Below are 101,475 nucleotides of genomic sequence, written 5' to 3' on the forward strand. Positions count from 1 at the left end.
AGCCCAGTATATGTTTTTATTTATTTGTGTCATTTTCGGTTTCTTTCATCAGTATCTGTAAGTACAGGTCTTTCACCTCCTTGGTTTTATTCCTAGGTATTTTATTCTTTTTGATGCAATTGTAAATGGGATTGTTTTTTTAAGTTTCTTTCTGATAACTTATTAGTTTGTAAAAGTACAGTTGATTTTTCTGTGTTAATTTAGTATTCGGCAACTTAACTGAAATTCATTTGTTAGTTCTAATAGTTTTTTGGTGAAGTCTTTGGGGTTTTCTATGTATATTATGTCATCTACAACTAATGATAGTTTTACTTCTTCCTTTCCAATTTGGATGCCTTTCATTTCTTTTTCTTGCCTAATGGCTGTGGCTAGGACTTCTTTTTTTTTTTTTTTTAAAGATTTTATTTATTTATTTGACAGAGATAGAGACAGCCAGCGAGAGAGGGAACACAAGCAGGGGGAGTGGGAGAGGAAGAAGCAGGCTCATAGCAGAGGAGCCCGATGTGGGGCTCGATCCCATAACGCCGGGATCACGCCCTGAGCTGAAGGCAGACGCTCAACCGCTGTGCCACCCAGGCGCCCCTGTGGCTAGGACTTCTAGGACTATGTTGAATGAAAGTGGTGAGAGTGGGCATTCTTGTCTTATTCCTTGTTTTAGAAGGAAAGCTTTTAGCTTTTTTTCACTTGAACATGGTGTTAGCTGTGGGTTGTCATTATATGGACTATTATGTTGAGGTGTGTTCCCTCTATACCCATTTTGTTGAGAGTTTTTATCATGAATGGATGTTGAATTTTGTCAAATGTTTTTTCTGCATCTATTGAGATGATCATATGGTTTTTATCCTTTGTTTTGTTAATGTGTATCATGTTGATTGATTTGAGGATGTTGAAACCATTCTTGGATCCCTGGCATAAATCCTACTTGATCATGGTGTATGATCCTTTGTATTGTTGAATTCGGTTTGCTGATATTTTTTGAGGATTTTTTTCATCCTTGTTCATCAGGGCTGTTAGCCTACAAGTTTCTTCCTTTGTAATGTCTTTGTCTGGTTTAAGTAATAGGGTAATGCTGGCTTCATAAAATGAGTTTGGAAGTGTTCCTTCCTCTTCAATGTTTTGGAATAATTTGAGAGGGATAGTTACTAACTCTTCTTTACATGTTTGGTAGAATTCATCTGTGAAGTTGTCTGGTACTGGACTTTTGTTTTGGGTGGTTTTTAAATTGTTTTGATTTCATTATTTGTAATTGGTCTATTCATATTTTCTATTTCTTCATTATCAGTCTTGGAAGGTTGTATGTTTCTGGGAATTCATCCATTTCTTCTAGGCTTTCCAGTTTGTTGGTGTATAATTGTAGCAGTCTCTTATGATCCTTTGTATTTCTGTAGTGTCAGTTTAACTTCTCTTCCATTTCTGATTTGGTCTCTCTCTCTCATCTTTTCTTGATGAGGCTTATCAATTTTGTTTATCTTTGCAAAGAACCACCTTTTAGTTTCATAATTCTTTTCTTTTTTCTTTCTTTTCTTCTCTCCTTCTTTCCTTCCTCCCTTCCTCCCTTCCCCTCCCTTCCCCTCCCATCCCCTCCCTTGCCTTCCCTTGCCTTGCCTTGCCTTGCCCTGCCCTCCCCTCCCCTCCCCTTCTCTCTCTCTTTTTCTTTATTACTTTCTTGTATTTCGTTCTGATCTTTATTATTTCCCTCCTTCTACTAACTTTGGGCTTTGTTGTTGTTGTTGTTGTTGTTTTTCTAGTTCTTTAGGTGAAAAGTTATTTATTTGAGATTTTTCTTGTTTCTTGGTTATTGCTATAAACTTTTCTCTTAAAACTGCTTTTACTGTGTCCCATAGATTTGGGAAAGTCTTATTTCCATTTTCATTTGTCTTAAGGCATTTTTTGATTTTCTCTTTTTCTGTTGACACATTGGTTGCTTGGTAGTATAATGTTTAGTGTCCATGTGTTGCGGGTTTTTTTTCAGTTTTACTTTTGTAATTGATCTCTAGCTTCATACTGTTGTGCTTGGAAAAGATGTTTGGTATGATTTAAGTCTTCTTAAATTTATTGAGACTTGTTTTGTGGTCCAGTGTGATCCTGTTGTGATCCTGGTGAATGTTTAATGTGCACTTGAAAAGAATGTGTATTCTGCAGCTTGAAGATTAAATGTTCTGTGTATATCTGATAAGTCTATCTGGTTTGATCTGTCATTTAAGGACAGTGTTTCTTTATTGACTTTTTTGTCTTGATAATCTGTCCATTAATGTAAGCGGGGTATTAAAATTTCCTATTATTACTGTATTATTGTCAATTTCCCTCTTTATGTCTGTTAATATTTCCATTATATATTTAGGTATTCCTGTGTTAGGTATGCAAATATTTGTAAATGTTCTACCTCTTCTTGGATTGACCCTTTTATCATTATGTAATAATGCTTTTGTCTTTTGTTGCAGCCTTTGTTTTAAAAGTTTTGTCTGATGAGTATTGCTACTTTAGCTTTTTGTTTCCATTTGCATGGAATATCTTTTCCATCTCTTCACTTTCAGTCTGCATGTGTCTTTAGATCTGAAGTTAGTCTCTTGTAGACAGCATATGGATGGGTCTTTTTTTTTTTTTTTAATCCATGTAGCCACCATGTGTGTTTTGATTGGAGCATTAAGACCAATTAAAGTAACTTAAAGTAATTGATACATACTTATTACCATTTTGTATGTTGTTTTCTGGTTGTTAATTTAGTTTTGTTTTTAATGTCTTCATATTTTAGATCTATATTCATTTAGTTCTTTGCATTTCTGTTAAGAGTATTGTAGGATATTTTATGCCTTTGTTATGATGAATGGGAACTTTTTCATAAGTATTTTTAAATTAGGTAACAATCTGAACAAAATTAATTGACACTAATATAAGTACTTTTTGACTCACTCGAGCATATTATGTGCCTTAGGTTTTTATTGGCTACCATTTATTTCATCTTGTGGCCTTATATTAAAGTTAGAAATAATATATTTGCTGTTACTGACAAGATCAACATTGTTCTAGAGACACCAGACAAAACAGTAAAACATGAGAAATAAGGTATAAATACTGGAAAAAAGAAATTAAACATTTTAAACAGTTAATATATTTATCTATCTAGAAAAATCCAAGACAAGCAACTAAAAACATATTGAACCAATGAGAAAATTCTATAAAGCAGCAAGAAAGTAACACTAAAACCCAGTAGCTTCCTATTAACAGTTATGCTTAATTCTTTTCCATACTGTTGCCAATACCCAAGTCTAAGCCTCACCATCATTTAATCTTCTAGTAGGACTCCTTGTTTTTATGGTTTGGCTCAACAATTATTTCTTTACCCAGCAGGTAGAGGCATATTTCAAGTATATTTTGACTCCTGTACTTAAAACCATTCAGTTGTCTCTCAACATTTAGATTTCTTTAGTCTTCCTACTGTTCTGTTCTTTATCTTAACCCCATCATAGTTTGCCAATATACAATTTCATGTGTGTTTATTTAATGTCTGCCTCCAGAATATATGTTCTGTGAGGTCAGGGAAAACGACCGTTTTGTCATTACCATATATACTACACTTAGTACTTAGTAGGCACTTAGTAAATATTTGCTGAATTTATAGATCAAATCTACTTTTTAAAAATACACTTGATTTTTTAGGACCGTTTTGAGAAGACAGTACAGAGTTCCCACATACCCCACACCTAGTTTTCTCTATTAATATCTTAGGTTAGCATAAAATATTTGTTAGAACTCTGAGTCAATATTGGTAAATTAATTAAAGTCCATATTTTATTCAGATTTTCTAAGTTTTTAAAAACTAATATTGTTTTTCTATTCCAGGATCTCGTCTAGGATCCCACATTACATTTAGTTGTCATGTCTCCTTAAGCTCCTCTTGGTTATCACTGTTTTTCAGATTTGCCTTGTTTTCGATGACCCTGATAGTTTTGAAGAGTATTGACCAAGTGTTTTGTAGAATGCTCTTCTGTTAGAATTTGTCTTGTGTTTTCCTTATGGTTAGACTGGACTTAGGAAATTTTAGGAGCAAAGTGCTGTTTTCATCACATAATATTAACATCACGTATATGAACGTGGTATTATTGTTGATGTTGACCTTGATTATCTGGCTTGAGGTAGTATTCAATCAGGCTTCTCCACTGTAAAGTTATTCCTCCCCCCCCCCCATACTGTACTCTTTGAAAGGAAGTCACCGTGCCCATTCTGTACTTAAGGATTGGGGAGTTGTACTCTTCCACCTTGAAGGCAGAGTATTTACATAAATTATTTAGGATTCTGCATGGGAGATTTGTCTCTTTTCCCCTACTTATTTATTCACTTATTTATATCAGTATGGACCCCAGGATATGTATTTCCCACTTTGGGTTATAATACAGTGACTTTATTAATTTTCTTTCTCAAATATTACAGTTTTGGCCATTAGGAGCTCATCCATTTAGCTCCTATGTTTCTTTCACCTAGCCCATCAATGTGGGCCGCTTCTGCTTGTTGGGTTTTGCTTTTGCTTTTTTTTTTTTTTTTTTATAACTTTGTTACTTCCTAGCACTATCAGATCTCCAGTATCAGCTTGTGTATTTCATGCTCAGTACTAGAATCAGCCATCTCTCCAGAAAGCCCTGGTTCCTTTTACTGGACCTTGGTATTAGAAATCAAGATCTGGATGCTAGATATGCTTATTGCTACTGGGGTGAGCAGCTTTATTCATAATTGCCAAGACTTGAACACAAGATGTTCTTCAGTAGGTGAATGGATAAATAAACTGTAGTGCATATATACAATGAAATATTAGTTAGCAAGAAACAGACATGAGCTATCGAGCTAAGAAAAGGCATGGAAGAAACTTAAATGCATCTTGCTAAGTGAAAGAAACCGGTGTAGATTCCAACGATGTGACATTCTGGAACAGGAGCATGGTGGAGATGATGGAAAGATTGGTGGTTGCCAGAGGTTTGCGGGGGCGGGAGAGAAGGATGAGTGGGTAGGACATGGGATTTTTAGGGCAATGAAGCTAATCTCTAGGATACTGTAGTGGTGGATACATGCCGTTATGTATTTTGTCAGAACCCACAGAAAATACAACACAAAGCATGAACCCTAAGGTAAACTGTGGACTAAAGGTGTACTGATACTGACTCATCAGTTACAGCAAATGTCCCACACTAGTGCAAGATGTTAATAATAGGGAAAATTGGGAAAGGGGCCTGAAGGGGGGGTATAAGGAAACTGTACTTCCGAATGAATTTTTTCTGTAAACCTAAAACTGCTAGAAAAACAAGTCTATAATGAAAATGACAAATAGCCCTCAGATTATAAAGTTTAAACGTATAAAAAAAACACACTAGTTAACCATATTTATTTTAATATCTTTTGAGAAGTATAAAAGCTTCCCAGCAACACAAAATAATTTTTTAGCTTTGAGACATTAATTAAAACTGTACAAATATATATAACCATTACCATCAACATAAATAACTTCAGATTTTAACATTTTTTAGCAAGGTGAGCTGAATCTTCTATACAAAAATACCATATTACTATCATTTTATGATGTCTTTGGATAATGTCCACAAGGTACCAATTACATTAGCATTTGTTACAGAGTCAGAAAATACATAAAAATAGCAGTTGATGACATTATTATTCTTTAAAAAGAATATACAGTACTAATGTCCAGGCCACAAAATGGCGGGTTTAAATAGAGTAGTTCCAAGTTCAAAATGTCTATTTTTATAAAGTACCAGTTTAGAAATTAAAGAAAAAAAATTATACTAAGTGAAATCACTGCTATAGCAACTGAATGCATTTGCTCTTCAGAGTAGATGTCAAGGTCAGAGACAGGTCAGTGATCTGCAGCAGCAAGAATTTGCTTTGGGGGACAAGCTGGCACACCTCATTTTTGTGTCTAGTAGGAACATGGAAGCAAAGTATTTTCAAAGTCTGATGAACACACGTCACAGTTTCAAGAACTTTCTTAATGATGTGAAGATGAGAGAGCCCTGACTTGGTTGATTTGGGAGTCTTCAAGCCATTGGGTTTGATAGTCACCATGAATTCATGGGAGTTGTGTTGGTCAAAATCAAACAGACTCTCCGCTAAAATTGGGTCACATAATTTTGAGATCTTCATGTTAAAGATAAATTTATTCCTAAGAAAGATATCCTGCTCAAGATGGAATTACCGTCGCTTCCATAATTTCAAAGTAGAAAAGCATATGATAAATGAGCATCTTTTGCCATTGCCAAACTGGTAGGGCAGAGCCTTAGCCACGTAAGAACCGTAAGTGACAGCCAACAGAAGTCTACCTAACTGCTATAAAAAAACAAACCTTTGAGGCCAACTGATGAAATGTTAAATTAATATAGCAAATAATATGAAAATTAAAACACTCTAAACACTTTCTGAAGGCCTTTTTAAAAAAAGATTCTTACCATATTTAGTAACTATTAATTTGTAGATCAAATACTTGATACTTTGGCAAATAGTTTATTCAATACTTTGTAAAGTCCTACCCATATATCAGCACTGTGGACAACCTGATGCTAAGAAAATGCATTTCATTTCTAGGAAAGAAAATAGGAGATGGTTTTTGCTCTTCAAGTACCCACTACTGCATATTTCTTCCAGAACTCAGTAGAAATAGACATCTGTAGACATTTCCCAGGGTCAGGGGATTTGCATGGATTCCATGGAGCAATGCTGTGGGGTTTCACATGAGACTCCTACCGGTGGCCACCGTACTTGGCCACCCAGTCTGTCCTTCCATGCACTGAGGGAACTGGCTGCGCACGGTTCACAATATTTAGATTCTTGGCTGTAGGGTTGTAAGTAGGTCCTGAAAACTGCCCCCGACCAGGTTTTGTGTTCCAGGTATATTCTGGAAGAAATGAGAATTGGAAGTTAGAAATTTATTCATTTGATTATCAAATTTAAAATCAAGCAATTTATCTTTTTATTTTATGGGGAAGTCTAGAGTTTATCTTTAAAAGATGAGTTCAGTGGTCTCTAAGATTTTTTAAATATTAAAACTAAAAATTCTAGTGTACTCTTATGTTGATACAGAATTCTCAGTAGCTTAAGAGCCAATATTTCTGGTTTGCAGTTCTGATACTGCTGCTGTTTCTTTTTTGGGTTCACTCAAATGCCTTAACACATTTAGGTAGGCAACATCGACCAGGGTGACCAAGAAAATTCTTGGTTCAGGTTCAACAGGCAATACCTAGAGTGTCGGTGACTTTGTAAAATCACATCGTGGTTTCATCTGACTAATATCCAAGTGTAATACCCACTACAGATAATTTATTTGTAATTGTGAATCCTATAAGTCTCCAGCTTCATGGAGCTACACAGTTGGGATCCCATCATAGATTTCTTTTAAACATGAAAATGGGGTTTTTAGAGGCAAGAAACTTCATTTTTTAAATTGGGAAAATGATGGGTGAAAACAATTCCTTTAAAAGGTGAGCCATTCCTAAGATCCAAACCTTTCATCATAAGGTTTGTTTTATTCATACATTTGGCTAATTTAATATTTGTGAAATTTTAATTTGTTAAATATTTGTTCTTATCAGAACAATTTACAAGCTAAACTTGCTTTAACATCTCAAATGACAAAGCAGTAAATCATTTTACGGAGAACTTCAGTCTCTTCTCCAGTCCTTCCCTTGTCCGCCCTCACTTCACGTTTACAGCTGATTATCAGGTATTCCATCTAAAGAGGGATGTTGGATCTTTCCGTTTGAGATTTAAGTATCTTTTCACACTGTGGTGGCTGTCACTCTTGGATTAAACTCTTAAGTGCCAATTTTGAAATGAGTCTAACCATTTTGTACACCTAGCACTATACCGGATTTACTTGTGTGATTTCCCTGCGTTGTTGTTGTTGTTGATGTAGTGTGTATATATATATGTATATATATATATATATATATATATATATATATATACACACACATATACACACACACACACACACTTTTTCTGTAAAACTGGGAGTGGAGGGGAGATTATAGGAGCAGTGTGGGTCCAGTGTGCTGCTGACCAGCTTAAGGGGAATATAGCATTAAGTGAGGAACTGCCCCGGTGACAGTCACCCTGTCCTATCCTCTCACCGTTACCACGTTTAAAATTCTCCAGGTTATAGTCAATAAAAAGCTAAATGAGGTAGGGACAAAGTGTTTAGAAGAGCCAGTCAACCCTTAACTGTTAAGGAAAAACTGGTTAAACCGCTAACCAAGTTTTCCAGGAATGGCCCTTTAGTTCTAACCCATGGGAATGTAGACTAGCACCAGTGTGTTAAATTTGTGAACCCACACCTGAGGTCTGCAGGCCAAAATGGTACCGGGCGTGGAGGAGCGTGCGTGTGGGAGGGTAGGAGGGGAAGGAGGTGGGGAGAGAGGCCATAAGCCCTGGTGATTCAGAGAACCCCTTCAGCTAATAGGGTGATGCTCTTGGGGTGCAAAATGCGGGATATGGGGAGTAACAGAGAGCTTTCCTCCAGGTCGTGACGTAGCTACGTCAAGTCCTAAATGCATTTGAGGGAAACTGTGTCCAGGCAGATACTTTAAAAACCTTTAAAGAGGGAATCATTTTGCCAAGAAGAGTATAGTGTTTACATTTAGGATTCCTGTCTGAGAGAGAATAGTTTCAGGATTCAAGCACCCTTGGTGAAGAACTTAGTAGCTGACAAAGGAGCTGAGATACCATGACAGGGCAAGAAATGCTTTTGTGTCTAAGCCAGACCAGGCCCTGCCCCTCCTGAGCATGGGGCAGACAGCCCTCTCAGGTTTGCTGTGCATTTATTTTAAGAGCCACACGTGTCCTATCAGGGGCATTTAACTTCTTGTAGAAAATGTTTGCTAAAGGAAAAATGTTCACCTGTAGTTAAGAATTTAATCAGTGCCACCACTGTGTCACTTTGAGCAAGAAACAAACCTCTGTGAAACAGATGATAATAGTACCTTCTGTAGTCGAGTTAATGAATGTAGCGCACTTAGAACAGGGCCCTCTCTGCCCTTGTAAAGGGTGGCTGTCTAGGAAAGAAGTCCCTCCTCAAAGTTCTTGTTACCATCAGAGCAAGGGGAGAAGGAGTTGTTGGGAAGTCTGGGATGAGAGATTACATGGGAAAGCTGGAAGAAATTAATTTGATTTTTCTTCTCAAAACATGAGAGTAAGGACAAGGAGGAGCAGAGAGGGGGGGAGACTACAAGAGAAGGGGAAATAGTTGAGTAAATATGGTAATGACCTGGTTTTATTTTCTTGTGGGAAACTGCCACCCAAGTGGGAGTACTGGAAGACACATCTCTTACAGAGCAGTGTTTTCCTAAGGATTTGCATTGACCACTTGAGAGTGGTTAATATTTACTTCTTTTTTTTACCTTTCCTCCTACCACCATCTGTAGGAATATCTGATGAGCAGAGTAAATGAAGAGATGAAAAGTTATGAGAAAGCATTTACTAAAAAAATATAAACAGGACTATGCATGCTAATCTGACAGAATACTTAATATGTAAAGGCCTTCAGTATCTTATAAAAATAGTTTAAAAAATACCCACTTTCACTTTATAAGAGCAGGTACTCAGATAACAAAATAATTTGAAACATTATGATTTTCTGCTTTTATTTTAAAAATTGCTACTAAGCCATGGCTGGTGACTTACTGTAAGGCTGGCTTAAAATACCTGAGACTTTAAAAGAAAAAAAATCGTTGCTGTATATCAAGTGTTCACTTACATATTTTGGTTCAGTAGAGGGATAAGGAAGCAATGCTTTTCACAGATAAGGTAACTGAATACTGTTTACTAGTTCTACTCTGTGGTTAGAGATCGTAAATTACAGAAGTCCAGTGCTTTTTACAGTTTTAGCTCCCAACAGTGTGAACTTTAAAGGCTGGCAGCTCGAATCAGGAGTTTCAAGATAAGCTCCTGGTTAGGACACGCTGCAAGATTACTTTTAGGGTGAACTTTGATACTACCCTACAACTTTGTATCTTACCAAACTTCTGTCTGCCTCAGCCTTTGCTTGAGGTGCTTTCATGAGGACCTCTGTTTTAGATTAGAATAATTTTGAGAACATTCATAGCCAGATCTAGTCAAGCTCCTCTGTAGAAGGGCTACCTCATCCAGCTTTACGAAGATTAAATGGCATAACATGTGCCTGCAGAGAGGAGGAACCACTTAATTAGAGGTAGCTCTTATGACAGACCCTCAAATCACACCTTCAGAAGAAGAAAGGACATTTTGCCAGAAACAGTTAGTACTGTGTTTATTAGGTGAGACTAATTTAAGTCTTCACTTGGGGAAAGTGATGGTATAAACTTAGAAAGAGCTCCTTTCTGATCAGAAATCTCAAAAACTATAAAGTTGTTCTTACCTGAAGTTGTTGCACCAAGAGGTGCTAAGTGTATCCTCTGGCCGGCTGACCCCACTTCTTTTTTGAGAAAGGAAGGAATATATCCTGACTGATTGTAAGTAGCATAACTTCCAAGATTTCCTAATGACGTATCATAAAGTTGCATAGTCAGAAGGTGAATATCTTAAAGCACCAGAGAGTAACGAATACTACACCCCTCCTGATTCCAATTCTGGTTTTTGAGTATCGACTCCACGTCAAGCACTGCATTATAGCTTTACAGATAGTCCTATGCAGGCCATATAATGACCCTTTTAAATGCCTATTTTATCCACACCTGTGGCTCTTAGAACTTGCCTAAATAATCACAGTAAGTGACGAAGCCAGAACGTGAACCCAAGGCTGTTTGCCCTGAACATACCAGGTTTTTTTATGACTCCACTGTTAACCTGAGTATGTCTCCTGCCAGGAGGTCCCCAGCCCTGCCGTGCTCCCTGTGCTTTTCTTCATTCTGTAAAATCACTATGGTAACTGCACCTGTTCTCATAGGGTTGCCGTAGAGATTGAATGAAATGTATGCAAAGCACTTAGCATAGAATCTGGTGTTTGATAAATGTCAGCTTTCATCATCCTCATCCTCATCACTGTTAGTGAATGATCATCATGGGGGCAATAGAGTGATGGACGAAGGGGGAAAATCTAAAGGCAGAAGACAGGAGGTCATTGCTAGAGCTGAAATGAGAGTATGAGAGTCTGAACTAAGGGAGTCATGGGGGCCATGGAGAAGAGAACTGAGTGGGTGTATGGGGTAGGAGGGGTAGGGAAAGAGGAATATTAAGCCCTCAGTTTGTATCTTAGGTGACTAAGAACAGCAACAGGTTTGTTGGAAAGACTTGGTGCCTATGGGATATTGGAGTTGTAGTGGTCGCGCCAGCTTGGAAATAGGGAATTAGCAAGTTATGGCACTTATGGGGCTATGGGATTGGAAGAGCCAGCTCAGACGGATTGTGGGATGTGCAAAGATCCAGGAAGAGAGGCCCAGAGAACATCAGCATTAAGGGACAGGAAAGAAAAGGACCCCACGGAGGAGAGAGAGTAGAGAGGGTAGATGATAGGAGGCGCAGGGTTTGAACATCCAAGAGAATACAGCGTGTGAAGAAAGAAGGAAGACCGAACGAGGCAGAGATCTGATGGGATTAGCACTGCTTATGGGATCTGGCCACTAGGATCATGTCAGGACCTGGCAGGAGCGGTTCCAGTGGCCTGAGGCCAGCTAAGGACAGACTACAGTGAGTTGAGGAGCAAACTGGAAATAAGAGGAAAAGAAACATAATTTCTTTCCAGGAGCCTTGCTGTGCAGGAAAGGAGACACGTTTGTCAGCAAGGAGGTGGAACAGAGCTCTGATCATGATGGCGGTTTCGAGGAACTGCTTGTTTGGCAGCTACGACTAACGCATTTCTTACAGTGTTATTGGTTCATAAGTCTGGCCTCTGAACTTCTTGTCCCTGATGTCTGTCACAGCTCTGTGCGTGGGAGGCTCTCAGTAAGTGTGTGCTCTTGAACCATCAAGTGTCAAACAGCATTATTATAGAGGTGAGAATTTATACAGTGAACACAGCAGTTTGTACAGTTTTTAACACTACTGAATTCTGCATAAACACAATTGCCTAATTTGACCTTTCTTTTAGCCCCGAGTACCCGTTTCTAAATCACTAATCAGCCCTTTACTACAAAAGGATTTTGAAAGGAAGTCCACGGCAGTGATCACATTCAGTGACAGCTTCGAAACATTGCTCTGGCCCCTCCTCCTCAGCAGACCCTGCATGCTTACTGTGACAAAAATCCTAGGGAAGATTATATAATAATAACCTTGGCAAATATCATGTCCTCCATTTTACGGACAGGGACACTGACTTAGGGAGCCTAACTAACCTATCCACAATCACAAGGCTACTGAGTGACGAAATGGGGAGTGGGGGGATATGTGAGATCCTAAAAGCCACGTGCTGAACAGTTAGTAGGCTGCTGGGAGAGAGTTGCTAAGGAAAAATGGACAGCAAATTCATTATTTTGGCTTATTATTTTTGAAGTACCTTGTGAGCTGCGAATTTTTAGGCTGGAGCCAATAGCTAGCACTGTTTAAATCAGCAACAGTGAACCTCTAGGAAATCCACCATCTCTATTAACCTGATTAACTTTTAAATGATTGTTAATGCGTAAGAAATGAATTTCAGAAATTTAAAAAAGATTTTCCAGGAATACTGATTACAAAATTAGAAAATATTCTTTTAATTCTTATTCTCAGATTTTCTTCATTTATATAAATTGTCATTATTAATTTAAGAAGATGAGCCTAGAGCTTTTTGAGAGCAAGTTGGTCTTAGAATCCCAACTACTGAAGAAAGGTGTTCTTGATGACGTGGAATGCTTCTCTTTCTCTGAGCCCTGGTCTGACTTCTAAAAGCAGGTGACCTTGGTTGGCCTTCATAGTGGCCTTGTATGACAGGATTCAGGGCAAATATGGAAAAGAAAATTGGACAAGATATTCAAAGAACAAGTTGTACTCATCTAGAATGCCCAGAAATTACCTTGTGGGTCCTCTAATTTTTCAGGAAAACTTTCATTGCATGATAGTTTTTCAATTGGTTTAATTATGCTTTCCTCTGAAGAGAAGGCAAGTGGAAAGAATGAATAAGAAGAATGTTTTAGGAAAAGCAGAGAAACAATGGTTAGATGATTAATGAAAAAATCAGGAAGAACCCTTAACACGAGAAACAGTTCTCACGTGTGGTCACAGCTTTCATTTGACGCCAGCCAGTTATATATTCCCCCGAGACACAAAGTCATAGTGTGATCATTTAAACTCAGTTGTACTTAACCAGCTAGTTCAGTGAATATTATTTTAAAATAGTGGAAAAATAAGTAAATTACAGTGCTGCAGTGTTTGATACCTCAGCACTATTAAATAGATAAATTGAGTCCTCAGAGCATCTGGAAAACTTAAAACGTCCAGTGTGTGTTAATGTCACATCAGAATATCCCAGGAGACTACTCACTTGCTACATCAGTGATCTCAGATTTTTTTGGGATCCAGTACTATCTATCTATCTATCTATCTATCTATCTATCTATCTATCTATATCTATCCATCCATCTATGTATCTATATTTTTAAAAGAACTCTTCACACACTTTAAACTGATCTGTAAAATTTTTCATTGTAAGTTTTATAGTTTGTAAGGTTGTCATTTGTGGCATATTATAATTATAAACACTTAAAACTATTACATGTCTACTTTAAGCAATGGAATCTAAATACCATGGTGGTTTTATGCCTACCAATACTGACTTACAAAATACATGAATATATTCCTTTTTAACAGTTGGAAATTTCACAGTAATCTCATTTCTCTCTAAAATTTTATTTTCATTCATGTCAGCTCCCAAATTTTATCCAAATATAATTTTAGGCTTAAAAGTCTTTAAGTTGACCACTGAAAAAGTATGTATAAATTGAAACCTTTAAAGAAATTTCTTATAACTATAAGTATGCTAAAATACTTTTTCCCCCTAGATTAAGTTAGTTATAATTACAGCAATTTATTATATATAATTAATCAAAAAAGATGAATACTATAAATTTTGATTACTGAACATTAAAAGGCATTGCTTTTTGGAGAAATTCACTGAGAAAGATGGCACCTTTTTTTTTTTTTAAAGATTTTATTTATTTATTTGACAGAGATAGAGATAGCCAGCGAGAGAGGGAACACAAGCAAGGGGAGTGGGAGAGGAAGAAGCAGGGTCATAGGGGAGGAGCCTGATGTGGGGCTTAACCGCTGTGCCACCCAGGCGCCCTGAGAAAGATGGCACCTTTTCAAGCTGTCCATGTATCCACAAGTGAGTATTGCTTATTGCTAAAATCAGGTTTCAGCCCCAATTCTATCCCTTTTTCTCTTGCTCCTTGTTGGAGATGGAAGCACTGAGAAACCTTGTTTAATGTAAACAGATAGTTGGGAATGAAAGGTGTTCCATTACAGCTTTGTCACAGCAGTCTTTGAACTCTACTCAGAGTTCTAGACCAAAAATCAGACAGGGAGTCTGAAAATGAGTTTTCATTATCTGTAGCTAATAATTCAATGAGGCTCTCCTTCAGTTTTTTGAAGGCTAAGAACTGGAAACCACTTAAACAGGATTTGTTCCCCAATCATCAGAGTTACTCCCTTTCTCAACATTGATCCCAACATATGAAACTGTCTCTGAGTGGCACCCCCGAGATTTTTATACTTTGGGGGAAACAGGAAGCACACCCTAGTAAACAGAATTTGCCTTTTCTTTTGTAAAGTAGGAGAACAGAGACCCATTGCTCAGGGAGATGCATTTTTTAGGGCAGAATCCATATGGAAGTCGAGATCTGGCAAATGATTGCCTTAAAATAATCTGTGCTCAAGTACCAGTTAGAGAACTTTGGTGTAACCCCCAGAGTTATATCAGCTGGAAGAAGGCAGCTGCAATGTAGTCAAAAATAAAAATCTGCATTAGGAAAACAATGTAAATTTATACTTTAAATGTATTTTTGCTTTACCTGCATTACTCCTTTTGAAAGCAAGTCCTGCCCCCATGGGTCCCAATGACTTAGGAAATAACTGATTACTCCAAGTATGTGGGTTTATGTCCTTTCCACTGGCTACCAAGGACACATTCTTGGGATTTACACCTTCAAAGAGCAAAATAATCATTTCAGAGGTTAGTGTGTGACCATTAACTTGAAGGAAAAATATATAATCCATTCAAAGGAAGACCAGAAATAACATGGAGGAGGAGAATGGAAATAAATTTATGTTGCAATGTAGCAGATGTTAGCTTTACCCTGGAATACTTTCAACATCTGGAATCCTCAGAGTGTATTTTATAAACATAAGATGTTTTCTATCATACAAGTAATAATATAAACACTGGACATTCCTTGCTAAATGTCTTGTAAAAATTGAGGTGGTACCCAAATTTTCTTCAAAAAGTTATCTCCTTGTCATTTACTTGTTTTCAGTATGAACTCTGTACCAGACCCTTGAGGAACACTTAGTGTGACCAGGAAGACAGACATGTGACCAAGAACTTAGGGGAACTGAGAGTTTGGAAGTAGATGTGTCAAGATCTATCTGCAAAGCTTATTTGTATATAAGACATAGTAAAATCTAAACACGGTATTTTTGATTTCCTGAAATATGTGAAACGTGGAGTCAACGTGGACTTTGGTACTAGTGGTCAAAGGATGGTGTTTTAACTTATTTTTTAAGAGATTTGAAAACTTCCTGAACTTGCTTTCTTTATACTGACAATAAATTGGATGCAACATATGGGACGGTGAAGACATCACACAGTCTAAGCCTCTGGGTTGTACATGGAGTGTTCTCTTTAGCTCATACAAGGAAAATCCTCACTGAGGACTACCATTAATGTAGGAAGTTAGCGACTCTTTCCAGGTGGGATGAGCTCTTGCCTTTCACAGAGTGAACTCCTTAGTAAAGTTTCCCATTTATGAGACATATAATAACATCCCTTGTTTTGAAGCCAGAAAAAAGCCAGGTTGTTTTGTCAAGATTACTGGTCACCAGTTCTCTAATGAAACACTCCTCCAGGTAAATAATTTCCCTTTTTTATGGGATAAAGCTCCTTATGGATTTCGGTTTCTGATAAAATATTTACAAATTGAACTATAGAAGGCAATTACCTGACAAGAAGATGCACTTACTGAAGAAGATAGCAATAATGCATGAAAAAATCATCACCAAAAAAAAAAAAAAAAAAAATCCTTGACACCCCCCCCCCAAAGAAATGGCAAGGTAGGGGGACAAACTAAAACTTGCCTTAAATGAACTGTTTTTATAAGTGTAATTCAACAAAGAATGGGCTCTTGAGTACCTAAATTATTTCGTTAATCCAGTTAGCCTTGTGATATCCCTAAATAGGTTTTTAAAAGTAAATATATCTATTAGCAAAGATAATTGCTTTAATTATGTCTTTTTAAAGATTCCAGATTTCTTCGAAATAGACACAATCCAGACTGTTAAGTCATTTACATATTAGTTTACAAGCTTTTACTGGGCACCTTCTATGTAGCAAACACTGTGATAGATAGAGGTAGACATGACTATACCATCATCCCTTGCCTCGGAGGAGATTAAATCAGTTAGCAAATATTTACTGAGCACCTATCACGTGCCAGGAAGTGTGTGTGGCATTGGACAAAAAATGGTGAACACAACAGACTAGTTTCTACTCTTGGCTCTTATAATCTACTTTAATGGGAAGGGAGACATTAAGTTTAGTGGTGTGTAAATTGTTCAAAAGAATCTGGTGCTGAGGGGGCAGGCAAATAACAGAAGCAACTTTCTTTAAAAGTTCCACTAGTCTTTCTTTAAAAGATAGTAATTTTAAGCTGAACTGTGAATATGATTAGGGGTCAGGAGAGAGTGGGAGGTGTGTTCTTGGGAGAGGCCACAGTGTAGGCCTGGGATCTGAGATGGGGAGTACTGGGAGACGGTCCATGGACAGAGAGAACAGGGACTGGCATAAAATGAGGCTGGAGAGGGGAATAGGGGTCAAATCATGTAGGAATGTGTGTGTCCTGTGAAGAAATTTAAAACACAGTAGGAAAGGCAAGCACAGAAATGACCTAGGACATTGAAGACATGGGGGGGGAGGGGGGAGGAAGCACAGAAGTGATAAATGAGACTCGAGAAGGAGCAGGGTTTCAAAAGTGCTGTGGAGGGAGCCGCTGTCCCCGCCAGCGTGGCGGCATCCGGGGTGCTGGAGCCCTGGTTCTGGGAGCAGGGCGTGAGACCAGAAGGCACCTCCGAGAGATGCCTTGCACTTGCATCGCACACTCTACTTGCAACTACCTTGCTATAATTAAGTACCTAAGGCTTACAGGGTGAGCCGGGAGATGACTGCAGTCCCATTGTAAGTAACAGAAAACAGAATCTCAAAGTCTTGCTCCAGTACACAGCCGGTCAGTAGCAGGTCAATAACTATGACTCTTGCGTTTCTCTCCCTGAAGGCCAGTGTCACAGATCTGCCAATTCTTGTAGTATAATGTCATGCTGCCCTGAAAGTATATGGTACATTTCTAGAGCTCCTATGATCCTAAAGGTTGATGCTTAATAAGACCTTTTATGCTTGGCTTTATGGTAAAAAAAAAAAAAAAAAAAAAGAGGGCTGCCAAAGATATTATTATTATTTTTTATTAATGAAGATACTCAATTATAAAAATAACTTTGGATCACAAATATCAAGGATCACTTATTACAGTTTCTATCCTCTGTAGTTGCTGGCTCATGATAGGTGCTCAATAAATGTTTGTCCAGGTGACTGAACTGAGCTCAATTTTAGTTTCAAATCTCATCCAGCTGTAGAGGGGCATCCTCAAGACAAAAAATGCCCACAGGGGAGCAGTAAGACTCAAGTTTAGATTTCATGCAATTCTTAATTTCAAGTCTATTTATTAAGTTTCAATTACAGCTAAGCTTCTGACCCACAGTAATTTGCAGAATCTGTTAGCTCTCTCTCATTAAAAAGGAAATGACCAGACCAGTCTCAGATACCCTAAAATATGTCCCAGAAAACCACATTACGGAGCAGAAATATGAAAACAGGGTGGATCCTGGTTTTGGATCCATTTATCCTAACAAAAATTTACAGTTGCCTTTCCCACCACCAGAGGGCTCCCTTGTATAGATAAGAAAATACCAACTTCCTACCTGATTTCCTTTTCCTTTTCCTTTTCCTTTTCCTTTTCCTTTTCCTTTTCCTTTTCCTTTCCTTCAGGGTAAAGTATCCCTTTTAAATCTGTGTTCTGGGAACTTTGCCACATCCTCTGCTTTGCAGTTAGAGCAGAACTCCCTCATGGTATCAACACCAACATTTACAAACCTACAGGTATCTAGATAGAGATTATAAGGCAGGTATCTTTGCTGCTTTCAAAGTGCCCCCATCTCTTATGATCTTAATTCCAAATCTCCTCACCTTCCTAAGGACTTCAGTCCCTCCTGTGTCCTCCTCCTCTCCTGCATGACTAATCCCTCCCTCTGTAAGCGATCATTCCTGACCACATGTAGATGAGCTCCAAAGACCCCCCAGAATCCCCATCATTGAAGTGCTCCCTGAGCCCACTCCAGTATGCTGTTTCTAATCTCCTCTTCACAGCAGAACATGTCCACCAAGTAGTTTGCCTTTTCAGTCCCTAATTTCTCACTTCTCATCGCTTTTCAACCTACTCCAGCCTAGTTCTCCCTCACCATTCCAGACTGAAACTGCATTCCCAGGGACATCAGGGACCTCTCCACTGTCGGATTTTATCAGGCGTTTCCCTTCATATAACTGCTCAGCAGTAAACTCTTTCAGGTAAACTCTCCCTTCTTGGCCTCTGCAAACCACCTGTGCCTGGTCTCCCCCTCTTCTGCCTGGCTCCTTCCTTTCCTCTTGCTCAGCTCCCTCTTCTGCCACTACCGTGGTTCCCACTCAATCTCTCTGGAGGTGATCCTACTCAATCCATGGACTTACATACTGTCCGGGAGTCTCTGAGGCCTCCTGTATCTGTTCTCCTTGGCCCAGGTCCCTCCTCGGCGTGTCTGGCTCTTCCCTCCTTCCGCTCGCGTGGCCTCTCCACGCTGGCATGTTTCACAAGCATCTCAAATACAACAGCCCCCACACAGGACTGTCTACCTCTATACCACCCAATCCTGTGCCTCCTCAGTCTTCCCCCTCTCAGAGCACAGCACCACTATCCAGCTCGGATTCAAGCTCCAAATTCGCTTTTCCCTTATTTTCTACCAACATCCATTAGCAAGTCCACTTCCAAAATCTATCAAGAGCCCAGCTCCCTCGAGGTCATCATCATCTTTCCCCTGGAGGACTGTGGTAGCTTTCAGCTGGCCTCCCTGCTTCTAGCCTTGCCCTGCTTCAATCCATCCTTTGCACAGTCTTTTTAACACATGTGTTGTATGTCACTCGTCTCCTGAGGTTCCTTCAAAGGCCTCCATCGGACCCGGAATGAACCCCAAATTCCTTCCCCTGCCCTCAAGGTGCTGCCTCATCTGAACCCTGCTGGCTCTCCCCCTCCTCCCCTCTCACTCCTCTCCCCTAAGGCCTTTAAGCTCCAAATATGCAGCCTGTTGATCTACTTCTCAAGCCAGTGTCTTTCCCTCCGCCTGAAACATCTTTTCTCAGCTCTCCACTTGACTGCCTCCTCCTTATCCTTCTGGTATCAGGTCAAAGGTGAGGGCATTGAGGAGTGCCCCCCGCAGCCACACTCTAGGTCATCTCTCTGCTTCCACAGCACTCATCACCACCTGTGAATTTGCCTTTTCTCTCTCCACTAGAACACAAGCTCCCGGAGAGCAGGGACCTTTTGTGTCTTGTTCAGAGCTGTATAGATATCTCAGTGCCTAGGTCATTAAGTACCTAGCACATAGTAAGCACTTAATATGTATTACTGAATGAATGAATAAAATGGAGGAATCAACAGCATGCACAGATGAATGTGTACACTATCCATGGGTCCCATGATGTCTTCCCCTTCCTTCTGCACGGAGACATGCTGCTCATCCGTTACAGACCAGCTGGGTCACCTCCTCTATAAAGGCTAAAACAAAACAAACATTGAATCCACACATCTCCAAATACCCAGGGATAACTTCATGCCAATCCCTTCCATTTCCCTGGGATAGGACAATATCTTCCTTCTTACTACTGGACAGAGAAGTGTAGTCTGAAAGCCTGGCTCTGTTCTCCCTGCATTTATCTCAACTTCTTCAACACGTGTGGCTAAACCTGCGCAGCCGCTGTGCCTCCTGTTTCCTCTCCAAGTTATTTTTACAGCCCTGTAATTTCATTTTTTCCCTTCAATTACTGATAATAGGAGTCGATCTCTACTGGATTCGTAGAACTGAAATTTGTATGGTTGCCTAAAAGGTATACGGAAAGATGTTACGCAGCAATCTCTTGCTAACAATCCAGTTTCAGCCTTGTCTCTTGTCTTCCTTATCTCTCCTTCCCAAACTCCTGGGAGATGAAAACCATGGCTTGCTTCTGGAGACTTCCTCACATGAACCCAGTGGCCTGTTCACTACATTCAGAAAGCTGCAAACGGCCATGCCCACAAAAGAAAAATTTCTTCTCTCCCTCTTTTTGGACTAAAGATATATCTGTATAGATACACAGTTACTTAAAAATTGATTCCCTTTTAGACTCAATTGAATTTAAACTTTTCTTTTTAAAGTGGATTTTGAGGAGAAAATGCTGCTTGCAGGCACATCATAAACTCCCCACCATCTGTCTAGATTTTTCTTCTAAGCTGCAGGTTCATATATTCAGTTGTCTTCGATAGATCAACTCAGATGTTTGCTAGGCATCCCAACCTCAACTCCCATTTCTCCAACTTCCATACCTCCTATCCTCTCCTAATCTTCCCTTTCTCAGTGAAAGTCACCACCATCCCCCCAGTCATCGCCAAGTCAAAAACCCAGAAGCCAACACTAATTCCTTCTTTATCATCATCCATGCTGATCTATCAGCACCTGTTTTTCCACTATTGAAATACACTGAAACTTAACCCATTTCTGTCTCCACGTTCACCACTCTGGAGGAAGCCACTACGCTCTCTATCCAGACATATGCAATGGGCTCTTGACCAGCCTCTTTGACCCTCTTGGGCACCTAGTATGCTCTACCCACCATGATCTTTCAAAAACATAATCTAGATCATTTAGGAAACAGTGTACAATCTCACATTTTATGAAATGGTGTGATGGGGGTGCAGAATTATTTTAACAAAATTTAGCACTTACTTAAAGACATAGCTTGGTGGGCGAGAGTGGTATTTTTTGAAGCCTATTCTCATCTTGATTTTTGACTAGGCATTTCTTGAGCAGACTTCACAGAGGCAGGAGACTCGGAAAAGTCCTTGGGAACCAGTACTGACAAGGCGAGCCAGCAAAGAGCACCGTGATTACACTTTTTATCTTACTGGTGCCCTTCCTGCAAAGATTCCAGGACACTTGAGCCTGACCTCTATCCTAGTTGGCGGTAAACATTTTATTTTCTCTGCTTACCTGGAAGGTATCTTGATTGCTTCAAGTAGTACTGTTTAGCTGTTGAGGCAGTCGACAGTTCAGAATCAGATTTTAGGGAAAAAGCAGCAGGTAAGCTCTTGTTTTCCCCAGCTGAGTAGTTGGAGCCTGAGGGTACGGACTCTGGAAGCCTTAAAAGTCAACATAAGGCAGCATTATGATGTGAAAAAATGTGAAGATAATAGCTACTGTGTTCTCACCCACCCCCTGGTCATCTTTTCAAGGGCAAGGTCACCTCACTTAAGTGTTTTCCATCAGAGTCCTTTTGCTGATAGGGACACTACATGACAACTTCTCCCCCAACAGATACTGGGCTGTCCACACAATCATTTTTAATACTAGACATTATGTGACAGAAAGTTTATAACTGAGCAGCAAATTGCCTGTGTATAATGTTTCTATCTTTCCCACCACTGCTACAGTTGTGGATTAATAACGGGGGAAGACGGCACATTGAAAGGGAAGACAATCATAGCCACCTTAACTGTCTGCGAAAGTAATGTCTGATCAGTGAGGTGGTCTGGGACCCCCTTAGAGACCGACACTGACTTGGTTGGCCCTTTGAACTTTTGGCTACCCCAGCCTGCTCTGGGGTAGCCCTAGACACAGGTAGGACCCTTTCATTAGAAACAGCCTCACCCATTTCTGGCTTCTTTCCCTCTCCCTCATTCCACCGTAGTCCTACCAACTGCTGAAATCCTACCCGTTTTCAAAACTGCTCATTCCAAAAACACTTTGCTCTCCTCCTCAAAGTGATTTGCCCATAAACAGAACTCTTGGGCTCCTACAGCTCCTTCATTAGCAGAACTGAATACACGCTCTGTTCTTGTGTTACTTGAAGGTCTTACTTTGGCTGCTGTACATTTGGTGGGATGAAGACAGACTACATTCTGTTCATACCTTTGCTTAATACCATCTAGGTATTTAGTAATTGTCTACCGGGCATGCATACAAGCATAAATCTTTTGTTCGTTAAAAAAAAAAAAGACAAACTAATAAGTGGAAGTTTTGCACTTTAGTATTTGATCTGTTGTATTCTTTATGAGCAGCCTAGGCTGCCTGAGAAACTGAGCAGAGACTAGCAGAGTGCACTCTGTTCACCACGTATTTGAGTTCCTATTGCTTAAGAAACAATAGTTTCTTAAGAAAAAAATCAGTTTCACAGAACATTCGTGTGATACAGAAGAGAGGCAGAGGTACAGATAGTTTTGAATTAGGCCTCATCTGATTTTAGGCAGCCTATTTATCTGACCTATCTGACTCTCAGTATTCTACACTATTTTTAATTTATAAATTAGAATTTAGGTAAGTGCTTAATAAGTGGGAGTATATCAATAATTATTATTATTATGGCTAAATTGTATAAAGCCATTTGAAGATACCAAAAAATAAAAATGGAACAAATATACAGTAAGAATTCATTATCATACAGTTTTTCTAAAGGATTTCAAGAGAAATGGAATAATTGATATTGAAGAAATTTACCAATTGTTCCCTTGCCCGAATTAAGTATATAGACTACAAACTTGATTTTAACTGTAGATTTTGATTCAAATCTCTTCCATCTAAAACACATGATAAAATGCAGCTGGAATTAGGTTGACATGGGTTTTAAAAAAAACTTTTCAAGTTGTCTACATAGTACACCGATGCAGATGCAAAGAATTGTTTAAAAAAAAAAGCAACTATGTAGTTCTCTACATATCTTTAAGGTGACATCTATAATTTTTATCACAAATTAAATCATTTTATTTCTTGTTTCTTAATAGATAGAAAACAGTAAATAATTGATAAGATGAAATATGAGGATTAACTACAATTAGAATATTTCATGGTATGACTTGATAAAGTAAGTTTTAACCACTTTATTCCATAAAACACTGAATCTTCAAAAAATTATGTACGACATATATCCATGGGTTTTGAAAAAAATCAGTTTCACAGAACATTCTACTACATTTAGAAGAATAAGCATCATTAGGCTCTGGTGCTTTAGTGGTTCTGAATCCCCGTGCTTTCCAACACCGGCTACCATGGCCTGTTTCTAATGTGGGGTTTTCTTTCCCCTAAGAGAAATATGTATAGGGCAACAAAGGCTTCTGAGCCGAAGATGGCAGTCTTGTGACTTCTCCCTGTGTTTGGCATCTCAAAGGTGGTTACACGTTTATGCCACTCCAGATTTGAAAATGCTGCGAGGTGTGTGACTTTCTGGCATAAAATAGGAGGGGGATTAAGCATGTTTGTTCTAAAGTTCATGTGCTTTCGGGAAGAGTACCTATGGAACTTGAGGATCTGGAAACCTATTGACTAAGAATTATCCAAGCAGAAGACCTCCTAACAAAATCTTCCATGTACTTCAGAGACATGTGTGCCCCAAAGTAAATGCCAGATAACTATTAGATAAAACTCCCTGCCTCCTGCCAATACTTTTCTCCCTCTTTTGTTCCAAAGAGGGGGAAAAAAAAAGACAATATTTTTCCAAACTTTTGTTTATAAAATTTAACCCACCCTCACTTCAAAGTTGTATAGTGCACTAATGATGACTTATAAAAGAAAAGGACTGCCGGAGATATGAAACTTCCAGAAAAAGTTTAGGAAATGATCAAAAAAGGTTAGAATAGCAAACAAATTAGCGAATCTGAACACCATCAGAGGAAACCATTACCTTTGTAGATTGTGCTTCGCTTTTCTTCAAATAGGCATGCGGATTTCAAATGGGAACGATGGTGATCATAATTCAGTAGGGCACACTAAAAACTTCACAAGAACCGCCCCCCCCAACACACACATGCAATGCAACACTCAGCCATTAATACAGAGAATCATTACTGTGAGAAGTCAAGAATCTTACCTTCCCAGAGGTATGCAGAGAGATCTGCGGTGTGTGGAAGAAAACAATAGTAAGCTACTCATTGTCTTTTAACATCTTCATTCATTTATATGTAATGAGTAATATAAAGTTGATGCATGATAAAAATATATTTTCCTGGAATGTGAAATCTTACCGAAATGGAGAATCTTTTTTCCTCTTTTCTTTGAATGCACTCATGCTTGGCTTCTTGGAATGGGAGGCTCCAAGATCACAGTCCTCAAACTCTTCCCAGCTATCTCCAGACTTGAACACAGTCTGACCCCAACGTCTCCGAGCACTTTTATGACCCAGTGTGCCATTTGGCTTCTGTGGTGAAAAATCAGTCATCATCATCTGTAATCATTTGCTGAATGCCTTTTACGCACAAGCTATTCTATTTGCCACTAAGAGTACCCATTCTCAAGGAGCCTTTCATATAGTTAAGAAGATACATATATATATACATTGAAAAGTATTAACAAAAAACAGGTAGCACATGCTAAAAATATGAAGGGAGTTCAGAGGGAGGAGAGATCTCTGGATTTGGGTTGGGGTGAGACTCGAAAACTTAGGATCAGAATTGACTCCTCATGATCTATAATTCGGAAAACTGTCATGTGTGACTGTGTCTCTTTGGGCAAGTGACTTAACTTCTCAAAGCCTTGGCTTCCTCCTCCTTAAATGGCGATATGCAGTATTTCTCTAATTAGTGTTTTTTTTTTTTAAGATTTTATTTATTTATTTGACAGAGATAGAGACAGCCAGAGAGAGAGGGAACACAGCAGGGGAGTGGGAGAGGAAGAAACAGGCTCATAGCGGAGGAGCCCGATGTGGGACTCGATCCCAGTACGCCGGGATCACGCCCTGAGCCGAAGGCAGACGCTTTAACGACTGTGATACCCAGGCGCCCCTCTAATTAGTGTTTCTGAATGCAATAGTAAAATACCTTGAAAGTCCTTAGGATAGGGCCTAACACATAACAAGTTATTAAAGTTAGGTGGTATGGTTGTTATTACTATTATCGTTGTACCAGAGTTTGGAAGAGAACATACAGGAGTACAACTTTTTTTTTTTTAAAGGTTTTATTTATTTATTTGACAGAGATAGAGACAGCCAGCGAGAGAGGGAACACAGGCAGGGGGAATGGGAGAGGAAGAAGCAGGCTCATAGCAGAGGAGCCTGATGTGGGGCTTGATCCCATAACGCTGGGATCACGCCCTGAGCTGAAGGCAGACGCTTAACTGCTGTGCCACCCAGGCGCCCCAGGAGTACAACTTTTTAATAGAAAAGGGCCAGGGGCACCTGGGTAGCTCAGTCAGTGAACGTCCGATTCTTGATCTCAGTTCAGGTCTTGATTTCAGGGTCGTGAGCTCAAGCCCCATGTTCGGCTCCATACTGGGCATGGAGCCTACTTTAAAAAAAGAGAAAAAAAAGGGAAAAAAAAAAGGAAAAAAAAAAAAAAGAAAAGTGCCAGAGTATTTCCCAGGAAGAAAGTGTAGACCTAGCTTATCAAAGTAGATGGTTGGTGCTGGAAATAGTAGAGGACAGGGTTGCAAAGACAGGCTGATGAAAGAGTTTGAAGGCCTCCTGTGTCTGTCTAACGAGTTGCAGTTCTCCTGTGGGCAGTGAAGAACACTGAATGTCTTTGAGCTAAAAAGTGGTGAGATAAAGGCAACATTCTAGAAGGCCAGGCTCTTCAGATAGGAAGCCTCTGCAGTTATACTGGAATGCTCACAAAAGAATACATTTGCTCTTAACAAGGAATAAAAGGCCTGGGCTTTGCCTCTCCCTGAACAGGTCAGAGGAGAGTGTGGTACACACAGCTAGGTGCCCACATAGTAGCCATTCTTCCCGTCTTCCTTACTAATAGATTTGGTTCAGTGCAGCAATATGCCTACTTAAAATACCTGAATTCCCAGCCTCCTTCAGCTATATGTAGCCATGTGACATGATCTAGCTAATGAGTTGTCAGTGTAAGTCTACTGGAGGGACTTCCAGGAGAGCTATTTTTGACTCCCCTGGCATGCCAGTGGCTTTCACTCTTCCCTCTTCTAGAATGCAGAAGCAACCCCAAAGGAGTGGCAGCTAGGAGTGGCCACAGGAATAAGCATGGCAGAACAGGGAGACAGAAGCAGTCTGGTTCCTTCTACAGTCTGCACCAGCCCTGGTTTGGCCCACTACCTGACTTCTTGTTATGTGAGAAAATAACCCGTTATTGTTTGAGCCTCAGTGGTCAGGTTTCCATCATAAGTCACAGAATGTAATCCTAATGCATACAGACAAGGAAGGGCAGGGATGACTTTAAAAGCTTCAGCCTGATTGTTTCAGGATGGTGGCTCTGTTAATAAAAATAAGGAATGAGGAAGACCACCTGACCTGGACCAGACAGTGGTTTTATTCAAATTTATCTGGGGCAGTTTTGGGGCACATAAACTGAAAAATCCAAAAGGTAACTGAAAATCAGGGAATTTGGAAGCAAGGTCAGCGAATACAGCTATGTTTGGGGCAAGAAGATGTTTAAAGAATAGATATGCTATTGCTTGGAGCCCGTGATGCCTTAGTGACGGCTGAGGACAGAAAAGGTGTTTGCCAACCTGTATTATACTATTGTTTTCTTTGCCGGGAAATTAACTCTAGACTAAGGAGAATAAAACAATCTAAGATCCCAGATAAGTAGAGCTAATCAAAGGTCATATTTAGCTGAGTTTGAGCCTCTTACTTCAGTTGAGTTGTTTTGCAGGGTGCTGGTGCTGTATGCGGCCGAGCAACGACAGTTATACCAAGTTGTCCTGTGTGTCTGAGAAGACTGGGAAGGGGCAAATATAAATAATGTTTATGAAGTAGAAGGTGGATTTTTGCAAACTCCACTTTAATACGTTTGGTATAGGATGAGGGCCAAGATTCTAAAATCAGTTATTTAAGGCAAAGTTTTTGAGCACTGAGGGAAAGATGTGGGTAGATCATATAGGCCACTATTTTTTATAAAAAGCAAACAATGAATACATGTAGTCTTTGTGGCCTTCAACAAAGTCGGTGACAGAGTCTTTGATGCTATCAGTGAAGTGACAAAGGACAACAAAGGTGGGTCAGTACTATTACAGACTCAATGTTTATTTCCCCCCAAATTTATACGTTGAAATTTGTACATCCCCCCCCTCAAATTTATCGCCCAAGTCTAATGTGATGCTATTTGGACAAGTGGCCTTTGGGAGGTAACTAGAGTTTGGATGAGGTCATGAGGATGAGACCCTCATGATGGGATTAGTGCCCTCATGAAAGAGACTCCAGAGAGCTTGCTTTTTCTCTCTGCCATGTGAGGGCAAAGCAAGAAGGCACTTTCTACAAACCAGGAAGAAGGCCCTCACTAGGAATCAAATTGGCTAATACTCTGATCTTGGACTTCCCAGCACCTAGAAAATAAATTTCTGGCTAAAAGCCACCCAGTCTATGGTATTTTGTTATAGCGGCCCAAGCAGACGAAGTACATTGTTCAGTAGTCTGACCAAGAGTACTCTCGGTGGATCGGTGGCGTTCTACAAGAGGGTCCTGGTGGCCTGCTCAAGGGCTCACTGCCATTCTGTTCATCATGAAGGTGCGGGAGGAAAAAAGCAAATGAACAGCTAAAGCAATGCATAGTTAGTGACATGCTAGGCAAAAACGGTTAAACTGACCAGATAATAATACTTAAGAAATTGGAGAGGTAAAACTAAGGTCTTGCAATTTTTTGAATCCCAGAGATCAAATACACAAGAAAGAAGTAAAGAATACGTGATTTAGCAAAAGCACTTGTGAAAAACAGACTTAGGAATTTTAGTTGACAGAATGTTCAATCCCATCTCTGGAACCTATTAGCTACCTAAAAATTTAGGGCTAGGATATGAGGGTACTTTAACCTAGTGAATGCATACAAGTACATGGCACTTAGTAGATATTCAATAAATATTCATTTCTTTTCTTTTCTTCTCAGTATGAGTCAACATTTGATGTGCCTTCCAAGAAAAAAACAAAAAACCAAACAACAAAAATGTAATCTTTGGTGGCATGAGTGCACATATGGTTCTGGAATGTTGGAGGTGATTCACGTGGTTTATACTCCCTTCCCGTGGTTTGCCTCTGGTTCTGGCAGCCTCATTCTAAATGGAAAGCAGGATGGTGAGGGGACTCAAAGGCTCCTTCCTACACAGGAACCAGGGATCTCTCAGGCATTGGTGAATGATGTCATGTGTGGAGTGGGAGGGAACCAGGGATGTTTCTCCTAGAGAAAAGGGCAGGTGATATAGGGGCTATTTTAAAATATCTGAATGGCTGCTTTTCTCGAAGAGTGATTCACTTTTATTAAAAGCTACAGAAGGGGCACCTGGGTGGCTCAGTCAGTTAAGCGGCTGCCTTTGGCTCAGGTCATGATCTCAGGGTCCTGGGATCGAATCCCGCATCAGGCTCTGCTTCTCCCTCATGCTTGCATGCTCTCTCTCTCTCAAATAAATAAATAAATAAAATCTTTAAAAAAAAAAAAAAAGCTACAGAAAACCAGATTTTAATTCAGTATAAGCAAGAACTTCCGAATAGTCAGAAATGTCCCAAAGAGGGGGCGCCTGGGTGGTGCAGTTGGTTAAGTGTCCAACTCTTGGTGTCGGCTCGGGTAGTGATCTCAAGGTTGTGGAATTGAGCCCGGTGTTGGGCTCCACACTCAGCATGGAGTCTGCTTGAGATTCTCTCTCCCACTGCCCCTCCTGCTCATGTGCTTTCTTTCTCCCTCTAAAATAAATAAATCTTATAAAAAAATAAAGAAAAGAAATGCCCCTAGATGATGTAGACTCCTAGATGTAGTATGGACAATTAATTCATTTGTTCAACAAATAAACTGAGAATTCAACCATGTGCCAGGCACCATTCTGGGTTCAGGGCCCGTACTGATAAACAAACAGACAAACATCCCTGATCTCACGGAGCCTACATTCTATAGGAAGAGTGAGATAATACACAATACACGTAAGAACCAAGTAATTAATAGTATGGTAGAATAGGATTAGTGCTATTGGGAGCAGGGCTGGCTTATATAAGCACGGCAGGAATAGATAAGGAATTAGACAGTATTCGTTGAGATCTCTCGGTCCTTAAAATGCCCACAATGCAAATGCGTTTGGGAGTACACATCTTGAGGAGAGAGCTATTCTGGCCCCTGATGAGCTCCCTGAACCTAACAAAAGAAATAGGAAGAGAAAGTCTTAGACTATGCCTGATACTTAAAAAACCCATTCTGTTCATGTTCTTTAGTATTTAAAAAATAGTATAAAATTACTGTTAAAATCCTTACGATTTAGGATCAGCTCTCGAGTCCCAGATTCTATTAAATTCTTTGAGTTCTTTCACATCTAAATAACTGTTAAAGTCTGTAGCATCCAAACTTTATTACATTCATCTTGGCTGTTTTTCTTTTTATAAACCATATTCGAATTTTAGGTTATCTCTTGCTAAACTCCTGCCAGAGGAAGCAGGGACTTTAACATAAATAATCTTTTATAGCTTCCCCCACATTTTTAGGAATGCCTAGAAAATAAAATCCTAACTGAGCCGAACTGTCGCATCTGAAGTGTTGTTTATGGGCTACTTACAGTTGGCAGGTTTCTGACGATACTTGGAAACAGGGTTTGTGGCTGTTTCTGTTGATTCGGCTGCTTTGGCGCTGGCTGGACACTCACATTCTGTGGCGGCTGGATGGACTGCAGTGGCTGGTGGCTGTTTTTCGGCGGGGGCTGTCTGACACTCTGATCATTTATGTCCGGCAGAGGCTTCGATTCCAGATCACCTATAGATGGCTTTGATTCTAGTGGTTGCACCTGCTTATTTAAAGATTGTTTCGATTCCAGATGATGTGAGGAAGGGCCTAATACTTGACCAACTTGAAAATACGGGTGTTTCAATGCCTACAAAAGCATGGAAATAAGAAGTGGAAAAGGTTACACCTAAATTTATTGTGCATGAACGACTGACTGGCAGTGGGCTCGGCATACAGCACTAGCCTAGATGAACTTCAAAGACTTAGAAAGCATTCAGTTTTCCCCTTATGTGGTACCTTCAAGAAGATAACCAGGAAATAATGATTTAGGAAATAAATTTCATTTAAAAAATAAGGTACAACATAGTAGGAAGAATGTAAAACTCACATGTAATGTCCAGGCAAAGCAACTTTGTTGTATTTAAAGATTCTACATGAAAACAAAATCTAGCTTATAACATTGGCTAAATTTGATGTGATCAATTCAGACTAAAATGCTAGATACTGATCATGGTTTAGAATCCATCCAGTAGGAAATGAGTTAAGAAAACTTTCTGTGTAGTTCATTTTAAATGATTAACTAGAATATTATATAAAATTCAGGGCTACTCTTAGCCTAAGGATAGCTACATACCTACTAGCAATAAAAAAATTCTAAGAAAGGAGATTATAAATGCATATGTGTTAGAGCTAATTATAGCAATATGCCAGCAAAGAGAAGATATTTATGGGAAGACAATATAAAAATAATAAAAAATGATCACTGTTTGGGTTGTAACTAGATCAGTCAGTTGCTGCTGCTGCGTGGAGGTGGTGGGGTTGAGGGGAGGGCCCCTGATGACCGTCTGGTGACACAGTCTACAGTAGTGGTTCTCCACTAGGAGCAGTTAGTCCCCTCTGGAGACATTTTTTTTTATAGTCACAACTTGGGGGTGGGAGGTGCCACTGGCATCTAGGCATGCTGCCAGGGATGCTGCTGAACAGCCTACAATAACAGGATGGCCCTCACAACAAAGACTCATCTGATCCAACTGTCACGAGTGCTAAGGTTGATGAAAATTGGTCTAGAGAATGTCTGAAGCTTTCTGTGCGGCTCAGCTGTGGCTCCTGATCCCTTTACCAGTCATCATATGCCTGGATTAAGGAGGAAAGTTCCCAGTTCTGCAGTTTGTGTTTGTGTGTCTGAGGAGGTAGGAAAGTGTTTGTATTCTGCGATGTCCCCTACCACAACCGACGCATGTGTTAATTACACGGACATTGCTAAGTGGAGCTCTGCAATATAGGCGATTTAAATACATCAGTACCTGACGCACAGAAAGCACTCAATTTCTTAATTAAGTCCTATTAATTAGTATGTCAATACGCCTAAATTAAAAATGTACTGTATTTTGGAGCTAGAACATTTATAAATGTGATTTGCAATTTCAAAACTTCATCTGTAACAATTTTTCCTCTTTAAGATATCAGCTACCATCCTTCAAGAAGAGGTGAGTCTTTAAGAAAGAATTTGTTTTTTCCTGTTTCTTTGGGAAATATTTGATCATTGCATAGAATAAGGATGTATGGAAAGTTCTCAAGAAGAAATTAAAATAATCCCCAATGCCAACACCAGGAAAAAACTGTTGCTCACATTTTGATGTTTTGCTTTTTTGTACTTCTTTCTAGTCATATAAAATATATATATATATATATATTTAAAATAAAATCATATTGTATGTATAATATTCTAGCCTACTTTTAAACTTAGCATTTGGGCTTAAGGATTCTCCAAAATGGTTACTTTATTTTACAAATTCCATTTTTAATGGGGGCAAAGTAGTCTATATTAAGGATATATATACTTCAAATGTTCCCTTAGGAACACTTAGGTCTATACCTCCAATGGGCAGTTTTTAATTAGCTTTGAACATCTGTGGGCATAAATCTTTATCCAGCTTTCGGATTGTTTTCAACGTTCTTGATATACTGCATTGCAAAAATATTTCCCATTACTTAGAGAAATAGCCTTTCAGCTGTTTTTTGTTGCTTTGTTGTTGTTTTTGCATTTTACCATAATGAACAATGGCTGCACATTAAAAAAATATTTTTTGGTAATTTTTATTTCTTTTTCTGATTTTTTAAAAATGTCTTATGCCCACTTATCTTTTTTTAGGTAAGAGTTAAAGACCTTTATTATATTCTTATTACAAAAGTTATTAAGTATTTAGAAACATTAGAAAACACCGTCTCATTTGTTAAAAAGAATTCTTGCTGTTTGTCTTCCAACCTTAAGATTTTTATAAGGGAAAAAAATTTAATTTTTATGTGATCAAATCTGAGTTTTNNNNCCCTACAGAGAACAACTGATGGTTACCAGAGGGGAGGTGGGTAGGGGTGTGGGGGAAATAGGCAATGGGGCGTGAGGAGTGCACTTATCATGATGAAAAAAAAATCCAAGTTTTCCCTTTGTGGTTTCTTCTGCTACTTTTATACTCATCTGTTTCTTAGCTTGAGATTAAATACTCACCTATACTTTCTTTAGTTCTTGATAGTTTAGTTTGTCCTTATTATTTAAACTTTCTGTGATTTACTTGAAAAGTATGATAAGAAATAACCTAAATTTACATTTTTCCTGAGAATTAACTAATTGTGCCAGTGACAGTCCCCCTCCCCCCAATTTGTGATGCCATGTTTACCCACTGCTGACTTACATCTTCTGCAAGTCGGGCTCTCTGTCGGTTCTTATGCTAGTCCCTTCACTGTTGTAATCCTCTCACTTTACAGATTATTTTAATATTTGATTGGGCAAGCTGTTTGCCCCTACCACTGTCCTCCAATTACTTAGTCTTGTTCAAACCTGTCTTGCCTATTCTTTCCCATTTGTTCTTCCACTTCACTTTCAGAAAAATTTCTCAAGTTAAATTTTTAAAAAGCCAAATATTTTTTGGTGCTTTTAATGCTGAATTTATATTTAAATAACAATAAGAATACAAGAAAGCTTATTATCATTTTTTCCATCTAAGCCCTTTGCAAAGACAGCCATGGCATTTTGAAGACTGAGACTTGAGTATCTGTAGATGTCTAAGGGCTGGTCACGAAGGAGCTGAGCGAGGGTGCCACCTGCTGGCCTCTTGTGGGAGCTGGAGAGTGAACAATACTGCAGTCCTACGGAGGCGTGATACCTTTGCGTAGAGTGAACAAGACCCCACCTCTAAATCACAGGAGAGCATAGAAAGTCTCCTATGTTGCACAACTAAAGAGATAACCTTTTAGTACCAGTGACAAGTTTCTTCCTAATTAGCCATCACATGCCTGAATTTTTATCATTACAGAAATTAATTCCTTTCAGCCTCAACCTCATTGGAACCACAAGACACAGAAAACCATTGGAGCAGCTGTTTTCTCAATTCTCCCAGGGATGTTATAGGCCTAGAAATGAGTTTATTATATATTGGATGCCCACGCTTTCAGGCTTAGTTACAGGCTGGTAAAACGCTGGTTGAGAACAGACTTGCTTTAAATGAAAAAATTCCTGGTATTGTAAAATCTCAAAAGCAAACAAACAAACAAACAAACAAAAAAAAAAAACCGAAAAAAACAAAAACCCACTGTACCAGGGGGATTCATCTTACCTGACTTGCTGTTGGTCGCTTCTTTGGATCCCAGTTCAACATTTCAGTCATAAGCTGAATAGCTTCATTACTGGCATTGGGAATAAGAGTTTTTAAATTTATAGGGACACACTGGGGAAAACGGAAGTTCATAGAGGATGCAAGCTGGTACCCTTCTGGCCAGTCACTCTGTTTCAGGAATATATAAGTGGGTGGGACAGGAGAGCAAAAAGAAAATGGTTTTTAGTCATCAATTTGAAAACATAGGTACAATATAAAAATCACTGGTGGTGAAAATTTTAGTGTTGATTCATATAAACAGAGAATGAAATACCAGACCACATCTACAACTCAGTGCTATAAATAGTATAGAAAGAATATTGAACTGAGAGTTAGGGGAAAATGAGAAAGCACTTTTATGAATTTCAAAATATTAAACTCTTGTGCAGTTATCGGATCTTGATGATGATACCCCAGGTGACTTTGATTAAATAAGCACGAGTGGTATACAAAGCAGCTGGTTATTACAAAGACCCTCATTCTGTTAGACATTGCAGCCAGTGCTGAAAACTGCATGTAGCTAGGAAATAACAAATTACGTTAAAGCTTTCATAACTATTTTAACTACAAGGCACATACTAATATAATTAGGATGTAATTACACGTACTTATTAAGTACGTATCAGAAAGTAAGGTCTGGCCAGTAGTTAATTAAGAAGCACTCAGCTCAAGAAATCAAATATCCATGGCAGACGTATATAAAAGGAAACAAGAAAAGGTTAAGAGGAAATGGTCCAGGATATCTGGGATTCAAGAGCTGATGCCAATAAACGTTCATAGAGCATAGTGGGAAAGAGAATATAAGCAAAGATGGCTATGAGGTCATCAGCTGGTCATCAACCCAAAGTTAAATATACAGAATTCTAAATATAATGTTCCCTATAAGTTCTTAAAGGCAAGAACCCTTTTTTCTCCAGTCTTGTGGGGATTCTGGCTTCTCATCCCACTCAATTAAAAAAAAAAAAAAGATGAGAAAAATAACCTTTAAAGCATAAGCCTATTTGAAAATGAAAATATCAGAGAGCTAGGTAAAAGTTATAAATAATCAAAAGTTATAACAACTTCAGGACAAGAGTACTCACTTTTTTGGGAGTCCCTAAAACTTGGCAAATTTTAAAGATTTCATCGACCTCACTTGTCCCTGGGAAAAGTGGTCTTAATGTATATAGTTCAGCCATTATGCTCCCAACAGCCCACACATCAATGGGAGAGCTATAAACTGAAGATCTTAATAAAACTTCAGGGGCACGATACCTATGAAAATAGAAAACAAAACAAAACAGGCCGTTTTGGTTGGAGTTGGAAAGATGGAGAGGGGGTGGGCTTCGGTCATGCATTTCAATCAAGGAACCAGTATTAAGTGCCTTCTATGTGTCCGGCATTTGTACAGCATACTGGGGCTCAGTCGGACATAACACATTTTCCCTGACCACACATGGTGGAACTCGAGGCACATATACATGAAATGTCCAAGTGGCCTAAGTTAGGAACTCAAATGGATAAATATGGAAATTAAGTACTATAAGACAGGGTTGGGGGAGCTCTGAACGGCAGCAGAGATATTCTGAAGGAGAAGAGTTGTATAATTTTACAAAGCATTATATCCATGATATATTTATATGAAGGATAGAAAACAAAATTAACAAAGATTATCCCTAAGTAGTGGGGTTTTCTTCTTCTTTTTACTTATCAGATTGAAAGTGCTGATTCCTTCAGTGGACTCAGTTCCTCCAACTGACGATATCTTTAAGGGAGAAAAATACCCTATTTATGAGAGCAAAGGTACCTGGAAAGTAGTCTCAATTCTAACTTTTTTTTCACATTGAAATGTGTAGATTTATCAGCCCAAATATTTCATAGTACTGTCTTTTTGCTTCTGAGTACCTTTCTTTGACAGGTTTATTGAGATATAATTCGAATAACATACAACTCATCCATTTAAAAGTGTATGACTCAGCGGCTTTAAGTATATTCATGGAGTGTGTAATCCATTATCCCAGTCAATTTTGAACATTTTCATTGCCCCAAAAAGAAACATCACACCTCTCCAATATCCCTGTATCCCCAGCGCTAGTCTGCTTTCTGTCTGTAGAGATTTGCCAATTGTGTGTACTTCATACCAGTGGAACTATATTCTATCCAGTCCTCGTGGACTGGCTTCTTTCACTTAACATGTCTACAGGTTTAAACAAGTTGTAGCACCTCTCAGTACTTCATTCTTTTTACTGCCAAATAATATTCCATTATATGGCACACTTTAGTTATCCATTCATCAGTGGATGGGCATTTGGGTTGTTTCCAGTTTTTGGCTATTTTAAGTAATGCTGTTCTGAACATTCATATACAAGTTTTTGTGTGGATGTGTGCTTTCCTTTCTCTGGGGTGTATATACCAAGGTGTGGAATTGCGGGATCCCATGGTAACTGTATGTTTAACCAACTGAGGAACTGTTGACTCTTCTGTGCCATTTTACATTCACCCCAGCAATGTATGATGAATCCAGTTTCTCCATGTCCTTGCCAATACTTGTTACTATGTTTTGATTTTTTATGAGATAAAATTAATAGTTGTGAATGTCTTGCCAAGTTTAGATGTTGAAAACAAGTCTTCTCAATTTCATTTATAGCATCTAAATTTACCCAGTTGAAAATAGATACTCAACCAAAACTGGAAATGTGCTTCTTTCCCCCTAAAACTCCCCAGTATTTCCCATCTCAGTTAGTCTGGACACCATCCTTCTAGTTGCTCAAGAAACAAAACAAGACAAAAATCCCCATAGAATCTTTGCCTCCTTTATCTTATACCCCACATCTGGTTCATCAGGAAATCATGGCTGCTCTACTTTAAAAATACCACCTCCATGGCCGCCAGATCAAGTCACTGTCATTTCCTGCCAGAATTATTTAACAGCCTGCTACCTGGTCTCCCTACTTCTTCCCTTGCTCTTCTAAAATCTATTTTTAACATAGCAGTGAGAGTGATACTTTTAAGACCTGGCGGATCACATCGCACCTCTTCTCAACATCCTCCAGGGGCTCCCCAGTTCACTCAGATTAACAAGCCACCAGTCCTTACGATGACCTGTAAGGATGACCTGTAAGGACCGATGCGCTCTGGCCACTCCATAAACTCTCCAGCCCCATTTCCTACTACAGCCCTCCTGCTTCATCCTGCTCTCTGCAGAATTCACACATGGCTTTCCTGTCTCAAGACCTCTACACTCAGCATTTTCTCTGCCTGAAAGCTCCTTCTTGCCTTGGCATCTCCTTCTCAGCAAGACCCTCTATTTAAAATATCAGCATGCCCTTTTCCTCCCCTAATCCCCCTAGTTTCTGTCCCTTTCCATATTTTATTTTTCTCCATAATAATGTATCACCACCTGATATATAAATATTCTTGTTTTTATTGGAATGTAATACACATGCAGAAAAATGCACATATCATATGAGGACAGCTTGAAAAGTTGTCATAAACAGAATATAACCATTGACCCAGCACCAAGATCAAGAAACTGGGTGTTATCAGCATCCCAGGAGGCCCCTCTCTTGCACTCTTGCAGTCACTAGTCAAGTAACTGCTACCCTGACTTCTAACAGCAGAGATTCGTTTTCTCTATTTTTGTACTTTGTAGAAATGGAATCATACCATATGTACTTTTTTTCTGTTTGGCCTCTTGCTCTCAGCATTATATCTGTGAGACTTGGTCGTATTGTTGTGTGTAGTTGTAGACCTTTGTTCTCATTGCTGTAAAGCCTCCCACTGGGTGAATATATTATGCGGCATGTAATGGACATTTGGGTAGTTTGCAGTTTGGGACTATTACATGTCTTTCGATGAACACGTGTATGTCTTTCTGTTGGTAACTCATGATGTTTTTAACTTGCTTATCTGTATACAGGATGTTATGTTTCGTTCACTTCTGTGTTCCCCATGCCTGAAATAGTATCTAGTACATAGCAGGTTTCCATAAATGTTTGTTGAATGAATGAACAAATGAATGAAATACCCTTTCCTTCAGAATAATCATGACCCAATCCTTCTGTCTCCACCGAACGCAAAATTCAGTTCTATATTTTGTTTTAAATACTCAATATGGAACCTCCAGAAAGCTATATAATGATCCACTGTAGTAAAACTTCAACATAGACCTACGTCTACCTCTACGGAGTTGCATAACAGTACTCACCATCTGGTAGACACATAATCAGTATATGGTGGCTGTGATCTTAATTCTCTTGCAAGTCCAAAATCAGCAATTTTCACAAGTTCTGGACCCATACAAAGCAAGTTTTCTGGTTTCATATCCCTATGAAAAAAACCTTGGTAATATAGAGAGGAAAAACAATAATTGATCATTATGTTTATACACATTTGACTTCTCAACAAAATATAACCAAGCCTTTCTGTCGTAATTAGGAATGTGAACTTAGGGGTAAAACATATTTACTGTCCAACAAATGATGGAGGTGGGGACCCTGCTTTCAAAATAATTTGGTGAGAAAGTTCACACAGTATATGAGGTCATTAAATATACCTATTTAACACATATTTCTGTTTGTGAATTCAGTAAGTTCAAGCACTGGGCTAGATACTGCCACGTTATGATTATCTCCATTAATTTACACAACAGCTTTAAGAAGGCATTATGGTCACTATTGTGTAGTAAATGAGGAGGTAGAGGCCCAGAGAGAAGGAGCCTAATTAAAGCCTGAGCAAAGCTGCATAATCAGGCTTATGTCACTTATTTGAAAAGTCCGTTAAACAAAAATGGAACTCCACACATTTTACCCAATTCTTTAATGTACAATTATTTTATTTAACAGCCCAGTTCTCCCCTGGTAGCTGCTTTATTGAAAAACCCAATAATTATTATGGTTACTTACCAATTCAGTATGTAACGTAAGTGGTTACTGAAGCTGAAAGGCAGGTCAGTGAATATGAGGCAGAAAAGCCAGCAAGAAGAAGAACATGAAAGCCCTCCTCGTACATTTCTTTCTTTTTTTTTTTTTTTAATGATTTTTTATTATATTATGTTAGTCACCATACAGTACATCCCCGGTTTCCGATGTAAGGCTCGATGATTCATTAGTTGTGTATAACACCCAGTGCACCATGCAATACGTGCCCTCCTTACTACCCATCACCGGTCTATCCCATTCCCCCACCCCCCTCCCCTCTGAAGTCCTCAGTTTGTTTCTCATAGTCCATAGTCTCTCATGTTTCATTCCCCCTTCTGATTACCCCCCCTTTCTTTATCCCTTTCTTCCCCTACTGATCATCCTAGTTCTTATGTTCCATAGATGAGAGAAATCATATGATAGTTGTCTTTCTCTGCTTGACTTATTTCACTTAGCATTATCTCCTCCAGTGCCGTCCATGTTGCAGCAAATGTTGAGAATTCGTTCTTTCTGATAGCTGAGTAATATTCCATTGTATATATGGACCACAACTTCTTAATCCAGTCATCTGTTGAAGGGCATCTCGGCTCCTTCCACGATTTAGCTATTGTGGACATTGCTGCTATGAACATTGGGGTGCATATGGCCCTTCTCTTCACTACGTCTGTATCTTTGGAGTAAATACCCAGTAGTGCAATGGCTGGATCATAGGGTAGCTCAATTTTTAACTTTTTAAGGGACCTCCACACTGTTTTCCAGAGTGGCTGTACCAACTTGCATTCCCACCAACAATGTAGGAGGGATCCCCTTTCTCCACATCCTCTCCAACAATTGTTGTTTCTTGCCTTGTCTATTTTTGCCATTCTAACTGGCGTAAGGTGGTATCTCAGTGTGGTTTTGATTTGAATTTCCTTGATGGCTAATGATTTTGAACATTTTTTCATGTGTCTGTTAGCCATTTGTATGTCTTCATTGGAAAAGTGTCTGTTCATATCTTCTGCCCATTTTTTGATTTGTTTATTTGTTTCTCGTGTATTGAGTTTGAGAAGTTCTTTGTAGATCTTGGATACCAGTCCTTTATCTGTAGTGTCATTTGCAAATACCTCCTCGTACATTTCTAAGGGGGTTCTAAGGCTCACTGGCTGTACACAGATGGCCTGTCTTCTAATGACCTTGCGAGGTGGGAGAATCCAAAGGGGCCTGGTCATCTGTTGTGGGTGATCATCGTGGGGGTTTTCACATAGCTGTAGCCTAAACTTTTTAAGCCAAATTTTAAACCTAAGCTTTTTGATTCCTTCTAAGTCGGTGTGGGCTCTACGTTTGTGAATCTACAATAGTTTTGTACTCAGTTTATTGGGAACTTCATACTCAAACTTGTTGAGATCCATTTCACGAACTTTCAAGGGAGATAGATACACTGCACTTTTGTAACATGAAGACAGGAACAGGAGAACACGTGGTGGTGAGTAAAGTGACATAATCCATAAAACTGTACAGAATGAAACCAACTGCATATTTGTACAGTTGAGGTTTTCCCCATTCTCACTAATATAAATATATCGGTAACTTGGTCCTATCTTAACTAAAATATTAGTTTTGTTTTTTTGACAGGTACTATTTCAAAAGTATTTACTCAAAACATTACATCTAAGATCTTATCCACTATAGCAAGAATAATGTAGCATTTGTAAAAATGTCTATTGTTCTTGGAGTCTGGTGTCCCAAATCACCGTGTCGTCAGCTGTATAACCAACTGTACATTATTCGTATTATTTAGTTGTAGCAGCAATTTTTAACCCCCAAGCTAACTTCTTCCTTCAACCACTTATGCTCTGAAGTTGCTGGTAGTTCATATATACCCAAGGAATCAAAACCAGTTTTATTACTAGCCTAAAAAACATCAATAAATCACAAAGCTGTTTCCAAAAATCAAATAATGCATAATGCTTTTGAATTTTCCACACCACACTTGTTTCTACTGGCATAAATTAACTCAGGCAAATATCACGAGTTACCATGCTGGCCAGTGTTTAAACATGGGTTGAAGATTGGAAATCCATTATGAACATTTAAAATAACTTATATCCTTTGTTTCCATGTAATTAATAAATGACTTTTATCAATGGATTATAGTACGTTATCATAGGCTTTAGACTTTTTATTTTTAACTAACTTCTTCCTTCTTTTTATTTTTTTTTAGTTTAAATTCAATTAGCCAACCTATAGTATATCATTAGTTTCAGGGGTAGAGTTCAATAATTTATCAGTTGTGTGTAACACCCAGTGCTCATCACATCTTGTGCCCTCCTTAATTAGGCTTTAGACTTTTAAAGGACAAAAAAGTGGGATTCAGGAATGTTCTGACAATGCTTATATGGAATAAACGATAAATAGCATTTTTAGAAAATAGATTAATTCCTGTAACAGTTAGAGGTAAAAGGAGACAATATGAAATATGGGATGAAACATGAAAGGACGCTAACGGCGCGGATTCTCGAATGCCTGTGTTCCTAATGCAGCAGTGGTCTGACACACTCTTCCAGTTTAGTATCTCCGCATTTTGGGATTCTGAACAAATGTTTGCCAAACATTTTCATAATAATCACGTTAACTTGTTGGACAAATTATTTTGGTTTGATAGATACATAAAAAACTATAAATAAAGATCACATAAATAAGAAATTCATAAAAAGAGGAATAAGCACTTTCTTTAATTTCACTCAAAGAGTAGAAACAACTAAATGTAAATACTAAGAAAACTATAAAATACCACACTTAAATTCTTTAAATGTGAATAAGTGGTCAGGTGATCAAAGCATTCCAGTCTTTTCCAAAAGAAGGGCATTTTTGTCTGTTTTGTTTTCATTTCCATGGTAAAATCGGGGAATGAGGTTGTAGGATGGGTGTATAATAACTGGGAGTAAAGACTGATGATCGAAGTGTTAACAAATTCTGCTATAGAGAAAGATAGTTATAGATTACAGAAATTCTGTGCTGTATAGCATTATAGAAATTCTAAGTTTTTAAAATAAAAATGTCAGTGTGTGCAGCCCCATATTCCAAATTTATAGTTATTCAATATAACATTATTTAACCGCTTATAATATAATTCCTGTGCATGACCTTAACAGTAATCTAAAGACGTGGGGAAAGGAAATTTAAACCTACCATGTTTATGGATAAATGCCAGCCCCTGCAATATTTGATACATAATATTTCTGATGACCGACTCAGGGAACAGCTTGTTTCTGTGGAGACAGGAACAGATAAACAGTCATGTAGTTCTGTTAACCAACCAACCAAAACAAGAGGGCAGATATTCCTCGTCCCTTGGAGCCCCTGTTGGCTTCATGACAGTGGTCAAAGGTGTGACTTATAGCTTTATAGTTGTTAAAGGTTATACATTTAAAACGTGACAATTAGAATTTTTTGTCTGTTGTGATGTTTGGTAAAAACTCAAATCCAATAATGAATGTATTGCACAAATATTCAAGGGCTACATTTTAAACCATCCTGACAAACTGTAAAGTAAATTGACAAACTGATAACTATCAGACAAGCCACGTGTGCAAATCTGTATCGTGTAGGCTTTAAGAGTGTTAGGGGCAAAACTGCTTCAGTTCTGTGTTGTCTGCTGGTACCATCCAATGGAAATACAGTAAGAGGCACAAATGAGAACCACATGTGTATTTAAATTTTTTCTAGTAGCCACATTAGAAAAGCAAATGAAACATGGGAAATTAGTTTTTAGCAATATATTTTATTTAATATATGCCAGATATTATTTCAAGATGTGATCAATATAAAAATTATTAATGAATTTACTCTTTTGTACCACGCTTTCGAAGTTTGGTGTGTATTTTTATTTTACATTTAAAGCACATCTTAATCCAGACTAGCCACATTTTTAAGACTTCAAGAGTCCCATGTGACTAGTACCTACTGTACTGGACAGAGTGGCTTTATATGGAATTTACATAAAGTCTAAAGTAAGATCCTAATAAGGACTCAATTAAGACAACATTAATTGCTAACATGCCACAAATTAATGTGACCAACACATTAATTTTTTGACCCTGAATTAATCCTTTGACTCTGAAACCATACTGTTTTGGAAGTAATCATTTTAAACTTCAAAAGCTCATCATAATTTCAACATTTTCAAGCATCTTTATTATAACATGATTGATTAGATTAGGGTGTTTATTCAGAATGTTCTCAGCATGTAGAAGATGACTAATTTTTGAATATTGTTAACTATATTATATGCTTATGTAATGTTTTAAAATATCCCACCAAGGGCGCCTGGGTGGCTCAGTTGGTTAAGCGACTGCCTTCGGCTCAGGATATGATCCTAGAGTCCTGGGATGGAGCCCACATTGGGCTCCCTGCTCTGCGGGGCAGCCTGCTTCTCCCTCTCCCTCTGCCTGCCGCTCCCACTGGTTGTGCAATCTCTCTCTCTCTTTCTGTCAAATAAATTTTTAAAAAATCTTAAAAAAAAGAAACAAAAGTAAAATATCCCACCAAATGGGCTGAGAACACACAACAGACAAAGAAAGATAAACACTGGTCTTACATCAAGTTTGAAAATAGTACTGATCACATATTATTGAAATATTTTAAAAACTCATTTTCATAAACTATAATTTTAAAAGAAATGAAATATTTTTATCCTTGCCAACAATTTAAATTTATAAAAAGAATGCTATAAATTAAAGGTACAGTTATAGGATTGGAGCAAAGGTTTATGTATATTGGCCTTCAGTTAAAATAGAAAAAAAGTTTATTTGAATAAAAAAGACTTTTAAATTAATCTTCATCCTCAAAACAATGATCAGGAAGTTAAGCTACCAAAAACAAAGTGTAAAAATACCACTTAACCTCAAATAAGATAAGTGAAACATGCTATAGTCATTTAACAGAACATAATAACTATAGTAACTGTGAAGATGATATGTCAGCAGAATTCTTATGAGTGAATCAATTAAATAAAAAAATGATCACCACTAAAATTGCAACTACATAAAAACAGGCATGGCTGGATCCAAGGGCTAGAAAGAACTCTAGAAAAATAAACACTGATTTGAGGGGTAGAAATTTTCTTTGCTTTTATTTTAACTGCTATTAATGTTATAATGATATCAGCCTGTGGAACCTAATAGGCACTCAATAGGTATTTTTTGAAAGAAGGAAAAATATGATTAAAGAAAAATTCACTCACCATCCCTAAGGATTACCTTGAGTGTGTATGTGTGTATGAAAGAAATATAGATAGCACTCATCATTCCACTGGGAAATTTATTTCTAAAATATTTTAAGATCTTTTGTTGAACAACTCTGGCTTTAAAGCAGGTAAAATGGACATTAATCTCCCACATGTGACCGACAGCTACCACCAAAATATTAACCTTCCCAAGCTCAAGGCAGATGACTGCAGCTCTCCTAAGAGAGATTCTGTTCATGGGTTTAAAATGAAAATATTTCTTTGGGATTGGTAACAGATTAAGTTTTATCATTCACTTAAACTTTCCAGTGAATGAACTTATTAGATCTGTTCATGAAACCTGCACCTCATTCTTTCCTCCCTTTTTTTATTCACCTTTCACAATATGCTTGCGAGAGCAATGAAGGTAATCTCAATTTTGTTCTAGTCCAGCTTTATTAGTTTTAATACTATAGAAAGATTTCGGGGGCACCTGTGTGACTCAGTCGGTTAAGGGTCCGACTCTTGATCTCAGCTCAGCTCTTGACCTCAGGGTCATGAGTTCAAGCCCCATGTTGGGCTCCGCTGGGTGTGGGGCCTACTTAAAAAACAAACAAATAAGCCAAACTATAGATAGATTTTGTTTCAAAAAGTATAGATAGATAGTGTGTGTGTTTACATCAGAAAAAAATGGTGACTATGTCTGGTTCTTCTTCAAGGTTATAAAGGTAACAGCTAATTAATTTAGATCCACCTTTTGGAGTGATAAATCTGTACACTGTAAAGTGTGACATTGAAGGGATCCAAAGAACTCCTAGAGGAGAAAATAAGGAAAACATTATAGTTTTTATAGAATAAAGACATACCTGTCTTTCATTAATTGATAGAGGTTTTCTTTCATATATTCAAATATAAAATAGAGATGGTCATTTTCTCTGATAACTTCTTTTAGTTTAATCACATTGGCATGATTAAGTTTCTTCAGAGACTGTAAACAGCAAATAAGCATTAAAATTCTTAAAGCAAAGTTATAGAATTTGTCAAAATCTCATCAGTCTTTATGATAATTACCTTAAGTGTTCTTCCATTTCTTCTGAATTCATGAATAAATGAAGTTTTAATGTTTATAATATTTTACATGATTAAGAACATCTTAGAACACCAATTTAAAGTAAGCAGTAATTGTTTTAAGTAATGAATGTAAGTACAAAAATAAACCAAGTCAATAATACCTACCAAACATTTCAATCTGTCACTTTTTTTCTCAGTCTATTCAATAGGCCTAAGTTTTTTCTGACTTAACTACGTGAAGTTCTATACAAAGGTATCCAAAGATTTATACAAGTCATACAGCATAAAATAGAAAGAAAAGGTATGTAATAATTAAAAGATGTTTTTCCTTTGATAACATGAATTAAAGCATTCTTTTAAAAGTGGGAGTATACATTCAAATATGAGGGTATAGTTTTTTTCTGTTCTCCACTGACATTCAGATGAGAAATTACTTTACTTAGGAAGATAAAAAATATAAGAAATATAATTATCTTTGAATGCTTCCCACAAAGAACAATCCCTTTAGCTACCATTCTCAGAAATGAGACAGGGTGAAGCAGAGTGAAGGCCTCCTTGGGTTCTTTTCATGTGTAGAATTTTACCTTAACTTCTCTCAAGTTCATACATTCATCCCAGGAATAGAACTTTCTCTTCATTCTGAAATCAAACAAGAAATGTTTAGTTTACAGGGACAGAGGATTTGAAACACAAATTACGCTGTTGGCTTTCTTACTCTAGTATATTCACTTCGGATAAGCTGTGATCTCTCCCTGCTTAAAAGGAAGTCACCTCCCTTCTGTATATTTCAAGGCTGTTTGGTACTGGTTCACGATTATGTTATATCTGAAATTCTGCTTTTAAACACAATGGTGAAAGGATTACCATTAATCTTCCTTTCTGGCAGCCTTCTCATATTTCCCTGATCAGTTTAATTGTGCTTTTCTAAAAGGGCCCCTTCCGAATTTCCTCTTTCTGGAACTTAACAGATAAATATGAAACACTAAGGTGGATAGGGGAAGAAAATCACAAATTTTGGTAGCAAATTTAGTGATATAATTCAGTCTGACAACTTCTGTACCATTACCTCTGCATTAAACAAGCCCATAAAGTTAAGTGATTCAGGTCAACAAAAATTCAGAAGCAATCAAACTTTAGAAATAGCTTTCTTTTTAAAAATTTTTTCTCTTAATTTTCATTGTTTAGTTGACATACAATGTTACATTAGTTTTAGGCATATAACATAGTTGTTCAACAATGATATACAGTATGAAATGCTCCCCAATGATAAGTGTAGTCACCATCTGACATTATTACAGTATTATTAACTATACTCCCTTTGCTCTACTTTTCATCTCTGTGACTTATTTATTTTATAACTAGAAGTTTATACCTCTTAATCCCCTTCACCCATTTCTCTCATCCACCTCCCCCACCCTGCAACCACCAGTTTGTTCCCTATATTTACGAGTCTGTTTTTTCGTTCATTTGTTTTGTTTTCTTTTAGATTCCACATATACATGAAACCACATGGTATTTGTTCTTCTCTGGCTTGTTTCACTTAGCATGGTACTCTCTAGGCCCAGCTATGTTATCATAAAGGGCACAATTTCATTCTTTTTTATAGCTGAGTAATATTCCGTTATATATATATACCAAATCTTCATCATCTTTTTTTTTTAGTTTTTATTTAAGTTACAGTTAGTTAACATATAGTGTATTATTAGTTTCAGGTGTACAATATAGTGATTCAACACTTCCATACGTCACCCGCTGCTCATCACAGCAAGTGCACTCCTTAATCCCCATCACCTGTTTCACCCATCCCCCCACTCACTTCCCCTCTGGTAACCTTCAGTTTGTTCTCTATAGTTAAGAGTCTGTTTCTTGGTTTGCCTCTCCCTCTCTCTCTTTTTTTCCCGTTGCTTTGTTTTATTTCTTAAATTCCACATATGAGTGAAATCATATGTTATTTGTCTTTCTCTGACTTATTTCACTTAGCCCAATATTCTCTAGCTCCACCCATGTCATTGCAAATGGCAAGATTTCATTCTGTTTTATGGCTGAGTAATATTCCTTTATACACACACACCCATCCACACACACACACCCACACACACACACACACACACACATACATACATACATACATACACACATACCACATCTTCTTTATCCATTCATCTATCGGCGGATACTTAAGTTGCTTTCATATCTTGGTTATTGTAAATAATGCTGCAGTAAACATAGGGGTGCATATATCTTGTCAAATTAATGTTTTTAATTTTGGGGGGTTAAATACCCAGTAATGGAATTCCTAGATCATATGTCAGTTCTGTTTTTATTTTTTGAGGAACCCCTGTACTGTCTTCCACAATGGTTGTACCAATTTACATTCCCACCAACAGTGCACAAGGGTTCCCTTTAATCCACATCCTCACCAACACATTATTTCTTATCTTTTTGATTTTAGTTGTTCTGACAAATGTGAGCTGATATCTCATTGTGTACTTGATTTGCATTTCCCTGATGATGAGTGACGCTGAGCATTTTTTCATGTGTCTGTTGGCCATCTGTATTTCTTCGGAAAAATGTCTATTCAGGTCCTCATCCATTTTTTAATTGGGTTATTTTTGTTTTTTTGGTGTTGAGTTGTAAAAGTTCTTTATATATTTTGGATATTAATCCCTCATCAGATATATTATTTGCAAATATCTTCTCCCATTAGAAGGTTGCTTTCTTGCATTTTGTTCTCTATTTTCCCTCTTCCATCCCAATGTTGCCATTAGAATTAATATACCAAAAGTAATAAAGTAATAAAGGTAACAAAATAATTCCACCATAAACACTGCAGATAGAGGTTGTATTTTTTATGAACAAATTTTTAGTCACCATGCAAAATGAGAGACAAGAAAAAAGAGGATTTATGTTCTAAAAAATGTTTCTTCAAGTATAGAAATTACAAAGCTGGATTATGAAAATAAGGACCCTACAGGCACCTGGGTGGCTCAGTCAGTTAAGCATCTGTCTCATGATTTCTGTTCAGGTCATGATCTCAGGGTCATGGGATCTAGCCCCACCTCCGGCTGCATCCTCAGTGGGAGTCTGCTTGAGAGTCTCTCCCTCTCTTTTTGCCTCTTCCCCCTCATTCATGTGCACTCTCTCTCAAATGCGTAAATAAATCTTTAAAAAAAGTTAAAAAAATAAAGACCCCCTTATGCCCTACTGTTTTCATTTAATAGTATAATCTCCTATTGAGATGTTCTAGAAGATTCTCAGGAAGTTTAAAGTTATCTTTATTGATTAAATTATTCAGAGTCCCTACAAGAGTATAATACACAGGGTAAGGAAATGAGTAAAGGAATGGCAGCACAAAGAATCGGCAGCACGCCATGGTAGTTAAGAACGTGGGCTGTGGAACTGCCCTGCTGGATTCAAATCCTTGCTCAGTGACTCACTGTGTGACCTTCTACAGGTTCCCCATTGAACATTCTGTCCCTCAAATTCAGTAGTTACAAAGTAGAAACTGCTGCATATGAAAAGCCTATTGCAAACTGCTTATTAGTTCGGCGCTCAGTAAATACGGGATATTCTTTTTTTTTTTTTTTTTAAGATTTTATTTATTTATTTGACAGAGAGAGAGACAGCCAGCGAAAGAGGGAACACAAGCAGGGGGAGTGGGAGAGGAAGAAGCAGGCTCGCAGTGGAGGAGCCTGCTTTGGGGCTAGATCCCAGATCGCTGGGATCACGCCCTGAGCCTAAGGCAGACGCTTAACGACTGAGCCACCCAGGCGCTCCTGGATGTTCTTGTTTTTACCAGTACCTATGATCAGCTACAATAAGACATGAAGGGCATCACTGCTATTATTTCTAAAATATCCTTAGTGAATCAGAATTTCATTTATACTCATTAAGGTGCTAGAAATTTATGGAGGTTGAAGAAATTGATGATTTACTGACTTTTGGTAAGTAAAAAAATACTTTTCCATGCTATAGATTTATAAATATCTTGCTAAAATGATAAGGTAAATCTAGCACAATGATAAATTTAAAAGTCAATTCAAATATAGTGTATAAAAGAAGTTTAAGACAGTGATCAAATCCATCCAAAACTGCACATATAATCTGTTATGATTCTTAAAAATTATAAAATTTTTTAAAATCCATTTTTTGAGAGACTAAGTAATATATTCAAGTCCCCTTTCCAATTTAATACAAATTGAAAATTTTATTCTATTTTAAAATCTATACTGGCTGCATCCACATATCCTAATATGTTCCTTTCTTTCCAGCAATTACTACTTCTCATCAATATCACCCTAAGGCAATGTGGGTGTCTATATGCAAGATATACTGAAGTTTCCTTATAAAACAATTATCCAATTTCTTCAACCAATGTGAAGAATTTAATTTAATTTTAAGAAATTAAACCAATTTCTTAGAATGATAAGAAAAGGCACTTCCTTTTTGATTCCCTGCCTTTTTTTCTTTTCATTTATTCATTCATTCAACACCTACTATGTGCCAGGGCAATGCACCAACCAGCACCAGAGACAGTTACCATGATGCCTTCCATCTAACATGAAATAGGCTTTAGGCTAGTAAACACAAAACAGACAAATTAGTTATAAGGACCATGAGATAAAGGACTTTTTAAAAAAAATTTAATGGCCTGGCCTTTTTGATAAGGCAGTATGTCAGCTGAGACCTGAAAGACAGAAGGTACCAGTAGGTGAAAAATCGAAAGACTGAAAAAAAACCAAGAAACTTCATCCAGCCAGACAGAGCTAGAAAGAGCTGGCTGGTCAAAGGAAATAAAAGACCATTTCAGGCTGATCCTTATTATTAATGTCCTGAGCTAATTTTCCTGTCCATTCCCCAGCCAGTTATCTAAAGAAGAGGAGAGTACTATTACTAGGTCACTGTTTCTGCTCTGCTTTTTCTCCATAGCACCTACCACCTCTAACATCCTATACAGTCCTCCCCTCTCCTCAAATGTAAGCTCTTGAGGACACCCCCACATGCCTAGATCAGACTTTGGCATACAGTAAGTGCTCAATAAATATTTACTAAATGACTGGATGAATTTCTGTACTCACAGATGGGCTCATTAGAAACTATCCCACAAACAGGAGACCCTCCAAAATAGAAGTGCCTTCCAAGTCCTTAACAGAGAGCTTAATAAATATTTTAAATTTAATGAGATAAGAGGATCTTACTACCATCCACTAGAATGAATTGTGTTACAGCTTTTTTTTTTTTTAATGGCAGCAGATAGTACAAGGTTTCTTGCCAGTGATCTAAATTAAAATTTCCCAAAGGAAATTTTCAAGAAGGTACTTTATCTTGTTCTTTATAGTATTCTCCCAACTTCTGACCACTCATGCGCCAACTCGTCCTAGCCAGTTTGACAGCATTTCAAGACCGCTCAAAAGCCTTGCCCACTGCTTACTGAATCGAGTACAGACTTTCTGCCCATGTTCACGTCTCAGATTATACCACTCTGTCTGACACCTAGCAGCTGCCACGCCACACCCTGGTTTCTCCTGGCCATCTCCGTACTGTGCTAGTGCGCTGACTCTTCTCCACTTCACTCCTCCAACATCCTTCTCCTGATTCTTCTGCTTAAAAGGCTTTCAGAATGAAAAATACCTCCTTCCAGATAATCTGTTTCTCTTCAAGAGGACATGCTTATTGCCCGCTTTGAAGATTAAAGATAGGCAGCTCTTCATCTGCTACACAAAATGTATTCAACATGGAATTTATTTAGAATTTTTAACCCAACATGGATGGATTTAAAGTGTTATGCTAACCATATTTGTGGCCTGAATTTGCAGTGCCTAAAGTTTTATGCCACGGAGCACAAGATGATGGTCCTGATTGGACAGTATGGAATGTAGGTTGTTTTGGTAACAAATAGGGCTACATTGAGAATGGAGAATAAGAGGTCTAATACTTCAAGACAAGTTTATTGCTTTGCATCAGGCTTGAGAGAAATGATATAGCCTTCTGTATGACTCTTGCAGGTCAAAAACCGTCCTAAGATTATGTCTTGTCCAGAATTTTAGGAGTACTGAGTGAACATTCATACTGATAATCCTGCCAGGAGCCTGGCTTCACAGTTCTTCACTCCAGAGAGCTGCTCCCTCCTATCTTTTTACCATCATTACCTTTGGATGTACTGTATACGTCCACTTGTTCAACACTTGGCTTTGCCTGGCTCCTCCTCCAGCTTAGATCTCATGGTCAGCCTTCCCACCACTGTCCCCCTCAAGAGCACCCCTATATTCTGATGTCCCCCTCTCCCAATCTTCTACCACTCCTGCTCTGCTGTCCTTCAGTCTCTGCTCTCTGTACAAATCCGTGAAGACTCTGTGCAAAGTCATGTACACACTGCCAGTAGCTCCACTTTAGTATTCATCCCATGTACTCTGGGATTCTGAGAGTGGATTCTGAGAGTACTGCGAAAAGCCTTCTATGATTTTTTTAGCAACTGAGTGACATGTACTATTCAAAGTTCAATGCCTCCACTACCCCACTTTTTACTACTCCTTCCCCTACTGCAATCTGGCTTATCTCCTCTTCTATTTCACTAGAACAACTCTCACCACAGCCACTAATTATACCATGTTCTCCAAATCCAAAGAACACCAATATTGGTTTGGACGCCAGAAAGCTATTTCTAGCTTCCTCCCATTTGCCTCCTGGTATAGAAGTTTGAAGAGTAGATTCTCACCTCTCAGCCTCTCTTGACCATAAGGGAGACCATGTGATCCATTTCTAGCCAATAAGAAGTAAGGGGAAGTCATTCGGGGGCTTCTGGGAAACAAATTTACTTAGAGTTTGAGAGAAGGGTTTGCTGGTATTATTCTCCCTTCTTCTCACCCTGAACCATAGACGTAATGGCTGGAAATGAAGTAGTTGTAATGTGGCCATTAAGTGACACGTTTGAGGGCAAACAAATGCTAACAGCTCAGTATGAAGAAGATAGAAAAGGCCTAGATTCAGTTCACTGGAGTCATCAAAATTCAGATTTCCTGATATGGAAGAAAAATAATCTACTTATTTAAGCCATTGGTTCTATCAATTGCTGTTAATTTACATATTTGTCACTTAGAGTAAGAAACATTCCTAACTAACTTAAGTGCCTCTCAGTCATTAGTTTTTAGTTGTCTTCCAGTTGAGCACTTCTTTATATTTTTCCCTTGGGTCCAGATATTTTCTACACTCTCCTGGTTTTCCTCCTACTTCTCTCCTGGCTCTTTTTCAGGTTTCTGCGTGAGCACCTACCTCTTCCAGGGCCCATTCTTTATATGCTGGGATTCCTTAGTGCTTCCTATGAAGACCTTTTTTCCTTTCCTTCTATATAGCTTCAATTAGCATCTGTAGACTAACAATTCCCAAATTGCCAGCCCAGACCTGTTTTGAATGCAAATATTCAGTTACCTGGAGGCATCTTAAAGTCATCATTTCCAAGAGTGAACCCAGCTTTACGCCTAAGCCTGTGATTTCCCCTGTCATGGTGAATGGCCATGCATTTAAGAATCCCAGGAGTTTGCACATGCTTTTCTCCTTTCCCTCCAAGCCCAGTCACCAGTTCCTACAGAGCCTATCTCCTAAATGTCTCTTGAGTACTTTTACTTATGTCCATATGCAATGCTGTTTTTCTAGATCAGGTCATTGCCACCTCTAACCAAGACGACTGCCCCAGTCTCCTGACTGGTCACCTTTGATCAAGTATCCATTCTTTTGCTAAAGGAACCATTCTGAAGCAATATTTGATCACATCAACAACTCTCCTGCTTAAAATCCTTCATCACCTTCTAGTCAAGATAGACAAACTCTTTAACCTGGCTTTACGACTTCACCCTTTAGCATCATGCCCCACTCCAGCCACCTACACTTCTTTCAGTTACTCAGCCCCAGGCAAGCCTTCACATTCTCTCACCTCCAGGCCTTCAAACATATTATCCTTGCTGCTTAGGACATTCTTCTCCTCCCTCTTTTTTTTTTAATTAAAAAAAATCTTATTTAATTGTTTATTTGAGGGGGGAGGGGCAGGCAGAGGGATAGACAGAAGCTCAAGCAGACTCCACTCTGAGCGCAGAGCTCAACTTGGGGCTCAGCCCCACGACCCTGATATGACCTGAGCCGAAACCAAGAGTTGGATGCTCAATCGACTAAGCCACCCAGGCGCCCCCACCTCCTCTTTTTCTTGATATTCTTTTCTCATTCTTGAGGTCTCACTTTCTATGGGAAGTCTTCCAGCATACCTCTTCAGCATCACTTCTCTGTGCTCCCCTAGGACCATTATTACCCCCTCATAGGACTTACCATAAAATATGGTAACTTGTCAGATTTGTCGGTCTTCCTCACTACATTGTAACTTCTCTGTTTCATTCCCATTTTGTCCTGAGCACCAGTGTAGGAGCTTCACAATTATGTGCTGAATGAATATTTAAATTTTGTTCAAGTCTTCCCCATGATTCCTCCCCTTCTCATTCATTTTGCTGTGTCCTTACTTAAGTTAGGAATACTATCTAGCAGCAGTAGATACTGAGTGTGGCGGACACTGTGAATTGACTGTCCAAAGCCGCTCTTCTCTTGCCTTTATTGTCACAGCTTTTCTATAGAGATACAAATGTCCAGCTAAGTACTCAGTTTCCCAGCCTCCCTTATAGCCAGGTGTGCCGTGTGACACACTTCCGGCCAATGAGAAGTAACCAGAAGTCTTCTGGATAGGGGTGAGGCAGCTATGTTTTGAAGACAGAAGAACTTAGGTCTGTGTTAACAGCATGGACAAGGTACTAGCCCTGGGCTACCTACCTCAAGACTTTTTTTTTTTTTAAGATTTTATTTATTTATTTGACAGCGAGAGAGACAGCCAGCGAGAGAGGGAACACAAGCAGGGGGAGTGGGAGAGGAAGAAGCAGGCTCCCAGCGGAGGAGGGAGCCTGATGTGGGGCTCGATCCCAGGACCCCAGGATCATGCCCTGAGCTGAAGCAGATGTTTAACGACTGAGCCACCCAGGCGCCCCTACCTCGAGACTTTTCATTATGTGAGAAAAGTAAATCGCTGTTAAGTTACTTTTAATTAGGTTTTTTATTTCGTGTACCAAAGCATTCCTAAATTATATGCTTATGGCCTTTTCTCAGCCCTCAGTCTATTTGACTTCTTACAGTTTTGGATCCTTCAATGCTTTCAAGGCTTTATCTAGATCTATGTAGGTGAGGCTCAAGTCCCTATTTTATGAAATGGAAAAGTAAAACAAACACATGATTTTAACACCCACAAGGAATAATGAGCATTTTGTTAAATAAAACACAACAGCGGTAATAACCTTAGATGATTCCACCAGACCTAACCTCATTCTCATTTTTGTTTATCCCGTCCCCAGAAGCCACAGCTTTCATGAATTTTATGTGTATCTTTCCAGTTCTTTAAAAACATTTATGTACAGTGCTTGCTTCAGCAGCACATATACTAAAAATATTTATATTTACAAATTTACTTATACATAATGAAGTATTTGTGTGAGTTTATACAATGATTTAATGTATAAATAAGATGATTTCATCTCATTTTGGCTAATACTGATACCTCATTTTTTTCCTCTTATTGAATTAATTAGGATCACCAAAGCAATCTTAATTAGTAGGAATATAGTAGGCAGTCTGGTCTTAAGAACAACTGTCCTAGCAGTCCTTCTAATATTTCAGCGTAAAGATGATGAATTATATAAGTCTTATCAGGTTAGGGAAGTTTCTTTTTATTCCTCTTTGCTAAGAGCTTTTTTTCTTCCCCCAGTCATGAGTGGTACTGAATTTTTAAGCCCATTTGGTAAATATTTCATTTCAGTTATTGCACATTGTACATTTGACAATAATGGCTACGGACAATATTTTATAAAGTTATTTTGATGAGCATTTGTTAAAGCACTTTCAATTTTAGACTGTCATCATTTGGTTGTTGTGGTCGTCAGTCTCCAGGACTCATTCTGGAGGAAGCTGACTGCTGTGTCATAAGAGGACTCACACAACCCTCTGTAGAGGCCCATGTGAGTAGGCCACTTGTCAACCATGTGAGTGAGTGTTGTGTTGTGAGCTAAACTATGCCCCTCCCCCACAAATTCCTATGCTGAAGTCCTAACCCCCAGTACCTCAGAATGTGACCTTATTTGGAGATAGGGTCTTTACAGAGGCAGTGGAGTTAGAATGAAATTATTAGGGCGAACGTTAATCCAATATGACTGGTGTTCTTATAAAAAGGGGCAATTTGAACACAGAGATAGGCACAGAGGGAAGACCGTGTGGAAGAGACATGGGGAGAAAATGTCATCCATAAGCCAAGGAGAGACCTAGAATAGATCCTCAGAAGGAACCAACCCTACTGACACTTTGATTTTAGACTTCTAGGCTCCAGAATTATAAATCGGTAAGTTTCCCTTGTTGAAGCCACAGTCTGTGGCTTAAACTTTGTTACAGCAGCCTATTATCGGCTAAATTTCCCCCACCAAATCCATATGTTGAAGTCGTAAATATCTGAGTGTGATTGTATTTAGAGACAGACTTTAAAGAATTAATTAAGGTTAAATGAGGTCTTCTGGGTGGGTCCTAATCCCATATTACTAGCGTCTTTATCAGAAGAGATTAGGACACAGACAGACACAGAGGGAAGACCCTGTGAGGACACAGGGAGAGAACAGCCATCTAGAAGCCACGGAGAGAGGCTGCAGAAGAAACCACCCCTGCTGAAAGCTTAAAGTCTGACTACTAACCTGCCAGAACTGTGAGGAGAGAAATCCCTACTTAAGCCACCCAGTCTGTGGTAGCTCGTTACAGCAGCGCTAGTCCACTCCCCCAGTGAGCCAGCTTCGAAGGGGATGCTGCGGTCCCAGGCTGGCCTTCAGATGACAGCCACCTCAGGAGACACGTGGCGCCAGAACCATCCAGCTGAGCTACTCCTAAATTCCCCACCCCCAAAAACTGAATTCGTAACTGTTTGTCCTTGTTTTAAGTCACTAAGCGTTGGGGTAATTTGTTTATGTATGATAAATAACAAATACTGTAGATTCAGAAGAAATAATTACATTCATAATAATTAATTCTGTTTCATTGGTAAGCTTAGGAAAATAGCATGTACCATTCAGAACTCAATTTGATCTTATGAACACCATCTGATTTTGAGGCCTGTTGTTTTCAGGCAATAATAAACTCTACTGTGCATTCAACTTTAAATTCTAAACAATTTCCAAACATGACCTGCAGTTTCAGTTCCTCTTTGTTATGCATAAAAAGCAGAGCACTTCTATTTTTTGATGTATCGACGCAGCTGGACAAACCAGACAACTGAAGCAATATACGTGGGGATAAGCAGACCTCCTTTCTGGCAGTGTTTCTCCAGAACGGCATTCCCCGTGAGCCAAACAAGCACAGGGTCTACACTAGACCTCTTTCTAAAGATAAGGAAAAGAAAGATCACAGCTTCAAACTCTGCGGTGTCGCACACGGTACCTTTTGATGGCCACCAGCTCCCCAGACTCGTTACTCTTGCCCATCAGCACGCTCCCGTAGGTGCCGTCGCCCAGCTGTCTCATGGTTGTGTATCGGTTCATCGTGGAAAAATAACGCAACAGAAGTTGTTGGCTTTGTTGAATAGAAATTTAAATGCTGCTTTTTTCTTTTCCCCCCTCAGACTGTTGTCGCTACACCGGTGACAGGTTTGTCATCATTAGACACACACAGGCTCTTCCCCAGGATTATGTAGGTTCATGAGATATAATGATAAGGAATCTGGTGAGGAAACAGTGCTTCCATTCCTATGAACACCCTATAAAAGAAAAAAAACCAGAACAAGAACAAAAAATTTTCATTAAAGAATCTCTTCAAAAAATTTACTGGTAACCTAAACACAGGGAAGAATTAAAATATAAATGCGGGTGGGTTAAACATTTGTCAGTAAGTCCCTTGTGCTATGTGGAATGGGGTTCACATATAACAGACTGATAATATTCATTTATGACTGCTTCATTTACGTGGTGCTGTGCTGTTTATCCCATGAACATCTGTAAATACTGGCTTAATGATTTGTAGGATTCTTTTTATATTGAGCATAATTATAATAATATAATATAATATAAATATAAATTGGAAAATCAGACTATACTATATCCATTCTTTGAATCACTTTTTGCATTACATTTAATTTGGCCCATGGTCCCTTATGTGAAACTCCTGGGCCAGTTGTGTTTGGGATCCAGGAAACTGTACATTTTAGAAAAGTATTATGGAGGACATAGCATATTATGTAACCCCTCCCAGGCAGCATCTTCATGTAGCTGCAGAACACTGTACGAAAAGTTCACTCAGTAAAATAAAGGAAGGCTACACTGGCATTACATCATTCAGGTTGCGTTACGTTGCAATGTCGTACAAATTTATTTTAAAGTGTTCATTTTTCAGAGCTTTGTGAATTTTGAAACTACAGATCAGGGACTGTGGATTCGTATATATTAGAAGGGTACAGATTTCAGTAGGTTTTGATTTTATTACTGCAGTTAAAGAAAAACAAAATAAAGTGCTGGCTTTACTGTGTATTCTATTACGACATTCAGTAGTTTCCTCCCTTTGTTCCATCTTAGTTCTGTTTCAAGGAACTGCTTCTCATTTCATTCTTATATTGCTTTTAAAAATCTCTGTCATACTGTATGGTGACTAACATAATATAATAAAAAATCATTATAAAAATAAATAAATAAAAAAAAATAAAAATCTCTGTCATTCTGTTACAAGGCTTTATGCTGAGTTGCAGGTGGTAACAAAATGCTTGGCACCATTAAAATTGTTTTAAAATGCCTTTTATAATTTGATGCTTCTTTCAAAGATTACTTTTCTTTCACTGTAGCACTGTTTCATTTCCACAAAATAAAATCATAGAAATCATTTCTCTATTATATGCAGAAATTTAGGGCCCACAGGATATAGTGTGGTCGTCAAAGTACCTAAGACTTCCAGAAGTAGGCTTTCAGGAGGAAGAAGCAAAAGTGCAGGGAAGGACAATAAAACTATGTTGTTTCCTGTTATGGGGAATGTATTTGTCCATAGGAAAGGGGGAAAGAACCTGTGGGACTTTGAAGTAACAGGGTGGGGGTGTATTAGAGTATCATTTGTTTTACTTCATATAGATAATACCCCCTTGAAAGTCATGTGTGAATTAATTTAGGCTGTGCTAATGGTGGCCAGGATCTTAAAAAAGATCACAATAGTAGATTCCGTATCTATTTAGGAGTTCTTTTTCAGCTTAAGTCTGAGCAGATGGTCTTAACAGATGCCAGCAAATGATTCCCCATTTGCCTGAAAATGGAATTTTTTGTAATTATACATACACAAGGAATCAAAATAGTAAGGCATTTATAGAAAGGAAGTCAGCACTCCTTCCGCATGGTTCCTGACCCAAACATGTATTTGCTTTTCTTAATTGTTTTCTTTATCTGCATAAGGAAATATATTTTTGAAAAATCTTTTGGTTTTTTTTTAAGATTTTATTTTTAAGCAATCACTACATCCAACATGGGGCTTGAACTCATAACCCCACGACTCTTGAGTCACATGCTCTTCCCACTGAGCCAGCTGGGCACCTCTGGGTTGTTTGTTTTGTACTATGTGTTATGATTAAATAAAATAGAGACTAAAATGTATTTATTCTTATTTAGAATTTTATTAAGTCAGTATTTTGCAATTTGTTATCAACATGTTAAATTGTTTGTCGTCTTTTCTAGCTTATCTTACTTGAGGTGACGTACACCTCCCTTTTATGGAAAAGTGCTCTCTATAGATTTACTGATCCCTTCTGGCTAAGTAACAATATAGAGAATATATTTATCCATAAGGCCAGAGTGTTCGTGTCAGTAGGTTTGTAATCTATAATATAACGTATCTATAATCAATCAGACAATCAATGATGGAGTCAGTCTAGTACTTGCATTAGGTTTGAGGCTGCTTATTTTTTGTAGGGTAGTCCCCAGCTTCTAAACAACCCATTCTTACTGGCTTTCACAATCACTGATGCAGCTAAAGGAACTCCCCCACCCCCGCTTTGCTTCAAAACCATGCAGTCTGCCCCACAATGGAAACTGCCCACCCCCACCTCCACTTTAAGATTCCTAACCCAATTCCCTACCCTAAAATACCAAGATGCTCCTGACCAAATGGAAATTGCAAGTAGTGCTCCCTACCCTACTAGACACTGAGGCTGCACCTGGCTCTATAGCCAGAAGGACACTGTAAAAATAATAGGCCAGAAACAGTGGAGGGAAAGAAAGAAAGTAGGAGCTCCCTTGATGAAAATTAATTTCTTAATTCAGAAATTCAATGGGGTAATAACATCATCTTTTCTTTCATGTTAATAATGTAATTGAGGACAAGCACTGAGGGTCTGATTGGCAGGAAGAATGTAGGCAGTTCTGGAAAAGGACATACTGCTTGAAAAGGGAATGAAAGAGAGAGCTGCCCAGGTGGGAACAGAAATGCAGAGGTGATAGGGTGCAAGAAACAATAGTCACAATTTTACCTTGCAGTGACTTAACTTCCAAAAGTGGAATTAATTGCCTCTTTATCTTCCATTATTAAGACCATCAACCACCACCATTATTAGCACTACAGATCATTCACTCATTGATGACTTTCTGCATTGGCCTGGAAACCCAACCATTTTTGGAGTGGGAACTGTAGAAACTTCACGCCAAGCCTAACCAACCACTTTCCAAATAAACACTGGAAACACAGTCTCAAGTGAGGGTGGCTACAGAATAGGGTCTACTTACATTCAGGAATAAGCAACGGGGCACAGCCATTTCTCAGCTTCTGTCATTTACAGGGTGGAGTGATGAAAATTATGGATATGACATAGATTTTAAAAATGTCTGATTTGTAGCTCTCAGAAAATCTGTCCAGTTTAAGCCCTACCTAACCTTTAAGTAAAACAAGTTTATATATACTCCCAAACAAAAACCTTAGAGAGGCCTCTTTTGAGTCATGTTAAGTACAAAACAGATTGTTTTCCAGGGTTAGGAGCCGACCATTTCAGTTGTCCCCGTATTCTCCTTGAAAATATAAAGGCAACAGGGGCATCTGCATGGTTCAGCCGTTAAGCGCCTGCCTTTGGCTCAGGTCATGATCTCAGGGTCCTGGGATCGAACCCCACGTCAGGGAGCCTGTTTCTCTCTCTCCCTCTCCCTCTGCCTGCTGCTCCCCCTACTTGTGCTCTCTCTCCCTCTGTCAAATAAAGAAATAAAATCTTAAAAAAAAAAAAAAAGAAAAAATACAGACAATGGCCTCGTGTAAAGAGGCACAGATATCAAGGTGAAGAGTTTTTTTCTTTTTAATCATTATTCCCGTATTTCTACTCACTGATGGCACATAAACAGCTTTTAATCAGTGTACCATAGCAAGCTCCAAAGCTAATGACTAGTCAAAAGCAACAGATGTAAGTTAAGAAAACATAGGTTGCTTACAGGTCCCCAGTTCATACACAATAATATTTCTCTACAGGTTACATTTATTCTTCTCTGTCGATCTACGGAAGACAAATTCTGCCAGAGATGTATTAACATGACTTCTTATGTATGTGAGTATTTCCATCTCTACAGTTGACTCTTGAACAACATGGGTTTGAACTGTACAAGTCACTTATATGCAGATTTTTTCCAATCAATACCGTACAGTACTGTAAATGTATTTTCTTTCTGATTTTCTTAATAACATGTTCTTTTGTCTAGCTTACTTTGTTGGAAGAAAACAGTATACAATACGCATACAAAATATGTGTTCATTAACAGTTTATGTCATCAGTAAGGTTTCTGGTTGACAGTGGGCTATTAGGTTTTTGGTGAGTCAAAAATTACACTGGAGGGGCGCCTGGGTGGCTCAGTTGTTAAGTGTCTGCCTTCGGCCCAGGTCATGATCCCAGGGTCCTGGGATAGAGCCCACATCCGGCTCCCTGCTCAGCTGGAAGCCTGCTTCTCCCTCTCCCACTCCCCCTGCCTGTGTTCCCTCTCTCTCTCCCTCTCTCTCTTTCACTCTCTCTGTCAAATAAATAAAATCTTTAAAAAATTTTTTTAAAATTACACTAGAATTTTCTACCATGTGGAGGTTCACACCTCTAATCCCTGCATTGTTCAAGGGTCAACTGTATATATATTTCCATATATATGTATATATATGCAACAAGGCAGAACACAAGTAAAAGTAATACAACTATGATCTTTAATTTAACAGAACTGTTAGGAACTTGGAATTTTCTACAATTAAGCTACAATATTTAGTGACTTTCCTGTAGCTAAACAAACCTTATATTTCGATTTAAAGAAAGAATTAGAGGCTCAATTATAGACCTACATTAAATAGATACCCTTATAATTTCTCTCCCATTATATTTTTCTTCTTTTTATATAAGTGCACAATTACTGTGTATTTAAGTGCACAATTACTGTAAACTTAAGCTGTATTCTCAGTAGCTTCTGCCAGCTAACAGGGATTTAGGATTAAAGAAGATTAACACAGAGGGCAAATGGAGGGTAAAACTTGTGTCTGCCAATCACTGAACAGATAACCTTTGGAAATCTTCAATTTGTCTTTGCAGAACCTACTGTAAGATATCACTCCAACGCTGACATTAACGTTTGTTTAAAAAATAATGACGTTTTAAAAATCACTAAGTTGTTTAAGAGCAAAACAAAAAAAAAGGTTTCAAAGTAACCAAGACATATGTTTACAAAGATTGAAAGGAGAGCTTTCACAGTGGGACAACAAAGATTTCGCGTTTAAAAAAATAACGGCATTGTGCTTTGTGCTAACGTTCACACATTATTTTTAAACTAAACAAAATAAAAAAACACCCCAAGGAAGAGATCAAACATCCTTGCGCAAGGCCAAATTTGCATAGGCAGATAGGTGGCCGCCTTGGGGTGGGGGTTCTCCCTTCCCCAAATGCTTCGGTGAATTGGGGGCCGGCGGACGTAAAGGGAAGTCTGAAGGCTGGAGAGTAATTTGTTACTTTGGCTCAGAGAATTTCGTTATCATAGGTCAGATATCTGCTCATTTGAAATGATTATCTAAATATAATTAATCTCCTTTAGAATTGAAATTTCAAGCTCCTAAAATTCAGTTTTATTGCTCCCCACTTCCCTGCCCCCTCCCGACTCTGTCCCGAAATTAAAATTTGTTATCTGCGGTAAGAAAGTTTTCATCACGCCGACTCTCTCTTCTTTTTTCGCAAAGTAGGGCCCTTTAAAAGACTCCTGGGGCCGGGGTCCTACTGGTGTGCGGGAAAGCGGTGGTCCCCGGGGCCCTGGTGTCGGGCCGCAGCCGGCGAGTGATCCCCTGGCACACCTGCAGCCGGCTTGGCGGGGCACTGCTGGGCGCCCCCCAGGGCCACCCTGCTCCGGGATTCCGCTGGGAGTCATTTGGGATGCACGAATGAGGACGGAATTTAGACCCAGTTTTCTTTCTTTTCCTTCCTTTTCCTTCCTTTTTTATTTTGTAGTAGTTCTGAACTCAATTCCGCTGCCTTCCCGAGACGCGATCCCGTGTCTCACTCCTGTTCTCACTCCTGAGGTAGTTTCCCCTCCAGCCCCGGCAGTAGAGAGAGCGGTGGAGGCGGGGAGGGGGGCGTAGGGGAATCAAAACGGAGAGGTTCGGGGTCGGGGGTCCTCACACTGAGGGATGCCTGTTGTCTTCCTTCCTTACACCCGGAATCTACCCCGCCATCAAGGAGCGCGGAAAAGTGGTCCAAGGGACCTGGGGAGAGTAAGGAAAGAAGTAGGCGCAGAAGGACCCTCCCCCCGCTACGCCCCCGCCCCCGCCCCTCGGATCCTTCTCCCTCCGGTCCCTCCCCCTACCAGTGTCCAGGCCCCTTCTCTCCGCGGAGGTTGGCCCTAGTAGGTCGGGGCGCCGAGGGGACATGCCGGGCGGGCCTCGCAGGACAGGCTCGAGCTGGATCGGACAGAGGGTGGCGGCCCCGCAGCCCGCTCGGGATTACCTGCCCTGCACTGGCCGCTTACCTCTCTCGCTCCCTTGTGAAGCTCTGGCGTCTTGTGTGTTTCGTCTCCTAGGAAACGGCGGGGGGGTGCGCAGGCTTCTGCGCTTCCTGCCTGCTTACACCCCGCCCATAGGGGGCGTGGTCAGCCCGGACAAATCCGCCCCGTCCTGCAAGCCCCGCCTCCCTCGGGGAAGGGCTTCCTTTAACACCTGGGCGTCTCTAGAGCTGGTGCTCTCTCTATTTGGGGCTTGAGAAAGTCTTGGTTACCTTTACAGTTTTTTTGTAGGAAGTTGATTTGTTTGCCCTTTATTCTGTTTTACTTTTGTTTGGATTCATCCTACAAAAGAATTTGATTAGTTAAATCTGGTTTGCAGACTTGGAAAGGGCAGAAGAAAGATACATGTTTGGCTATCCTTGTATTTGCTTATGCATATAGCACCTGGGGGAAAATTGCTCTTGGATTGCAGTCCCTTGTATCAGTCAACTGTTCAGGTATGTGTTACCTCCTAGGCTGCACTTCTAAATTTGTTACTTATTAATTCAGAGAACCTACAAAGTATCAGTTAGAGCATTAGTGGTCATTCCAAGATAAACTAATGTGTTTGTGTAAATAAATAAGTAAACAGTAACTAGTCTAGAATTGTGAGAGGAGGACAAACTTGTGTTACTGCAAAAAAATGTCCAGATTGGCTAGCAAGAAGGGTCCATGAATCAGAAGTATGAGAGATGAGGCAGCGATGTATCCATTTAGTAATTATCTATGAGATATCAACCCTGGGCTTGGCATTAGGATAATGCCAAAGTAAACAAGACAGATATGCTCATGGCCCTCTTGCAGTATAAAGAAAAATAAGCAGAAAAGCAAAAAGCTTTTAAATTACATCATGGAGCTCTTACATGCCCAGTTATGAAGCCTAGGACTTACCATGCATTAAAGGGGTAACTAATGAAGAATTTTCCACAGAGGAGTGACGTGTTCATATCCGCATTTCAGAAAGATCACAAAAGCAGCAGTGGGTAGGGCAAATTTCAGCAGAGAATCTGGAGGCAAGAGAAAGAAAAGCAGGTGATGGCAATTGATCAGGAAGAAATGATGAGGATCCAACTACAGCAGTGATGATGGAAACAGAAGAGAAAAGGACGGAATTTAAGGGATATTTAGGAGTTAATATTGACAGGCCCATCTGGCTTAGGTGAGTGGTAGACAGTGGTGTCTGAAACTAAACTGGGAAACATTGGAAGAGAAGCAGAGTTGTAGGTGCAATATGGGAGAGATCATAAGGCCAGTTGTGCAAATTTTGAGTTTGAGGAAAATCCAAATGGAGGTTATGAGAGGATATATTGAAACAGATTTATAATTTAAGGTTGGAAGAGCTGGAAATACTGGAACCATAGCTGAAGTCCAAGGGTGTGGATGAGATAAACTAAGAAGAAAGGAGAACTGGAATTCTGGAAAACTCTTTAAATACTTTAAAGCATGGGGAAGAAAAATGGAGATGTGGGAGAGTGAAGGACTGAAAAAGGAAATTCAGAGAAGTAGCAGGAGATTCCTGGAAAAAAAAAAGATATTTTGGACTGAAAACAGGTAGGTTAAAAAAAAGAAGCAGCAGCAAGGAGGAAAACAAGAAGAGGATATGATAGTAGACTAGATCCTTTGAAGAACCCTTTTGATTTGAAACTACGCCATCATGCTTGAGGCATGGTTTTTAAACTCATTGCAATAGGAAGAACAGATCTCCAAGCACTCCCAACTCCTTCTAAGAGGTACCTGATACTCGAGCAGGAACAATAAACATATATGAAAAGCAGAACTGGCCCAAAGGCAAATCTACCTTCAGCACAGCAACAAGAAGACGAAGCCTGGACCAGTGGCCAAGGGGCTGAGCTGAACCAGAAACTAGAAAATTAACCAGAGAAACTGGGAAGGGGCCAAAATGGTCTCAGGGCAGTAGTGCCATCTAAATCTCAGAAGAACACAAATTGTCTCTGGAGAAAGCATCTTCAATTTAGGCACCCAGGTTTTTCACAAAATATCAGCTTATAACGGCATGAAAAATGAACCCCCTCAAATGAGAATTAGCGGAAAAAGCAATGATATGTTTAGACTTTTGAGGGTTTCAGAAATTGGAGATATCAGTTTGAATATAAAATAATTATGTGTAAAAGTATACAGGACAGCATACAGAATCACAAAAATGGACAAAAATTGACCAGGAATATTAGAAAAAAACTGTTGAAAGTGAACATAATAATTACTGACATACATTTGTTAAAAAGCAAATGAGTTAAACAGCATATCAGAACCAAAGGAAGAATTGAGGAACTGGCAAAAAATCTGCAGCAATCACTCAGCATGTAGCACAAAGACATGAAATAGGAGATGTTAATGACAGACTCAGAGACAAGATGGAAAGAACAAGGAACTCTAATGTATGTCTAAGCAGAGTCTAAGAAGTAGAGAATAAAGAGATTGGAGGAGAGGCAATTTTTGCAAAATCATGGCTGAGTACTTTCTACAATCGATTAAAGATACAAGTCCACAGATAAAGAAGGCACAATGAATGCCAAGCAGGGCAAGTTAAAAGATAGTCACATCAAGGCACAAATTAGCGAAACTGCAGAATGCCAAAGACAAGACAAACTTAAGAGCAGCCAAGGAGAAGAGAAATGACCTAGGAAGGAAGAGCAATAGACTGACAGCACACCTGTCCATATTAAAAATGAAAACTGGAAGATGACATGAAAATTCCCCCTTAAGGGGTGCCTGGGTGGCTCTGCCCAACTCTTGATTTTGGCTCAGGTCCTGATCTCAGGGTCAGGAGATCAAGCCCTACATTCGGCTCCGCACTCAGTAGGGAGTCGCTTGAGATTCTCTCTCTCTCCCTCTGCCCCTCCCCCTGCTGGCGCTCTTGCTCTTTCTCTAAAATTAAATAAATAAATCTTAAAAAAAAATTGTCCCTCAAGTGAAAATGAAACTAACGAACATTTCCCTTCAAAGTAATGAGAAGAAATAACTGTCAAACTAGAATTGTACCTAAGAAAACTATTTTTCAAGAGTACCAGCAAATAGATACATTCTCAGATTTTTTAAAAAATGAGACCTATTATAATGCACCTACTTTGAAAGGATTTCTAGAAACTGTACTTTAGGAAGAAGGAATGTGATCCCAGAAGGAAGGGCTGAGCTGCAAAAAGATAGTATGAGCAAAGAAACTGATGCATGTATAAACATAAAAAATATTCTCGGGGTAAAATAATGGTTATTAATAATTATTATTAATAATTTATGGAGTTAATAATATGAACCACAATACAGGTTCCCCCTGCTATCCAAGAGTAGAGCACTCCTATGAAAATTTGTAAGCCAAAATGGCATAAAGCAAAGAAACAATTACCATTAATTTATATGGAAAAATTTTTAAGCATTCCTAGCCCCCCAAAATAGCCTTTCTTCATTAGGCTTCTCTTATGCTATAGGACACAGCTTGCTAATGTGATAAAATGTGTTCATTAGAATTGTTATTTAGAATTTGTTGATGACCTCAGGGATGAAAATTTCAGCAGGGACAGGTGATTTGGTTAAAGTTAGGTAAACTTTTTTTAAATCTCCCTACCACCTTTTACTGATTATGGTTATTCTTTTTCTCTGGGCAAAGTACTTAGTATCTCTGATGCTCCATGTTCTTTGCTGTGAAATGGGCTAATGATGCATAACTTTGAAAGTTGTTAGGGGAACTTGAATACTGCCCAGCTCGGACTAGTCAGTCCTTAATATCCATCATGACCGTTACAATTAACAATATCATTAATCATTCATTCATTCATTCATTCATTCATTATTTTAATGAAAGGGAGGCGAGACTGGAGTGGGTTGGCTAGTGTACGAGGTACGAGAAGTTGAAAATAGTTTTATTGTGAAAAAAGGGAAAAGGGATGAATTGGTCAATAGAGGTAGAAAAGAGATTCTTCTTCAAAAAGGAAGATTTCAGGATGTTTAGAAGGTTGGGGGCATAGCTAGTAGCGAGAGACAATGGAGACATAAGAGTGGGAGGAGTAACTGAGCAAGAACCTCGAGTAGAGAGTGGGGCTGTGGAGATGGGCTGGGGCTGGAGGAAGAATTAGCCTTTACAGGGGGAAAATAACTCTCCTCCGAAGTAAGTGTAGAGGTAACTTGGCAGTTATTATGGTCCCGATTGTGTTTGGATTTTATAAAATCAGAGTGGTGCAGTATGTACAGCTATGTCCTATTTCCTATGGAAGCATCATCAGTGGTATCATTTCCTCCTTATCTATCATCTGTCTATCTATCTATCTATCTATCTATCTATCTATCTATCTATCTATCTATCATCATCTATCAGTCTATCTATGTCTGTGCTATTTTTTGAGAAGCTGAAGGGAAAATAAAGTTATCCATCTGCAGTATAATTATTTAACAAGACCCTATTGAGCACCTACTATGTGCCCGGCACTGTTCTAGGTACTGGGGAGTACAATATTGAACAAGACTCCAAGAAGCTTACTCTTGAAGTCCTGTCTGAAAAAAACATGTAAGGCAAGACCTGCATGACAGAAAGAGACAGACGTATAAAGACCAGGAGGATGGGTATTGGCAGAGGAAAGGACAGGAAGGGCATCTGCTAGAGGGGGAGAACGGTATGGGACAAGGTTGGAAAAGGAGTCAAGACCCATATGACATAGAGTCTTGTGGGTCTGGAGAAGAGTTTAGATTTTGTTTTGTGTGTCATAAAATAAATTCATTTTGCAGGGAATTTAGTAGGTGTGATTGAATCAGATTTGCATTTTAAACTACTCTCCCCCCACCTGTCACTGTCCTAATTCAAGCCAACCTCAGCCCTCACCTGGATTATTGCTCACTTCCAGTTTATTCTCACAGCAGTCAAGCGATCCTGTTAAAACACAGGACCAATTTCATCACTTTGTTTAAAACTCTGAGACAGCTCCCCTCTCTGTTCTGTAGTCCTTATCATGACCTCTAAAGCCTTAAAGTTTATCTGGCCACCTTTCTTTCTGGGTGGCTTCATCTCTTACAAGTCTCCCTTTATTTGCTCTGCTTCACCACACTGGCTTTCTCAGTGTTGCTTACGATGCTCCTGCCTCTGGGCATGTGCTCTGGCTTTCCCCCTTCTTGGAATCCTCATCCCGCAGATAGCTGTGCGGCTCAGTCCCCCACTTCCTTTTAGTCTTTGTCCAAAAAATAGCTATCTCGGTGAAGTCTTCCCTGACCATCCTGACCACCCACCGCTAATACTTCATGCGTACCCATTTGCTCTCTTTTTTCTATTTAGTCAATTAATTAATTTATTTATATTTATTTGAGAGAGAGAGAACACAAGCTGGGGGAGGAGCAGAGGCAGAGGGAGAAGCATATTCCGTGCTGAGCATGGAGCCCAACACAGGGCTCAATCTCATGACCCTGAGATCGTGACCTGAGCTGAAATCAAGAGTCAGATGCTCAACTGACTGAGCCACCCAGGCTCCCCTACTTTTTTCTTTTTTAACATCTCTCACCATTTAATATATATGTTACTGGCTTGTGTTGTTTCCTTTCTGCCTCCCCCCTCCCCCCGGAACATAAGCTCCCTGAAGACAGAGGTTTATGTATTTTTTCACCAATATCTTTTTCCCTTGAGCAGTACCTGGCACACACCAGGTGCTTGATAAATATTTGTTGAGTAAGTAAATGGATGTTTCCTCAGACCGCTCTGTGGGGAATGAATTGTAGGGAGACAAGTGGGGAATAGGGAGGCTAGCCAGGAGGCATTTGCAGTTGCCCCGGTAAGATATGATGGTAGGATGGAGAAGTGGAACAACAGTGGAGACAGGTGGGTGTTACGGTGTCCAATCACAAAAGCGATCCATTGATTGATTGATTCAGTGGATTGAGTGAAATCTTAGCAATCTTAGAAATGCAAGTCTTTCATTGAACTTCCTCTGACAGAACTCACTGCCTCCTCGAGTTTCAATTTGGGATGGTTCTGATGGTTCTGATGGTTTACATTGTCCTTTTATTGAATGGCAACATGTTACTTTGTAGAAGTAACTTCAAATGATTTGGATTTAAATTAAATTATTTTCTAAAGAAATTTATCAATGTACATAAGATATATATATAAATTTATATAAATAATATATATAAACATATATATTTATCAATGTATATAAGATCTATATATATAAATATCAATGTATATAAGATATATGTATATCTTATAATATAAGATCATGGTCAAATTTTAGGTAAACTCAAAGTGCATTTTACATGGTCATAATTTTAAGAATGACCCTACTTGCTTTATTTTTCTTCCTAGCACGTACCAATTTATAATATACTATATAATTCTTCATTCTGCTTATGTTTTGTTTTCTCCTCCATCCCCTCCAGATTATAATCTTCACAGGGCAGGGATTTCATGTGATTTATTCATTTTTGTTTTTATAACATCTAAAAGTGTACCTGGCACATAGTACATGCTTAATAAATGTTTGTTGAATGAATGAATAAATGAATGATGCAGATTCTGTCCTTTAGCAGCTCATGTTCTAGAAAAAGAATTTGCATTTTTCCAGGGGAATGTACGGTTTAATAAGTGCTACGTCTTTTAGGTTTGATTCACTTATGTTTTTATAGAGATATTCTTAATAAATTCCTTCTTGGATTTGTTTTTCTGAGCAACTGCTTTGCGTTAGAAGCACTTAAAATTTTATTTAAAAAAATTAACATTTGGGGTGCCAGGGTGGCTCAGTCATTTAAGTGTCCGTGTTCAGCTCAGGTCATGATAACAGAATCCTGGGATTGAACCGCACCCCCCCCCTCTTGCCCCCTGCTCAGCGGGGAGCCTGCTTCTCCCTCTCCCTCTGCTGCTCCCCCTGCTTGTGCTCTCTCGCTCTCTCGCTCTCTCTGTCAAATAAATAAATAAAATCTTTTTAAACAATTAACATTTATTTTCACTTTTGCAAATATAAACCAATTAGAAAACACAGGCAAGTTTAAAAGGAGAAAATAAATTTTATCTTTCTATGTTTACGGTTTAATATTTTGCTGGCTTTCTTTCCACTTTATTTTTAAAGCAAAAGTTTAGTATAAAATAAAAGCTGGTATCACTGAAGAAACCAGTTCCTTAAACAAACAGTTTCCAGTCTAAACAAAGAAAACCATTCTATATCACCACGTAAGTAGATTTTCCACAGAAGCAAGAATATGTGTGAATGTGTTGGGTTTTTTTGTTTTGTTTTGTTTTGTTTTGTTGTTGTTTTAGTTTGGTTTGGTTTTTTGGATGTGTTGGTTTTTACCAACATTCACAGCTTGTAGCTTTTTCCAGAGCAAGGATATCAGTGTCACTCAATGATATACAACAGCATCTTGGTCAAGCGCCATCCCAGTAGTGGGACCCTTTGCAGAGGTTTCCAGGGAGACCAAAAAACATTAAACCCTCAACACTTGATTGGAGCTTCAGGCACAAAGCATCCCTGTGGATGACCGCAACTGCCTTCAAGGCGCACAGGGCAGGGACCTGACAGAACCTGAGCTCTGGCCTAATGGTCAAGAAGCAGCCATTCACTGCGTTATGTTTGAACAGACTCTTCAGTTCACTTCGTTTCCGTCACAAATAAGTCTAGAGACTGTCCTGCTTCGGAGGAAGTAATAAATTATATCACCTCAAGTATGTTTGCCTCTGTCAAACGGATTTGTGGAACAGATCTTTATCAATATGTTTCTAGGTCCAGCAACTTTGTTTACATGTTTTATTCACTGACTTAGAAGATTTTACTGTAAGATGATATATCATCAAGTTCTTGCCCAAAATGAAGTTTAAAACCTCTGAAATAAAATCTTAAAAAATACTAGTGGAACATCATCAAGACAAGTGACTGTTGAAATTCCAAATTTCATTCCCAGCTTTTTTGATTTCTTAAGAAGCATACTTCTTGATTTGGGTCACATTTAGGGGAGATTATGTTTTTAAAAATACCCTTTTTAGGTACAGGAGGTAAATTTAAGCTTCGTATTTTAAAAACAACACACAAGTTTTTGATTGGTAAGCATAGTTTTTAATCAGCTTCATGCAGAGATTTTAGAGGTGTTTATTTTGATATGTGTTTAAGTTTTAAGACTTACAGCCTTTCAGTAGAAAAGAGTCTTTTAGTTCTAAATCAAAAGTTAGACTTAGCCCAATCCACTTGGTATTTATTTGTTTATTTATTTATTTATTTATTTATGGATTTTATTTATTTATTTGACAGAGAGGGTGAGAGAGCACAAGCAGGGGGAGCAGCAGAGGGAGAGGGAGAAGGAGAAGCAGGCTCCCTTGCTGAGCAGGGAGCCCGATGCAGGACCCTGAATCATGATTTGAACCGAAGGCAGACACTTAACCGACTGAGCCACCCAGGCGCCCCTCCACTTGGTATTCTAACGAATCATACTTATTTTTTGCTTATTTGTGAACGATCTCACAAAGCCTAAATCTTGGGTGAATCAAGAAAAGTACAGTACTTTTTCCTGAGCATAAATGTTCACCTGTTTAAGGTAAAGCCGTAACTACGAAGACCGTCAGAGGAGCAGAAAGCTGACTCACACTGTCAAACTTAGAAGTTCAGCAGTCGGGTATTTCAAGGGACCACAGAAAGTGGCTGGGGTGGGGCTGAAGATGGAAGGATTGGCTGATAATCTCTAACAGAAACAGACCCTCAGATCTCATTCTCTAGCTCCCAACCAGAGCCTGCCCCTAACTAGGACAGGAGAAGGCAAGACACAGCACCAGCTAAGACAGGAAGGTTAAGAGAGCTACTTGCATTCTGAGTGGTGAGACCCTAGGCCACTTTCTCTGCTTGGCTTCCAGAAAGATGGCTTCCGGCTTATGCCGGTAAGGTAATAGATGAGAGTAATGTTCTCAGATACTGACAGTTAAGTCCCCCTAGTTTCACAGGTGCCACCCAAATAAGGAATGTGAGACACTTGAGGGAATTCTGTGACTCAGAGGAGACAGAAACAACACAGGGAGCATTAAAACAGAAAACAAGCAAAACAAACCAAAACAATAAAGAATACCCTCCAAGACACAAATGGAAAATGTTGTATCTATGAAACAAAGATGATTATATAAAAAGTAATATTCAGAAAACAGAAAAGAACTCTTAGAATATAAAACTAGGATAAACAGAAATTAAATTGGTAGAATAGTTGAAGATACATTGAAGAAAAACTCCTGGAAATCAGAACAAGACAGCATAGAGTTAAAAATCAAATAAACAGGAGAGAAAATTTAGAAAATAAAAGGATGGAGTCTTTCATCTAATTAATGAATGTACAAAAGAAGGAAAAGAGGAAATGGATCAAAAATCAAAGAAATAATGCAAGATAATCCAGAATTGAAGGACACATGTTTTCAGATTGAACAAACCACTAAATGCCCAGTAAAAGAATGGGGGGGGGAGGGGCAACATGAAGACACATCACTGAAATTTCCAAAACAAAACACTAGTGATAAATGGAAGATTCTAAAAGCTTCCAAAAGAAAAAAAAAAAAAAAACAGGTCACACACGTGATTAGGAATCACAGTGGTAGCTGATGCTGGAAACTGAGAAGATATCCAAGCAAACCAAAAACAGCAATGTCTTCCAAATCTGAGGAAAAGTTGATTTCCGCCTTGAATCTGACACTCCAGTTTGAGATGTGCGCTCTTTCTCCTGTGAACCCTCCCATGCATCCTTTCTCAGGATGCCCAATAATGTGATCCACCAGAAGGAGAGATAAATCAAAAAAGGAGGCGTAGGATCCCAGAATAAGAGGATCTAACACAGGAGAGAGAAAAAAACTCCCAGGAAAATGGTAGAAGGTAGGAAGATCGGTATAAACACGTGCTTTAGAAATATGGTAATGCCAGAAGATACCCTTGAAATATTTGAAAATGGTTGTTGCCTCAAGATGGTGGGAACCAGATATAAGGAAGGGTAGCCCAGGGACTGTTAAGCTTCTTATATATATTAAATATTAACATATTAATATTATATACATACTGTTATATAAAAGTACAATATAATATATAATACACATAATATAGTATATATAATATGCATTCTCTCTCCCTTTATCACTACATATATTTTACATATATGTAGTGAGATATTTCATATATATATAATACATTTATTTTATATATAATATATAAAGAAAAAAGTACTTTGAGAAAATAAATTAAAAGTAGCTTTCAAAATGTAATGGCTTCCTGGTCACATTGCCCTATTGCAGTGGGGGATTTGGTTATGTCAAAATACCAATTCTAAGGAATATTTTTATGTTGTCTGGCTTGTTAGTGAATCATCTTAGGGTCAGCTGAAATATGTTTAGAGTTTGAAAACTGGAAATATTGGCTGCTGAGCTAAGACTAAACTGGTTCTGCTAGCTAACCATGATGATACAATAAAGGAAAGATGGCCCAAAATTACTTCTGGGAAATGACAGTTTTGAAAGTATGTTGCTGTTGTTTTTATTAGAAATGAAGAGAGCAAACGATTCAACAGCTCCCCACTTCCCCACCTTGACAAACACAGTTCCAGGTTTTTAACTCTGGGGAGACTCGAATTCTATCAAGCATTTTGCTTTATTTCCACATTCACTTTGTAAATAGGGATTTAATTTACGCTTGAAGCCAAAGACGGGGTTTGTTTTAGTTTTGCCATCAGTGTTAGGGTCTATTCTTTAGAACTAGGATATAACCTTTACTCCTTGTGGCCCTGGTAGGGTATTTGTGGAAAGCCTAGCGTTTACCGGACCCTTCCAACTTGGTCAGATGCAAACTCCAAATTTGGTCTCCCGTGCATTGGGCAGCAGACGATTCATTGCTCAGCTTTTTTCCAGCTGTTGCTTTATGACGGTCTACTTGGTGTCTCGTCTAGGCACACAGATCAGGGTTCAGGCAAGAATTTAATGTGAGTTTTTACAGATTTGGGGCATACTCTCTGTGGATCCTGATTTTCCAAGACTCTGCCCTCAATTTCTAGCTGCTTTGCTGGCCCCACACTCCAACCTCTGACAAGCCCAAAACATTGCAGTATTACGCTCTGGTTCTAGCTGCTGCTCGTCGTGTGAACTGGGGCAGGCTGTCAGAAGAGAAGCTGTATTAACATGAACTACAGCCAGCGTGGTTCCTTTCTCTCAAGGGTCCAATGCCCTCCGACACCTACCTAAAGTTCGTGACTTTTCAGGACCTTCAAATAATTAAACTTTATATTTGCCCAGAGTTTAGAACTGTTACCTGAAAGAGAGTGAGTCCAATACAAGCCACTCTACCATTTGCAGAACGAGAAATTCAAGAATTTGCTTTTAAGTATCGATACTTCAAAAATTTCAGAACAATATTGTATTTTCGAATCCCCAAATATTTCTATTTGTATTTTTGTGAATTGACATGTGGATATATAATAGCAAAACGGCAAAACACATATTCTGCTTCTCAACATAAATCAAGATTTTGGTGATTTAATAGAATCATTATTCTTGGAATTCCCCCATATACTTTCATCCTTGTGTTTTACATTTTTGTTTCATCCTCAAACAATCATTTTTTCAGTAGTTAAATCTTAGTAGAGGTTTCTTTCAATTCTTTTTATGGGCTAGAATGTTCAAAAGTGTGTAAGTTTTTAGCTACCAGCATATTTCTTATCAAAGATTGGCGGTATATCCTTCAGTACGTGATTACTATCAAGACAATGGCTGATCTAGCAGCGTCATGCTTCTTTAAGACTGTGCATATCACATTTGAGCTTTTCAGTCCCTGGGAAGATAAGCATTCTTGAAGAGGATGGCATTACACGGCCTTCGCAGAACTTCCAATTGATAATACTTTGCAAGCCTAAAGCTAATTATGAACCTCTGAACTTCTTAGTATTTAAGATCAGCGATAGTAGCTGAAAAATAGAACAAGAAAAACTTAACACTTGCATATGCCTTATTTTCCGGAAAGAAAAAAAAATGTGTTCTCTTAAAAAAAAATCTTTTAAAAAGAATCTTTGGTGATCCAACAGAGGGGTTAGTGGGGCAATGATTGCTGTTGTGTTATATTCATGAGTAATGGCTAGGTAACAATGCTGTGTGTTGGAATAGCACTTTATAATCTGTGAATACCAAGTGTCATTATATGCCAACGATTCCCAAATTTGTCTCTCCAGCCTGTGCCTCCATCCTGAACTCTAGGCTCATTTACCCAACTGCCTATTCAATGCTTCACTTAGAAATCTAACAGCTTGAACTTAACATGTTCAAAACTGAGCCCCTGAGACTCTCTCCTTCCACCATTTGTCCAAAGTGCTCCTCCATCAGCCTTCCCCATCTCAGGTAATGGCAACCCTATGATTTCAGTTGTCAGATTAAATGTTTGGTGTGTCATCCTCGAATCTTCTCTCTCCTCCTCTTCACAGCAAAATCCAAAGGCTTTACCTTTGTGATATACCCTGAACTTGACCATGTCTCAGCACCCCTGCTGCCCAAAACCCTGGTCCAAACCACCATCATCTCTCGCCCATATCATTGTAATAACCTTCCAACTGGTTACTCTGCTTATACACTTACCCCCTCTTCAATCTATTCCCAACACAACAGCCGGAGCAATTCTGTTAAAAAATATATTAGATTAAGACCCTCTGCTCAAAACTCTCCAATGTTTTCTTATGTCAATCCTATGTCACAGTTCTTATTAACACTTACAAGGCCCTACCTTATCTGTACTACTCTCCCCTTACTTATCCAGGTGCAGCGAACTGGCTGTTCCAAACATGCTGAACACTGGCTATTCTCTCTGCTGGAATGCTCTTACCCCATTTATCTACCAGCTTTTGCATTTTCTTCAGATCTTAACCCAAAGGGGCTCATTCTTAGTGACCTCTCCATCTAAATGTGCATACCTCCTACCAGCACGTGCTTTTCAATCTCCCTTGTCTGCTCTGTTGCCTTGCATAGCAGTTATCACTATTTGCCATACTATATATTTTCATATTGAGATCTTGCGCTTTATCAGTCTGCATAACTGGAATGTAAACTCAGTGAGGGCAGGCATTTGAGCTAGTTGTCCTCTGCTCTATCTCCAATGTCAAGGCAATGTCTAGCACACAGTAGGAGCTCCAAACATATTTGTTGAATGAATATACATAGCATTGCCACAGCTGACCCTTACAATTCTGTCTCCATTATACTGATGCAGAAAGTACATCCAAGGTGATTACATGACTCAATCTGAGGCACATAACCAATTTCAAAGAAAATAATTATATACAGTTTTTTATACAAATTCTGGATTCAGAGGTATTTCCATAGCACTATACTGCTCACCCCAAATTTGAGACCAGTCTACTCCTGAATCCTCTGAATCCAATGAGTAAATGTAGGTGTTGTTTTTATAAACCAATAAGAGAAAGATTTTTAGGTGTATAATACAATGGAAATAGATTGTTTTATTGTATTATAATACCTCCTCTGAATTTGTAACACAGATTTTTAAAAAATTGAGCTGATATTTACATAATGTAAAGTAGCCATTTTAAAGTGAACATTTCAGTGGCATTTAATACATTCACAATGTTGTATAATCACCACCTCTAGAAATACAAGATTTTAATCCTTCTTCCTCCCTCCCTCCCTCCCTCCCTCCTTCCTTCCTTCTTTCCTTCCTTCCTTCCTTTCTTCCTTCCTTCTTTCCTTCCTCCCTTCCCTCTTTCCCTCCCTCCCTCTCTCCCCCCCTTCCTTCCTCCTCTCCTCTCTCTCTCTCTTTTTTCAGATTGTACTATGACAAATGTAGAGAATAAAGTCAGAAGAAAACTTAGAGAACCCAAATTCTTTTCTGTGAATCAGTTTCTTCTTTTCTAAACACTATTATTTTTCTACCATGTTCACTGGACTATTGCTAGGCTCTAGTACTCTTAGGGCTTTAGAAGGAAAATATCGTATAAATAACACAGTGATACACAGATTTTTGATGTGTGGTTAGTTATTACTATTCACAGCATCTTCTTGTTACTTACATTAGAATTATCCATAGAATTTAGTTCATATTCTCTGGTGTCTGCTAAGGGCTGGGTTCTCCTTAGTCTGGTAGGCTTTCTGTAAAACTTTAAATTTACATTTACAAAGACTATTTTTATAATTTAATTAATCACACATTATATAACATACTGGTATTTTACCTAAATACCGTTTATTCTTGTAAGTTTGTCTCAAGAACATTCCACCCTCTGTCCTGTTAGGTGGCCTCTCAGGGGCTCACTTTTCCCAAAGGCTTTCTCTGTCCTCCATCTGTCATATTCTCTCCACAACCCAAGGCCCAGGCTTCCTTCTTCTGTGAGGTTCTTACCAGCAACTCAAAGTGCCACTGATTTTCTTACCCTTCTGAATTTCTTTTTCTGCTCTTATTGTCCACACAGTATGATTGATCACTCAATTACATTCTCTTCTGTCTTACTCATTATCATTTCATCACTGACTACTCTGGGGCCCCATTGCTTTTCCATCAACAGAGAGGATGAGACTAGATGTCCTTGAAACTGTCTACCAGCTCTGAAAATTCTGATTACGTGTTGTAGTTTTTTTTCTTCTTGGACTATCAACTTCTTGAGACAGATACATATATTTTAAAATCCCACAGTGTACTGTGCTCAGCACAGATAGGTGTTCAGTAAATTTCTAGTCACCATAAAGAGTCATGTTTCTGTGTATGTAGGAGTGTGCTCTGACTCCTAGAAATGATAATGATCCATTAGGTCAAATTAATAGAGTTAAAACATTCAGGTCTTGGAAGTGGCAGTCTTGCTCCTTGTGCTGCTCACAACCTGTCCAGAATAATGTGTCCCACTCTGGCAGGCTTGTCTTAAGAAAGCAAGCTTTCATTTGGATACAAACAAATTAGGGGAGACTCTGGAAACCATAATTAGGAGGTATTAAAGGCATTTAGCCTGGATAAGAAACAATTAATAGGGGCCAAAAATACTGTATCCAAATGCTTAAAGATATAGAATGAAAAACAGAATGATTTTGGGCGGTCCAAAAGATAAATCTAGGACAAATGATGAAAACATATAGAGGCGATTTCAGCTTAGCGTAAGTAACAACATTTTCATAAGTTTCTTATAAATTAGCTATTTAACAATAGAATGAGTTATGTGCCTCATTGGCTCTGTTGATTAATTGTACAGATATTGACTGAGTGCCTGCTCTATGCCAGTACTGTTCTGGACATGAGCAAGTGATGAATGAGATAGTCCTGGACCTGCTGTAATAGACAGTACCTTCTGGTGGGACAGAGAAACAATAAGAAAAACAAACAAAAAACTCCCATGAAGAAAATAAAATGTCCATGAAGAAAATGAAACAGGGCATGGGGATAGAAAGAAGGGAGGTGGAAAAGGAGCTGGATAAGAACAGATGGTCACGGAAGCCCCTGTGAAGATGACATTCAAGCTGAGACCAAAATGACCAGACGAACCAGCAGTGTATCTCAGGGAAGGGCATTCCAGGCAGTTGGTACAACGAGGGTAGATGTTGGTCAAGGGCCAATCAGCCATGTGAGTATCTCAGGGAAGGGCATTCCAGGCAGTTGGTACAACGAGGGTGGATGTTGAAGGGCCCTCAGCCAATGATCTCTGATGGTTCAATGTATGTGTCCACTGGGCTAGGCTCTGATGCCCAGTTGTTTAGTCAAACACTAACCTGGATGTGCTGTGCGGGTAGTTTGTTGGTGTGATTAACATTCACAATCAGTTCACTTTGAAGGAGATTACCCTCCAAAAGTGAGTGGGTCTCATCTGATCAGTTGAACGTCTTAAGAGCAAAAACAAATTTCTCTGAGAAGAAGGAGTTCTACCTCAAGACTACTTAGGTAGAATCAAATCCTGCTGAGTTTCCAGCCTGGCAGCCTACTCTACAGATTTTAGACTTGCCAGCCCCCACATCACACAAGGCAATTCCTTAAAGTAAATCTGTGTATGTATATGTAGTACCTGCATTCATATATACACACACACATATACCTACATGCACATCCTATTGGTTCTGTTTCCCTAGAGAACTCTGACTTACACAGGCCCCTTCCTGGGAACTTCTGTATATCCTGGCATGGAGTGTCTGTGATTCCACAGCCGATCGAGTGGAAGTGGAGGGCAGACTCTAACAGGTTACGATGCCAGAATTATTTAGGGACCCAAAAAGCTGTGAATGCAACTTTTAGAAAGTATTCCTACTTCACAAATACCCCTGCTATCTATTGAATCCTACAGTGTAGCAGGGTTGCTTACCATTGCAATTGTCCAATAAAAGAATGGAGATTTCATCCCTTACTCTATTTTTACATTTTAGAATTGATTTCTTTTCTTATTATTTCCCCTGGAGAACAGTTTAAAGAAGAGGTAATTATAGGGGTTCAAATGAGATTTTTCCATTCTTTGCTGAATTTAAGTAGACATGTTTATGTCTTTTGAGAACTTCCGTATCCACAGTCCAATGAATACTCTAGAAATTCAAGGTGAAGTGCATGATATTATCAGCAAGCAGCCATTTTTGATTTATAATCTATTAAAATTCCTGAGACATCACCTGGAAATTATTTTCTTGGCATTTGCACACTGATTCAGGTCACTGATAGCATTTGGCATTCTGCCACCACTTGCTACTCCCTTCAAACTCAGCAAATGGCTCATTTCACAGACCCAAGACAGCTTTCTCACCAGAGAACCAAACCTCTGGGGTCTTCTGGCTGTAGCTGACAATTACAGGTGTATCTCCAATATTTTCCACCAGCAGTGCAGAGTGTAGAAGAATGTCATTAGCCACCAGATACTAGTAGCAGAGTAAGAATTACAGATTACTATGGTAACCCTATCATTTTGATCAGTAGACAAAGTCTTTTATATTACCTTTGCATAGTATTAGCCTTCTCTGTAGAAAATATGTTTTAGTTTGTATAATACATAATCTTTTCTGATCTTACGTTATGTTAATTAAATTTTGTCAAAATAAATCCAAACTTTAAAGTGTAAGTATTCTAAGCTGTGTTTAATGGATAGGCAGTTTGTAAGTTGGAGCTGAGCTTTTGTCCTGAATGAGTCATGAAGGAATACAAAACAGGGGAGGTATGATGGAAGTTGATATTGGAAATGTTGGAGTCTTACCTTCTATCTTCCTTCTAAGGATGTGCTGAGTCCCATTTTCGGAGGGCTTAGCTAGATTCATGGATTCCAAGGCTCATGGAAAAGGCTGTGTGATTACAAAATACTTTTGCTTAATTGGATGCATTTTCTCCGGTCTTTTCCTCTTTACCTTCAATGGGTTGCTTCTGAGGAAAGTTCTCGAAGACATCCTGTTTTCTGTCCCACCTTCATGATTATTTCAGATTGTAAAGCACTTATTTCCTATGTTGCCATACAAGTCTTCCAAGCAATTTAGGACATTTGTCCATAAGCAAGAAGGAGAGCTTCCAGGTACCCTGAGGGAAAGGAGCTGTAGCCCTCCTGTTTTCCCACAAAAGGAACTGCCTACCCCATCTTCACAGTGCACAAAAGTGCTGGGTCCAAACACCAGCCCCCACTAAACAGCTGTGCAAGTACGGGCAGCATCCTTTCTTATGCTCACTATTTGCAGTTTTGTGTGAAGACCATGCCCCTAAACTCTGAACTATAGTACCTAATCCCGTATCTGCATGATTACATCTAAATATTTCTAGACTTTATCATGGTCTATCTAAGTCTTTTCTTCTACCTAAATATCCCTGGTCCCTTGAATCCACCTTTATCAAGTGTAACAATTAATTTTATGAGTATCTTGGCTAGGCTATGGTTCCTAGTTGTTCGGTCAAAAATTATTCTAGAAGTTTCTGTGAAGGTATTTATAGATGTGATTAACATTAAATCAGCTGACTTCAAGGAAAGCACGTTACCCTCTATCAGGTAAATGGGCCTCAACCAGTCAGGTGAAGGCCTTAAGAGGAAAGACTAAGGTTGCCCAAGGATGCAAGTCTGCCTCAAATCTGTAACATAGAAACCCTGCTGAGTTTCTAGCCTGCTGCCCTGTGGATTTGGACTCAAGATGGCCCCAATATCAACTCTTGCCAGAATTTCCAGGCTGTGGGCCTTCTTGACAGCTTTCTGACTTGCTAAGCCCTGCATTCATGTCAGCCAACTGCCTAAAATTTCTCCCTTTCATTCTCTCTCTCTCTCTCTCCCTCTCTCTCTCATTCTCCGACTTTCTTATATATTTCTAGAAATTTATCTATTGGTTTTGTTTCTCTGAAGAACCCTGACTAATACACCAAACAGCAAACTATTTTCATTTTCCCATCCTTCCTCATTATTTTCTGAATATGGTCCAGGTTACTAATACCTCACCTAATAGACTCAAGGTATGATGAGTGCCAGGTAGAGCAGTGTCTTTCCCACCTTATCCTAGCTCTGATATCAGTTAGTGCATATAACTTCGTGCTTAAGAACAGAGCCTTGGCAATAGAGAGAGCTGGATTTAAGCCTCCATCTTACAATTCTGTAATGGAAACAAGTTACTTCTTTCAGTCTCAGTTTCTTAAATCCCTGGTTGAGGATAATAATGCAACTGCATCATGGTATTTTGTGGTATGAGAATAAAAAAGATAGTTCACTTTAAAGAAAGTACCAGTTGTTCTTTGGCTTTGGCAACAGGTAATCATAATTGATCAATGACAACTTGCTACAGTAACCAGTAAACCAATCAACGACAGATCACAGTTCTTCTCAAAAACAGCCAATTAGCAACAGCCTCACTGCAATGACCCCTTCGGAAGGTCAGCCCACCAACAACTGTCTTCCTTCGATTACTCTGTCTCCAGAGCTAAATAACAACCCATCCCTAAGACCTCTGCTTCGGAACAGGCACAGTCGCTGAACTTAACATTTGCCCAAATCCTATCCAGTGCAGCTCTCTGCTTTGCTCAGAGACTGTGTAGTTTATAAACACAGCTATCCCTTGTTCAGCAATAATTTCAGCTTTTTGTTGTAGGCACTGAGTGGTGGTCATGTCTTTTTTTTTTTTAAGTTTTATTTAATAGAGAGAGAAGGAGAGGAAGAGAGAATCTCAGGCACACTCCATGATGAGGGTGGAGCCCACTGGTCACATCTCTTGACAGAGGATAAAATTGGGTCATATGTGAAAAGTATTTAGCATAGTGCCTGGCATAGAATAATCACTTAAGAAATGTTAGCTGTTATCTTGAGTGCCTAATTCTATTGATGTCCTCTAATGTTGCTCCGGCTTTTTCAATAGCAAAGGCTGTCAGCCTGGGAATGACGTTTTTGTTGTTTGGAGCTCCTCCACCCAAAATGGGCATATCTGGGGCATGCCCAACATGCAACTGGGCTTGGCGGTGACAAGATCAAAGAACGGCCACCCAAGGAGGATGGTCAGGACAATAGTGGCTCACTGGAAGTGTCTGTAACCATGGCCACATCTTGTCTAGCCATGCTCCTGTCTGCTTCACTAGCTGCTGTCGGAGAGTAGCCTTGTTACACGGTTGAATCACAGGGCCTACTAAACTCCAGAGTTCTTTCCACAGGGGCTGCCGATGACCCACCAATTCCAACCTGCATTTGTCTATTTGTTGGACCCCCAGATAGCAGGATAAGCCCTTTACCACATTAAATTTCATCTTTCTAAATTTGTTCCAGTGCAACAGTCTGATCAAAATCCTAGATGGGAAAATGCTTCAAATAGACATTGAAGTGGGAAATAATAAGGTTTTAAACATATAGAAAAGACATTTTTGCCCTGCTGGTGAAAGGCTGTGCTCTACCATTTGTGCATGAGATCCTTCTGTCCAAGATGGGCTCCAGGAAGGAGGAATGTTTATTTTTTACTTTATATAGACCTTAGTTTTCAGAATTTAGAGTTACAAAATTAATGAGAAAATAGTATAGAGTTCACATTTATTTATTTGAGAGAGAGAGACAGAGAGAGAGCGAGCACAAGGAGCAAGGGGGCGTGGCAGAGGGACAGGGAGAAGCAGACTCCCTGCTAAGCAGGGAGCCTGATACAGGACTCAGTCCCAGGACCTTGGGATCATGACCTGAGCTGCAGGTAGATGCTTAACCGACTGAGCCACCCAGGCGCCCTCAGTTTCCCCTATTATTAACATCTTACATTAGTGTGGCACATTTGTTATAATTAATTGATACATTATTGTTAACTAACATTCATACTTTATTCAGACTTCCTTAATTTTTACCCGCTATCCTGTTTTGTTTTGTTTTTTCCAGGATGCCATCCAGAATACCATATTCTGTGTACTTGTCATTTCTCCTTAGACTCTTCCAGATGGAGAGCTTCTCAAACTGTCCTTGTTTTGATGACCTTGACAGTTTTGAGGAGGACTGGTCAGGTATTTTGTACAATGCCCCTCATCTGTTGTTTTTCTCATGACAAGATTGGGATTCTGATTTTGGGGGGAGGAAAAGCACAGAGGTGAGATGACATTTTCATCACATCATATCAGGGGCACATACTAGCAACATGACTGCTCGCTGTTGATGTTGGCCTTGCTCACCTGGCTGAGGGAGAGCTTGCCAGACTTTTCCACTATAAAGTTACTTTTTCCCTTTCTGTATAGTATTCTTTGGAAGGAAGTCACAGTGTACAGACCATAGTTAAGGAATGGGGAGTTATGCTCTGTCTTCTTGAGGGTGCAGTATCTACATAAATTATTTGGAATTATTCTGGACATTTGTCTCTTCTCCCCCATTTGTTAGTTTATTTATTTATTTGATCATATATTTATATCAGGATGGACTCATGGATTTGTAAAAATATTTTGCATTCTATGACAAGACTATTTTTTAAAAAAATTGTTCCAGCTTTGGCCGCTGGGACCTCTTTCAGTTGACTTTTGTGTTCTTTTGACATGATCCTGTTGTTGTGGAGTTTTGTTGTTCTTGGTTGGTTTGTTAGTTTATCACTTACTTTCTACCACCACGAAATGCTCCAGGCTCATCTTGTCCACCTGGAAGTGGAAGGGGAGTGGTTTCCTGAAGCTGTGTAAGACCCTGGCACACGGACAGCAGGCTAAGATCCCACCAAATCCAACATGGTTGAGAGCTTCTCCTCTACTTCCAGACTGACCATGGGCAGCCTTTAGTGGTCTCCTTTCTCTTCTCCTTTTTGTTACACAAGTTCTCAAGTGTCTCAGCTTCCACCGGGGGTGGGTGCCCAGTGAATGTCCACTCTAAAATTAGCAAGGGAAAATTCTTAGAGACATCATTATATTTTTACATTTCTAAAATATTATAATGCATGTGATAACGTAGCCTTCGCTGCTATGAAACATGCTATTTGGCATGTCTTATTTCTCTTGCTTACTAGAAATTTCCTGAAGGCAGAGACCACATTTTGTGCTTCTTTATATAATTCCTATACTGAGCACTTAGCGTATAGCTGATGAACAAATATATCCTGTTGAATATGTCGCAATTTTTTGAATCATTTTGGCAGATATGTTCTCCAAGATGAACTTGATTTTTTTTTTAATCACAAAATCAAAACATAAGATTGCACCTTTGTTTTTAAAAGCTCTGTTAGAGTTCCATGATGATTATGATATTCTCGCAACAAGGATAGTGACACCCAGAGCAGAAATGGATGGGTCTCTGTTCAGAAGCCTGAAGGGCTAGCACTCGAGCCTGAAGACAGAGACCTCCATAGATGACTTCTGTACATCCCTTTCTGGTGTCGTAATTCTGGGTGCCCTTGAAGTAAGCGGTTTTATTGCTACATCTTGGCAATCGCCAGAAAAGGTCTTTATTTTTTTTTTAAAGAATTTATTTATTTATTTGACAGAGACAACCAGCGAGAGAGGGAACACAAGCAGGGGGAGTGGGAGAGGAAGAAGCAGGCTCACAGCGGAGGAGCCTGACGTGGGGCTCGATCCCAGAACGCTGGGATCACGCCCTGAGCTGAAGGCAGACGCTTAACCGCTGTGCCACCCAGGCGCCCCCAGAAAAGGTCTTTAAAAGCGTAGTGCGTAGGGTGGTGAAGAGAAGGAATTCAGGTGGGTTCTGGAAACCTGGATCAGTAATATAGTCTATTAAATAGGCCATCTGGGGACACAAGGCTTTTTCAGTTGGGGTTTTTAAAACCTCACCCTTAAGAAGCATTAGGGAAGAGAATGTTTATTTTCCACGTGCAGAGGTCTCCATAGGCAGCCAGGTGGCATTTTTACTCAGTAGTGCCCGTCTGGTACATCAGGAGAGTCACAGGTGGCTACAGTCAGAGAAGGGCTTCTTCAACCTCTTCTCTCCATCCCACGGCCCTCGAATGCCTCATGTTTCAGAAGATTTATCAGACAAATCGTAAAATACAAAGTTATATGGGTAGCTCAGCTGTCTGAGAGAGGATCAGAAGATCCAGCTTTAATGGGCTGATTAATGGAAAATCCATTACTGATGTAGGATAGGAAGATTTTTTTCTTTTTTTTTTTTTGCTTTAACCAAGTGGTATGGAAATATGAATAAATAGGGTGACTATCAGCAGAAGAAGTTAGTGGTAGGAACTCTGGTTGTCTGTTCTGTGTGGTTTGTAAATAGAAATTTTAAAGGTGATTTTTTGGTTTTTGAAGAGTTTACTGTTTATTTATGATATTTATACTTTAAGAGATGATAGAAATGTATTCTCTCCCATTAAGTAGACTACACAATTAAAATAATTTTTTTCCTTGTAGAAGTTCAAAAACCAAATCATTTTATGTAAAGACATTTTTATTTTATTTTATTTTTAGAAGATTTTATTTATTTGAGAGAGAAAGTGAGTGAGAAAGAGAGAGCGCACAAGCAGGAGGAGCAGCAGGCAGTGGGAGAGGGAGAAACAGACTCTTCACTGAGCAGGGAGCCCGACTAAGGGCTTGATCCTAGGACCCTAAGATCATGACCTGAGCCGAAGGCAAACACTTAATCGTCTGAGCTACCCAGGTGCCCCTGTAAAGACATTTTTAATCTCCTAGTTCATCAAATCTCATTTACCATATTTTGAACAACAATGAAATTATAATATCCCCACCAAGTAGGAGTGCCAGATAAAGGATACCCAGTTGAATTTGAATTTTAGATAAACAATGAATATTTCCTATAGGTCCTTGCAATATTTGGGATATGCTTTTACTCAAAATGTACTTGTTATTTATCTTATTTCCAATTTAACAGGGAATCTTTTATATTATTTGTTAACTCTGGCAACCCTATCACCAAGGCAAATTTTTCTGGAAGAAATTTGAAGCTATCAACATAGCTTTTATTTATTTTTTCTTTCTTCCTTTTTTATGAGATTTTAATTTTGTATTTATTTGAGAGGAAGAACAGGCGGGAAGAGGAGCAGAGGGAGAGGAACAAGCAGACTCCGTGCTGACCGAGAAGCCCAACATGGGGCCTGATCTCATGACCCTAAGATCATGTCCTGAGCCGAAACCAAGAGTTGGATGCTTAAATGACTGAGGCACCCAGGTGCCCTTCAACATAGCTTTTAATAAAACACATTGGCTTTCATTTATGCCGTGAAATCAACTTTACGTGATCCGTGGAGTAGAGGTGTTGTGTCTGACCCTTGCATCTCATTGGCTCACAGCCCATTCCAATCCACCTGATAGAGCCCCATCCCACCCCAGAAATGGCTTTTGTCATGGTCACCAATGATTTCCATGTTGTCAGATCCAATGAACATTTTTCTGTCCTCATCTTTGGTTTCGGTGACCCCCTTCTCTATCCTGGTTTTCTCCCTATCTGACCACTAATTCTCTTTCCTCTGTCAGATCCTCCTACTCTAACTACAAGTTGGGAATTCCTTATGGTCCATACCAGATTCCCCTTTCTTCTCTTTCTACACCAACACTGTCCAATAGAAATTTCTGTAAGGATGGAAATATGCTATACATGCACTTATCCGCTGCTAGCTACACATGGCTACTGAGGAAATGTGGTTCGTATGACTCAGGAACCAAATTTTTAATTTTTATTTCATTAATTTATATTGCCACATAAAGCCAGTGACCATATTGGACAGCACAACTCCAGGCTGTCTTACCAGGTAAGCTGCTAAAAAGCAGCTTTAGACTTGCAACGTCCTGGGTTGTATCTGTAGCTCAGATCTCCCCACAGAGCTGCAGGATTATATTCATCTGATAACTCGGATGACTTACAAGCATGGACTGTTCTTTCCTCAGCTGCCGCTATTCAGAGAATGGCACCAGCCACTCAGTTGGTTGAACTTAGAAAATGAGAGTTGTTCTTGATTTTTTCCCTTTTCCTTACTATCTCGCATCCAAACTACAAGCAACTTGCATTGATTCTACCTTCAACTTGCATTGTGAATCTGAACACTTCTTTTCGTCTCCACTGCTACCACCCAATCCAAACCATCATTATGTCATGCCTGGATGACTTGTAATAGTCTCCCTGCCTCTTGAACCCCCCTGCAGCCCATTATCTATCTAATCCTCTCAAAACATGAGTTAGATTATGTCACTTTTCTGCTGACGATTCTTGCACATTTTGCCATTGCTTTTGGAATAAAATGTCAATTCCTTGTTTTGGACTTCAAGAATCTGGACTCTGCTTTCCCTTCTAACCCATTTTATTCTGTGTTTCCTCTTGTCGCTTTGCACTAGACTTTCTGGGACCACACGTGCTGTGCTGCCCCAGGACCTTTGCACTTGCTATTTCTCATCTGCAGTCTCTTCCCCAGCTGTTGACCTGGACAGCCTTATCTTACTCTTTTTTCTTAACTCAGTACTACAGGGAGCTCTCCCCTAACCACTTATCCCGGTGGGTTCATTTCCATTTCCTTATTCTCCATGTCAGCACAGAGACTCTTTTCTCCTTCACATTGTGTGCTTGTCCCTTTAATGTCTGTGTGGTCCACCAGCCTGTGAGCTCCAAGAGGGCAGAAGCTTCTATGTAACTCCTGCATATATCTAATACTAGCACATCATTGAAGCATAGAGGAACTCTATAAATATTTGTTGAATGAATGAATGAATGAATGAGCTCATGCTTTGACTTACAGGCAGGGTATTATATCTTATTTTATTGTTTTCAAAATCCAGTTTTTAATTTGTATTTTAAATAGCAACAAGTGGATGCCAACATCTTCCCTTTTCCATTAAATGAACACAACATTGGCATCCAGGGAAAAGACAGAGATAATAAAGATTAATTGCTACTGAGAATAGTGTCTTTTTTTCAAGTCTCCACAGGACCATATTGCTTTCAGCTTCCTAGACCTACTTACAGTAAAGAGGTTTCCAGTACTATTCTGGCAAATTATAGATAGTGGTTGCACTTTGGAATTATCTGGGAAGCTTTAAAATATGCTGGCTGGGTCTCATCCCCGTAGATTTTGATTTAATTGGTCTGAGGGGCATCCTGAGTGCTAGGACTGTTACAGCTGCCCAGGAGATTCTAACGTGTAGCCACAGTTACATATCACAGAAGGAAGTTGTGGACCAAAGAAGGATGGATGCACATTCTCACTCCTTCAGAATGGCTATTACTAAGAAGGCAAGAAATAACAAGTGCTGTCAAGGATGTGGAGAAAAGGGAACCCTCGTGCACTGTTGGAAGGAATGTAAATTGGTACAATTACTATGGAAAACATCATGGAGGTTCCTCAAAAAATTTAAAAAACTACCATGTGATCCAGCAATTCCTCTGCTGGGTATCTGTTCTAAGAAAATGAAAACACTAATTTGAAAAGCTGTATGTACCCCCATGTTCATTGTAACATCATTTACAATAGCCAAGTCCCAGAAACAACCTAAGTAGCTGTCTACCTATGGATGAATGGAGAAAGAAAATGTGGCATATAGATACAATGGAATAGTATTCAACCATAAGAAGGAACAAAGTCTTGTTATTTGTGACACCATGGATGGATCTTGGGGGCATTATGCTAAGTAAAATAAATCAGATAGGATAAGACAAATACCATATGATCTCATTTACACGTGGAATCTAAAATAACAAAAAATGGGAGTTCATAGATACAGAGGACAGATTGGTTGCCAGAGGTGGGGGAGGGGAGTGAGCAAAATGGGTGAATGGGTAAAGGGGGTCAAAAGGTACAAAAAATAAAATGAAATAAACTATAAAACTGTTAAGTGAACTAATATGTTTTTGTATATTATAACAAGAGTTTCCCAGGTGAACACAATTTTTTCCTATTTCTGTTTTGAAATAACTCAAGCAACAGCAACATCACCTTAAAACTTCTTTATTACATTCAATCAAATATTATCAATGACATTTATAAGAAGTAACAAAGGAACAATAAACTTGTATTTGAATAAAACATGTCGATTCCAGTTCTGAAACTTAATCAGAAAATACATATTTTAGCACAATAAAAATCCATTAAATACACATCATTGTTAGGTTGTTTCTGTTATTAAAACACTCATTGATGTTAAGAAAACGTATTCAGCTGACACTGACAAATTTCTCTTAAAAACAATTATATGTTATCATTGCAATATTACAGATTTTTTAAAAGTTATATACTTGGAGATAAAATGATCCAATTTATTTCCTGAAGCTCTTTTAATAGATTGTAAATGTTAAATAAAAATGTTGAGAAACGACTCAGGGGATAAGATTGTTAAGATTTCTTCCTGAAACTATTTTGACAACCTCTAAGGGCCAGATAAGGATTTCTAAATTCCCTATGGTCAAATGGGAAAGGGCTTAGAATGAGAACCGGGATTCTTGGCTTCTACTCTGGTGAATTTAGCTTATTAATCATCATGGTATCCAACTCGCTTATTTGTTCATTTGGGAGAGTCACATTTCAGACCTAATCCTATGTAGTGTGGTAGGGTTTTTTTCCTTGAAGATTTTATTTATTTATTTGTTTGTTTGTTTGTTTATTTATTTATTTGAAAGCGAGCAAGAGAGAGAATCTCAAGTAGACTCTGCACCGAGCGTGGAGGCTGACATGGGGCTTGATCTCTCAACTCTGAGATCCTGACCTGAGCCAAAATCAAGTTGGAGGCTTAATTGACTGAGCCACCCAGGTGCCCCTGAACCCGGTAGGTTTTAAAATGCTGTGCAAAAATTTCCCTATACTGTCTAAACATTTCAACCCCTAATTTTCTCAGCTGATCAGCATTATTATTGTTATGTATGTCCCCTAGATCGATCTCCCCACTGAAGCAAGAGGTTGCTTCCATCCACATTTCACTGCACACAGGGGCACCACTATTATTTGGTGCCCAGGACTGTTGTCAAAAGTCCTCATTGTCGTAGCTAAAGAATGGACTAACCCCATCTGAATAACTGACTGCAGACCCCAAGCTAGATGGACACACATCCCAAGTCTCTACTCCATCTGTCCTGGAGGGAGCAGACTCTTGAGGAAAGGCCAACGTGGGCCTGATGGCTCTGCAATCGCCTGGAATTTTCAAAGGAAGTGACCTGGTTGGAGAGGCTTCCATGGCTACTGTGGCTGGGAAGTCCAAGCCTTCCAGATATATGGACATGGGGATGTTTTCAGAAGCATAGTTACACCCTGAAAGGCTCTTCACTTCCTGGGCGTTGTCACAGCATTTCAGAGCAGGGGGCGGGTAGGCCTGGTAGGACACTTTGGTGGTGGTGGTGATCACGGTTTGTAGTGCTGGAGCACCTGCTGGGGGAGCCTTGAGGTACCTGCAGGGAAGCTCTGTGTCATAATAAGGGTGAGTGGCCACAGCCTGGAACTGTCCATGGTCGGGTGTCTCCCCAAGGCCAGGTGTGCCAAGAGCTGGTTTCCAGCCATGTTGCTTGCTGGTGAAATCAAAGCTTCTCTCAAAGCTGCTGTATGAATTGACGTTATATTGTAGTGCATTCAGATGAAGCCAGTCTGCGTCATCAGGGATCTTGCTGGCATTTGCATAAAGGGTGGGATGTGGGCTTGAATTTGTGTAACTAGGACCTGCCAATTCATAGCTGCAAGGTGGCCTAGGCAAAAAACTTCTTGGATTTGGATATTTCTGAAAGGGTGGCATTATGTCTCCTTGGAAGGTGGCTACGTCACAGGTAGCTTTGTAAGTATCGGAGCTTGGGAAGGAAAAGCAAGGCTGCCCTGGAATAGGGAAGCCAGCATCAGTAATTATATCAAACTCTTCTGGATTTTCCAAGGGAGGCATGTTGTTGAAATGTCCACTGTTGTCTTGATTCTCTCCGGACTAAAAAAATGATATAAATTTTTATTTGTAAATAAAAATGTAAATTACGTAGGCACCCTCATCTGTAACAGTAGCCAACCAACCAAGTAAAAACAAACTTCCAATGGGACAGTTGTGTGTTGTGAGTGCTGTACTGCTCTGGTACGTGATTTGAATGCAGGGTCCAAGGGCTGCAGAACTTGACCTTGCTCAGGCATGAAGACCACACTGCCGAAAGAAGAGAGTTCAGGGTGGCCAGGCAGTGTAGGTCTGAGTGGCAGATGGCTTTGTGTTTCCTCGTTCTATATTCATAATAACGGAGTCACAGGAGACTGACATAGACCTGGGTTCAAATCCTGACTCTGTCCTTCATTAATGGAACAAATTACTTAACGTCTCTGAACCTTAGATTCCTAATTTTTAAAATTTCAATAACAACCACATCCTCTTAAGTCCTTTGTGACTGTTTCATGTGTGAAACTCTTAGACTCTATGTGCCTGGCACATAGAAAGTGCTTGAACACTGGCTTCTCTTATCCCCTGACTAGCACTGCCAGCTTGGCATGATTTGGTTGAAAAGCCAAACTGGATCAAGTTGCCCCAAGAAGTTTTATTTGTTCTGTGTGAACAATGCAAAGGATGTTCTCAAGGATACCCTGTTAACTCACTGTTGATATGCACCTATTTCTCTCTTTATTAAAACTGGATACCTGCCCGTGTATCAGGCTGTCAGCTGTCATTGACTATAGAGACAGTTTGATTTTTTTTTTTTAAGAAGAAGAAATTAGGAACCCTATCCAAAATGTGGATTCAATGACATTTTGTTGGAGATATAATTTTCACATAAAATAAAACCTTTCTAATTAATTTATGACATCCATATTTTACATAATTAGCAGTATATTTTGTGATGAAAATGAACACTGACCACAGTGTCATGTCAGCTCCCCATTACCTCCGGTTCTCGAATTCTCTTTTTCTGGGGTTGGTAAAAAGAGGCCATTTGTCTCTTGATGGCGCTTCTTCTAGCTTCTGTCTCTGATTTGCTCTCTGGTCTTGGGTGATCATGAACTCCCTTGGCCTGCATTAATAAGGAAATAAACCATATCTTTATTCTGCCAAAGGAAGCTGGTGATGTTTGTCAAAAATTGATGGTTTTTCCCAATATCTCAAGTTGTTTTTTGTTTTTCCAGAAAGACAGAGAATAAATTATTGAACTAATAATACAGCATCATTAATAGATATCTTAAAAGTTTACCTAACAATCCTTTCCCCATATTAAGTCAGCTGTAACTGTAGTTTGGTTTACTATCTCTTGTCTTTACAGCACACAGAAGCTGAGCTCATTCCTGGGCGCCGGGTAAGGCTCTGGGAGCCCCAGTCCCGATTTCTAACCATGAAGCTCGATTTAGGTTAGTCTAGAGTTCCTAAGGCGCATGGCAGGTGGTCTGGTCCCTATGGTATGATGCAAATACCCACCACAAATTGTGATGTCCCCCCACCTACTTGGAAAAATATCGCGTTGCCATCAAGCCGCCAGAAGTTGGTGACAGGGTATCCGCTGTGCCCTCGACAGGGAATCAACTCCAAAGCGGAATGACAGTTGGGGCATGCTTTCTCTGCCAAGCCAGCAGGAGAGAAATATTAATAACTCCGACCCCAGGTGCTTTTGAAGGAAGAAAGGGGAAAATTCCTTGGGGAAAGGGAACTCGTGGCCACAGGGCCACCCCACCCCGTCCCGGCGCTGGGCGCTCACTCTGCTGTTTCAGGCGCGCCTTGTCGCAGATGGCTGGCCGCAGCTGCAGGCGGGAGCCGTCGGGCAGGGCGCAGGCCCGAGCGCACAGCACCACGCCCAGGCACGACTTCTTGAGGATGTGGCCGTTGTGGTTGTTGGTGTTGCGCATGGCCCAGCCGCTCAGGTGGCGCTGGGCCTTCTTCTCGTCGCTTCGGTAGATGAAGCGCACGTAGCCGTCGGGCCACTCGCGGAAGTGGTCGAAGTGGGCCGGCTCCTGGAGGGCGCGCGAAAGGGCAGGACGGGTGAGCCCACCAAGCGCAAGCCGGACCCGTCAGGCCTTTCATTTCTTCCCAAGCACCTTAGAATAAAAACTGGTTCTTTTTAATCCCAGAAGTGTCCTAAAACCCACAAACTGTGCCATCACAAAACGTCACCCTCCGGTCTGTGCATGCTATTCTGACAACTAGCTATTCATTGATGTTTATAAAGTTCTTATCTTTTATTTATTTATTTATTTATTTATTTATTTATTTATTTATTTATTATTATTTTAAAGATTTTATTTATTTGACAGAGAGAGGCAGCGAGAGAGGGAACACAAGCAGGGGGAGTGGGACAGGGAGAAGCAGGCTTCCCACCGAACAGGGAGCCCGATGCAGGGCTTGATCCCAGGACCCTGGGATCATGACCTGAGCCGAACGCAGATGCTTAACCGCTGAGCCATCCAGGCGCCCCTGAAGTTCTTATCGTTTAAATGCTGTACAGGTGTACTGGTTCATCTAGCCTTCATAACTCACACGGACAGTGGGAACTGTTATAATGCGTAGTTAATCCAATAGAACACGGAGGTCAGAGAGGTCAACTGACTTGCCCAAGGTCACACAGCTAGTAAGACCTGCCTCTAGGATTTGAGCCCTAGCAGTTTGGCTCCAGAGCCTGTTTTCCTTACCACCATGGTAGAGCATTTCTGGGCATGTTTAAATGTTAAGTTCTGAATGAAAACATTTTCAAACTAAGCATCAAAGTGCCAGGGCAAAAAGTGATTGCAGTGCTCTATCACTGATATGCTATTCAGTCTGTAAACATCTCCACTTTGATCCAGTGCTTTTTCTTCTGAAGTTCTCGCCTCTTCCCCAGACCTGTCGGTTACATCAGCAGTGATACCTAGAGCAACATCAGAGAGACAAGAACAGCTTCCCATGCTCCTCCCAACTTAGCTCTCCCAGTTTATAGGGGCGCAGTGATGAAGGACCTAACCATCAAGGTAAACCCAAGCATGGGGGTGGAAACGGCCGAGCCCTGTACCTCTCCCTGGAGCGATGTGGATTGTCGCTCTTCTCAACAAAGACCCACATGGCTGAAATAATACGTTATAGCTAAAAAACTGAGCACTGCTCCAGTATCCATCGTTGGTGGTCTTTGCCCATGATATGCATTATCTATACTGCAATGTCTCTCTGGTGTAGAAGTTTAATATAAAATTGCCATTTACTAAGCATTTAATTTTTTACTAGGAATCCAGGACCCAGTCCAGTCTGTCACTTGGTTTAGTACGGTCCACAAGCTAAGAAGGACTTTTATGTTTTTTAATGGTTGGGGAAAATCCAAAGAATTAGATTTCATGACTCATGGAAATTATCTAAAATTCAAATTTCGAGACCCATAAATACAGTTGTATTGGGACATGGGCATACACATCTGTCTACGTATTAGCTATGGCTGTTTTCTGTCTGTGGCAGAATTGGGCATTTGGCACAGAGACAGTGTGGCCTGCCAAGCCACATTATGGAGTATCTAATGATCCTCACGACAACCTTCCATGATAGGCACCCATACTCTTAGTTCATAGATAAGGAAGTGGAAGTTAGAAAGAGAACCTTCTACAGTGGCATAACTGGGATTCAAACAGATCTGTGGCAGCCAGGTTCCACTGGCTTTACTGGTATGATAGAGGCTCAGAAGAGTATTATCACAGTAATAAGCCATTTGCACCCTCTCTCCCTCCCACCACCCCAAGGAAATTAGATCTAACATTTGCAAAGCAAAACTATTCTCAGTTGGATAACTCAGACTTGGATACATGATTCGTATTATACATTCTAACAAAAATAGGTAAATGGGTAATTTTGTTTCTAAAACCACAGGGATATTGTTGAAATTATTATTAATACTAATAGGCATCATTTATCTTTTCTCAGAAATATTGTAATTGCATAAGTTAATACATTGACTTAAGGTAAGTTGCAAATGAAATATATAATGATGTACTATTAACTCTCAAGTTTATACTAAACACTAATATCTATTTTTTTAAAAGTGAATATTTCAATCGAAGGATCTTAGTAAAATAGACAATTTTCCAGAAGAGAGTATTCCATTAGTGTCCCCCTGTAAGAGTAGAGAATCACCCCCCCCATGTCTCAGACCAGCTACTAAAGGAGTGACACTGAAAAGCGAAGCCACAGAGATGATATTTTTAAATCAAAACAAACATGGAGGACTCAAGGATTGGGTTGCTTTTGTTCTAATGTGTCGGCACATGCACTCGCGCAGACAAACACACACACCCTGAACATGACAGAAAATCTGGCTGATAGTTTCCGATTGTTATCTAGTTCCACCACTCGATGACAGGTCATCTTAGCCTGAAACTAAGGCAAATTCAGGAACTACGTCAAGGTCATACAGTCCGTTTAGCCTTTTCTCCTTCAGTCAGCCAGAGCAAGGCTAGGAACCTGTTTCTCCACTTTATTTCCAAGTGCACCTGCCCTTTTGAGATACTACACACATTCCCTGCTTAAGAACCAGTCTTGCAAAGGAAAAAGAATTCATATTGGCAGAGGAAGTCTACAAAATGCATGAAAGAGGAGCCATCTTTCCATTATTTGGAAGTGGCTCTTTTCTAAAATGCAAGGTTAGATTATTTTTCTATGAAGATTTTCTGGACAGAGGTCAGTGCAAATGAGGTATCTTGCTGTGCTATGGTTCACTTTCCCACAAATGGTACAGGGTGACTGTAAAGTAGCAGACTTTAAAACAAATTACTACACATATGTATATGCAATAAAAAGTGCTGATCTCTTCGGGAAGCTGCATGACGTTGCTAATGAATTGCTATCTGTCTGAATATCTATATGGCACATGGAAGTCTCTTTCCCTGTGCCACAACATTGCTGGAAGCCCACCTTTGCAAATACTTGGGAAGCCACTCCTCTTGCCTTCTACCTACACCCAGGACTTCAAAGTCACTCCTAGTTTTTGCCCCAAACCAGCATGACCAAGCATAACTGTCCAGCTCACTCTCCAGACTCAGCTCTAAACTGCTTTCCTCCATTAAAACAAAGCAAACTAAAACAAAATCACCATAAAAGGAAGTGATCTCCTTGTCATTACAGAAGTAAGCTCAGAAGTTAGGTCCAAAATTCAGATTCTAGAGGCTCTCTTGTCACCTGTGGTCTGGTTAGCATGACCATCCGAGCAGCCAAAGGCGTCTGCATAAATCACTCAAGTCATGCTATTTGTTAAGATTTGGGTCACTGTGATTTATAGTTGTATCTTACAGTTCTTCTGTATAAGAAGCAATGGTGTCTGCATTCACTGTACCCTTCTCATAGATTTCAAAGAATGGATGAGAGAATCACCTGATTTCTACCTTGGATAAAGGAAAGCTAGGGACAGGTGTCCTGCTTTCGCCAGATGACTGGGAACTTGAGTCCTAATCGACAGTTCTCGGGACTATTGGTGTGTTTCAGACAAGTGCAAGGAGAAGACACATCACTAAACCCAACTCTGCCGTTTGTACGTCCCTCTAACAATCGAAGACTTTCAGGGATGTGGGGGTGGGGAGAGGTCTCTCCTCAGTCTCTGCAAGCACTTGAATGCCACCAGCCCTTTTTTGGATGGACAGCGCCACGTGTGCGCGCGCACACCCGGTTTCACGCACCTGAGGCATCTGCGGATCGTTGATGTCCCAACTGAGCTTCATGCCGTAGGAGCACACGCAGTCCGCCTTCTGTCCCACTTCCACCAGCATCTGTCCCACCTTGCCTGCGCTCTCCGCCAACGATCCTGAAAGATAGAAGAAAAAAACCTAGATGGGCAAGGTGATGTTTTCCCTCTTTAAAAATGAATTGGGTAGATATGGAAAGACAAAGACACACAGAGAGACAGAGAGAGAGAATTTATTTAGAAATCCAGAAGTGGTGGACGAGGGTTAAGAGCTCTGTTCTCAGCTGCGGTGCTGAAAAGTCTCCCCTCTGACCGCAGCGTCGACGCCTGACAGCTGCCCGCACGTTTATAATGACACGTCTTCCCAGGCTCCGCCTTTCCTCGCTCCTTGTCAGCTCCCACCCTCCCGGCACCAGCCCTCCCCGGACAGACGTAGGAACCGAGGGAGAGGGTGACCCGAGCCCTCGGGAAACTGAAGCCAAGATGTCTAAGGGCGAGGGCGGGGATGGGGAGTTGGAGGGTCTCTTTTAAGTTGAAATCTTTCCCCCCAGCCCGTAACCTCGCCTCGCCTCTGGGGTTTCGGACTGCGTTTAGATGGAAGGTTTTGAGACATAGGTTTTCCAGCAAAGTCCCCTGAGAACCGATATTCAGTTCTTAGGCACCGTTTGTAGGACGTTGGCCGTCGTGCGCCCTAGTCTGGGTAAATGCGCCTGCGCCTACTAACTTTGGACTTCTGCCCGCGGGTTTTGTCAGAGCTGTTGTGAGTGTTCGGGAGTCTGTAGTCAAAGGTCCCCGTGAGGTCTAGGGCCTAGGGGCTGCTCAAGGGACATGGATCAGTGGGGCGAAAGTCCCTAAAGTGAACCTGGAGAAGGATGGGGGAGAGGAACTAAGGGTAGCTGGACCGGGAAGGGAGGGGTGGGCTCTGCGGGCCCCGGGCGCACAAGCAGGACACTAAGCGCTCGCGCTCTCTTTCTCTCCGGCTCTCCTCAGCTCCCTCTGGGGATCAGTTTCCTTATCTGCTTAAACAGGGGATTGGGACTCAGTGAGTTCTCAGTAGCCATGCACCGGAAACGTTTTTTTAAAGATCGTCTTTACTGGTATTGTCGCGGAAATACCCCCATTCCATCTGGGGAGGTTTTCTGGAGCCTGGAGGAGCCAGGTGAGAGGGCTCAGGACGCTATGGATTCCCCGGGACCGACACCAAGAACTCGTCTGTTCACCCGCCTCATTGGGGTGATTCCGGTACCTGGAGGCGTCCAATAAAAGAAATCGTTTGAAATGGCTTAAATCTCTTCGTAACCACTCTGAGCGGCGAAGGAAGTGTTTTCCCGGAATTTTTTTCTCGAGCCTTTGCTCTGCAGGCGGCACGCTTCGGGTGGTTCCCAGCCCTATCTAGAAAAGAGCCGCCCCTGAAGGCCAATCACTGTTAGAGGGGGATACTTGGACCTACGTCCCTCCAAACCCCGAAGCCGGCGCGCCCTAGACCTGGACGTGGTCCAGCACGCTGCGGGCGCACAGACTGATGCTGCCTGGGACCCGGGCGGCGGCGGGCCCTGGCCAGCACCTCTTCTGGGACCAGTGTCTTCGTTTGGCCAAAGGCGGAAAAAGCAGATGCTCCTTTAACCCACAACCCGCGCTAAAATAATTGTCCTCGCGGTCCTCTCACCTCCCGGTCAAGGGCACAGTCCGGTCTGTTAGGAAAGTCAATTCAGTAGTGAGATGCTTTTCAGAACCACCAGCCACGGGCAGTCGAAGACTCCGGCGACGGAAAATGCCAGCTTTGGGCAGTTTCACGAATTTTCTTCTTTCTCTAGTGCCAAGCTGGAGGCTCCTCCCAACCAGAGGCGAAAAGTCCACGGAGAAATAAGGGACTTGTTCATCCCCCAGCCTCTCCTCCCCCAAAGTTCTCTTTTCTGAAAGATCGTGTAGGTTGGGGTTTCCGATTAAAATCACTCTCCCGTAGTCGCCACGAGAGTCGGGAAGGAAAAGAAAAGAGTGTCCACTCTTCCCCCAGGAATTCTGTCGGCAGATTTTCATCAGATGAACCAACTGCCCAAGCGCCGGCCATTCCTGTCCTTCAGTTACTTTTTATGCTGTTTGTCTTCCAAACGTTGAAATTATTCACCCTTTTCTTTTACGAATACTTATTTCGTTAATTGTGATAGGTTAAGATAATGTATACTTTTAAATGTTTTAACATAACTTCGAAGATAATTTAAAATCACCTCTGAGCCTGCATAGACGTTCTTTTCAGATCTTATTGTGAAGATTATTAGAATCTTTCTTGTCTATACAATCTTGGAATGTTGCTAGAGAGTCTTTACCCTTCAAAAATACAAATACATACACTTTTTAACGTTAAAGCCAAATCAATTAATTATATACCTTTTGTTCTAAATGGCTTCTGGTGTCCAGAGAAATGTCATAGAGTCTCTGCCATTATTAGTTTCAGAAGAACTAAAATCTTTATTTCATGTTGCTCTAAAATTATGCCTCAGTAAAACGTTAGTAAAAGAAGCTAATTGATGGGCACCTGGGTGGCTCAGTTGGTTGAACATCTGAGTTGATCTCAGCTCAGGTCTTGATCTCAAGGTCCTGAGTTCAAGCCACAGGTTGGGTGTGGAGCCTACCTTAAAAAATAAATTTAAAAAGCTAATTGAAGCAAAAGTTTGAAAATAAAAATAAATAAGTAGTGGTTTTGTTTCTTGTGTGGTCTTACATTTCTCCAGAAACTTTGAATGCATTAGCACCCTATAGTTTGGAAGGATATGTTTTCCCCAAAATTTCTGTAAATAATTGATTAGGAAGCTTTTGCCTATTATTAAGCAAACAGTAATTTTATTATATTGTTTATTATATTCCCATTGTTATTTTATTCAGTAACATCAAATGCACTTAAACTGTATTTTGATAATTGTTTGTTACTATCCTTCTATTTTTTTCCCCCTGCACTAGGATTTTCATTGATTTAGAACACTGTATTTTCACAGCTGGCTCTTCCTTCATTACTATTTTGATATAGTAAAACCCCATTCATTCAAAAACACAGGAAGGAGTCTTTACATTTGCTAGGCTTAGATAAAAACCAGGAAATTAATGTAAGTATATTTACATCATATTGGCCAGGAAACAGATACCATGATCTTTGAAATAAGTATCATTTTGATGGGACCGCAGGTGTCGGGCCTGACCTGGGCTGACCTAGCAGAGATCCTGGTTCTAGTAGGTCTTGCTTTGATGTGAACAATTATCTTCCTTAAATGTCTTGACATGAAATACCCGTAGTTTGTAATTAAAACACAAATTGATTTTTTACACAAGGAACGTTTAGATCTGAGGGGTCGTTTGGTTTGTTCTTAAGAAAACGCCAGTCCAATTTATTTTTGCCACTGTGTTTACCTAAATAGGTGGAAACTTGGCCATTAGTCCACACCCTAGCTGGGTTAAAGGAAGTAGGTAGAAAACAAGAAGAATGGATGAAATTATTTGTTTGCTTTTTAAAATTTTTCTGTTTTGTTTGGTTTTATTTTTGACTGAGTACACCATGTTATTTTTAAAAAGTCGTCTTTTGTGAATTCTGGAATATTCGCACAATTTCAGGTACAAATCTGCTTCTTAGGGGAAAATCCAGTTTTAGTCTATATCAATAAGAATAGACCAAAGACCGTTCATCCAGCTGTTAAAGGTGGAGAGAAAACTGCCGGCTTCCGCAAAGGAGACTTGTATCAGTCTCGAATTCCACAAATAAAGAATGTTTACATGACGTTGTTCACGTCCTCTGAGAAATCGCTTTAAGGTGTGCGCGCGTGCGCCGCGGTGGCCTGACCGGGATTGCTAATTACTTGCAACGGTATCTTGCGTCTCAAATAGGGGTTTAGTAAGTTTCAGGTGCGGCTTAATTGATTAGCGTCTCCGGCGAGGATTGGAACTCAAAAGCCGCGGGGCTACCCGGGCCCTCGCCGTAGTGCAGCCCAGCCCGCCTGGGTTTGGGGCAGCAGAACCGCGGGAGGCTGAGCGCGGCGCGCTTGCGAGGGGCGCTCTGGGTTGGGAGCTCGCGATGCAGGCGGTGAGTGAGCCTGGGAGGGCCCGGGTTTGGTCTAGGCCTCTCTCCGCGGTTCAAGGGGCGGGGGGCGCAAGGACGGGTGGTCCGTCGGGCCCTGGGTGCAGAGGCTGGCGCGTTCTCCTCCAGGGACCCGGCACTTGCTGCCATGCCGTGACGCCTGGGGAAGAGCGGGGCGAGGGGCGGGGGGCTTGAGCCCTTCAACCTCCTTACGTTTGCTTGGAGTTTATTGGGAGCTTTCACTGAGGTAACCAGGCTAGAGAGAAACCTCTGATCCCTTGCTCAGAGAAGGGGAAACTGAAGAATTAGTGTTTAGAAGGCAATGAGATAGTTCTCAATTTGCTCCGGATGTTTTCCCAGCCCCTGTTGCTCTGTAGACCGTGTAGTGACATTAACCCATCTGGACCCCAGATCTACGGTCCGACGTGCGGGGACTTGGGCTACCTGCCCTGTGGGTAAAGTTCTCTAAAACGCCTGTGGCCCCGATTTGGGGGTGGATTGGTCCCGCCAGTGCTTCCACTTCTCACCATTCCTTTAACCAAAAATCACTGCTGGTGGAAAAAAAAAAAAAA

The 101,475-nt window shown here is 39.7% G+C and overlaps 2 protein-coding genes and 1 long non-coding RNA gene across 3 annotated transcripts; 1 reads left to right on the forward strand and 2 right to left on the reverse strand.

Moving 5' to 3' along the window:
- Positions 1-3,491: 3,491 nt before the first annotated feature.
- Positions 3,492-58,333, reverse strand: MAK (male germ cell associated kinase). Its single transcript, XM_008692816.2, has 13 exons — positions 56,438-58,333; positions 45,529-45,583; positions 44,740-44,861; positions 41,839-41,918; positions 37,959-38,091; positions 34,855-35,026; positions 33,734-33,901; positions 29,959-30,270; positions 24,501-24,673; positions 21,478-21,626; positions 14,952-15,083; positions 10,388-10,507; positions 3,492-6,892 (listed from the first exon to the last, which is right to left on the reverse strand). Exons 1-13 carry the CDS (start codon positions 56,536-56,538, stop codon positions 6,738-6,740), a joined length of 1,872 nt encoding a protein of 623 aa, XP_008691038.1. The 5' UTR covers positions 56,539-58,333; the 3' UTR covers positions 3,492-6,737.
- A 2,136-nt stretch (positions 58,334-60,469) lies between these two features.
- On the forward strand, positions 60,470-84,854 carry LOC103664920. The gene is made up of 3 exons (XR_569167.1): positions 60,470-60,548; positions 83,242-84,729; positions 84,815-84,854. It is a non-coding gene; the product is annotated as an uncharacterized LOC103664920 (long non-coding RNA).
- A 5,121-nt stretch (positions 84,855-89,975) lies between these two features.
- Positions 89,976-96,998, reverse strand: GCM2 (glial cells missing transcription factor 2). The gene is made up of 5 exons (XM_008693045.2): positions 96,839-96,998; positions 92,917-93,169; positions 92,667-92,779; positions 92,116-92,241; positions 89,976-91,181 (listed from the first exon to the last, which is right to left on the reverse strand). Exons 1-5 carry the CDS (start codon positions 96,926-96,928, stop codon positions 90,243-90,245), a joined length of 1,521 nt encoding a protein of 506 aa, XP_008691267.2. The 5' UTR covers positions 96,929-96,998; the 3' UTR covers positions 89,976-90,242.
- Between the last annotated feature and the right edge of the window lie 4,477 nt (positions 96,999-101,475).

This window comes from Ursus maritimus, unplaced genomic scaffold, assembly GCF_017311325.1.
Source record: "Ursus maritimus isolate PB19 unplaced genomic scaffold, ASM1731132v1 scaffold_30, whole genome shotgun sequence".
Lineage (NCBI taxonomy): Eukaryota > Metazoa > Chordata > Mammalia > Carnivora > Ursidae > Ursus > Ursus maritimus.

Coding starts and splice junctions, on each gene's coding strand:
- MAK (XM_008692816.2), bottom strand. CDS start 56,538: ATGAACCGATACACAACCATGAGACAGCTGGGCGACGGCACCTACGGG. Junction 35,027..37,958: donor GATTATGTGTCTACCAGATG/GTGAGTACTGTT, acceptor CTATTTTCATAG/GTATCGTGCCCCTGAAGTTT. Junction 15,084..21,477: donor GCAATCAAGATACCTTCCAG/GTAAGCAGAGAA, acceptor TGCTCTTTGAAG/GTGTAAATCCCAAGAATGTG.
- GCM2 (XM_008693045.2), bottom strand. CDS start 96,928: ATGCTGGTGGAAGTGGGACAGAAGGCGGACTGCGTGTGCTCCTACGGC. Junction 92,780..92,916: donor GGCGCGCCTGAAACAGCAGA/GTGAGCGCCCAG, acceptor CTGGCTTGGCAG/AGAAAGCATGCCCCAACTGT. Junction 92,242..92,666: donor GCAACGCGATATTTTTCCAA/GTAGGTGGGGGG, acceptor TTATTAATGCAG/GCCAAGGGAGTTCATGATCA.